This window comes from Myotis yumanensis, unplaced genomic scaffold (genome assembly GCF_028538775.1).
Source record: "Myotis yumanensis isolate MYYU_CA2020_CCGP unplaced genomic scaffold, mMyoYum1.0.hap1 SCAF_11, whole genome shotgun sequence".
Classification (NCBI taxonomy): domain Eukaryota; kingdom Metazoa; phylum Chordata; class Mammalia; order Chiroptera; family Vespertilionidae; genus Myotis; species Myotis yumanensis.
The window spans coordinates 54573253-54713672 of record NW_027223762.1 but is presented as its reverse complement, the minus strand read 5'-3'; the positions used below and the strand labels follow the sequence as shown (position 1 = coordinate 54713672).

Below are 140420 nucleotides of genomic sequence, written 5' to 3'. Positions count from 1 at the left end.
AAAAGAACCATCAGGCAGCTGGTTCCACAACCATCAAATCTCACAGAACTGGACAGTGCTATTCATCAGGCATGGTGTCAGATTCCTTGCATCACCTTTCAACATATAGTGGAGTAAATGCTAAGAAGAATCTTGCTGCAGTATTGAAGGCAAAAGGTGGCCCAACGAAGTGCTGATGGGGTGGTCATAATAATCTGGCCACTCACATTCAAATATAACCCACATTCAAAGGGTGTTAAATCACGTTGTTTACCGATATCTTCAGAAAAAAATCACTTTTACTGTCTTGGTAAACAACCTGCTTCCCTATTTATAATGGTGTGGCCCTCTAGCAACTTCAGCGTGAAATTAAAGCTAATTTGCCTACAAACGTCAAGTGGTCATAATAATCTGGGCACTCAGTGTGTGTGTGTGTGTGTGTGTGTGTGTGTGTGTACATATACATAAATATATATATATATTTCTTGGCATTGACTCCACGAGATGTTGAAAGGTGATGCAAGGAAAGAGAGAGAGAAACATCCACTTGTTGTTCCACTTATTTATGCATTTATTGGTTGATTCTTGCAAGTGCCCTGACCAGGGATCAAACTCACAACCTTGGTGTATCAGGATAACTCTAACCAACTGAGCTATCAGGCCAGGGCAGGAATTTTATGGCTTCTTGATGAACTGATCTATATTTTATAAAATGAAACTTTTTATTTCTGGGAATACTCCTCATAATGAAGTCTACTTTGTCCAAAATTAATGTAACCACACCAAGCTTTCTGAGGTTCACTGTTTAGATGGTATATTTTTTTTTCATCATTTTCATCCTGTCTGTCTTTTTATGTTTAAAGTGTATCTCTTCAAAACATATGGCTGGGTCTTCTTTTCTTAGCCATTTTGAAAAGCTCTGCCTTTTAATTGGCATGTTACTTACTTATAATTTTTCAATTTTCCTATTTGTTTTAAATGTCCTTTCTGTTTTGTTTTTTTCTTACTTTCCTGACCCTCTCCCAACCTCCCCCCCAGTAATTATTTTTATATCTCCTATTGGTCATTACTCTGAGCCTCACAACAATGTACTTCCTCTCCTGTGCTGTGTGCTTTTCTTATCATACTAGAGGCCCGATGCACGAAATTCGTGCAAGAGTAGAATTTGCATGAATTCTAGTAGTAGTAGTAGTAAAATAAAGACGATCATATTTCTGCTGACATTTCCTATCTCTTCACCCCATTATATTCATCTTTTGCTGTAGGTGCTTTAACATCCGGCATGTCCCTTATTGGGGATCAAACCCGCAACCCAGTACGTGCCCTTAACTGGAATCGAAACTGGAACCATTCAGTTCTGGATTTCTTAGGATATATTCCTTCTCCCGGCTGCCAGCACCGGCTTCCCTCTGGCACCTGGGACCCGGGCTTCCCTCACAGCCCAGCTTTGTCCGGAAGGTCATCCACAAGGATGTCTGGTCTAATGAGCATATTATGCTTTTATTATTATAGATACCTTCCTTATACATGTTATAACCCCCCAGTACATTATTGTTTTTTTACTTAAATTATCAGTTGATTTTTAAATCATTTAACACAAGAATGAAGACGGTCCTTTTTTAAAAAAATGATCTTTATTGTTAAAAGTTATACAGATGTACCCTTTTTTTTCCCATCGACCCCTTCTAGCCCGCCCCCTCCCTCTACCCCAGGCTTTCACCACACGATTGTCTTTGTCCATGGGTTATGCATATAAGTTCTTTGGTTAATTTCTTCCCACCCACCCACCCCTGCCTTCCCTCTGAGATTCGACAGTCTGTTCCATGTTTCTATGCCTCTGGATATATTTTGTTTATCAGTTTATTTTGTTCTTTAGATTTCACATATGAATGAGATCATATGACACTTGTCTTTCTCTGACTGGCTTATTTTGCTTGGCATAATACTCTCTAGATCCCTCCATGGTTTCTCAAAGGCTAAGAGGTTCTTCTTTTTTACTGCTGCATAGTATTCCATGTTGTATATGTACCACAGCTTTTTTATCCACTCATCTACTGATGGGCACTTGGGCTGTTTCCAGATCTTAGCTATTGTAAATAACACTGCTATGAACATAGGGGTGCATGCATTCTTTCTGATTGGTGCTCTGGATTTCTTAGGATATATTCCTAGAAGTAGGATCCCTGGGTCAAATGGGAGTTACATATTTAATTTTTTGAAGAAACTCCCTACGGTTGTCCACAGTGGCTGTACCACTCTGCATTCCCACCAGCAGTGCACTAGTGTTCCCTTTTCTTCATAACCTCGCCAGCACTTGTCATTTGTTGATTTGTCGATGGAAGCCATTCTGACAGGTGTGAGGTGATTTAAGACAGTCTTTTATACCAACCCTTATAGGTATTATTCCAGTTTTCTTTGCTCCTTTCTGTAGATTCTAATTTTTATCTTGTATCTTCCCTTCACCCCGAGACATTACTTCACTTTTCTTTTAGTTGGGTTTGCCGGTGGCAAAACTCAGGTTTTGTTTATTTGAAAATGTTCACATTTGGCTTTCCATTTAAAATACATTTAAAACTGGACAGAGAACCATAAATTGATAGCTTTTTTTTTCCTGTCAGCACTTTACGTAGATGTTGCATTGACCTCTGGCCTATGTTGTCTGCCATCATTCCTATCACTGGGTCCCTGTATGCAGTGCACATCTTCTCCTCTGTTTTCTTGTAAGAGTTTTCTCTTATCTCTGTTAAGTCAGGAACTGTGAAAGGACCTGAGATTTGAGTTTTCTCTGCTAGTAAGTCAGTGTGTTGGCATGTCACAGTTTTTAGTTACTGGCAGAAGATGAGGTAGTTTATGACTAACAGCAAAGCAGAGTAACCTGCACATAGGTTCCTGCCTCCAATCCCCACAGGGTAATATGACTGGGGCCAGATGTTACCTGCACAGGTAGTGAGCCATGTTACAACAGAGGAACCCCAATATTGGGAGGCCCTGATCTTACATAGGAAAACCTAAGAAACTCATCCATCTCCTGTCTGGCAGGAAAAGATTGAGGTATCTTTTCATTCCAGGGTAATAAAGACAAGGGTGGGGGTGGGGGAGGGGAGACAGGTGTGGGCTAGAAAGGGTCAATGGGGGAAAAGGGGGACATATGTAATACTTTCAACAATAAAGATTAAAAATATATTAAAAATGAGACAGATATTTGCCTCCCTGGAGCAAATTTATCTATATTCCCATTATTTGTTTATTTTAAAAATAATGGCAATCATATTTCTACTGACATGTCCTATCTCTTCACCCCATTATATTCATCTTTTGCTGTAGGTTTTTTAACATTCTTACACTTTTCATTTTTAACTCTTTATCCTCTGATTCCAACATCTTGTCTACAGGTGTGATATTGTGATATAAGAAATATATATTTGGTATTTGCCCCCGGTCCTGACACGGAAAGTTCCTTGTAAGTTCCTGAGTGATAGGGTGATAGGATCATCTTTGGTCATAATATTTGGTTTTGGCTGTACAGTGGACGTAGTGGATAAATACACTGTAGATGTGCTGGGTTCTGTTATTTTCCTCTGGGGTGTGTCCATGTGCTCCAGCAGGAAGTGAAATGACTGGGAGCCCGCCCTTGGCTTTGCAGAGGTATCGTTTTAGGTTTGGGATAGATTGGTTTTGGTTTTGTCCCTGAGTCTAGGGACAGCCCTTAATCCTGAGATGTAGTCTTTACTCTTTAAGTGTGACCATTCTGAAGTTTCAGCGGACAGCCCAGAGAGTTTATCAAGCTCCTCTAAAAGGGCAGGACTTGAACCCCAATCTCCCCAGCAGCAGGCAATTCACTGCTCAAATGCCTGCTCAGCTACTGCTTTCCTTTGGGTTGTTTAGACTCTCACCCCCTGTGTGTTCACTCAGGAGGGAGGTGAGGATCTGAGGTCAGTGTGGGTGCAGATGGAGGGCTTGCTCTGGGTGTGGCTCCCTCCTTCCCAGGGTTTTCCCTCAGGGAACCCCTACCCCCTTGGCATCCCACTGCTGCTCACCTCCCTGCCAGGATGCAATCTTTTGAAATATTTGACTCATCCTACCCCACAATGTCCTGTCAGTGCCTCACATGCATACAGTAGGTGCACAATCAATGCTGGTAGAGTGAACAAATGAATTACTAAGAATTAATAGGGTTTCTGACCCTGCACCAGGGCCCCATCTAACAAAGACAGAGCAGCACAGTGACAGAGCAAGGCCTCTGAGTACTGACTGTCCCACTGCGCGCTTTAGGGGCGCATGGCGGGGCGCGGGAGGTGTGGGGGAGCGCGCAGGGCGGGGGCAGGAGCCCGCCAGGACCGGCCCAGCCAAAGCCAGCCCCGCGCTGCTGCGGTCAGACCAGTCTGACGGCTACGCCCCTGGCTGCCCTCCCCGCCCCGCGCCCCGCCCTATCTCATGTCCTGCCTTCCCCTCCTTTCCCCTCCCCGCCCCCGGCCACCCCCGCCGCTGCGCCGGGGAACCTGTCCCTCCTTCGAGTGCACCCTTGGAGCTGGACCGCCCAGCCCACGAGGCCTCCGCCCCCAGCCCTAGCTGCCTCCGTACTTGGACACCTGGGCACCTGGGCACCTGGCCATGGGACGCCCAGGCCGGCAGGCGGGCGGAGCAGCAGCCCGGCGGGAGATGGGTAAGGGCCTTGGGGAGGCAGGCTGGGGGTCCCGCCGCCCCCGATGGGGACTGTGTGCGCTGCGCAGAGCGCCAGGCGGGAGCATCTGTTGGGCCAGGCAGGAGCTGAGGGAGGTCATGGGGCCGGAGCCTGGAAGAGCCGGAAGAGGCTGCAAGAGTGTGGAGAGCAACTGGGCACCTTCAGAATCTAACCTGGTCTGGTGGCCGAGGCAGGGACAGCAAGGGGACACGGCTGGGTGCCACTGGGAAAGCCTGTGGGTTGGGTGTGGCCACCGGCTCCTCCAGCTGGGCGGGGTGGGTCCGGCTGAGCTGCAGCCCCTGGGCTGCTGTTAGATAGAACTAGGAGACCCTGAGGGCTTTCCTCCATCTCCGTTGCCTCTATTGCCTCTATTCTGCTGTCCGGTGCCTCCGTGGCCCCTGGAGCCCATGACCAGGCCAGCCCTCCCTCTGAGGCCCCTGCCTGGTGGGGGCCTGTCCCTGCAGGCAGCCCCCAGGAGAGCGCTGGGTGGAGGATAAGCCAGCCCTCCCTTAGCGCTTCTGGGTGCATCTGCCAGAGACACTTGGAGAGATTCCTGGGAAGGTAAACAGTATCTGCTTTGCTGACAAACTCACATCCCCTCCAGGGTTCCTTCCTGGCCCTAGAGCTGAGTCTAGCTGTCCTTGTTTCTCCAGGTGCACGATGGATTTTGCTGCTCTAGTCAGTGAACTCACCCAGGCCCCTGTGCCAGGACCTGATGTTTATGTCAAGAGGCTAATGTCAGCTGCCCTTGAACCTCATTAGCCTGGCCCTTCCCCAGGCCCAGAGCTGACTGAATGTAATTAGCAACTAATTGGGTGTCTGTTAGCCCCTCTGCATAAGAAACACCAAGATCAAGTGTAGGCAGTGGATGTGTGGATTCATTCTTTTCTTCCAGACATGGCACTTCTTCTGTGTGGAGGGTATGAAGAAGAGCCATTCATTCGTTCAGTCAGTCAGTCAACAAATATTGACTGCAAAAATGCAGATGACCCATGATTTCAGAGTGATAAGTGCTGTAAAAACAAAACAGAGTGGTGGTGGGCAGAGAACTTGGCTCTCAGCTGGAAAAGGCAGCAGGCAGACCTGAGGGAGGAGGGAAGATGGCACCTTTTCAGGCCCAAAGCTCTGGGCACAGGGTGGGATGTCCTTGTTACTGTGAGCAGGACTTAGGGGCTTCGTAACGGATCAGTGAGCGGTGGAGGGCGGATGAGTGGTGAGCTGTCCCTCTCTGAGTCCTGAGAGTGCATTTCTTGCTGGGAGGCTTAGTCTGAGATCTAAGCTTCCCCAGAAGACATGCTCTTGTCTCCTCGTTCATTTGTTCATTCATTCATTCATCCATTCATTCATTCAACAAGTACTCCTGAAGGCCTGTATGTTCCAGGCACTGTTCCAGGTGCTAAGGATGCAGCAGTGAAGCGGACAGCACTTTCCCTCACAGAGCTTATTTTCTGGTGGGAAAAATGGCAACAAATAAGAACAGCAATTTTAATGTCAACTCAGATGAATCCTATGGAGCAAAGCAGAGCAGCGTAAAGGTGGCGGGGGCTGCTGTGTTTAGTAGAGACACCAGGACAGGCAGTACCAAGGGGATGAAATTTGAACGGAGACCTGAGTGTAGACAAGACACAGTCATGTGACTCTCTGGGGGAAGAACATTTCAGGCAGAACGGCACATGCTAAGGCCCTGAGGTGTGAAGGAGGTGTGAGCCTGCTGGCATGCTGGCCGTGCTGAGGAGCAGGACAGAGGCCAGCAGGCCTCTCAGAGCCTTTCCTTCAAGGTTGGGGTGCAGAGAGGTCAGCCTGATGACCAGAGGCACCCAAGAAAGCAGAGGTTGTTCTCAAACAAACCCAGGGTGAGGCTTGGGACAGGAGGTCACTGGAGATGGAGAATGTGTATCTGGGCAGGAGGCGGATCACTTGCTTTTCCCACCCCCAGCTTTCACCCAAACATCACGGGCCACACAGACAACTAAACTGGGGAGCAGACCAAGTTTTTCAAATCAGTAAGGACTCTGGAAACTGGAAATGGGGAGTAGGGTGGGGAACTGTTGCCTTCTAGGAAAATTCCAATAACCTTTCATTGTTGAACTAACTAGGTGATCTCATTAGTTGGCTTAAAAAGGCAAACAGGAGAGTATATAACAATGGACGTTTATTGAGCATGCACTGTGTGCCAGGCTCTCCTTCGAGCGCCTTGCGTGCAGACACGCATGCCCCTCACAGCGAGTCTGTGCAGGCTGTACTCCCACTGCCCCTGTTTCACAGATGGGAAAACTGAGGCCCAGAGAGTAAGACAGCTGGTGAGTGTGGAGGTCTGGGTTACCGTCAAGTGATGCAATTTTAGAGCCCTGTGCTTTGAGAGAGATGTTTGGCTGCCCAGATGCTTGTCATAGTGAAGATGCTTGTCTTACCAGCAGGGTGGTTAGAGCAAGCATGTCAAACTCGCGGCCTCAGGGCCGCATGTAGCCCACAACGAATATTTTTGTGGCCCAGCCAGGATAACGGTGTGAGTCGTTATTTACAATTATGAAAGGAAGTAAGTCTCCTGTCAGATCCAGAATTACTGACACTCACCTTGGGTCAGTTTTGAAAGTAATCACTGTGAACACGATTTCCCCTGAAATAGGAAAGATAGTAGCAGAGAAGAGATGCCAAGTGTCAGGAAGAAAACATTAATTTTATCATTGCTCTTGTTGTTGTTTTTTATACTATACTTTTCTAAATAAACCTACGTTTCTATGAAAATGGAAGCTTTTGGTTTTTTTTTTGTGGCCCACATAAACTTCAACCTTGTTTATTTGGGCCGTGTTAGCCTTTGAGTTTGACATGCTATGAGCCCACTCCACCTCTTTCCTTCTTTTTAAGGCAATGTTTGCATGGGTTAAATTTTTTTAAAAAATATTTTTAAAGGTAATACTTGCAGGTGTTGAAAATATTTTTCAACTGTCAATCCAAACAGCCCTTCAAGTAGCCGTGAAACACCTCCCCGCCTCTCCTGCCCTCTGATGCCAGTTCTCTTCAGTTTCTTGAGGATACATCTGGAGAGAGAGGTTCTGCTCATGAACAAGCATATGCAGTGTGTGTATACCTCCTCTTTCTCTTTTTTTTACCAAATTGTAATAATCTCAGGTCTGTACTTTTAAAAACTTTAATATACTTTCTGTTCTGCGTCACGACATACAAAGGTCCTCCATCCTGGTTGAATATCTCACAGAGGGGAGGTCCCACGTGTACCTAGTGGTCTTTTCTGGCTTTCTGGATTGTTTCACCTGGTTTTGTTTGTTAGTTTGCAGTGACAGACAGTCATGTATGAACATACTTGTGCCTACATATTTACTTACTTCTGTGTCTGTTTCAGTAGAAGAAATTCCTAAACGTGGACTCACTGGTTGAAAATCCCCATGTGTTTAGATTTCGGCCGATGCTGCCAGCCTGTGAGACTTAGCTCTGAGACTGTGTCTTCGCAGCTCCATCAGTCGGTGTGTTAGCAACTTTCTTTCTTGCTAATTTTACAGGAAAAAGAAGTGGCATCACGTTGTGGTTTAATAGGGGTTTCCTGGTGAGTTGTGTTGCGAGTCTCTCATATGGTTTAAGCTATTTGTCTTTCTCTTTCTGTGGACTGTTCATGTCCTGGCCTGTGGTCTAAATTGGATTGTTGTCTTGTTTTGGTTATTGAATTATAATCTCTCATCTCTAGTTCCACTGACTGCCCTCACCACCTTCCCCTACCGCCGAGAGCAGCTGCCACTGTGATGTATTTATGGTATGTTTATCCTTAGATCTGGGTGTATTTTAGAGAAAATATGATGTTGATTTGTATGTATGTGTATTTTAAACTACATATACTGCATTGTGCCACAAATCATGATCCTTTTCCTTCTTAAACCTGATACTGTGTTTTTAGGAAGATCTCTGACCACCATGTGAACTCGGTGGCTGCAGAGTTCCATGACTGGAATTATTGTGGAATCATCATAAGCGCTGGTTCTTCTTGGCTGTGTGTAGGAAGGTTGTTCGGAGAAATGGCATTTTTGGTGTGTGCCTTGGAGGATGAAGAGGAGTTGATAGATGAGCAGGAAGATGAGGAAGGGAACAGCACTGAGCAAGAGGCAGCATAGGACACACCGACATGTGAAAGTGCTGGGAACATTCAGGGAAGCCCCAAGGCTACTGGGGTGGAGTTCAGGGGGCGGGTGTGTAGTCCCAGGAGAGGCTGGGGGTTTCAAATGCCAGGGCTGGGCTTTCCCTGCAGGCCACAGGCTGAGGCAGTGGAGTGGGAGTCAGTTGGTAAGGTTTTCAAGAGCAGAAGTGATCTCTGGAACCGGAGTGGGCTGTGGACATCCACGTGAGAGGCAGGAGGCCCCTGCAGTGCTGCAGACAGGAGTGGACGGGCTCTGTGTGAGAGTGGAGCAGCTGCGGAAGGAGAAACAGAGGCCTGGGCACCAGAGGAGGCATGAGGGGCCTAGGCTGGTGTCCAGGCTGCTCACTTAGGAAACCAGGAGGATGTGGTGTCACAAGCAGGGCCCAGGAGGGGTAGGCTGGGCCCAGGGTTCACTCTTGGGCATATGGCTGTGCTGTCAGCCACGCTGTCAAATTTAAAGGCCAGCTCCTCCAAGCTGGGGAGGGGTTTGTGACAGCTCAGTGAGTGAGTAGGTGGGAGGTGAAGGTGTGGGAGTGGGTGAGGTCGCCAGGGAGAGTGAGGAAGGCAGGCGAGAGCCTGGGGCGGGCAGGCAGGCAGGCAGGCAGGGAGAAGTATGCAGGGAGAAGTGGACAGACAGGCCCAGCCAGCCGGGAGCTGGGTGCACTTTCGAACTCTGTCCTTTCCTGGCCAGACGAGCTTGGGAAGGCATCCTTTCAGGAGGGAGCGTGGGCAGGGGTTGGGGGTCGGGGACGGTCATAAACAAGGAGCCCAAGAAGGGGTCCCTGCTCTCCTGGCATCTCTCAGTGGGGCTTTGGAGGGTGCATAGGAGTGCGGAGGCAGACAGGAGGGACTGAGCCCCTGAAGCACAGGTAAGTGTAAGGGGCTTTCTTCCCCGGGAGCTGGGCCTCCCCACCCGTTCAGCCTGTGGGTGACTGTAGAGCAGGGGTCCTCAAACTTTTTAAACAGGGGGCCAGTTCACTGTCCCTCAGATGGTTGGAGGGCTGGACTATAGTTTAAAAAAAAACTATGAACAAATTCCTATGCACACTGCACATATCTTATTTTGAAGTAAAGAAACAAAACAGGAACAAATACAATATTTGTATTTGCATGCGGCCCGCGGGCCGTAGTTTGAGGACCCCTGCTGTAGAGTAGAGCTATGGATGGGCTCCTGTGGCACAGACAAGGCCCTGGGCCCAGGGCTTTGCTGCTACAGGCAGGGTGCGTGTGGGCACCCCCCAGGGGAATACGCAGCCTGTCAGGTGACCCAGGAAATGCCCTGCTCTGAGCCCGGTCTTCCTCCTTCGCTGTCGCTGTGTCGGCCAGCGTACCCGCTCTGTTCCCGTAGCACCCGAGCCTCCCTTGCCTGTGTAGTGGGAGCCTGACGCCCGCTCGGCAACTCCTGGCAGGTCTCAGCTCATGAGCATTGTTAGGAAGCGTTCATCCTCCAAAGGAACAAATGCTTGTCACTGTTTTTGACTACTTTTCCACCTGTACTACTTTATGTGTTTATTTTTAGAAAAGTAAGCAAGAATCTACTAGTATTGACCGCAGCAAAAATATACTTAGGAGAGTGAAACAAGGAAGGGCATAGAAGAAGCAGCAGAAGAGCCCAGGCTGGGCTGCCCGGGCTCACTGGGAAGTCAGAGAAAAGGGGGCCTGGGAGACAGGTTCAGGGGTGAGCCTGGGGTGAGCTGCCACTGCCCACTGCTCCCCCTGGCTGTAACTCTCCTGAGGTCCCTTAGAGGTTAGGGGACACATGCCAAGGAGTGGGAGCAGGGAATGGCACCGGTGTGCTCCCTGGAGGGTGAGCACCTATATTATTTTATTTAATATTTTTCCTTGAAAAAAACAAAGTAAAGCAGGTATTACCTACTTTAGCGTGATTCTAAGCAATAACATCTGTGAAATCATAGGTTTGCTGTATCAATTGTTTTTAATGCAATTCAGGTAAATGCTTAACTATTTAAAATGTTAATTCTGTGTCCGCTTATCCACTTAAGCAAACCTCGTCTTAGATCTGAGGAGGCGGGAGGAGATACTCGGTACTATGTAGGAGAGGGAAAATACTACCTCTGCCCTGTTTGATTCAGTGACGGGGCCTGACCAAGGACAGATGAACAGTAGAAAAGACTTACTGGCGTGCACACGGGGCCCATCAAAGCCACAGCTGGCTTGTCAAAGTTAAAGGCTTCTACAGTAAACCCTCATTTTGCAGACAATGATTTGATGGACTTCAGATTTAGCGGACAGAATTCCCAGTCCATGTATCATATGTGAAAATTAACACCCTGTTAATTTTAAAATGCCTTTAACCAAGATTTGCTTATAATCCAATTAACAAGTTGTTTTTGTTATTAATTCACTATTATTTTTAACAAATTTTACCGAATGGGCCATATGTTGGGAAAGACACTGCAGTAATTTCGCCGACATAAGTGATTATTACATATCCACAACTATATCTACATACTTAAATCCCAGAGTCACCGCCCGTAAAGAGCGTTTGGTGAATGATCAGCACATGATCCCACGGAGAGCGTGTGACCTGCTGCAGCGGTTTCAACTGCGCAGGAGGTTCCCACGTGCACCGAGCCACGCCCAGCGCTCCAGTCGCCTGCTGTTTATTCGGGTGACCGGTGAATGCACGCATTTACTAGGCCTGTTCAGTATACATTTAAAACGACAGTAATACATATAGGAAACTTCTCTGTGAAATTGAACTTTTCATACATCCTGAATTTTAACCACACAAACGTGTCTACATGAGTAAAACACAGGCAAACTAACTAATTCGATGACTTTTTAGCATATGCCTTTGGCAAACCTACTTCATTGGGCTTCCGGCTTTAAGGGACATCCGTAGGCTGAGTTGGCCCAGTAGAGCGAGGTTTTACTGTTTGCTTAGTGGGGGAAATGGAGGGGAGAGAAGGCTCCTATGGGAAGTCAAATAGGTTTCTGTAGGACACACAACTGGGTGTTAGGACAAATGAAAGGTGAGAAAGCCTGAGGTAAAGTTTGGGTTTAGGAGCTGAGTGGTCTGGCTGTCGTGGGGGCCGTAATCCCTCCCGGAGAAGGGTGGGTGGGTCTCACTGAGACCCACGGGAGCCGAGCTCCTGCAGGAGGAATTACGAAGCCGAAGCCGCTGTTTCCATCAGATAAGGGAAGCTCTGAGGAGGCTGCTTGCTGCATCTGTGAAATTTCAAATGTCTTTACCTTAAACAATAATCTTCATACCAACTGTGGAGGCCAGGCGGGTCCCACACCAGCAGGAAAGAGGCCCCATGGCAGCCACCTGAGAGGTGGTCACCCCGCCCCACGGAGCTCAGCCTTCACAGGCAAGGACAGAGGTCGGCAAAGAACCTCCCAGCCGTTAAAGTGAACAGAAATATTCGATCGTGATATCACTCAACAAATTTAATTTTCTAATACTTTTATTATTTCTGCTGATGATCAACAGGATCCATATTTATTTTTAAAAATTAGATACATACCAAAAAGCATAAAGAACTTAACCATGTGCACCATACCACACACGGACAGATAGCCACCATCGACCAATGTGTTGGCATTTTTTGTCTAAATACACAAACAAGTTTTTAAATATTGAGCTTATAGTGAGTATATAAACAGTTCTCTCACTTGATGATATACTGTGAACATCTTTCCACTTCATTAAATACTCTACAGAAACGAGATAGTCACAGGCTGCCGAGGTTCACCATCTGGCCCGATGGCTTTGCCACCATCTACTTATCCAGGCCCCGATTGGGGATGTTGACGGGGGAGCGTTCTTGCCGTATAAGTAACTGCATGCACATGTGCTTCAGCAGATGTTTTGCAAGTGTCTTCTGGGTGCCCAGGGGACTTGGGGACAGAGGTGAGTGACTGTGGAGTCCTAGTCACTGCTACTTGAGGACAGATCCATGACAAGTGGCCTGGGAGTGAGGCCGGGCCAGGGAGCCCTGGCCTGGGCATCTGTCCACGGCAGAGGAGGGATAGTCTTGGAAGGGTACTGTGCCTGCCAGGGATTGGGCAACCGGGTCCAAGAAATACCAGTGTGTCAGTCACTTCCGCAATCACTCTCTGCCTGCTCCAGGAAGCCCAGGCCACACCAGGGCTGGCGCCCTTGCCTGACACGACTCCCTCCCACTCTAAGACCGCAGGCATCAGGGGGCGCCTTTGACCCAGGCCATGGGCTCAGTCACTGACACCCTCACTTGGCCCTACCTCCCAGCTCTGCTGCATCCCCAGGGAGCCCACAGTCCATCTGGGCACGGGACGGTAACCTCTGACCTGGCAGAGGGATGTTGGGAGGCAGGTGTCTGCCTGTCTGTTCTCCCTGAGGCCAGAGAGCTGGAAGGGATGGGCTTTTTCTGGAGGCAGCAGCGTGTGTCTGCCCTATGCCAAGGCCTCCCACACATTCAGGGATACGGGGCGGGGGGCGGGGGGGCATCGAGGTGCTGCTGGCCTAGTTGTCACCCTGCCCGGGAGCTGGTGCCCTTGGAAGGATCGAAGTAAGCTCTTTCGGCTTCGAGGTTTTAAGCTGTGAGTTGGGAGAAGGGAGTTCAGGCCCCACTGTCAGCAGCGCTGTTGGCTTGGAAAGGCCTGCTCCTCACCTGTAGGCTGCAGAGAGGAACGTGTAGCAGAACATGTATTTGCCGGGTTCGGCAGCACTGGGTTCCCGTGCAGCCTGCGTAGCTGCTCTGACCTCATCCGTGTGTAGCATGGGGGTAATGACATCCACCCCGCCCGGACTCACAGGGTCAGAGATGCTGCTTGTAAAGGGCGTGGTGCGGGCCACTCAGCACCTAGGGGCCTCGGTCAAGGGCAGGTACCAGCCAGGTGCCCGTTCCCTTCCTTTGCTGCCCCTTGGAGGGCAGAGCTGGTGCTGAAGTCCCCAGAGCTGCTCTCCTGGGGTAGGCTCTGCTCGCTGTGCTCTCAGTTCCGAAGTGCCACCTCCCGACCTGTGCTGAGTGGCTTCCTCTGTGGGCAAACAGGAAGTTGCTTACCTCGAGGGAGGCAGGAAGGGCTGCCTGGCAGGGCTGCCTGCCCACAGCTGTGGTCATGTCCGGAGACTGGGTGTCCTCTGGGCCCTGGGGGATGATGGGGGATGGTGGCTGGGTAGGGAACCCAGGAGTGAGGGGGATTGCAGGGGACCAAACTCAATGTTGGCAGGGGCTCTGGGGCACATGCCAATTTCCCCTGCTGTGCCCTCACTGGGGCCACACGCCCTCCGTCCTTGCTGGCACCAGGGGTCCCCAGTCCGAGTTGCCCCTTGCAGTCTGGGGAAGGAGATGGAAGTCCTAGGACATGGAGCAGAGCAGGTGGCTACAGGAGTCTGGGAGTCTCTTGAAGTTTGCTGCTCGCAAGAGCACCCGGTAGCCATGCCCCAAGGCCCCACACACAGACACCCTCACATACAAGACAGGCAGCATGGAGGAGAGGGAAAGGCCATCTCCCCTCCCCTTGGATGGGGCTGGAGGTGGGCAGGGAGGAGGAGAGGAGAGTGGACTCACCGTGGGCTTGAGGCCCTGCACAACCGGGGTGAGCCAGGCAGCCCTGGCGCCTGGCTGTTCACAGTGAAGGGGAGGAGATGACCATTGGTCCCTTCTGCTCAGCCCCATTCCAGCTGCAGGGAGCTGAGGGCCACCGGGCAGGTGGAGAGGCTGCGGTAGGGGTGGGAGGCTGGCCCTGTCCTCCCCTCAGGGCCACCTGGCTCCTGTCCCATTGCCTATACCCTCCTTCCCCGCTGGTCGGTGCCCTCCCCATGGCCACATCCGGTGGTCACTTTACTGCATACACATCTCCCCCGCTTTTGCAGCGGCGTTCGATAGAGCCGACCACTTCCTTTCCTAAAGTCCTCTCCTCTCTCGTCCACTGTGACTGCATTGCTTATGCTTTCTCACCTCCTTAACAGTGTGGCCCTCCCCCGTGGGCCCCGGCCTCGCACGGACCCACGTCCTGCTGGTCACACACGCTGCTCTCTCCACTCCCGGTGTGTTTTTCTGTTGCCTGTTTGAGTAGCTCACAGATTCACAAGCCTAATATTTTAAAAAATCAACTCTTGGTTTTCTCCCCTCAGCCTCACCGCCCTGATTCTGTGCTTTGAGCAGACGCCATCACCACCCTTGGAGTCGCTCCCACCAGAAATCCAGGTTACCCTCCACTCCCCTGTCCTCTACGCTCTCATCTGCTTAAGAGGCAGGTCCTGCCAATCATCCAGGACATACCCCCAGGCCTCTGTGTCCCCTCCTCCACTACAGCCTTGCCTTCCAAGCCACGTCCCCACCTCCCCTGTGCGGCCACTGAGCCCCACTGGCCCCCTGGTTCTCACAGATCCTCCGACTGTCTTCTCCATTCAGCCGCTGCCGATCTTACCGCTGCACTGAAATGCTCCCTGCCCCGTCATTTCCCCGCTGACCGTGTGTCCTGCCTACCACTGGGGACCCTCAGGACCTGGCCCTGCCACTCCAGCCCACCATCCCCTCACCCCTGGCCAAACTGGCCTCTCTCTGGTCCCTTCGCTCAGGGAGGCCTATCTGGCTTCAGGTAAGGCAGTCGATGTGCAGTTCCCTCGGCCTAAAACTCCTGCCCCACGCCGGCTGCTCCCGGGGTTTCCTGTCTCCCACCCGGTGAGCCCACCGCTGCTCTCTCATTCCTCCCTGCTCCTTCCCTCCCCGGTGCTGGTGTTGCCTTATTCTTCCGCTGGTCTATTTTGTCTCTGGCCTGAGGGCAGGGACTGTGCTTGTTTCCTGGTGGCTCAGCAGCATCTCCTGGGTGAGCGTGTGGAGGAGGTGCTGGCTGAGCAGTAGCCATAGTGCAGAGGCCCTGGAGGCTGCGGGCCGAGGGGAGGGCCTGCGTTCGGCCTGGGCCACGAGGCTTCTGGCTTCCACGTGAGCAGTGTTGTAAGAGCACAGGTGCAGGAGGGGGAGCAGCTGGGGCGGGGCGGTCAGGAGCCAGAAGCTGTGCCACTGAAGTTGAGGTGCCCCTAACATTTCCTTCCCAGAAAGAACAATGGGGGCCCCATGGACACAGAGGATATACGTCTGGGTTATGACTGCAGCTGACAAACTGTCACCCAGTGCGTCCTGTTCTACTTCCCACCTTAACCAGGGGTTAGGTCCTCAGCCTCCTGGGAGGGTGGCCGCTGCCAGAGAGCCCCTCCCAGCCGTGAGCCCCCTTCCCTGACTTCCTTGCCCATGGGCCCAGATCCTGTCTGTCCTCCCCCCTCAGCCCTCAGGTGCAGGGCTGCGTGGAATAGTGAGGCTGTGCCCCACGGGAGGAAGAGGCCAGGCAGGCCTGAGAGGCGGAGAATCCAGGTTCCTGGGGCCTGGAGTGTGGAGAAGGTCTGGGGTGCTCTCCCTGGGGACCTCTCCGGGGGTGCAGAGGAGGAGGGCTGGAGCTGCTGCCCTGCCTCTGGCCCGTGGGCTGTGCGGCCTGGGCTGTGTGGCTGGCGGTCTGAGGCGATGCGAGTGGAGGAGTCTCCTGCGCAGTGAGAATTAGGAAGATGAGCTGTGGTGGCTCGGGTCTCAGGACCCTCCACTCACAAGTCGGTGGTGGTTGAGGCCGGAGAGGTAGGCTGTGCAGAGAGAGACAGGAGCCGTACAGCGGTGCCCTCCCCACCCCCACCTGGCTCACGCTCGGACACCTGCGGCCTGTGTTCCACAGAAGGACGTCGGGAGTCCCGTGTGGGAATGGACAAGAGTTGGTTCCTGTGGTCGGAGGCTGTGAGCTCCCCGCCCAGCTGTGTGGCTGCCCAGCGGTGAAGCCGGGGCCGAGGCCTCGCCTCGCTGAGCCTGCCTCCCCATCTGTATAATGGGTACAGTGAGCAGGTGAGAGGAGTGGCTGGGGCACGAATGGGGAACACTGACCACGAGACAATTGTTATCAGGTGACAAAAGTAGAAATGTCAATTGTTACGAGCAGAAAAGAACAGTTGCCCAGCCCGGGCCTCCTGTGTCCCCCCAGGTGCCCTGCAGGGCAGTGAGAGCTGGGCAAGATGAGAACCTGTGACAGAACCACAGGCAGGAAGGGGTGGGGCCTTGCACAGTCCAGGGCCTGCACCTTCCCCTTTCTCTGTCCCAGGCCCAGGGCGGGTGAAGGGCGTGATTCTCTCTGGGGGCGGGGGCACGTGGGTAAGGGGCCGTGAGGCGCTGGGCCTGTGAGTGAAGCCTCCTGCCTTGTGGGCAGGAAGTGAGAGGTGCAGAGCCGCTGGGGAGACTGGGGGGTGGGGGGGAGCCGGAGGGTGAGCGTGTCTGGGGGTGAGGGGAGCGGAAGTCGGAAGCTCCAGCCACCACATTCGCCACTCACAGGGCAGACACACGGCAGCGGGACCTGCTCCCTTGGAGGTGAGCGCGGTGGGCCTGCTTGGGGTGGGCCTGGGCCCCAGCGGGCCTTGTGTGCCCTGGGGCAGTGGCTGGGGCCGGTGGGCAGAAGGAGGGCGCTGTGGTCTCTACCGGGCACCTGCCGTGAGCCTGGCCCGGGCTGTACCCCGACCTTTCACTTCCTTCTCTCTGTCCCCTCCTCTCTCACCCTTCCCCGGCCCATCAGGCCCTTGCTCTGCTTCCTGCCCCAGCCCCGCCAGAGCCCTCTGGGGTCTGCAGCAGTGAATTGCCTGACGTGACTGCTGTGGCTGGGTGCCCAGTGGGTGCTCTTGGGGCCTGAGGCCTCAAGGAAGCCTGACCCTCAATCTTTGAGGGAGAGAGGCCGGATGGGCCTGGGGTAGTTTGGGGTGTGGCCACTGCAGGAGCTCAGACTCTGCTCTAAGGGGGCTCCTAGCCCCACCCGGAGGGGCTGGTTACAGGCAGGGCCCCGACTTGCCGGTTTGCCAGGTCACCTGACGGGCAGCAGAAGCCATGCCTCTCAGTGTCCCTGTGCGGGCACTCAGGCCTTCCAGGTGTGGCTGTGTCTTCACGGTGAAGCCAGCCACGGAGGGCCCGCCCCTCACAGGGCCTGGTTCTCGAGCCTGAGATGCTGAAAGCTGGGCAGGACCTCCTGCCCTGGGCCAGGATTAGTCCCCTCAGGGCCTTCACCAGGTTTGAAGGACAGGCCGCAAATGGGCCTGTCGCCCTAACCTCCTGGACATCTGCAAACAAGGAGCCGCCCAGCTCGGGGCTCAGAGCCTGCTGAGCTGTTTGTGGAGTGAGGTGGGCATCCCAGAGGGGTGAGGAGCCCAGCCTGGCCCAAGCCCTCCCCTTGCGCCTAGCCCTTCCCCAGGCCGCAGCTGCTCTGGGACCTGTTGGTGCTCTGCCCCATTCTCTGTCCTATCATCCCTCCTCTCTGCCTGAGTCCTGGCTGACCCTGACCCTGACCCTGACCCCACCACAGGGTCCTCAGGCCCCCAGAGCCTCCCCCCTCCCCCTCTCCCTCCCTGCGCATTTGCATGAGGGCTCCTGGTGTGGCAGGAAGTGGGGCCTGCCCTGAACTTGGCCTGCTGGGTCCCCAGGTTCAGGTAGGGGCGTCAGTCCTGCCGCTCCGGACAGAGGGCTCACCCTGGGCTCCTGCCCTGAGGGCCTACATTTCTGACCCGGGTCCTGCACAGGGACAGCACCCGGCACTTCCTCAATCCCTGCACAGGCGAGGAGCCTTTGCTTTTTCCATAGGAAGGAAACAACTTCCACAGTGAAAGGAAGGCATGTTTGCTGAGTGGAAGCTTAAAAGGAGAGACACAGAGTCCAGGAGGAGATGCGGGGCTGGCTGGCTCGGAGGCCGCTGAGAGCGAGGTGCCCACCAGGCCGCTGTGCTGGGAGGGAGGCCGTTGGTGTGTTTCGCTTCTCTGAGTGGACCCTCCACGCAGCAGCGTAAAGGGGCAGGCAGGGTCCGGCACTGGCGCTGACCCGCTCCTGTCCCGTAACAGGCCCATGGAGCAGCGTCCTCCCTCTCATTCCCATGTTCTGCAGACCAGGAAGCAGGTGGCGTTTCTGACCAGTCGGTGGCTGGTCAGCTGCCGTTAGGGTGTGAGTCCAGTCTGTGGGCCTCAGGTGTGGGCGTGCAGGACGCCCAGGCCGTCACCTGTCCCAGGGCAGGCTGTCCGCAGCCTCTTGCAGGCAGAGGGTAAGCCGTGTGCCCAGCCAGGGGGAGAACAGCAAGCGCAATCCTCAAAAGCACAGTTCAGCTCCCAGACTGGGTTCCCTCCTATCCCAGCGTCACAAAGGAGCTGCCTGGACCCAGGCAGGTGGAACCCAGGTGGAGTGGAACCGGCAGTGGGGGTCTGTGTCCTGGTCCCCAGCTCAGCCCATCAGCGGGCACAGTTCTCCTCCAGAGACCCCTCGAGATGGGACTTGCCTGACGTGAATTTAGCTGACGAAGCCGGGGCTGCAGTGGACTCGTGCCCTCCCGCCTCACTGTCTTCTGGGGCGTCAGCATTTTCCTGGATCCTTCTCCCAGAACTTATCCTCGAACTTCTGAGCCCTCACGGAGCTTAGAAAATGAGGGCCCACTGTATCTTAGGGGTGGCAAACCCCCCTTGTGAGACGTGTGGCAGACTTTCTCCCTCCTTTGTTCTGAGGATACCTGAGATGAGCTATTTCAAGAGATTTCACTAAACGCCAAGAGTGGAGAAAAAAGTAAACCAAGAAGATTCTAGATGCAGGAGACCAGGCCCGCCTCCGCCTGGGAGGTGCCATCCTGCCCCCAGAACAGGCTGGTCGCCCCCCTGACCCTGGATCCTTAGCCCTTGCTGGGTCGGGATGGGTGGGACTGCCTTGGTGGCCGTAAGTCACCTCTCTCCTCAGGTCCTGCCACCCCTCCATTCAGGGAGGAGAAATTGAAAAAAGAAAAAAAAGGTGGGGCAGGGAGGGAGATAGAGAGACTCAGACAGATAGAAAGATGATAGATAAGATGATAGATAGATAGATAGATAGATAGATGATAGATAATAGAGAGATAGATAGACTGGTAGTAATAGATAATAGGTAGATATTTATTAACCCTCAATTGCCTGAAGGGTCCCCCAGTCTCCTCTCTGTCCAGCTGCTCCTGGGAAAAAGGGACACACTTGAGCATGTTGGCTGCTGGCCCCACAGTGGCACCTAGGGACAGCTCTGCCGCCTGGGCTTCCTGGGAGGAAGGTGCAGTTGGCTCAAGGGCAGCCTGGCCCTCAGGTCGGAAGGTCACGTGATGCTGAATCTCCTCTCAGCCCAGGCTCCCAGGCCCCCAGTGAGTTTGTTGAGCATCTGTCATCCCTGCCTCCCCATTCTCACAAACACCTCCGAGCGACACCTCAGCCCACAGCCTTGCTCTGACAGTGGGAGCAGAGAGTGAGTGACTGCTCACAGGGCTTTGTGACTGCAGGGTTTTGAAGAGAGCGATGGCAAGAGAGAGTAGTCCCTTCCCCGCTGAGCTCTCTGCACGCTTTTGGAACTTGGCACTTTAGCGTCTCCATTAGTAGAAGGAGACAGATGTGGCCGCTGTCCGGTTCCTGTAGCTGCCGGAGCTCATGGTGAAGCAGGTGCGGTGGGTCATGTTGCGAGGTCCACACGTTCCTTGCACCCCCCGGGGGGGTGAGGGGGCAGGGTTGCCGGATGAAACCCAGGAAGCCCAGTTATGTTTGTGCTTCAGAGAAACAATGAATACTTTTTTGGTACAAGTATGTCCCAAATATTGGGAATGGGGGAATGGGTGTCCTATATATTTATTTGCTAAATGTGGCAGCCCTGCCACGCGCAGCTGTGGTCCCCAAGTGGAATTGCCGCTGGAGCCAAGACCCCTCCCACCAGGCTCTGTAACCCCAAGTCTCACAGGGGGTCCTGGACTTTGTAATCGACACTAAGGTTGTTTCTAACCTGGTTGACCTGAAGCACAACCACACCCCCACCCCGAACTTTACAGGTGGGAGAGAGCATAACATCAGCAATCACCGAAGTGATTCGATCTAAGCGTAGAATTAACGCTGACCTACGTGGCTGCTCTGTGTACATACACGTATTTATTTATAAGTACATGTTTGCAAAGATGGGTGTGGGACTCCTTCTTGTAAAAACTTGCAGGGCACCCTCTTCCCTCACCCTGCCAGCCATCTCCGTCCGCTGCTAGCATGTGAACTCTTCCCGTCAAGCGGGTTCTCCCGTGACAGCGGAGGTGTGACATCACTGGTGCCGCAGGAAGGCCCTGAGGCTGGTCATGTGCAGATGCAGGTGTGGGGTTTGGAGGGATGAGGACGCACCGGGAAGAGTCTGAGGCAAAGGAAAAAGAAGAGATGTGACGAGGCCAGGGGCGCATTTCATCCGGGAACTGGGTGTCATAGGGCCTGTGTTTAACCTCTCCCTTCCTGAGAGCCAGAACGAGGCGGAGACAGTTCAGCGACGAGTCTCACAAGCCAGGGCGTCACCTGGCCAAGCTGACGGCCGTAAACCAGCCCCCGCCGGCCAGTCTTGCAAAGGACGAGGTTCTAGAGACAGGAGCCTCCGGGAGTGGGAGGAAGGCTGTGGATTTCTTTCTCAGGTGCCTGCTTCTCCCGTGACAGATTCTGTTCCATTTTCCTCGACTCTGGTCTGTGTTTCTCTGGCTGCCACCTGCTTTGGCTCACGTGCTGCTTTTGGCTCGCCACTGATTTCATGCTGTTCTGAGGCACTTCCATCTCCCGCTGCTGGTCGTCTCTCCATTCTCCGGTCGAGATCCCTGAGAGGCGGATCTGATTCAGCCAGTCCATCTCTTTCAGCTAAGCCACTCGGGCCCCTTCAGCCCACAGATGGGTGTCTTTGGAGCAGGCGGCCGAGATGGTGGGGTCAGAGGGCTGTGGAAGGCAGTGTACCCCAGCCGGGGCCATGGACATGGCCAGGACCCCCAAGTACATCTGACACACTAGACAGGAGCTGGCAGCCCCTTGCTGACCTGCTGTGCTTTGGGTATTTCCAGGGCAGAGTGGATCTCCGTTGCCCCCCTGGCCAGCAGGCCCCCTAATCCACACAATGGGACTGTGACAGTGGACACTGCTGGGGACCCCCGCACACGTGCTCTCCGTGGATGATGGATGACAACACACTCTCTGAACACCCAGAACCTGTGGAATTTCTCAACGTCTGTTTGAGCGACAACCTGCAGCCCCACCCAGGAGTACAGCCCAGGGAAACGAGCGGCCCTCCTGACCCGCCCGGACCTTTGCAGGAACTGACCTGGGCGTCGAACCCTTCTGAGTCCACGGGGAGGCGAGATGCTCCTGCCGGGGGCTCTAAGGCCGAGCCCGAGGGCCTGGGGAGCGGGTCTTCCCAGGGGAGCCCACAGCAGAACCCCAGCTCGTCCACGCAGGTGGTGTTCTGGGCGGGCATCCTGCAGGCCCAGATGTGCGTCCTGGACCTGGAGGAGGAGCTGGAGAAAACTGAGGGGCTCCGGGCCGAGCTGAGGTCCTGCATCCCCACGGCCCCTGTGGACCTCCCCCCGTTCCCCTCCAGCCCGGCGGCCCCCCTGGACCCGGGCCCCCCCGCCAGCCCTCCCTCCGGGGAGGACAGCAGCAGGCCTGAGGGAGAGAGCCAGACCCAGGTGTTCCCTGGGGAGGGGACGCCAGACTCCTCCCCAGAGTGGGGTGCCGAGGAAGAGAGCCTGTTCTTTGACAACCCCCTCTTCCTGGAAAGCCCTTGCTCAGACACCAGCGCTCCCAGAGAGCGCTTCTCCTGGGGGCACCCCGACTCCTGTGCTGACAAGGACGACGATGGGAGGCCTGAGAGCCCGCAGAACCTGGAGCCTCCTCTCCTGCTGGGCAGGGTGCCGTGGGGGCTGGGCGATGAGCCAGACTCGGGGGACAGCGTGTCTGAGTCCAGCGGGCACACCACCCCTCCGTTCCCTGTGCCCACCTACAAACCACACTCCTTCTCCTGGGCCGAACCGGACAGCGCCCAACAGGCTCCCGCAGCACCTCCCGGGTGGGCGGGGAGCGAGGTAAGCCGGGCCTTGGGCACCCACCCAGAGCCGGGCCTGGGACACAGAAGGACAGGCCTTGCTCTGTGATCACCTGGCCCAGACACCCTTCACATGCCAGGGCCTTTGGGGACCCTGGAGAAAAACGACAGGAAGGCAGGACCAGCGAGGCCTTTAGCATTATGGGAAAGTGGACAGATACTGCCATGGCCACTGAATGTCCGCACCATTACATCCACGTCTCCATCTCGCCAGCTCAGGGGCGTGGCTGGGCACAGGGGGGTGGGTTCGGGTCGGGGGGACCGGCGGCCCCTCCAGGTGCAGCCTGTTCCTGCCCATCCTCAGATTGTACCCTCCCGCCTCCAACACACCCCAACCCCAGCCGTAGCTGCAGGGGTCAGCGGCAAGGCGCCCTCTGCCCCCAGGAGGTTTCTGTCCTAGCCTGTCCTCTCTCTGCTTAGAGGCTGCAGCATTTTGTTACTTTTAGCTCACCATCTCCCATTCCTCCTCCCGCCCAGTGTCAGCGGGTCAGGCCCACAGGACGGTGACAGCCGCGCTTGCTATCAGCTAGGACAGTTCTGGGGACAAGTGTGCGAGACAATAGGGGCACAGTTTTCCCAGGGCGTCCTCTGCTGAAGAGATAAGGCAGCTTCAGATGGTGGAGCAGGGCCTCGACTCTAATCTCAGAACCCAGAGAGCCAAGGAGGCCTGCTGCCCGGAGGGGATCCCCCACCCAGGCTGCCCCTCTCCCCCATGTGGGCTGGGCTGGCCTCCTGGCTCTGGGGCCCTGGGGGTCACCGAGGGGAACCTGGGGCCCTGTCCTCGTCCTTGAGCTTGCAGGGTGCTCCCACTGGGCATGGCAGACCCTGCCCGTGGCCGCCTGGTGGCTGTCGCCCTCCCTATCACACAGCCCCTCCTTGGGCTGGTGCTGCGGGAGGCAGGGCCCCCTGGGGGACTGTGGAGGGGAGAGGACTGGCCAAGAAAACGACAAGTCAGTGGACATGGCCTGGGGCTCGGAGGGTATGGGAAGCCCTGGGGATTGCTTCCCCGGGTCAAACCGCTCTCCTCTCGTTTCTCCCCTAAGACTTCTCTGGCAGGCGGCCTTGGCCCTGCAGCATCCTCTGTGGACAAGGCACTGACCTGGGACACAGGGCATGTCAGATCTGACCCCAGCCCTGCCACCCATCCTGTGCATCCTCCGGCAAGTACCTCCCCTCCCTGTGCCTCCCTCCCCCCTCTGCAAAGGGCTCTGCACCCGCACTCCTAGGGTCCTCCCTTCCAGGATCCCCGCTGGGTGGGCCAGCACAGCAGGGAGGGGCGTGTCACTGTTAGTCATTCTCTTCCCTCTCCCTCCCCTTCCATTCTCAGGGCCTCCAGGGCTCATGGATACCCTGTGCCTCTCAGCAGGCCCTGCCCCGTCCTGAGGGCTGGCAGACAGAGCAGTGTCCTTCCTGGCCCCAGGCGCCTCTTACCTCCCAGGACAGAGGTGAGCCCCAGTGGGGGGCCCGGGACTTGGGGCGGTGGGAGGCTTTGCCATCTGGAGTGGGACAAAGGTCATTCTTGGATCCGTGGGTGTTATGAGGGCCCCCTTGTACCCTGTTCGATAGACCTGTGACATCATCAGGACCCTGGGTTTACGTACTCCCCTCACTGAGGAAATGTACGGGAGACCCAGGCCTGGGTCCTAGCGGTTCACCTGTCCCGAGCCTGGCTGCCTTGGGGTGGGAGTCCTGGGAGCCCTGTGCCCCTGCACGTGGGAGGACACCGCCTGGAGGAGGGACTGGACGTGCTGCCCAGCGCCAGGGAGGAGCCCAGGGAGGGTGCCCTGGGAGGAGGCCGAGGGCTGTCTGCTCTGGCAGGCCCCCGGGCCCCCAGCCTGCTGCTCGCCCGCTATCAGCTCACTCCGCTCTCCCTCAGGTGACAGAGATACCGAGTGTCCCCAGGAGTCTGCTCCCTGCACCCCTGCCCCCCGCCCCTGGTGGGGCCCAGCCTCTTCGCCAGAGCCCAGCAGCCCTGAGTCTGAGAGCAGAGGCCTCGGGCCCAGGCCCAGCCCCGTGTCCTCATCCTCCTGGGAAGGCAGCCCGCAGCCCCAGGGCTGCCACCCCAGCAGTGCCTTCCCCACGTGGACACTAGACGCTTCCCGCCTGGCCCTCCTGGAGACGCAGGTGGCACAGCCACGGTCCTCAGAGACAGAGGAGGCCCCCGAGGCCCCGGACCCAGGGGAGGAGGTGAAGAGTGAGGGCCCTGCTGGCACTGCCCACGCCGGAGCTGTCCAGCCCGATGCTCACCTGGCTTCCACGGGAGGGTAAGTGAGGGCTAGCAGCGGCTCCTCCTCGGGTGCATCAGGGGGTCTTGGTCTGGGAGCGGGAGCAGTGCACGCAGGGATTTGGAGCTATTGTCAGTTAAGCCGGGATCGTGTGCCTGGCACCAGCAGGGCTCTGAGGAAGACAGGGCAGGTTTGGAAGCATAGGACACCAAAGAGCAAACAGTCATACACGTGGGGTGGGATCTGAGCCAGAGCCTGTCCAAGGCTGGACAGCAAGAGGGGCGAGTGTCCAGGAAACCTAGCCAGGCCCATGTGCCCAGAGAGATGGGAGCCATGCCAGGTAGGTGTGGGGCGTGGGAGGGCAGAGCACGTGACGTGGGGTGACACAGGCTTTGACTCTGAGGAGGCATCTGGGAGAAGCTCACATAGGGGCCTGGGCCCGGGTGCTGGCTCAGATCTCAGGGGAGCCGGAGCACCACGGCGGGCTTTCCTGGGATGAAGGGAAGTGGTCTGGGGGTCCACAGCAGCACGAGGAACCCAGACCTGAGGCCAGAGGTGGGAACAGGCAAGGTGGGAAGCCAGCCTCATTCTGCCTCTCCAGATCCTGGGTGAAAACACAGCCCCTGGTGTCCCACTGGGAAAGGGGGTTGTTCTCTGACTGGCGAAGGAGAGGTCAGGCTGGAGAGGCCAGGAGGAAGCAGTGGCGGTGCAGGTCCTGGACCTGAAGGTGCACTGCCTGCAGGGCCAACCCGACTCCCATCCCTGTGCCCATGCGTGGGGCTCAGAGCCCCTCCTATCACATCACAGAGTCCCTCCTATCAGATCACAGAGCCCATCCTATCACATCACAGAGCCCATCCTATCACATTACAGAGTTCAACCTATCAGGATCACGGATCCCATCGTATCAGGATCACAGAGCCCATCCTATCACATCACAGAGCCCATCATATCACATCAGAGAGCTCATGCTATCAGGATCACAGAGCCCCTCCTATGAGGTCACAGAGCCCAGCCTATCAGATCACAGAGCACATCCTATCACATCACAGAGCCATCCTATCACATCACAGGGCTCATTCTAACAGGATCACAGAGCCCATCCTATCAGATCACAGAGCCCATCCTATCATATCACAGAGCTCTACCTATCAGGATCACAGAGACCAACCTATCAGATCACAGAGACCATCCTATCATATCACAGAGCTCCACCTATCGGGATCACAGAGCCCATGGTATCAGCATCACAGAGCCCATCCTTTCACATAACAGAGCCCATCCTATCACAACACAGAGCCCCACCTATGAGATCACAGAGCCCATCCTATCACATCACAAAGCCCATCCTATCAAGATCACAGAGCCATCGTATCACATCACAGACCCCATCCTATAGGATCACAGAGCACATCCTATCATATCAAAAAGCTCAGCCTACAGGATCACAGAGCCCATTCTATCAGATCACAGAGCCCATCCTATCACATCACAGAGCTCAACCTATCACATCACAGAGCCCCACCTATGAGGTCACAGAGCCCAGCCTATCAGATCACAGAGCCCATTCTATCACATCACAGAGCCCATCATATCACATCACAGAGTCATCTATCGGATCACAGAGCCCATCCTATCAGGATCACACAAACCATCCTATCAGATCACAGAGCCCATCCTATTACAACACAGAGCCATCCTATCACATCACAGAGCCCATCCTACCAGATCACAGAGCCCATCCTATCACAACACAGAGCCAGCCTATCACATCACAGGGATCATATAACAGGATCACAGAGCCCATCCTATCAGATCACAGAGCCCATCCTATCACAACACAGAGCCAGCCTATCACATCACAGGGATCATATAACAGGATCACAGAGCCCATCCTATCAGATCACAGAGTACATCCTATCAGATCACAGAGCACATCCTATCAGATCACAGAGCCCATCCTATCAGGTCACAGAGCCCATCCTATCACATCACAGGGCTCATGCTAACAGGATCAGAGAGCCCATCCTATCAGATCAGAGAGCACATCCTATCACAACACAGAGCCCCACCTATGAGATCACAGAGCCCATCCCTTCAGGATCACAGAGCCCATCCTATCAGGATCACAGAGCCCTTCCTATCAGATCACAGAGCCCATCTTATCAGATCACAGCCACCATCCTATCAGATCACAGAGCCCATCCTATCACATCACAGAGCCATCCAATCACATCACAGATCTCATACTATTTGGTTCACAGAGCCCATCCTATCACATCACAGATCTCATACTATCTGGTTCACAGAGCTCATCCTATTGGATCATAGAGCCCATGGTATCAGATCACAGAGCCCATCCTTTGGGATGACAGAGCCCTTCCTATCAGATCACAGAGCCCTTCCTATCAGGTTACAGAGCCCCTCCTATCACATCACAGAGCTTATCCTATCAGGATCATAGCACCTATCATATCAGATCACAGAGCGCATCTTATCAGGATCATGGAGCCCATCCTATCAGATTAGAGAGCCCATCTTATGACACCACAGAGCTCATCCTATAGGATCACAGAGCCCTTCCTATCACATCACAGAGCCCATCCTATTGGATAACAGAGACCATCCTATGAGGTCAGAGAGCCCATCCTATCAGATCACAGAGCCCCTCCTATCATATCACAGAACCCCTCCTATCACATCACAGAGCCCATCCTATCACATCACAGAGCTCATCCTATCAGGATCATGGAGCCCATCCTATCAGATCACAGAGCACATCCTATTGGATCACAGATCCCTTCCTATCAGGTCACAGAGCCCCTCCTAACACATCACAGAGCCCATCCTATCAGGATGAAAGAGTCCATCCTATCACATCACAGAGCACATCCTTTCAGATCACAGAGCCCATCCTATCGGATCACAGAGCCCATCCTATTGGAACACAGAACCCATCCTATCAGATCACAGAGCCCATCCTATGGGATCACAGATCCCATCCTATCGGGTCACAGAGCCCATCCTATGAGGTCACAGAGCCCATCCTATGAGGTCACAGAGCCCTCCTCCTCAGGCACGTGGCCACTCCACTGGCCTCGGAGATGTAGAGGCTGGGCCATCACCGGGGCTCAAAATCTAGACAGAGAGAGACCCCCTCCCAAAACCAGTTACTTCAGCCCAACGTAAAACAAGGAGACCCATCTCAAATAAAAACCGTACTTCTGGAGTGTATAATGAAAGGGTTAATTGGGGTCTTTCTTGGTAAGCGATACTAAAGATTCCATAAATAAGCATATTGAGTCTTATATTTAACACAATATAAGAGGTTTAATTTTCCTGGCACAAGCTTGCTGGCCCAAAAGCTACCTTTCATTCACACTCGACTTTCACAGTGAGATCACAGAGGCTTATTTCATTTTAGTGACAGCTCAGTTAAGATACAAATCACTCGTGAACGTGTACAATCCGTGACAATTTATGTTTGCAGAGGGGTTTTTCCCTCCCAAGTGTCTCTCCGTCCAGATATCATCTTAGGAAGAGCACCCATTGGCAGGGTCATTTTGGCAAAGTATTTTAGGGCTTCGTCCGCCGATCATCCATGGAGTTTTAGTTGTCTGTAGATGGGACAAGTGTGTCTGTTTCACTTCCTGCTCTTCACTGTTCGCTGGACTAACTCTCCCGGCTTCTCGGTCAGTGGCTCTCCGGGTGGTTCCTGGCATCTTCCCGCATCACTTTCCCAGACTTCATCAAAGCCTGCGCGGTTTTGCCAGATTCGTAACTTTACTTTTCAGTTGGTTTGTATTCTGTTTGCCCTGCCCTGTTGGGTGTGTCTGAGCGTCAGGACCTTGTAAGAAGTTACCAGCCGACATGGAGCCCGTTCCTTGGAGAGAGGGCCCTTATCAGTGAGGTTCTCATGTTAGGATGAGTTCTGCTTCCGTGCACAATCCCTCCCTGTGGCAGCTGGGATAGCGAGCATTCAGATAATGATGATACCGGGGGGGGGGGGGGGGGGGGGGGGGGGGGTGCTGTTGCCAGGGAAACCGGAGCGTCGGGTAGAGGTGGGCTGCGTGTCAGACTGAGTCGGTGGGGTGGCCAGCTGGCTCTCACCCGTGCCAGGCCACCATCTTGTCCTGTCTCCACGGGGAGGCCTTCCACGGCACCAGGGAGACACAGCGCAGGCCGACGCCCCGCCTTCGCCACCCCGAAGCCAGTCTGGCTTCCTCTTCTTGCCTCATCCAAGCAGCTTCCTCGGTTGCAGGTCTAGCCCGGTCGCAGGTCTGGCCGTGGAAGCTGGAGCTGGAGGGTGTGGGAGGGGCAGGCGTTCTGAGGGCTCCTGCATGACCTGACCCAGAACCCATGTGTGCCCATCCACATGAGAGTGAGGACACGGATGGCCTTTTGCAGGCTTCCTGAGAGCCCCATGCCCCAAGGCAAGTCCCCAGAGGAGGGCCAGGGGCCGCAGGCTGCAGACAAGCTGGCCAACGGCGTCAGGACGGACAAGCAGGCCTGGGACCTGGCCTCCCGCCTCTATCGCCTGGAGGGTTTCCGGAAGTCTGAGGTGGCCGTGCACCTGCGGAAGAAGTAAGGGGCTCAGCCTGAGCGAGGGGCCCTTCCCTTGGGTGAGGCGGGCAGGCTTGCTCCACCGGTCACCCCTCCCCAACCCTTCAGCCCATTGCTGACCTCTCACCCCATCGTCCTGTCCTGGTTGTACCCCTCCCCTGTCCAAGTCTTCCTCTTCCTGTCACACTGGTGTCACCCCTTCACACACTTGACCCAGCTTAGAGCCACTGGATTGGCCACTTTGCCTCCCAGCCTTGATCACATGTGGCCCTGCCACCCAGCATGAGGTGAGGGCCGCTACAGATTAGACCCTTGCTGTCCCTTGCCCTCTCGGGTCCCAGGGTCCAGCTGGCTGGGCCTTTGCCTTGCTTGGGGTCCCCAGTCCCAATTCCCAGGCCCTGGGATGTGTGCAGACCTGGGGTTCCCCCTGCCCCTGTGCCTCCCGTCCCCTCCTCCACCCAGACATGATCCCCACTTCCCTCCACAGCAATGACTTCAGCAGGGCTGTGGCTCAGGAGTACCTGTCCTTCTTCCAGTTCGGTGGCCAGAGCCTGGACCGGGCCCTTCGGTAACGCCTGGGCCCTCCCTGGGGAGAAGGGGTGGCCGGGCAGACCCTGCCCAAACTCGGGGCCTGCTGTCCAGCCGGGGCCTGTCCTGATCCGGACCTCCTCCCAGGAGCTTCCTCCAGGCGCTGGTGCTCAGCGGGGAGACCCAGGAGCGGGAGCGAGTCCTGTTCCAGTTCTCCAGGCGCTTCCACCACTGCAACCCCGGGCTCTTCTCCTCAGTAGGTAGGAGGGCAGGGCTCCGGGTGCCGCGGGCGGAGGGAGCCTGCTTGGGAGTTCCCTGGTGGCAGCTGCTGGCTGTGCTTGGGGGCTGTGGAGAACCAGAAGCACTTGGGGCTGCCCTGCCCAGTGTGGGCAGAGGGAGAGCCGAGTCCGGTTCCAGCACTTTCTCTCCACTCACCTCCCTGGGACAGATTCTGTGCACACCTTGACGTGCGCCATCATGCTCCTGAACACGGACCTGCACGGCCAGGTGAGCAGGTGGGGAGAGCGTCTGTGGGACCCCAGGCCTAGGCGGGGCCAGGAAGGACCGTAGGGAACTGGAGAAGGTTCCAGGGCGGCTGGCCGGGCGCTTCCTCTTGGTGGGGGTGCCAGTTGTCCCGCTTCTGTCCGTGCTGCAGAACATTGGGAAGAGCATGAGCTGCCAGGAATTCATAAGCAACCTGAACGGCCTGCAGGACGGCGGGAACTTCCCCAAGGAGCTGCTGAAGGTGCGCTGCTGGGGCTGCCCACGGAAGGCGCCCTCCCGCCCAGGGCCTGAGCCGGGCTCCTGGTCCCCAGGGGATGCTGCGCTCGTGCCTGGCTTCACCCAAATATCCGGCAAGGATAGGACAGGGCCCCTTGACTGACTGCAGTGTCACCAGGGGATTTGTTAGCTCGTGAAAACGCCCAGCCCCGCCCCGGGCCTCCTGGACCAGACTTCTGGGGCTGGAGCCCCTGAAATGGTCACAAAGCTCAATTCTGAGGCCTGTGAAATCAGAGAAGCACTGGTTTTTTCTTCTCTAAGTGAAAAGAGGCAAAACTTCAAAAAGAGAAAGTCTAGAGCCAGTGGTCCGGCGTTTGAATTCTTGTCTTGGACAGTATACCCCGTGGCCAACTTGGGTTCCTCCTGGGGTCGAACCACTTAAGTGTTGTTTTCAGGACGACATCAAGTGAGTCAGGAGCTCACACAGTGCCTGGTACACAGTGTGCTCTTCGTTAGCAATCGCAGCATTTATTGAGCACTTCTTAGGTGCCAGGCACCTGCAGGTGTGCCCAGGACTACACAAAGCTGGCAGGATGCATCTATGTGAATAGTCTGTTACATCATGTGAAAGCTCGGCACCTCATTCGTTCATTCACTGTAGTCATTGGCCCCATCAGTGAGCCGGCCCTGCTCTGGCAGCCCCCTCCGTGCAGGATGGTATGCGGATGAGACCTTTCCCTTGGAGAGAAGTTCAGGCCTCGCTGAGCTCAGGCGGAGACTAGGACAGCACAATGTCCGGCACATGGCAAATGCTCCATGAACAGCGGCATGCGTGTGTGCGTGCGCAGATGAGCTCCTTCCCATTCGCGGAAGGGGGGCAGCTGTGTTGGGTGGAAGAGGCAGGCGGCAGCACCCCCACCCTACTTCTGCCAGACGGAGTTTGGGCCTCGCAGCCTGAGGCTCCCTGACCGTGTGCCTCTGTTCCAGGCCCTGTACTGGTCTATCCGGAGTGAGAAGCTGGAGTGGGCCGTGTAAGTGACCTTCCCTCCCCACACTCCTCCCTTCCCTCCCCCATCCTTCCCCTCCCCTGCCCACCTGAGGGCGGGTAACACCTGGAGGAGCCAGAGGAGGGGGGGGGGCGTGGGGAAGACGGGAACAGATGGGTTGGCTTTGAAAGATTTCTTCTGGGGTGTCCTGAGATGTGGCTCCCCATTGAGAGAGAAAGGGAGGGGGCCCTGTCAGCACCTCCGCCTGCTTCTCTCTGTTCAGGGACGAAGAAGACGCAGCCAAACCTGAGAAGGCCGGGTCCTCACCACTCGGCGGCAAGATGAGCAGCCCCTTCCTGCAGCCGGCCCTGGACCCCACGGGGCCCACCTACAAGCAGGGCATCCTGGCTCGGAAGATGCATCACGACGTGGACGGCAAGAAGAGTGGGTGTCGGCTGCCGTGCGGGGCCTCTGTCTGTGTGGGGGTGCGGGGGCTCTGCTCAGGGACACGTGCTGACGTGTGCAAAGGGTAACTGCTTTGACAGTGACTGTGTGAGGCACAGCCGGGAGGGTGGGGGTCAGACCCAGGAGGGACCCGCTATTCCTGCCCCTGAGCCCGTGCTGAGGCAGAAGCCAGACAAGCACGTCGGTATGTGACAGTGTAGGAAGGGCCAGATCAAGGAGGGGCTGTGGAGGGGGCGAGGCTTGGGGTTCTGTTTTGGAGTGGATGTGGGAGACAACGGGTTCAGGCTCCTGGGAAATGATGAATCTGCGCCGAACCTCGGAAGGTCTGGGTATCTAAAGTTGGTCAGAGGGTGTCCCCCATGAAGAAGGAGCAGACATAGTTTGTTCCAAACATGGGGCGTGTGAAAGGACGCTGGGAAACGCACTGGGGGCAGCATCGCCCGGGTCTGCAGCTGGGCCTCATGCCCAGATGGCTGGAGCTGTAGAGCAGGGCAACAGCATGACCAGGGCACCAACCAGGGCACCAGCATCCCACAGGCCCGTGCACGGCGGTGACCACAGGGAGCAGGCCCTCTCCTGCCCACGGGCTCCAGCCCCGTGCCTCTCGGGAAGGGCCCAGGAAGTCGAGGTCATCTGCAGGGCCCTGAAGGATGTCCGAGCTGGGGCTGTGCTCGCGGTGGGTGTGTCTGGAGAGGGGATGGCCTGTCGAATTTGTTGTGTCAATAGTTCTCATCTGTTTGGGTTTCCACGCGTGACTGCCTGTGTGTAGGGCGTGGCACATGCCTGTTTGTGACTGTGTTTTGTGCGTCTGAATGATTCTGTGCACCTGGGGGCTGGGGGTTGGAGCTGGTGTGAGGGGTGAAAGCGGGGGCCTGGGTGTGTCTGCGGGTATCTGGGTGGGGGACCCCCACTCACCTGTGCGTTCTGCTCCTGGGCAGCGCCATGGGGCAAGCGTGGCTGGAAGATGCTCCACACCTTGCTCCGAGGGATGGTCCTCTACTTCCTGAAGGTAGGCAGGGTGTCCACAACCGGATGCGGGGGGCGGGGGGGGGGGGGGGAGGAAAAGAAACAGGGGAAGGCCCAGAACGGTGGGGGGCCACTACTGAAAACCTCTTTTCTGAGCCGCTGTGCCCTGTGGCAGGGAGAGGACCACAGCCCCGAGGGGGAGAGTTTGGTGGGGCAGATGGTGGACGAGCCCGTGGGGGTGCACCACTCGCTGGCCACGCCGGCCACCCATTACACCAAGAAGCCATACGTCTTCCAGCTGCGGACTGCCGACTGGCGCCTCTACCTCTTCCAGGCACCGTGAGTCTGGGTGGGAGACAAGCAGAAGGGCCCTCTTCTTGTTCCCTGAGCCCTGCTCCTCTGGGGGCTGCGCCCCGCCCTGATGGAGCTGCCACCTGGACAGCAGACCTCAGGGGCCCTGCTGAGGGGCTCTGACTGCACACCAAGGCGGCTCCCACTTGGCCAGGGAGGGGCTCTGCCCTCCCAGTTTTGAACAGAGGACTCAAGGGTAACGATGACATCACCATTTTTTGGGCATTTGATGTAAAATCTGTTGCCGTCCGGATTTTCCTCTTTGGTGAAGGGAAAATGCACCGGCGGAGGTCCGACACTCTGCTAGCCACAGGGCCTCTGGCTTCTTGGGGCTCCAGTCCTGAGATGCTGGACTGCCCTGCCGGGAGAATACCGGAGCTGGGGGCGGGGGTAAGGACAGGACAGACTCGGAGGCCCTGGGGACCCCTGGGGACCCGCCGCCTCTCTGCCCTCAGCACTGCCAAGGAGATGAGTTCCTGGATCGCGCGCATCAACCTGGCCGCCGCCACGCACTCAGCGCCGCCCTTCCCGGCCGCGGTGGGTTCCCAGCGGAGATTCGTGCGGCCCATCCTGCCCGTGGGCCCTGCCCAGAGCTCCCTGGTACGGCCTCGGGGAGAGGCGGGTGCGGCAGGGGGTTGGGGGTGGTGCGCGCACTGGAAGACTAGAGCGGAGATGGGGGCGCGGGGCTGCGCACCTGGACCCGGAAGGAGGAGGGCTGCTGCTGAAGCTGCACACCTGGCTCTGGGAACTGAGGGGTGGGGGGCGGGCTGCGTACCTGGCCCCGGAAGGAGGAGGGGGAGATCGGGATTGCTTCTCCCACTGCCTCCCGCAACTAGGAGGAGCAGCATCGGTCCCACGAGAACTGCCTGGACGCTGCCTCCGACGACCTGCTGGATCTGCAGAGGAACTTACCCGAGCGGCGGGGCCGCAGCCGGGAGCTGGAGGAATACCGCCTGCGGAAGGAGTACCTGGAGCACGAGGTGAGCCGCCGGCCCCCGTCCGCCCCCTGGTGGCCGCGTCCGGCCATGCAGCCTTCGCTCCTCTGTGGCTCAGGGCAGGCGAGGTGATGTCTGCACTCGCTTTGCAGGGCGTGTCCTGTTCTGGGATCACGGACCAGCCGCTTATCTGAAACGCTATTAAGGGACATTATTTTTATAACTGTTTTCTCCTGAGAGTATATTTGGCAGGAAAAAGTATTTTATATTATTTCCCCTAATTCCTACCTAATAATAATAGGCTGTATTTGTGGCGCTTGTATTACTTGCTCGGATTATCTTGTTAAATTATCTAACAACTCTGGGGTAGGGACTATGACCCTCCTTTTACAGATGAGGAAACTGAGGCATCGAGAGAGCAAATAAGTCACCCAAACCTGATCAGTGTAGATGCTACTCCAGTCTTAACGAAGGAATGACCTTTATTAGCTCTACGATCTACCCGAAATGTCTCAACCCCCAACCCCTCACCCCAAACTCTGCTCTGGCCTGCCGTTGGTGCACATGCTAGAACCTACGCAGCCAGTGCAGGTGAGGGGCAGTGTGACAACAGAGGGGCCAGAGGTGATCCAAAGGCAGAGACCAGAGACGCAATGGTCAGCGTCACCGGCTGGCTGTCCCACCCTCACCTCCTGGTCGTGCCCTCTGGCTTTTTGTTGCACTCGTGGCAGTGAGCGCCCCATTTCCCCAGAGGCCCCGGGTGTGGGCCACAGGTCCCAGGTCTGCCTGCAGAGCTCCAGCCCCTCCCACCACAGACCAGAGGGGTCTTTAGCAGCCGCCAGCCCTCTGGAGCCCTCCTGTCCTCCTTCACGAGCAGGGTCGTGATGGTGCCCCACCCAACCTCCCAGGCTGGGACAAGGAAACGACCTCATGGGGTGCCTGCTCCCCCGCCCCCAGGGCTGGGGTGACGGCTTGGCTTCATGGGATGGAGGGTGGGAAAGCACCGACCAAGCTGGAAACCGGATCTGGAGGTGCTGGCTACAGAGTCCTTAGGAGTGTGAGCAGACGAGGGCTGTTAGCATCATGCTCTCCAGATGCCAGTTAACACGCCACTCAGACTCAGCCAGGTCTCAGCGCAGGCGTGAGCCGTCGTGTGCAGCGCTGCACGGGTCTCAGGCCTGCTGGGTCCTGGCCTTTCGGTGTCTGGTAGATGTTGGTTACAGCGCACATTGTTGGCCGTTAGAACAGGGCTGGCTGATCCCTGTTACTGTAAGGCTGTCCAGATAGTGGCAGGGCTCTAACACGCTACTGCTGTGTTCTGCAAAGCCTGGTTACAGGTACAACACAGGTGCTAGCTGTCGGTCCAGCCCTCTCTCTGCAACAGTTTTTATTGCCACAGCTTCATACACATGTTATCTGCCCATCCCCCGCGATTCCAGCCTCCTCCCCACCTGGAGCCAGGCGGTGCTTAAGGTGGGGGTGCCTGTGTGTTGCAGAAAACCCGCTATGAGATGTACGTGCAGCTGCTGATGACCCGTCTGCACTGCCCCTCGGATGACCTGGACCTGTGGGAGGAGCAGCTGGGGAGGGAAGCCGCAGGCCCCCAGGAGCCCAAGCCCAGCCTGAAGAAGTCCCACTCCAGCCCCTCCCTGCACCAGGACGAGGCCCCCACCACCGCCAAGGTGAAGCGCAACATCTCAGAGCGCAGAACCTACCGGAAGATTATCCCCAAGCGGAACCGCCATCAGCTGTGAAGCGTCACTCACAGACCTTGGCCCCTGCTCTGGGGCGGACCTGGGATGAAACCCTGTGGGATGGAGGGGAGGCCCCTGCTCTGTTGAGTGACAGCCCTCTCTGAGCTTGCCGGAGTACTGCTCTGCCCTGCCCTGCCCCCGTGGCAAGTCCTCAGCCGCCTGGTCCCTGGCCATTCCCGAGGGAGGAGAGAGACCAAAGATTTGGCTCCACTCCCAGAGTTTGTCCCATGTCACTCTTCACTCCTCCAAAATCCAGAACGGCCCCTTTTCCTGGGCCTGGGGCAGCTCAGCGCTTGTTGGGGAAGCAGAGCAGATGGTCCCTGAGCTTCCAGGAGAGAGCCTGGGGCAGCCGAGGCCTCTGGGCAGTCAGGCCCCGGGGATGGTCTTGCTCTGGGAATCAGGTGACCTGCTAGGAGAGGCCTGGGAAGATACCCCCAGCAAACTTCCTGTAGCCCAGGCCCTGCTCAGGGTGGGGCCGCTGTCAGGGGCAGGGCCTCACAGGCAGGCAGGCAGGCGGCAGGGCTCCCGGAGGCTGGCTCTGGGGACTGCACCTTTGTCTCCTCATCCCTACAGTCAGCCAATGAGAGCGCCCCACCTTCATGCCCAATTGCTAATGAACAGAGCAGAGCCAATGGCCCCAAAGCGGTGGGGGCTCCAGGGCTCTGGGGAGCCCTGAACAAGGGGCCTTTGTGTCCCCAGCGCCAGGAAAGAGGCTCAGGTCCCTGGGGAGGCTGAGAAAGAGGTGGTGACACAGCCCCTGGGGCTCTCCTGGCAGGAGCTGCCGCTGTGGAAGGGTTGAGAGTCATGGTGGAGGCCTGGACCCCCTCCCCACACCCCAGCCCTTAAAGCTCCATGGGGCACCAGGCCCCTCTGGGCCCCTGCCTTCCCTGTATGTCCCCTGAAGCTGCCTTCTGGCTACTTTCAGCTGGGCCTGTTCTCAGGGTGGGGCAGGGGGTGGGGAGGGCTCTGGACACCCACAAATCTGAGGCTGTGCCAATGGGAAGGAGGCTGGGCTGGGGGAGCAGCCACCATTGTCTCTGTTCAGCCAAGTGTGTCCACAGGCTGCCCGCCAAGAGGGGCCTCTGCTGCCTGCCTGCCGCCTGCCGGCTGACGCACGGCCTCTCCACCTTCCTGCTGGGCCTCCCCCTCCCGTCCATGCTTGTAACCAGCCCTGTGGCCTGGAACTCCCCCAAGCTGGGCTGGCCCTGGGGGGCCATGAGAGGTTTCTGACCAGGGCCAGGGGCTGAGCCATGCACCCAATGGGTGTGCAATAAATAGAAGCCAATGAAGAAAGGTGTGCACGAGTGTGTGTGTGGGGGGGAGGGTGGGCAGCTGGGCCACCTGTTCTTTGTCAGGCTGTATCCCCTCTGCCCTGTGGGCATATGCACGTCTATGAGTATGTATGTGTGTCTGCATGTGTATCTGTGTTTATGCGTGTCTGTGCATGTGTGTCTGCATGTCTATGCCTGTCTGCAGGTATGTTTGTGTGTCTGTGTGGATGCATGTCAGTGCATGTGTGTGTGTCTGTTCATGTGTGTAGAGCATTGTGTGTTTGTGTGCAGGAGTCACACATTTACTATCAAACTGGAGGGGACCTCAGAATCTTTTATTCACCCACCCATTCATTTATTCACTTCACAAATAATATCGACCACTTTTCATGGGTCAGTGCTAAGGAGCTAAAAATGAATGGACCATGTCCCTGACCTCCCGGAGGGGACGGTGCTGCTCTGGTTCCCAGCGGTCGGCATGGAGACGCTCATCTCTCTGTGCGGTGAGCTGAAGACACCGTCCCACCCGCCCCCAGGGTTTTGGGTCCGGTAGGGTTGGTTCCAGGATGTGGAACTAGCCACCCCTAGGCCCTGGGTCGCTCTGACGTACGACACAGGTAACAGCACGCAGAGTCCGGTCGTCCCAGGTTATGGAGGTGGAAGCCTGGTTTCAGGTGGGCATGACTCGGCCCAGAACTGGCACTGAGCCCCATGGCCTTGGATGAGGTATTTGACCTGACTGGACGCGGATCCTTATTCTAAATCAAGAATGAAAGGCAGAGGGTGTCTGCCTGTGCGCGTGTGTAGAACAGTCGATGCTTCTTTGCTCATGAAGAACTGGCACCTCCTTTCACTTGGGCACGTGAGGCCTGTGGAGCCAGCGGCTGGTGCCCAGGTCCTGGCCAGTGTTGCCAGGCTACTCATGCCAGAGGCCTGGCGGGTGGAGACTGGGCTGTTGGGCTGCAGTTATGGTGGGTGGCCACTGGGGGGCGGGCTTGCATCTTCCTGGCTTCTGAGTCCAGGTGCTGGCTGCAGCACTGGGCTCAAGGGATGGCAGGAAGCCAGCCTGTCCTGCCATCTACAGAACCAGGAGTGGCTCGGGCCAGGCCTCCCACATCCAAACACGTCTCCACCACACAAAGGGTAGGGACTTTGACATCGTCCTGCAGATGAGAGGAACATTTTTTCTGGACCCTTATGGGGACAGCCTAGAGCAGCAGTCGCCAACCGGTGGTCCGTGGTCCGTGAGGTCTGAAAGGCTGGCGGCCGCTGGCCTAGAGCCCCCCACAGAATTGTCCCAGGTGACCTAGGAAAGTGAAAACAAGCCCAGACCCGGTGTGGGGCAGGTCAGACCCTCCAGCCTACATTTGACCTTCTCGCCACCCCACCTGTCCTCCCCCTGAGACGAGCTGGGTGCTGCAAGCTGGCAGAGTGGGTTTGAGTCCTCCTTCCCATCCAGGGGAGCTCAGGCTCCAGGGCCCTGAGCTGTCCTGACCCGGGTGGGACTAGACTCTTCCTGTCTCAGCATCGGCGAGGTCTGGCTTTCTGCTGATGACATCCTCCATCTGTGGTTTGCCAGGCACCGCGGAAGAATAAAAGGTTTTGGCCTGGGGTTTTCCTCCGGGGGCTCAGAGTCAGAAGGAGATAAGTGAGGTGCTTCGGGGTTGGAAAGAGCTGGGCTGGAGGGTGAGGGAGGCACGTTGAGGAAAGCACAATGTAAGAGGGGCCCGAGGCCAGATCCCCAAGGACCTCACCGGAAGCCCAGGAGTGTGGCTTTCCAGCGGAAGAGGGACGTGCAGGGCTTGGAAACAGCCTAGGAGCCTTGCTTTCGGAGGACAAAACGACTCGAGTAAGGCCAACTGGAAGGGTCCGAACGTGGCCTGGAGATGCTCTTGCTATTAGTGCAGCTCTGCTGTAAGCCAAAATAAATTTTAAAAATGAGGTGGGGGGGGGGGGGGGGGGTGGGGGATACAGCAGCCTGGAACCTGGGACAAGGTGGCGATCCCACACCTGGCCCTCCTCCTCCCTTATTCTCCCCGCCCCCAGGTGCTCCCAGGGACTTACAGGTGTCCAGACTGCCTGCTCTCTCATGGCTCCTCCCACCTGTGCCTCCAGCTCTTCTGGATACTGCATCCCTCACCAAAGGCTCGCACTGCACCTTTACCTGTCCCTCACACCTTCACCTGTCCCTCACACCTTCACCTGTCCCTCACACCTTCACCTGTCCCTCATACCTTCACCTGTCCCTCACACCTTTACCTGTCCCTTCCTCCTCCGTCTCAGTAGTGAGAAGTGCTCTCTGTCTTCCTGAGCTGATCCCTCCCCTGAGCCCACACACAGCCCACCGGCTCCTCCATCACCATGATCTGTCTCCCTTGGGGGTCCTGGCTGCTCCTTGGGCCTAATCTCCACCCCCTTCACCATCTGGCCTTGCAAACACCTTCAAGTCTCCCCTTCACGAAGAAAAAGATGGTCTTTCTAGCCGTTTCCCTCCCTCACCTGGCTCCTGGCTCCCTCCCAGCCACAACTCGCTGAGAGGCTTCCACCTGCCCCTCCCTAAACTCCACCACCCAAGAGAGCACCCGGAGGACCCTCAATTGTCAAGGCCACGGCCTCCTCAACCTTCCTCCTCCTTCCCTCTCAGTGACCTTTGGCCCCGTCGGCCATATGACGGGCAACCTGGGCAAGGCCATCGTTGGGGCCTTGGCAGCAGGCCCTGGAGCTGACTGCCCGGGAGCGAGTGCTAGCTGTCCCTGTGCCTGACCGGGGCCCAGTTACTTAGCTCCTGCGCTCCATCTGCTTCCCTATAAAACGGGCTAATAACACTGCTTACCTCACGGGGTCCTGGAGGATTCGGTGAGGTGATGCACGTCGGCATCTGAGAACAATGCCTGGCACAGGAGGACGTGGGGCAGGTTGGCATTAGTGCCCAGCCTCGCTGCCTCACCCACGCACCTGCCCCTCCTCTGGGCTCAGGCTCAGGCTCTGCCCTCAGACGTGTGAGTCCTCCTCGAGGCTAGGCCTTTGCACACGGCTCCTCCTGCCTGGATGCTGCAAATCGCACATCTCAACTCAGACGCACTTTAGCGGGAAAGGGCATCGACTGGCTTCAATAACTAGATGACCTGTGCTCAGGGCAGGTGAGGCGGCTCCATCTCCCTGGCTCCATCTCCCAGGCGGAGGAGGCAGGGGTAGCCTCCTGGAGCCAAAATGGCTCAGCGGCTTCCCTCTCCTGTGCAGATCTAGCACAGACAATAGCTGCTCCTTGGAGCGTTCCTCTGAGCAGCCTACGCTGGGCCATGGCCCATCTCTGAGCCCATCACTAGGGTCAGGAGCTTCGGGTCATCAGAAGCCATCTTCTGAGATGGGAGTGGGGCAGGGTGGAGGCAAACTCCCCAAAGGATGGGCCTGGGCCGGCTGTGGAGAAACTGTAAGTTCATGAGGAGTGGGAAGAGGAGAAGCCACTGTCGCCAGCGCCACCTCCCGCAGACAGCCTGCTTGAGCCCTGCTCCCAGCTGCTCTCTGTCATACCGCGTCTACAGCCCTCTTCCCCGCTCTGCTCCCAGGAGAGTGGAGCTCCCGAGGAGGGCACAGGCAGCCTGGCATCCCCTGGGCCCCATTGGGGGTGGAAAATGTGAGCCTCAAGTTTGTCCTCCCTCAGGCGTGGCACCCCGGTGCTCCGGGTTCTACCTGCCTGTTTGTCTTCTGTCTCTCCTCCTCCTGGTCCTCCCACCCCTGAACTCAGCCCTTCCACAAGTCTGGCTGCCTGCAGGCCCTTGGGGAACTTCTGGGACTCTCCTCATCTCAGCCTTCGCCCCCTCTTTTCTCTGAAGGTCCGAGCTGGAGTTCTAATGCCTGCGGGATGTGGCCCCTCAACAAATCCTCCCGGAAATGGTCCGTTTCTGTACAGACGTTACTTCTCAGATCTCAGTCTGACCTTGACATTGTCTGCTCCTGACCCCTGTGCGTATGAATGGTTCTGCGGTGGTTTGCTCGCTGCTTTGAAAGATGGTACACCAGGATGGCGAGGAGCTGGGGCCAGACCAGCCTCTCCTCGCCGTGGTGTCAGCACAAGGTGGTCTCTGGTCTCTCTGTCCCTATCTGGGGTGACGGGACAGGGTGGGGAGGGACAGGCACAGAGAAGCAATGACTCCCGTGTCCAGCAGATGAACTGGGTAAGTGCCCGGCAGCCCCCTCACCCGGCCACCGAGAGGCTGGAGGCCCAGGTCCAGCTCCCCCGGGCCGCCCGCCCGCCTCCTGACCACTCCCCCCACGTTTCCTGAGGTCCCCACACTGTGCTTCTTCGTACCTGACTCATGGGGTGCATTTCCTGTGGGCTGTCTCACCCTCTGGGACAAGGTGGGGAATACATTAATATTTAAAATAAGACAAACAAAATGTCAGTGTGTGTGTGTCTTAGGCTGGAAATTCCTTAAGGGCAAGGACCATGTCTGTTTATATAGCACCTGGCACAGTGTCAAATTGGGGCTTAACAAATGAATTCTGATGAAGATGAGAAAGGAGCTGCCTGCATGAAGATGCAGAGGCCTAGGCACCCCCGTCCAGCTAAGCCTCATCCACCCCCTTGGCCAGGGGCACCCTTTCTCCTGCCACCCCAAACCCTCACCCTGTTCCGGACCCTCTAGGCCTCTCTCCATCCTCTCTGCCCTGTCCACCCTGCCCACAACCAACCCTGTCCCCACCCACACTCTGCTCTCTCAGAGACGTGCCCCTCCCTCACAAACACGCTCACTGGGGGTCCACCCAGCCCACCTCCCACCCGCTGCCCAGCCCTGCACACAGTCTCCTACACAGTGGGTGGCTTGTCCGGGGCCTGGCAGCGTGTCCTGGAAGCAGGAGATGCCAGCAGCCGAGCGGTTGGAGGTGCTGTCCCCAAGCGTGCCTTGGCCCCGTGGGGGCCTCCAGCCAGGCGGGGACCTGGCAGAGGGAGGGAGAGGATAAGCCGCTTCAAAACTCCAGATGCAGCAGTTAAAAAGAGGACAGAGGCAATGATCCTTCAAATTGCCACATCTGTATAATCTGCCTTTTATTTTCTGCTTCATGAAGTTTTATTTCCTATTATTTATTCACCTCCCCGCCCTCCCCTCCCCCAGCTCAGCTCCTCCTTAGCGGGCGACATGCTCAGATAGGCCCTGAGCCTTAGCTGGGATCTGGCCCACCCCCAGCTCCCACCCTGGGCCGGCTGCCGGGGAGGCACCTGCTCCCCTCCGTGTTGCAGCCCCAGGCCTCCCTCCATCCTCCACGTAGAGCTGGAGGAAATGGAGATGGAGGAAGGGATCTGGGAGGTGAGGCCTGTCCCCAAGGCCTGCATCCTGTCCCCACCCTGAGCCGCAGCTTATGGGGAGGAGGAGGCAAGACCTAAAGCTCACAGCCAGGGGGGCCTCAGCCTCCATGTAGGTCTCCCCTCCTGGCCTCTCCCCTTTGTCCACCCAGGACCCTCCTCCTCCTCTCTTCCCTCCAGCTCCTTGGGTCTGAGGTCAAATGGCTGGGCAGGTAGGAGAAGGGGGACCAGCCATGATCACATAGGGAAGGGCAGCTGCTGGTCTGTATCAGGCCCCAGACACCACCCCTCCTCCCCGCTGGCCGTGGAGCAGGCAAGCTCTGAGCAAAGCCCAGGCCTTCAGTGCAGGCTCCGGTCAGAGTGCCCGGCCGGGCTCGGCCTCCACGGGAGCAGTGGGTGACAGGGTGCTGGGTCCAGCCGCCCTCCCTGCGACACAGAAACACAGGGACAGAAGCCTTCTCCAGGGAGAGGGCCTGACTGAGGCTCAGGGGTAGGGTCTGCGTTGGTTCCTGGTGGCTGCTGTTTGGAGGGGACAGGAGGGGCAGAGAAAGGCCCGGGACAAAGGGGCTTTGGGAGAATCACCTGACCCCAGCAGCACTTTATGTTGCTCCTCTTATGCCTGTCACTGCCTCCCCACCTTGCTCTCTAGGTGACGTTCAGGAAGGTCTCCTGTCTGAGCTCCGAGGGGTTTCGTGTTGTTTCGGGTTGTTGTTTGTGGGAGCTGTGATTCAATCGGACTCATCTTGTTTCCTCCCGAGCACCCATCATAGGGCCTGGCACGCAGTGGGCGGCTTACAAACTTCCAAGTTGTGAAGGGGACTTCTGGTGCCAGCCCGCATGGCTGTGGCCCGTGAGCCGGGTGTCGGCCCCAGCCTGGGGTGGCTCAGCCGGCTGAGGTGGGACCCTAGGCCCTCCCCCCACCCCAGAGACCGGATTCCAAATGTGGGAATGCGGTTCTCACCTCCCGTTTAGCGGAAAGTTACCTGGGGAATTTGGGAGAAAGAGGGCTTCGTGCCTGAACCAGTCAGATGAGGCTGCGCTGCCTCTCGCTGACCCAGGCGACATCCTGGCCTGAGCCTGGCATTTCACAGCTGAGGAATCACACACACACCCCCCCCCCCCCGGGGCATTAGCGGGGAGGGTGACAGGTCCAGGCCCTGGCCCTTTAACAGGGGGACCCGGAACAAAGTGATGACATGTGGCCGGGGCTCGTTATGATGACAGTAACGAGCAGCCCCAATGATCCCCCACAGCCCAGCCACTGGATTGGCAGGAGGCCTGCTTCCTTCTTCCCCTTCCCTCACCTTGGGTGGGGGGTCGAGTTCCCATGCAGACCGAATTCACCCTCCTGGACACTGTCTGCTCTGCACAGGGAGGCCCCTGGGATCGGTGGGTAGGTTGGGCCTCTCACCTCTCCAGGGGTACGTGTGGGGGAACCAATGTGGCCCACAGCTGGGCCTCGCCTCTGGCGCCCGGGAAGCAGGGCCAGGGTGTGTGGAAAGGCAGCCGGAGGGTGGAGGGAAGATGAGTTGGCCTGAAGGTGAGCTCCTAGTTCAGGCTCTAGCAAGGCCTCTGCTGTCAGTTAAGCTTGCTACCAATGAGTCCCCCCACCCCACCCCCCAAAAAGCAAACCAACATGAAACAAACAAACATTTATTTGTAAGTGCACAGGTCTGGCTCCTGGATTTCAGGGCTTGTGTCTGACTATGATGCGTGGCCAGCTCTCCGACCCGGGAGGTGCTTGGCTGGGGAGGAGGGGGGGCAGTGGGGGTCTTGGGCACCGTGGCAGGCCGGGGGGGGGGGGGGGGGGGAGTTGGCTCCATGCTGGTGCTGCTTTGATTTATCCCTAATGAGTTCTCAGCACATGGCTGCTCCCAGTGCACCCCAGGGGCCAGCGCGGCTTCCCGCGGCCCAGCCCGCAGACTCCGCCACAGCCGCTCGCTCAGAAAAGAGCCAATTTCCACACTGCACAGTCCGCTTCACTTGGGGAAATCACATTTCCCTGGGAGAGCCGCAGGCGGCACCTCCCTGCCCGGCCTGGCCGGCTGCCACCGGCACAGATGGAGGCGCCCCCCCCCACACCCCAGCCCCCTATTCCCACTCCCAGGAGACCCAAGCCGGGCCCCAAATCTCCAGGAGGCCTCTCCTCAGCTGGGGCCTGGCGTTGCTGCCCAGCAAGAGGAGGAGAAAGGGTGCTGTCCACGGATCATGCTGGCCCGAGGGACCAGCCTCCAGGGAGGGGCACCGGCTCTGTCCCAGGGGCTTGGAGAAGGAGGGGTGAGTGGTAGTGTGGGCCTGTCCCGAGGAGGGGGGAGCGGGGAGGAGGGGAGAGGTCTCTGCCACCAGGAGGAAACAGCCCTGTGGGGCGTCCCAGTCCCCAGGAGCCAGAGGAAGGGAAGAAGGCCAGGAGGAGCATAAGAGGTCAGAGAGACGGGGCAGGGGCTTTTCTGACCAGGCTCGGCCTCTGAGCCCTTCCCACACCCGAGGTGCAAAGGTCTCTCAACCGGCTGCAAAAGGAGTCATTGCTGGGACCCGGCAGAAGAAGGACTGGAGTAGGAAACTGAGGGGAAAGGAAAAAGAAGGGGAGAGGGAGGAGGTCAGTCGCCTCTGTGGGACGGGGCCCCTTGCTTTCACCAGCACCACAGCCGCGGCTGGCTCAGCTGGTCATGCCTGTCGGAGGTGACACGGGAGCTGGGGCCCAGGAGCATAGCATGTTGTCTTTCAGATGGTGGTGCACGTGGCCCTGAAGGCTGGGGAGGGGAGGGAGGCCAAGGATGCAAGGGAAATGGATCCACCTGGCACTTCTCGGAAGGCCTGAAGGCTGACCGCTGGGAGCCAGCAACTCTGTCCCTTCCCACACAGCCAAGTGCCGGAGGCAAAGTTCATACATCGGATGCCTCTGAGGAGGGTGCAGATTCAACTGTGGTCCCAGCTTCTCTAAACGGCCTTGAAAAGGTCATCTCTTGCTGTCAGTTTCCCCAAGTGCAAAATGGGGCCGAAGTTCCGAATCAGAGAGAAATGGATGCGGACAAGTTTTACAAACAGACAGACACCACGGCTACGTGAAGGGTTGTCATAACCTCTGAGGGTGAGGGAGGGCGGGGTGAGGGGGCAGCGCAGTGGTGGGTGAAGGAGGGCCAGAAGGGAGCCCCCAAGCCACTGGGGGTCAGCCCCCTCCCCCTCCTCCTACTCCAGGACAGAGACACCAGGAATCGCCTCAGAAAGACGGGTAGGTATGGGGGAAAGGTGCATGGCGGGGGGGAGGGGGGGAAACTGGAGGGGGGAGCAGGAGGAGAGGGAGCCCTCGGCGGGCCCATCTGGGCTGCAGCACCAACTCCCCTGCCTGAGGTTGTCTGAGGGTTGAGTGTGGCCCTGGGAAGGTGGGGCAGGGAATTTGTGTTCTTTAGTAACAACATTCAGCAGGAATGTTGGAGAAGTGAGGATTGGACCCGGCCCAGAGCCTGGCCACGGAGGCAGGACTCCCAGCTGGCTGTCCCCAGCCTGCAGGACAGAGGGTCTCAGCAGCTCCAGCCACTGTGGGAAGATGGGCTCTGCCACTCCTTGTGGGCCAGGGGGGCTTCGAGCTGCTCTGTCTCCCACCCAGCAGGGGTTGCCTTCCCCACCGAGGCCTCTGTGGGCTGCAGGCCAGCCTGGCCCAGCTGGTGCAGGGAGGATGGGGCCCTGAGGAGGGAATGGGGAGCATGAGGGACCAGGGCGAGTGGCCTCGAAGCAGAGGGGCCTTTCCACAGCCGAGAGGGGCTGCTCCCGTCTGCAGGGGCAGGCGAGGTGGGCCCTCCCTGCCGAGGGGATGCCTCGGGCCCATGCTGTTCCCCCAATTCTCCTGCCAACACCCTGCTCAGACAGGGCCCCGGCCGGTGCCACACAGTCAGCCAGCCCCTCCCATGGACGACTGTGATGCGTCCTGCCCTCCACACACAGGCCCGATCAGGTGACTTCCAGCTCCGCCCTGCGCCCCCCTGCCCTTCTCACCTTCTCCTCGCACCCTCACGTTCCAGCTTCTCCCAGCAGCACCTCAAGTCGTCTTTCTCCCCCAGGACATCGCTGGCTGCACAGTTTGACCATGGAGGGAATATCTGGCCTGCACACCTGGCCCAGCCACACTCACCGGCACCTCAGAGCAGTGTCCTGGACGCCCAGGGGGCCTCAGAAAGAGGAAGGGTGGCTCAGTCACCATGGCACAAGTACAGCCAAGCCCCTTTGCCACTCGGGGTGGGAGAGAGCCGGCCAGGGCACTGGTGTTTGGATCGCTCTGCAGGCTCCCTGGGTGCCATGCACCCCACAGTGATTCCTGGATGGGGGTTCACTGTGGCCCCAGAACCAGGTGGGACCTGCCTTAGGGCCTCAGGAGCCCAACGTTTCAGGATCAGGAGGAGTCTCAGGGATACAGGGCTCGGTCCCCCCACCAGGCTCATGGCCAGAGGGAAGCCGTTATTGAGGACAAGCCTCATCTCAATCCTCTGGGAAGAGACAGGGACCAGCTGTCCCCATGGGAACGTCCCCTGGCCCTTGGCTTCCTGATGTCCTCGTCCTTGGTGAGCATCTTGGCCTCTCCTGTCCCCCAGCCCTTGCCCTCCCAGGCTGGAGTCCCTGGATGCTGAGGGTGTGTGCAGGGGGCGGGGGGCGGGGGTGGGGGGAGAAGGGGGGTTGGAATCCTCTTCCATCTGACTCAGCCTCAGGTGCTGTCCGCGCAGCCCTCGAGTTCACCACAGCCCTGCCTCTTGTTCCAGGGTCAATCGGAGAGGGTCCCTGTGGACAGCAGACAGCCCCTGGGGGACCAAGCACCCTGCTGGGGACAGAGCCCCTGCAGCCACCATGGTATGTGCCCCCTTGTTCTCTAACGTATCTTAGAAAGAGGTTGTCCCTGCGGGCTCCCTCCCTACTTGTTGGCACTGCCACCCCGTGCCTCTCCATGGCGCCCTGCATCCAGGTCCCTCCAGCACCAGGCAGGGCTCTATGGTGTTGGGTGAAAGTGCTGGACTTACGGTAAGAGAACCTGACTGAGCCCACTGCCTCCATGCTTGGATTTCATTCTTCCTGAGCCTCAGTTTGCCCACAGGTACAATGGGGCTAACACCACCTTCTCTGATGTGAGGTCTCCCCGCTGTGCCTGGCACAACAGAGCCCAGTAGATGTCTGCTCCCTCCTTTCTCCCCCGCCCCACCTCATACCACAGGGTCACAGGCTGCTTCCGTGCACAGCCATTCCAGGGTCAGTCACCAGCTTGCTGGCACACACTGGCTCTGTTAACAACAGCAACCACTTGTAGGGCGTCTACCACTGGCCCGGGCCGGGCCGTGTGCTTATTTTATTCTCACAGGTACTCGGAGCTGAAGACGTTAAAGTGTGGGATGGGTGGTGTGCCTGGCCTGAAACATGTTAGGGCAGAGGGACAACCTAAGTCAGGCCTCCTGGGCACTCCAGACCCCAAAGTGAGTGTCCGCTGGGCCTGAGGTTCTCTGGACAAAGCCCCCCCCCCCCCCCCCCCCCGCCCCCCATGCCTCCCAGTCAGCCCCGAAGCCTGGAACGGAGTAATGGTTTATTGAGTCAAGTGGCAATAGTGGCGTCTTTAAAAAAGAAAGAAGCATCGGGGAGAGAAGCCCAACATGGCAGGGAGACACTTCACTGAGAGGCCACAGTCTGGGTGAACAGAGGGAGCGGCGCCCATCAGAGCTGCATGTACAGTATTTACAGTCAGGCCTTGTGCGGGAGCGGCAGGTGCAGAGGGAGCCTGCGTGGCTGGCTGGGGTGGCAGCAGGCCTCCTCGGCTGTGGGGTGTGGGGGGCTTGGGCCGAGGCAGGACTGATGGGAGGGACACGGGTCCCCAGCAGCTCTGCCTGCCCTGCGCTGGGCCCTTTGGAAAGTCTGTGTCCAGCTGTCAGAGGCTGGTCTCGGGGACGAGCTGCAGGAGGAGAAGCTGGGGCGCTGGTGCATCACAGAGCAGGCAGAGGAGGGCCCCTGGACCGCCAGTAGAGCTTTTGGTTGACTGGGCCCGGCTCTCAGGCTCTCAGCCTGTGGCCCAGGGGGAGGTGCAGGCGGAGCCAAGCAGGCTGGGTCGGGGAGGTGGACAGCAGGAGCCTCAACTCTGGGGCAGCTCAGTGAGTGACCCTCAGGGTGGCTGTGGGGACAGCCTTCCCACGGCTGCGACTTTTGGGCCTGACAGAACTGCTAGCAGCCCAGGAGCGACCACTAGCGCATGTTGATGGCGCAGCCTCAGAGGCGCCTGGGCCCCTCAGCTCCCTGTGGGCCGCCTGTCATCCCCTCAAGCTCATCGCTCCTCTGCTCCCCGCATTCCTCCAGTTTTGCGTGTTTCGGGGTGCGATGTCCCTCCCTGGGACTCCGCCTCACGGAGGAATCCCGGAGGACAGTCTGGCCTTCTGCAAAGTCATCCTGTCTTTCACGGTTCATTTGGTCAACCACACAGGAGTGCGACCTGCGCGCGGACTTGTGATTGTTTTCGTGTAATAAATAAAGATTCCTTTCTGTGACTCTCTGCGGGCGTCCCCGACCCGGTCCTCTTGCTGCTCCTTCGCTCCCACTGTCCCCATGGCGACTACAGGTGGTCAAAGGCCGTGGCGGTGGTGGGCGGCGCGCTCGGCCTCGATGTGGAACTGTAATAATATGGGGAACCTGGACACGTCAGAAAAATAACAACACGGCTGGTCAGAGGGGGAAATTGCACCGCAGCCGCCCTGGCATCTGCTAACCTTTAAGACAGCGCAGGTTAATCATTTACCCCCGGGCCTATCTGATCATCAAAGATTAACTCCTCTCCGCCTGTTTCCTCCTTCTCTGACCTCACCTTTGAGTTTCTGGCCAGAAGGAGAAGGTGGTTCCTTGTCCCTCCCCCCCATGATCACTGTGACCTTCAACGCCCTTGTTTCAGGGAGAGAGAGCAACAGAGAGCAGGTACGCACACCGGGGGATCATCAGGGTCTCCCCAGCTTTGCCCAAACTGTGCGAGGCCATAGAATCTTCCTCTTCCAAATCGGAGGGATTAAACATTTTGACTGGTTGTCCTGGCCAATGTTTCCCAGTGGTTAGAGCGTCAATCCAAGCACCAACGGGCCATGGGTTCACTTCCTGGGCAAGGGCACGTGCCTGGGTTGCAGGTTCGATTCCCTGCCCCAGTCAAGGAGTATGTGGGAGGCAACCAACCATTGTCTCTCTCACATCAAAATCAATGGGGAGAAGGTCCTCGGGTGAGGATTAACAACAACAAAACTTCTGACAGGTCAATGGGGGCTGTGCGTTTTGGGGGACCTCCACGGGGAGGCTCTGTGGGAAGGTGACTGGCCCTTAGCCCCTCTGGCTAAACTGAGCAGAGTTGAATCATCTGATACCCACCCACCCCCACCCCGCCCCCCACCAGTCCCTTCTGGAAAGCCAGGAGGTAACGGGAGGAGAGGGGGGTCTCGAGAACGGTCGCCCTGCCAGGCCTGCGATGACGCTCGTGGGGTCAGCCACGCTCGCACCACTGCCCCTCTCTGGCCCAGGTTGGTCCGAGGTCATCACTCAGGGAGACTGAGTGAGTTTCCTCAAGTTCCCCTCTTATGGGGCGTGTTTCCTGAAAAGCTTCTCCACGCAGCACAGGCCCGAGGGCGAGAGGGGAGGGGAACAGCCCGCAGGTCACTCTCTGGACCTGGATTCTAAGGCTTCACATCTCCAGCCAACTTCCGGGACTGGGTGGAACAGAGGACTTCTGTGCAGGGCCTGCTGAGCACTGTGAGTCACCTCCATGCCTAATGTGGGCAACAGGGCAGCGCTCGGTGCCATCGGCATGTTCCCAGGCAGGGGCAGCAGGCGCTTTGCGGCCAGCCCAGCAGTGTTAGTGCTGCTGGACTGTGAGCCCCCGAAGGCGGGGCATCCACTCTGCAGCTCCTTAATCTGCCCCGGCCCTCCCTGAGCCCTGGATCCTCCTCAAAAGAAAGATCTCAGAGACATGGCCTTGAGCAGCAGGAGAGAGATGGGCAGGGAAGTCTCCCTCCCCCAACCCCCGCCCCGCCTTCTTGCCCCAAAGACCTGGCCACAGCCGGGCACACTGCCTTCCCGCTGGAGTTATGAGTAACACCTGTCTCCCCAGGCCCTGGTCTAACCTGGGCCTCCCAGGTTTGAGACGACTTTGGTGCAGCCTTGTACCCCACCTGCCCTGCACACAGAGGGCCTGGGCGGCCCCGGGGACTTACTCAGCAAGCTGGAGTTGGGGAAGCGCCAGGCCTCACTGTAGGAGGAGTAGGGGGTGTGGCCGTAGGCATTGCCAGAGTATTCACTTCCTGTTGGAGACACACAGTGAGAGGTGGGGTGCAGCACCCACATGGGACTGGGGTCGGGGAGAAGGGTGTGCAGGGCTGGCACTGGGCGAGCCCTGGGAGGTGGAACCAGGGCAGGACAGGGGCAGCTCAGAAGGCCCCTCCCTTGGGGGCCCTCAGTCGGTGTCATTTGGAGCAGTGTCCTTTCCCTGGACACTGGGGCCCCACCCTGACAAGCTGTCCCTCAAGGAACTGCATAGGCCAGTGATGGCGAACCTATGACACGCGTGTCAGAGGTGACACTCGAACTCATTTTTTTGGTTGATTTTTCTTTGTTAAATGGCATTTAAATATATAAAATAAATATCAAAAATATAAGTCTTTGTTTTACTATGGTTGCAAATATCAAAAAATTTCTATATGTGACACGGCACCAGAGTTAAGTTAGGGTTTTTCAAAATGCTGACACGCCGAGCTCAAAAGGTTCGCCATCACTGGCACAGGCGGTTGTTCCCATTATGCCCATTTTCCAGGTGAAGAACCAAGGCCTAGGGATTTGCATATGCTCACACAGCCAGAGGTTTTGGGAGCTGTGACTCCTTGGCCCAGCTTCCAACCACTTCTACTACTGCCCAGACCTGTGAGGGGCTTCTCCAGGCAGGTCAATGGGGAGAGGGAGGGAGGGAGAGAGGGAGGGAGGGAGGGAGGGAGGGGAAAAAGCAAAGGAAAAAAAAAGAAAGCTAAGAAAGTATCTAATCCAACCATCATTTCCCAAATGAAAAAACTACTACGCAGAGAGAGAAAGACATTAGCCCTCAGCCACATGTGCAATGAAGGCCTGCACCAGAACCAGCCCCAGCATCTACTCCAGCTCTTTCTTGCACCCCACAATGTGAACTGCTCTGTTTACTGCTGCTGTAGCCAGGACACCCTGGATTCACTGCACCCAGCGAGGAAGCCGATTCAACCCTGGCGACAGAGCAAGGGCCCCGTGCCTCTACCCCACCCCACCCAGTGCCGACACTGCTGGCGCTAAGGGACAAGGAAGAGAAGTGGAAAATGCAGTGTGCTTGCCTTCTGTCTTGTCACTTACTCGTGCATTCGCTCACTCACACACGTATGCACTCACTGAACTCATATCTGCCGAGCACCCATCTGCTTCAGTTCCTGCTGCAGTGGGGACGGGCCTTGGAAGGTGGTGCAGCGTCCTCCCTCTACCAGATCTGTCCATGCCCCTGCACCCATCCTCTTTGCTCTGCATCCCACCCCACTCATCATGGCAAGGACTTGATTCCTACAATGGATCCCTTCTCCTTTCTGCTTCATCGGTTCTCCCTTTCTAATTCATCACCCCCTTCAGCCAGCAAACATGCTCTGTTTTCTTTTCTTTAAAAATCCTCTTCCTACTCCGCATCCCTCTCCAGCTCCCAGCCCCTCTCCTGCTCCCTGGTCTTTGCCTTCACCGCTGCATTCCCCTCCAATCAGACTGACCCCTCCTATCCTCACTGCCTCTACCCAATCATCCTAGTGGTCACTTCTGTCTACCACTCCTTAACTCTCAGCCGCCTTGGACTCATCCACCAACCCCTCTCTCGGGGGAGGGGGTGGGGTGGGGTCTGTCCTGACCCACTGGCCTCTCCACCACAGTCTCCTTCTGGTTCCTTCTCTGTGAGAACTCCAAATGTTGAAGAGCCCCAGGGCAGGATGTGTGAACCTTCTGTGAATTTCCATCCACCTTCTCTTTCCCGTGATCTTGTCTAATCCTTGGCATTAAATTACAGCTCTGAGCAATGGCTGAAATGCATGCCCTCGTCAGGATGGTTTGCTGACTTCAGACATTTATTGCACCTACTGACTTACTCAACTGGTGCCGAGGAGGTGTCTCAGTCATAATCTGGCGCCACAGGACTCTTGATTTCCACCTGCCACATGCTCTACCTCTTCCTCTCCTAGTCTTCCCCATGCGTACTTGCCACCACCATCCAGGAAGTTTTCCAAGCCCCAAGCCTAGGGGCGTTTGAACCCCTACAACCACTTCACCAGAAAGTGTTGCTGGCTCTATATGTCTTGAGTATCTCTCTTCTCCTCCTTCACTGCTGCCTCCCCAACCCAAGGCCACTGCTTGAACCACAATTGCCCCTGGTCTCTGCTGCCTCTTTTGAATGCCCACAACCAGTTCCCCAGCAGCCTGAGTACTCTTAAAATTTGACCCAAGCCACTGCCAACATCTCACGGTGGAGTCCTTTCCCGCTCACTCGCACGCTCTATCTGTGTGGGACCACAGTCCCTGCCCTGGGGCCTTTGCACTTTGAACACCTCAGAGAGGCTTTCCTGCTCTCCCCATCTAAAGTAGTATATCCTTTCCCTGTGGCTTTGTATCACATCATCCCATTTTGCTCTCTTTACAGTACTTGCTGTCTATTCATTTGTTGGCTTGTTTTCTGTACTTTTTTCTTCACTATTAGGTTGTAAACTCCATAAATAGAGAGACTGGTCTTATTCATTGCTATATCCTCAGCATCTTATGCCACAGATCCTCAACCAGTATTTGTTCAGTGAAAAAGTAGTGGATGGATGTATGGTTGAAAGGGTGGATGATGGAAGAATAATAGATAATGGAAAGATGGATAGATGAAAGGATGGATGTATGGAAGAATGAATGGAAGAATGGAAGGATGAAGGGATGAAAGCATGGATGAATGGATGGATGGCTGGATGGCTGGCTGGCTGGATGGATAGATGGATAAATAAATAGCTGGAAAGATGAAAGGGTAGATTGATAGAAAGAATAGATGGATGGATGGAAGGAAGAATATATAGGAAGATAGAAGAATGAATGAGAAGATACGTGTATGTATGGGAAAATGTGTGTAAAGGTGAATGGAAGGAAAGATGGATGGATGGATGGATGGATGGATGGATGGATCAAACTATCTCTGGAGCTGTTGGTTCAGCTCCAGAACTGGTGTGAGCATCATTAAACATGTTAATGGGGCAGGATCAACAACAACAATTAGGAGGCAAAATAAGAGAAGTCTGAGTCCTGTCCTGTTCCTATGTTGTTCTCTGACATGGTGTCCTGATTTCTGGGATGGTGGGAGGCAGTGTGGTGTGGTTGACAGAGCCCTAAATTTGAAATCAAAATACCTGTTTTGGAACTACTCAGCCACTTAGTATAGCTATAACCCTGAGCACACCACTTTGCTTTTCTAAGCGTGTTTCCTTATCTTTATAAAGCTAGGATAATACCAGCTTCCAAGGCTCATGGTAAGGATAAATGAGAAATAAAGCTATGTCTAAGAATGGCCAGGCACACAGAAGTACAGAATAAGTGATCTCTTCCTTTCTTCCACAACTGATTGAAGACTGTCATTAACATGCCTTGCTTGAAGCACTTATTGTTTACATAGCACATAGTAGGTGCTTAATGAAGGTTTATTGATTTTAATGGAAGGAATCTCATTGTCCTTGGGAGATTGTGGACACTGGTAAGAGATGAACAAGTAATTTTCCTACCAAAAAATTCACCACGGAGTTCCTAGGAACCAGGTGAAACAATGAAATAGCACTGCACTTTCTGAAGATCAGATTTGCATGTAACTTATTGGGAGCCAACCCACCATCCACTGAACAAAGTCAGGCCCCTCCCTTCCAGTGCACTTGCAGTGGATGCTGTGGTTGTGCTATTTTTTTGTCCACAACACCCACGCGGGATGAGGTCTTTCTGGAAACAACCTGGGGCCTTTGATGAGAGGCCCAAGCTTTCCAGCTACCTCCAGGTCAGACTCTGGGCCCCAGGAGCCCCTTGCCCTGGGCATGCCCCCGGGATGATTCATAATTAAGAGAAAAGCCTGGGCTTTATGTTTCCTCCTCTAAGCAGGAGGCCGGAGAAGGTGGAGAGGTTGGATGGGGGTTGGGGGAGCCGACTGGAGCCTGGGATTTTGATTGAGAGGCCCCATTATCCACACTCTTAAAAAAATAACCGAATCTTTTCCTTTTTTATCTTGACCAATCTCATTTCACGCTCCAGAAGAGGAAGGGAGGGAGGGAGGGAGTCCGGGGCCAGGAGGGAGAGAGGAGTGAGTATTCTGTATTTTCAACGCTGCATTAAGCACATCGCCACGGTAACCAGTCAGCAACAAGTGCCAGCTCAGCAGGTTCCCAGGGAGCATAGAGCCTGCTTCCCTCCCTCACTTCTCCCTCCCTTCCTTCTGCCCAGGAGAGCCCAGCCCCCTGCCTCACACAGGGCGCCAGGGTGGGTGACTGGCAAAGACAACCCTGCCAGGGGGCAGGAAAGCAGGCCTGGTGAAGGCACTGTCTCTGGGGTCAGGCCAGGGCATCTGGCCCAGGGGTGGCAAGGGGATCGCAGAGGGCCTGATTCAACCCCTTCCAGAAGCTCCAGGTCCTCAGGCCTCTGGGCAGTGAAAATGTTCTATCCTATCTTTCCCATCCTTCCTTTACGGTCTCTGAGAGACGCCTGCCAAAAGAGACTCTCCTGGTCGTCCTCACGTGTCCAGGCCTTGACACCCTGGGTCACTGTTGGGTGATGACCTCACTGGTAGACAAAGAAACCTAATGACTGGCAGGCGGGATTCCAGGGCAGCTCAAATGACAATGGAGAAATGCTCCCAGCTATCTCACACTCTACAGTGCCTTCCGAATATCTAGAACTCGGGTCCCGCCCATACAGGGTTGAGTGGGTGTGGTGTATGAAGATGGCTATACTTCAACCATCATCATCATCATCATCATCGTCATCCCTACACCACTCATATTCAGATATTACAGAATGGTAAACTGAGATTCACCCATTAAATAACTGGGAGACCAGGAGTTATTGGAAGGCTAGGCTTATGTTTAGCTGCCAATGTTTTGCAGCCCCACCTGGGCTCCCTGAATGGAAGGACCAAGTGGTAGAGCACCGATTAGAACATCAGTCTGCCTCAGCCCCTCCCTTTTCATCACCATGGGTGATGTAGGAGGACCTGAGAAGGAGGAGGCAGAGTTGGGGAGCAGTAAGAAGCCAGGACTGCACTGAAGTCTCTCCTTCAGACTTTCAAGAGATGCACCCTTCGGTCCCTCCCCCAGTGCCCTTCGAGGAGTCTATGCATGGGACACACCCTTCCTCTTGCTCCTCCTTTGGCCAACACTTCCTCTTGGCAATGCTCCCCCTCCTGTGCGGCGTCCCCTTACCTGCCACCATGCCTGCGATGGCAGAGGAGGCATAGCTGCCCTGTCCACTGGTGGGGATGTGGGGTGGGTATCCGGGCAGCGTGGGCCCCACCATCTCTCGCCCTGGAAAAACACAGGAAGGAGTCCTCAGTTGGGCCACAGGAGGCCGCTGTACTTACCATCTTGCTTCCTGGAGGATCAGTGAGGCTTCCCTCCTGCCACGCCCACTTGCTCTCAGGCCATTCTCCAATCCACTTCCTCCCTCCTCTCTCCTCTGCAGCCCCCAGGCTCCACCATGAAGGGTGCACTGCTGTGGCTGTCCTGCATCATTCCCTGCTCTCCAGGGATTTTGTTTCTGTGAATCTCATTCATCACTAACTGTCATGTATTGGAGGGAGGCTGGGGCTGTGTCTTCTGGGCCCTGGTTTCTCCTACTGCATCCAGGACAGTTGGCCTAAATGAATGTGATAGAGATCACTGGACTCAGAGCTCACACCCTTTCAGCCCCAGCTCTGAGTACAACCAAGAACAAGGCCCTACCTAGGGTGGCATAGGTATGGCTTGCTGGCCCATTACTATCCTTTTTTGAACCCATGCAGACATTACTAATCAATCACTGCAATCTTTTTCCACTGAGCCAGAGGGAGGTCCTCCTCTTCCTACCTGACAGATGGACACAGCCTATCAGAGTTATAAGGGACAAGAAACCTACTGGCTATCCCAACCACAAAGGGGATGTGGACTGAGATGTATCAAACATTTACACATGACCACCAACCCCACATCTGTCAAACCCATTCCTGAAAAAACATTTTCAGCAAAACAGACACTCTTCTCTTTGTTAGTCTATATTTGTGGGTAGTTCCACTGCCCTGGTGACACCGAGACAGCTCAGCCCTGATTTCCCTGGCTCCCCTGTCCTGTACATCAGGAAGTCGAACCTTCCCTTTCGGTCTCCATCTGACCTCTGAGTTTCTTTCCATCTGCATCTGTGCCCACAGATGCACGCCCTTCCACCCATCACCCCTTTTTATGACCTGCAGGCCCAGATCAGACCCCTTCAGGGATTCCTGGCAAGGTGACGACACATGCTGGCTGGCCCAGTTAGGACCACTGTCCCCGCATACTTATTAGTAATGCCCATCTCACTTTCAAAATGCCGAGCTTGAAGGATGAATTGCTTGGTCATCAGGGCTCTTGCCGATGGTTCAGAGTTCTTCAACCTCAGCACTGCTGACATTTAGGATTAGTTAATCTTTGTTTGGGGCCGTCCTCTGCCTTATAGGATATTCAGGACCATCCCAGGCCTTTACCCACTGGATGCCAGTAGCAGCTCCCTCCCAGTGTGACAACCAGAAATGTCTCCAAATATTGCCATATAGCCCCTGGTTGCAAAATTGCCTCTGGCCAAGGGACACTGTGTTAGACTGGGACCATTTTACCCAATGCCTCTGCCTCTTCACACGGAGGCTGATTTTTCTCCTAGGACTTACATGGCCCCTGTGAGGGGCCCCTGTGAGGTTGGCCCCTGTCAACCAACTTACTAAGTCCATCCCTTCCCGACACTGCCCGTCCAACTTCCCTCCCGTCGGTCCCCGTAGGACCTTCATACCTCAGCCCTTCAGGGGGTGCCTGGTAGTGATGGAAGGAAGGTACATCCACAGAACTCTATAAATTGTCAAAACCACAGTGACCAACTTCTCCTCACCTCTCTTTCTGGAGAGTCCCTGAAGGCAAGTTTTTCATTCAACAAATACTTATGAATGAATCTGATGGACTAGGCAACTTTCTGACTACTCAGGGACACAGCAGAAAACAAGAATGCTCAATTAGCAAGGCCAAGATGGGGTACAGACTAGGCTGGGCATGGGGAGCCATGCCTAAGGGGTCAACAAACAGTACCAAGCCTACTGGATGTCAGGAATCCGAGGACCTCGCTTCTTATCCTGCTTCAGTGGCTCCTATTCCAAGTACCCTTAGACCAGCCGCCCATGTGCCCCAAGCCTCAGTTCCTTCACATGCAAAATGGGAGGAAGAGAAGAGAAGCTCTATGCACCTCATCACTATCACTATCTTATCATTGTTGCTATGATGTCATCCGTGTCATCCAGAGCCAGGGTCTCGTGCAACAGCCAAACACTGGTTAGTGCAATGAACACATTCTACAAGTTGTTATATGTCAAAGGAACCCGAATAGAATAAATCCCATTTGAAATGAGTTATCGGTGAGACTGTGAATGTGTTGATAAAAATAAACACCGTCCCTAATTTGTTTGACCTTCAGTACAATGTCCGGCTGTGAGTGGTGCTGGGATTCCACAGATGGGTCCAGTGCGCTTGACTCAGGGTCTGAACAAGTGAGGCGTTGGAAATGTTGGTGAGGAAAAAAGAATGTTAGCATATTTACAGGTAGCGGGAGGAGGATGCAGAAGCTATATGGAGGTACGGTCTTATCTTTCTTCCAAGACTGCAATATGGTCAGACTCAGCCCTCAGCCCTTGGACCAAGCACCTGGACAGGAACCCAGGAGAGAGAAGGAGAGATGTGCCGTCTGTAAGGGCAGGAGGAGTACAGAGGGTGGGCAGGTGGCCTAAGTAAGAGAGTGATGGGAGAGAGGTGGCTGGTTCAGACCTGATGCCTTCTCTCTTCCTATTTCCCTTACTTCCTCCTGTCAAGCGGGGAGAGAACGGGGTCTAGGTCTAGGTCAGGTTGTGGCCGAGGAGCACGTCACTGAATTTCTCTGAACTGCATCTTCCCGTCTGTCTCATGAGGAGCTGGGTTGGATGAGAGATGGTGAAGTGGATTCGCCTCACTTCTTCACTGCCTGCCTGGGGCTTCCTGGTGCACTGTGTTGAGGACTCTGAGGATTCTCAGTCTTGGCTCTCAGGCCACCTATTTGCAGGGCTGGCCTAGGCACTCTCCAGGGATGCTCCTTCCCCCTGCCCTTGTCCTGTCCTTTCTATCTCCCGACCCTGCTGCTTCTTGGGCAGTTCGGTGAGCAGAGCACCAGGGCACATACTCCTCTCAAGCCACAACTTAATTCAGTCATAATTGCTCCCTGCATCCCATCCCATGAGAACTAGCCCCCAAATTGCTCTTGGAAACTGAATTCATAAGTTGCGAGATTTTAATCTTTGTTTCTCCTTAGTTGCCTAATTTCCTCCCAGCGGGGCAGAGATTTCTGAACCGAATGCTAGAGCAGACCCCGATGGCCTCCTCCCAGGACCTTGGCCTCTTGGACAGACCAGTAAGACTCTCTTCAGTGCAGTCCTCTCCCAGACTATTGTTCCATAAACTTTTCCAGCAGCCCCACAAAACTCTGCCTTAAATCCTTAAACTCATTGTTTCCTCCTCCAAAGCCAAGAACCTCACAACCTTCTTAGAGATGAAACCGGGGAAGCCATGAGGTGAGGCCCTCCATCACAACCTCACCATGCCCTTCTTTTCATCCACTATTTACTTTTAAGGCTCTTCACCATAAGTTTATCTTTACTTTGTAATTTTATCTCCTCTGCACTCACACATCCTTCCAATGTGGTCTTATTTTTAAGAAGTTGGCGTAGGCACGGGCCCACAATGACTTGCTGTGAAGTGGGGTTCTATAAGAAAACGCCAGCACCCCGGATATATTGGTGAATCTTGTAAATATGGGTAGGATCAGGATGAGAACCATGGTGTGGAGGAATTCAGAAGGCAGAGGTGCTTTCAGACAATTTTATTTGCCCCTTTGATGTCTGCCCTGTAGGTGACCCTTTTAGTTCCTTATCTTGTTCTGATAGCAAGGAGAATTTATGGCGATCCAGAAATCTCTCTGGCAGGACTAAATATAATTTTGTACAAAAGGATGGAGGCAGGTAATGGACTCTTTGATGATAAAACCAAACTCAGAGCCTTCTGACCAGCGGAGCTGTAGTGAGTCCTGGAGCAGCCAGGACCAGGCGCCTCCACATTGGTCCTGGTGAGAGTGCCGGGACCCGAGCTGGGGCACCTGAGGGCACTGGGGGAGTAAGGGGCAATCCTACGTCCCCCGAGCCCTGGTGCTGCTTTGTCTTTGTCCTTGGCTGGTTTAGGGAGAAGCTGAGAGCCAGAAGGACAGCAAGAGCCTCTGGGCTGGGTAGGGAGGAACCTGGGGAGACTGTGAAGCAGGCAAAGGCTGCAGGAGGCAGCAGGGGTCCTCGGGAGCCTCAGAGGGGGAGGGCCCATGTAGGTGGGGCTGAGCCTCCCTCCTGGCCCCTCGGTCCTGCCTCCTTTCCTTCCTTTCAAATTCACCTCTTCTTCCCTTGAATAGGTTTCTAGTCTCCCACCCTCAAGATCCTTCTGCTGACCTCCCACCCTTCCTCTCTCTGCATGGCCTCCTGGTCTGTTCACCATGGTTCAGCCACATGGCAGATGTTTAGATCTGATCTGGACCAGGGGCCACATGTGGACATTCTCTCAGGAGCTCCAACACCCGGGGTCCGGCGTGGACACCAGCCATCAAAGGCCTTGTGCCCAGGTCACAGGCCTGGCCCAACTCTGTAAGCTTCCCACTCTTGACAGCCTGCCTGGACCCAGTCCTTTGAGCTCGGGCACCTCCTGCTCTTCTCCAAACTCCCGGATGGGTGGGCTGGGCCCTTCAGTCAGCCATCAGCCTTCCCGGGGATCACTCCCTGCACCCCAGCACCACCTGGCCCTGGCCCGGGGCCACCAGCCTGAAGGACACATCAAAGATGTGCATGGGCTGCCTGAATGGACCCAGGTCACTGCCATCAGCTGCTCCACCCCAGGGTGCATGTCCCACAGCTGGTCTGGGAGCACTAAACTGAGAGCTGAAAGGAGTTGGAAGGTCTCTGATCTGATTGTGTGTTGACAGGGGTGCTTAAAGCCCCAACAGGGTGACAGGGAGAGGAGAAAGTGTGGGGCTTTGGGGCAAGGAGTTTCCCTGGGCTGACCAGCTCCACTCTGCACCGACACCCGCTGTGCTCTGAGACATCTGTCCTTCCCTCGCTTGCGGGCCCTGCTCCCCCTCCTCATGGCCTCGTCCACACCCTCATCCCTCACCTGCCTCACTGTTCACATGAGAGGGGCAGGCTGGGAAGGCAGAATCATCTCCTCCCCCTCTCTCCTCCCTCCCACCCCATTTTCTCCGGCTGACATCATCCTACCCAGCTCACGATTTCTCTCCTTTCATCACTTTGGTCAAAACAAATGATCCATCTCCTCTGACTTCACCCTCTTTTGAAATTCTGAAGTCTGAGTCAACATTTTCTCCCTTGCTTCCCACACACTGGCTTCCTTTATTAACCCTTCACCTCTGTGCCCACCTCCTCTGAGATGACCTCCCTCCTCAGAGGTGCTGGGGAAACTCCCTGTTCCCCACGCAGAGGGGAGAGTCCTTAGAAGGGAGGGTGGAGACCACGGCTCCCTCGGAGGCGAAGGCCCGCTCTTCTCTTCGCTAGCAGTGGTTCCCAAGTCCAAGGGCGCTCGGGCAGAGCCGGGCTGCAAGCAGGGCCACTCCGCAGTGGTCTGGCTGGGACCTGACTTCCAAAGAAGCTTTCATTTCCAGAGTTGCGAGGCCCCGGCATGTTTGGAAACCACTGGTCAGAGGGGCTGCCCCCGTCTGCTCCCCCATGCGCTCTGGTTCAGTGCCTGGGCCACACCTAGAACAGCCCTTGGCTGCGGCCGCCCTTCGGTGCCTGAGTGCTGTTACGGGACCTGCCATCTTCACTCCACCTCAGGCCTCCTCTGCCCAAGCCCACTACCTCGCTCTCCCAGTGCCCCTCAGGCCCTGGCCGGCCGCCCATGGCCTTCAGCCAGGGAGACCCTGCCCTGCGGGGGTCTGAGCAGGGGCACAGGGGTGAGCCCTCACCTGCCAGCACCACGATCCTATCCAGGGCCCCCACCGGCCCTGCTCTGGGCCTGCCTCCCTCAGTGTCAGGACTGCTCCATCTGCCCGGCCCGGTGCTCTGGCTTTGAGGAGAGGAGACTGGGGTGTGAGTCCTCCGAGGGTGACACCGTGAGGCACGCACTACCGGAGCTCCACTGTGGAGACCCGACTGTGGCTGGTCCTTTGTCTTTAGAAATTTGATCTGGAAATTGGCTCCAAAATCCAATGACTTCTTTCCTTCAGAGCTTTATCTATGTTTCCCTTCTTTTTTATTTTTTTTCCCCCAGACCAAGTGTTCAGCAGAGCACCTGGTTCCTGGCCTAGAGTCCCTGCTCTTCCACGGGGCCTCGGGGCTAGGTTCTGGAAAGCTGCCAAGCACCCCATTCCAGACACCCCCCAGAGTGCCCACCCCCCCGTGGCCTGACTTTGCTGGGTGGGGACCCACTTACTGGTACCTCCAACAGTTGGCGGAGGGATTCGGAAAGAGGTTGATGGTGGACAGGACTGAGGACCAGAGAGGAGACTGGACCCCTTGGAACCAGGGGACTGGCCCTGGGCCCCTCCCACCCCCACGAAGGCTGCAGGCCCGGCCCTCCCTTCATACCTGAGAGGAGGGCCTGGCCCGCGAGCTGCCCGTACACTGAGGCAGCGTGGGGAAAGGCATTGAAGGGTGGGACCGAGGCTCCCGCGGGGACCCCAGAGCCGACTTGCTGCAGGTCCAAAAAGGCGGAGCTAGATAAAGAGGAAGGGGTGGAGCTAGAACTGGACACCTCGGGGCTTTCCTGCTTTATGGCGAAGGGTGAGTGAGGATCTGCCGGGGAGGGAGACAAGGAGAGAGGGTGAGATGATGGTGGGAGCATGCACAACAAGCCATGAGATGGGGGTGCAGGCCCGGGGTGGCTGGGCTGGTGCTCCTGGAGCTGAGAGGCGGGAGCAGCTCTGCTCTGCTGTGCCCCCACCAGTGTGCAGAGGGCTGGAGTGCCCGCCTCTCCACAGTGCGCAGCAGGCAGAGGAGGGGCTGAGCAGAGAGGGTAGGACCCTCCTGACCCACCAGGAGGCCCAGCCAGCAGAGCCCTCTCCTCTCCACGTCTAGGGCCCTAACACCTTCCTCCTCATGCTAGCTTTGCCCTGCTTTCGCCTGCCCTCCAGCCCAACCTGGCAGCCAGGGCCACATGGCTCAGGAGATTCTGGGCATCCTACCTGTCACCACGGGGTAGGTCTGGTGAGTCGAGAGGTTGCGCCCCAAGGGTGTGTTGGAAGGGGTCAGGGTGGCCTTCCCGTCGTCCATGGCGCTGTTGAGCAGGGGCAGCGGGTAGAGGCCCTGGGGAACAAAGAAGAGTCGGCACAGAGGCCCCTGGGGCAAGCCTTACCTGCAGCTGTCTCTGCTCCTCGACTCCACTTAGCGTGTTTAATGGCTTCTCATTCCTGACCTGACGCACAGCCCTGCTGTTCTCTTACCCAGGCTCCCGGCTCCCCCTCTGCCATGGCTCTTGGCCTGTGAGCAGGCACAGGATGGAGCGTCTCCTTCCCAGGACCTCCCCGAGGCAGGCGGGTCCCTTCCCTCGCCTGCTCACAGGATGTGGTGAACCCACCAAGGACAAGATGCGGGTGGAGCTTCAGCCCACAGGACCGTGTGGGACCATTTTTTCCTCCCAGAGAGGAAATTCGAGAGCGAAAGGTCAGGGAGCCTGTCACTCTCGCACACGGGGCGGAGCCAGGATTAAACCCAAGGGGCCTGGCTGCAGTGCCATGCCGCCAGCCGCTGCCCTGGATTGGTTAACAGCATCGCCACATCTCACATCTGCCAAGAGCTTTGCCGCTGTTATCCGGGTCCACGCCCCTGGCAGCCCTGTGAAGTGGGCCCCAGACAACACTGTGCCTGCTTTCTGTGTGGAGAGCCTGAAGCTCGGAGGCCCTTACGAAACAGGGACCACACTGGGGACACCGGCCCTGACCGGGTGCCCTCTCCTGCGGCCACTGGGCAGCCATGGTCCCCACCAGATCAGGTGGATCTCCTTTCTCCTCTCCACATCCAAGCAAATAGAAATGTTCAGGTCCAGCCTGAAGGTGACACTTGGGTTAATTCTGTCTCTTTAGCAGTACCTGGGATTTTTTTTTTACTAAGAGCTCAGGTCAGACTCCCTCCCCAGACTCCACCTACACAAGCAGGGCCATCTCCTAAGGCACTCCCTCCAGAAAGAGGTTGTTCAATTCAAGGCTGCACACACTGCCCCCACTGGGACCCCTCCCACCAGAGGACGAGGCAGCACACACAGTGCACTCTGTTCCCCACACAGGTCACTAACACGCTATGCAAAACTGAGCTCAAGCTCTGGCTGGTGTGGCTGTTGGTTGGGTGTTGCCCCATGCACCAAAGGGTTGCTGGTTCGATTCCAGGTCTGGGCACACGCCCAGGTTGCAGGCTTGACCCCTAATAGGGAGCGTGTGGGAGGCAGCTGATCCATGTTCTGCTCTCACATCCATGTTTCTCTCTCTTACCCTCTCTTTTCCTCTCTCTCTCCCTTCCTCTCTCTGTTAAAAAAAACCCATTTAAAAATCTTTATTAAAAAAAAGATAACCTTAAAAAAACTGAACTCAAGAATCACTTCCTGGTTACATAACAGTCCACTAAGGCAATCACTTCCGGTGACTTCCATGGAGCTGGCGCTAAGGAGCCGCAGCACCTTCCAGGTGCGTGCTGGGCCCTTCTGGAGGCCACGAGGGCTCCATTACCCTCAGAGCAATTACTGACTCAGTGGTGCTCTGGTCCCCTGCCTCCAAGGGCCCATGCCTCTGAGGGTGGAGATGCTTACGGCACAGCTTAGCAAAACTGAACAAAATACCTAATTTCTAGAGACAGTGAGGCAAGTTTAAAACGCCTTTGAATGCCCCTAACCAGTTTGGCTCAGTGGATAGAGCGTCGGCCTGCAGACTCAAGGGTCCCAGGTTTGATTCCAGTCAAGGGCATGTACCTTGGTTGCGGGCACATCCCCAGTGGGGAGTGTGCAGGAGGCAGCTGATCGATGTTTCTCTCTCATCGATGTTTCTAACTCTCTATCCCTCTCCTTTCCTCTCTGTAAAAAAATCAATAAAATATATTTTTTTAAAAATGCCTTTGAATGTGTTGGTTCCATACCAAAATACCTATTGAAATCTATAGCTGCTCTAAAATCCAGGAAATTTAGTGGAAAAAAACCCAAACTAAAAAACAAAAAAACAAAATCCCAAACCTATCTAGCCAGCTACTTTGGTGCTGTCGCACAGGATGGCTTACATATCCCAGAGATGACTGGTTTCTCACAGGGCCTGATCTTGAACGGGAGTGCGGAGCGGTAAGATGCTTTAGAACAGTGGTTCTCAACCTTCCTAATGCTGCGACCCTTTAATACAGTTCCTCATGTTGTGGTGACCCCCAACCATAAAATTATTTTCGTTGCTACTTCATAACTGTAATTTTGCTCCTGCTATGAATCGTCATGTAAATATCTGATATGCAGGATGTATTTTCATTGTTACAAATTGAACATAATTAAAGCATAGTGATTAATCACAAAAACAATATGTAATTATATATGTGTTTTCCGATGGTCTTAGGCGACCCCTGTGAAAGGGTCGTTCAACCCCCAAAGGGGTCGCGACCCACAGGTTGAGAACCGCTGCTTTAGACCGTGGCGAGCCCTGCTTCCGCACCGCCAGCCAGGCAGCTGCTGGGTCCTGGCCTTTGGAGCCTTGGTTTGTGTCACCTGTGCGGCAGGGGCAGCAGGCTCTGAGGCTGAGGTCAGGATCGAGGTGTTACATACACCGATGGAGCACTCAGCGAAAGTGTCTGGGGACAGCGCGTGCTCTGTACAGACTTACCACAGGCAGTGTTATTCCCGATATCTGAGAGTAGGAGCTGCCGAGTTCTCGGTCCCTGTCACCCTACCATTATTCCCTCCTGTTGATCGGTTTTCCGTGCACTTGATACGGAGGAACAAGGGCCGCAGAGACTCCTAACTACGCCTGGCACTGAAACACGCTTCTGCCCAACACTCTCCCCCGTGTTGCTTTTCCAGAAAAGACAGCGTGTTTGCCCCACCCTCAGGCCAGGTGTGAGGACCTGGCTTCTATCGGCTGCCGGGACCGTGCCAGGTGAGAGAGCACGGCTGCTTCTCTGGCAGCACCGGCAGCCACCAAGGGCGGGAAAGGCCCCCTCACCAGGCTGGGTTCTCGGGGGGCTCAGGAATGGGGGGGGGTTCTGCACCCCAGTGGGTGCCCAGGGCCTCAGCGACAGGGCCCTTTCCCTCTTCCGGGGTGGCTGGTGCTTGCACGCTGGGCTGTCCAGGCTCCTGTGAACAGGGAAAGCTCCCACTGCTGCACCCCACCCCACTCCCTCCAGAGCCATGTGCTGGCTCGATGAGCACCCAGCCCTGTCCCCAGGTCTGCTGACAGCCAGCTTTCTCTGCACCCCTCGTGTCAACCATGGCCCAGGCTGATAAAATCGCTGACGCAGATTGCCTGCCCAGCTGCAGGTGCTGGCACAGGCCCAGCTGCCCAGACGGCCACTGGCAAGGGTTCAGCTGATTGGTGGCATCCTCACCGTTGTCCTGCTCAGATCTTAAAGGTATCGCGTTTGCTTCACTCCTAGACCCTGATAGTGTGAGCAAAGACGGGGGGCAGACACCACCCTGAAACCCCTCAGCTGGCTAACTGCCTGGGTCGGGGGGAGACGTGGGCTGTTGACAGACAGAAGCAGTCAGAGGCAGCGCCTGGCAGCTGTGTCAGAGTGTGGCACGTTGCTGGCCCCGGGAGACTGGGCTGTGGCGGCCACCCTCACAGAAGCCAGCCCACTCACTATAAACTCTCCTTCCTGAGCGCTTGCAGCCAGTCGCCTGCATTTCTCAACTCCCTCACCCAACCCGCCTTTACTGAGCATCTATTGTAACGGCACGCGCTCGGGGGTGGAGACTTTCTAAGGTGCTCGAAGAGGCTGCCCATTGTGTCCTTACACCTCTGCCCACTGGACAGCTGTGACGCCGCGGGAGAAGTGACGAGGAGTGGCAGGTGAGGTGCAGAAGCCCAGGAGGGAGAGAGGACACACACCTGGGGGAGGGGAGGACTCATGGGCAAAGTGATGCTTGAGCTGAGTCCTAATGGCCGGCGGTATTTTTCCAGGCAGAGGCGTGGGAGGAAAGGCATTCGCAGGGAGGCACAGGGTGTGCCAGAGCAGAGAGGTGTGAACGAGAGTGCACGCTCGGGGGCGTGAGTAATACAGGGTCATGGGGTGTGCAGGCGTGAGTGGCCGGAGTGGGACTGGAAGTGCTGGTTGAGGTCACAGTGGGAAGGCTTCGGGTTGTAGCTCTAGAGCTGTGGGACCCGACCTTGTGGTCTGGGGGGCACTGCGGGCAGGGGGGGTGGCACGGCCTGGCTGTGGCTCCTTGGGAGAGGGCTGAGCTCAGTGTGGATGAGGGAAGCAGGCCAGAGGGCTGGGAGGAGGAGGAGGAAGTGCCAGCATTGGTGAAACAGCAGGTGTTTTGGGCTTGGAGCTGCATGAAGCTCCTGCCCCGAGCGATCAAAACAACTTCTGGCTGCTCTGGTGGCAGGACTGCAGGCAGATCACGGGTCTGCAGAGACGCACCCTGCTGGGCCCCAGCCCACCCAGTCCCCTCCACTCCCCATCTCACCTGCTCGCCTTTGGTGTGGCCAGGGGAGGCGTAGGCCTCGGGGTAGTGCTGCCGCTCGAAGGGGCACTCAAGGGGCTCGAGGTGGTGCTGGCTGAAGGCGTCCGTGCGGAGGTGCTTGCGGGGCCCGCTGTTGCTGCTCTGGGAGTCGATGCTCAGCCGGCAGCTGTCCTGGTCACCTGGGGTCCCCGGACAGGAAGAAAGCTCTCAGGGGACCCATCCACCCATCCCCAGGCCAGAGTGGAGGAGCAGACTGAGCTGCAGAGGAGGGAAGGACCCAGGTCCCAGGCCTCCGGGCCTCAGGGCTGTGGCCGCTCAGAGACAGGCCATATGTTACAGGCCCATAGTTGCCAAAACAACACATTCCTGGGCCCAAGGGGGCTCTGGCCCATCGGAGCCTGAGCAAACTGCCCTCCTGCACCCAACCTGCCCTCCGTTACCCCCGCACTCACTGTCATCCATCTTCCTCTTGCTGTCGCTGCCGGGCTGGGCGATCCCCAGAAGCCCATTGATGGAGTAGGTGGAGCCCAGAGAGTCGGACTGGGGTGACTCCGGGGGCGTCACAGCCGAGCTGGGGACTACAGCACGAGAGGGACAGGGTCAGGATGGGGGAGGGACACCCCTGAGCGCCCCTGCCCCACCACGGAGTCAGGCCTCATGCTGTGCTTCCTAAATAGCTCCTGGCTGGTTCCCGGGAGCCCACCAGGCTTTGTCCCCTGGAAGGGCCGAGTCCACACGGGGGGTGTGAGCCGTGTGTATGCAGATGGGCACCTGTGTGCAGGGGAGTGTGCCTGCGGCCCCTCCACACTCACTCAGCGTGTGTCCTGGGCTCAGGGACTTGGTGGCCACGCAGCTGTCCATGGGGAGATTGAATGGTTGCTGCACTTTGGTCCGGATGATTCTGTAAGGAAGGGAAGCAAGAAGGGTAGAGAGAAGAGGAGGAAACATGACCGGCGGCTGCCCCAGGTCCAGTTGCCTTTCTGAAATCCCACTTGGTGACTTAAAAGCACCTCACACACAACCTGTCCACATCGAACCCACGACCGTACTCCTCACACTTGGTCCTTCCCAGTGTTCCCTGGCCACCCATCTGCTCTTGACCTTTCTAGTCTCTCCTCCCTATTGCAGGCAGGCCAGACTTTCTGAAATGCAAGTCCACCTGTTGCTTAAAACTGCCAAGGGCTCCTCATTGCTCAAGGGTCAGAGGCAAGAACACGTAGCCTGGCCCCTACCCTCTCAAGGGTACCCTTTGCTGACAGCTCCTCCTCAGCCTGCTTCCTGTTCCCCTCCTATCTACTGGCTTTCTTCCAGCTTCTTGTATAAGATCCTGCTAGCCACAGGGCCTTTGCATGTGCTGTCTCAGAGCTCTTCTCACTCCATTTCTAAGCTAGTTAACTCTGTTCATTGCTTCTTACTCAGAGGCATCTCATAACCTTCCTAAACCAAGTCACCCCCGCGATAGCTCACATACCCCCTTTAGAGCTGCACTTTTACAATTGTTCCTGTGGGTGCTTGAATAGTGTGTCTTCCCACTAGACTATAAGCCCTACCAGGACAAGGACTTTGTGCTCCCAGGGCCTAGCACATAACAATGAATTATGTGTGTATGAATGAATCAATGAGTGAGTGAGCCAATGATTGATTAAGGTAGTGAGTGAATAACTAACTGAATGGCTAAACAAATGAGTGATTATCTGAATGAGGGCCAAGTTAGGGTTCTTGTGGCTTAAGAAAGGATCAATTCAAGAAGGAGATTGTCTTATTCAATGAAAAATGATGGTGTGTAAGGAAGGACAGCCAGGAAGGACAGCCAGGAAGGGAGTGGGGATGCCTGTGGCCGAGGAGGTGAGGAGGTGAGATGCCAGCCCTGTGCCTGGGGCTTCCTGCCTGACTCCAGGCCCTTCCCAGCTCTGCTCCGTGAGCCAGGGCCTTCCTCAGGTCTCTCCCATGACCCCCGAGACCCTTGGCTGCTGCCGGCCGCTCACCTGTTGATGGAGCTGACACTGGGCACAGTGTCGTTGTCACAGACGCCCTCAGCCAGGAGCCGATCTCGGATCTCCCAGGCAAACATGGTGGGGTTCTGTCGCTTGTAGTCCCCGATCTTCTCCACCACCTTGGGGGTAGCCACCTTGGGCTTGGAGCCACCTATCACCCCAGGCCGGATGCTGCCAGTCTCGTAGTACCTACTCCAATAGACAACCCAAAGATTACCCCGTCGGCAGGTGAGTCTCTGGGCGTGGACTTAACCAGAGACCCTTGTCCCCCTGAGGCTTCTGGGAAGGGGCCCAGCGTCGCATGTGCCCCCAAGGCTGGCCTCAAATGCTGGGCCCTCCAGTGGTTTCCCCGCATGGGCAGGTTTGTGCTGCCGCCTGGCCACTCTGCTGAGGACCTCACCCCCGGACCCCTAGACCCCTGGCTCGTCTCTTGCCTTTCCCTCTGGCTGGTATGAGTACCTGCCGGGCCACTCTGGGGGCCTACAGATTCCTTTCTAAGAACAGGAATGTGGGCTCCAGTAGGTTCCCTGTGAGTCACAGCTCACAGTGATGCGTCCTTGTCCGGTTCTGTTGGCTGCAGCATGACTCACTCTTCTCCCTGGCGACCCTGGTTTCACCCTCCCCAGGAGGCCAGCTGGGTCACTGAGCCCTCTGCCCCATCCGCTGGTTCACCTTTGCTCCCCATCCCCCCCACCCCCACCCTCCTTTGGGAACTGTTTTCTACCAGGTTTCAGGGTTCAGGTAGAAGCCCCTCCTCACCATCTCTAGAATCCCAGCCTTGCCTGGGTGTCTGGCCATGTCCCCTCTTTACACTGAGCCTGCGCCCCTCTCGTCCTCTCCCTTCACCCTCAACCAGCTGCATTCGCAGGTCAATGACCTACATCAGGATACCACCTCCTCCTTGTTCTGGAAATTCTCTGGTCTCTTCTGCCATGAAATGACATCTGCCCTTTAAACTCTGTCTGTTGCCACCATCCAGGGACCACCTCCTCTCCGGGGTGCTTGGCCCATCCTGGGGTCCCCTCTCCTGACCCTGAAGGGGCCACACTCTCCCCTGACGACGTCAGCCGGGAGGCCAGAGCTTCCCACCGTTTGATGACGGGTCCTTTGCCTCTAAACAAGAGCTTCCCCTTGAGTCCACTTGTGGGTCAGGAAGGGAGACAACTCCCCGCTGATGGGAAGCTCCCCACCCTCTGCCTCTGCACTTGGAGAGGAGTGGCCCTCCAGGCAGTCAGCCTGGATGCACAGCTTTGCTGTTCTGGCTTCTCCTGAACCCCTGGGCAGTGATTTCAAGTCTGGCTTTAGAATCATGCGAGGGCCCGGAATAATGCCAAACCTGGGCCCTGCCCCTAACATTCTGCCTTAATGGGTTGCGGGAAACGAGTTAAGTCGGCTCGCGTGAATTGCGCGTACTCGGCGGGAGCCGTCTTAACTCGGTTCATATAGATTTGCGGTGGAGTGCGGGAAACGTGTAAATTCGGGCCGATTGTAACTGCGTATTACCAAATATTTGTTTCAAAGATACCTACCTGCGTATGCGAACCGTTTCATACCCATTTCAATCGAACCCATACTTCAAAAGATATAGGCATTTTAAACTAACTCTGATTTTGCGCGGGAAACCTAAATAATTGCCCGCGCCAGCTTATATTTTGGCGGGAAATTCACCCGACACCAGAGTGTGTGGGCTGGGCCTAGAACTTGACTATTTTTTAAATTAAAGTTCCCCAGGCAGGTCACCTGGTCATCACATAAAGCTCACAGTATCCAGGCCTGGCTGCCTGAGAGGGTGAGGCCCAGGGGTTTGACCTTGGAAGCCACATCTGAGGGTGTGCCCCTTCCCTAGCGGCTCCATCTCCCTGGGTCTCAGCGGGCAAGGCCCTTTGGGGAAGAGTCTCCTGCTGTAGGAGTGAGAAGCCTTTGGGAAATGAGACACACCAAGGAGAAATGGAGGAGGCAGACACCAAAGACGGGAGAAACGGATAAAGAAGGAAGGACAGAAGGGCGGGAGCAGCCGCTGGGGAGCGGGGAGCCCTGGTCCCTGGGAGGGAGGGGCTGTGAGCCTGGCGGGTGCAGAGGCCGCCCTGCCGGAGGGTGGTGGGTGGTGAATTTCGTGCTTACCTGCCAAGAATCTTGCTGACACAACCATGGCTGACGCGAAGCTGGCGGGAGATGTCACAGGGCCTCACGCCCTGGTGGGCCAGGTCCACGATGCGCTGACGCACCACTTCGGGCAGGGGTCTGCCGTTCACGAAGGCCCCGCCCAGCTGGTTCAGGCCTCCGTGGCCTGGGAAGACAAGAAATAGTCCCAACACAGTGGTCAGGGCTGGGCGGCAGCCGGTTCACTCAGAGCCTCCCCACCGGTTCAAACACACATGGACTGCGTGCCCACTACGTGGCGGGCACTGTACCAGGCCCTGGGGATGCCAGGGGGGAATGAGGCAGATGTGGCCTCTGCTCTTGCCTCGCCAGGTTTATTAAAGTGCGGCCAAGACTGCCCACAGCCCGTCAACATTCCTCACGACCACTGCTGGGGCCAGGGACATGCAGGAGGTATGGACCCTGGAGGGGACCAACCTCAGGCTCAGGGCACCGAGAAGGGCTCCTGGAGAAGATAAGCTGTGAGTGGAGATGCAAAGAGAGGAAGGAGAAAGCCATTCTGGGTGGTGGAATGCCAGGCAAAGCTGATAGGTGCGAAGGGACTTGTCCTTCCAGTGGTTCTCAACCTTCTGGCCCTTTAAATACAGTTCCTCATGTTGTGACCCAACCATAAAATTACTTTCGTTGCTACTTCATCACTGTAATGTTGCTACTGTTATGAATCGTAATATAAATATCTGATATGCAGGATGGTCTTAGGCGACCTCTGTGAAAGGGTCGTTCGACCACCAAAGGGGTCACGACCCACAGTTGAGAACCACTGCCTTAGACTGATCAGCTGCCTAGAGCTGGTCGGGCTAATTTCAGGGCCGAGAGCTCCCTTCTTCTGATGAGGACACTGGGGCTTGGGGAGTGCTAGTGGCTTGACTCACAGGACTCATGTGACTCAGCCTCTAGGAGAGGGAGTCAAGACACGACCCAGGGTAAGGTTCCGTGCTGCGTCCTGCGTGGGCCCTGCTTCGTTCCACGGCCCAGAACCAACCCCAAAAGCTGGGCATTGGCCCTGAGTCTGGTGCTGTGGGGCCACGGCCTGGGTGTGAGGCATCTTTTCTCATGGGGCGGGGTGTGCTGACCAGCTGTAATGGTGGAGCCGGGCGGGTGGGGTGGGGGTGGGGGGGGGGTTGTTGGGGGACCAGGCAGGCAGAGCCAGGCTTCTGCATGAGCCCATTAAGGACTATTTATGGCCGAGGTGGGAAGTGCCTCTGCCGGGCACATCGTGCCCGTTACTGCCCACTGACTTAGCACATTCAGAACTGCTGTGTCTCCTTGGGGCCCAAGCTGTCTTCAGCACGACCGTCAATTTCTCTTTTAAAAAGAACAAGAAGAAGATGACCAAAAGCCTCAGGCCAGGGCACTAAGTCAGGAGGAAAAGCCCGCTGGCCAAATGCCCGCCGGAGGGACACAGTGACCCATCTTCCTGGTGAGCTTGGGCACAACTTCCCACCTTCCGGTTCTCGGCAGCCTGTCCCTCAAGTGCTTTCCACCAGGGCTGGGAAGAAGCCGGCAGGGCATCAGGGCCACCAGAAGGCGGGGGGGGGGTGGCCTGTGCCCACTCCTGGGCCCATTCCATTGGCTCCTCATGGGCCACAGCCCTTCCCAGCAGAATGGCTGCAGCCATTTGACCCTCATTCCCTCCTGGCTGCCTTTCGGCTCTTTGAGGTCCAGACACTGAACACCAGGGGGCGCCAGACAGCCACTCAAACCCAGGCAAGCCCTTGGGGGTCCAGCTGTGTCCCCATTTTCCAGAACTTGGGCTCCAGGTCACCCCCCCCAGGCTTAGACGTTGGCACCACGACCTCTGTATCTGGCAGCGAGGCTTCCTGTGGGTGAGGTTGTTCGTCCCTGGGCAGGCAGATTTAAAACACCAAACGCCATTTTGGGGTGGCACGAATTGGGAACTTGGACTGAAAAAAAAAATCTACCCTGTTTTCCCACCGAAGCTGTGTGGGTGATTGTCCTCAGTCGTCCTGAAGGGCTGACCTTGGAGGCCCGAGGGCCCCAGGACCCTCCTGAAGGTTCGACACTAGATCAGCCAGTATGGCTGCGAAGGGGAACATGAGTTCAGCCTCCGAATTCTGAATTCCCTGGGGCTTTATTTTATTGTACTGGCTTCTGAGTGGCTGTGTGTTGCTACGCGGAGCGTTGGGTCAGGTTCCTGCACTGACTTTGCCTGCTTTAATTCTATCATTTGAGAAAGTTGGGTTTTGTTCCAACCTTAGTGTTTTCATCCATCGAACGGAGCTAAAAAGCACCTCTTACTGCGTCCACTGCTGACCTGTAACAGCTACTGTAAGAAGATGGGGGCGGGGGGAGCGAGAGTAGAGGAGTGTTTGGCTAGTTGAAAATCTTGATTTTAAGTGTCAAGTTTTTCTGATTTTTAATATGTACATGTTCTGGCCCAAGTGTGGCCCTAAGACTGGGGCAGTGATCCTCAAACTTGAGGTGCATCAGAATCACTTTGGGGGTTTGTTAAAACACAGGCTCCTAAAAAATGAAAAGAAAAAGAGAGAGAGAGAGAGAGAGAGAAAACAAAAACAAAAAACAAAAACACACAAAAAAACACACATGCTTCTGAGCTCAGGGCCCCGAATTTCTGCATCAGCAGGTCAGGGACGGAACCAAAAACCTGAGTTTCAACAAGTTCCCAGGAGCGGTGTGCTTGCTGGCCTGGGCCCACGTGTTGAGAGCCACTGGGCAATGGCTGGTAAAGACAATATAAGAGAATAACTAACTACTTGTGTACCTCCTACCCCACCCCACCCCACCTTATTCTAGGATCATATTTCCTATTGTTTGTCTATTACAGTTTTCATTTATTTTTTTCTGAACACATATATGCCGAGTGCCCACCATGAGTCAGGTACAAAGCCCTGGGGGTACCACCTTGAGCAAGATGAGAAACCAGACCGTTGAAGACCTCAAACCTTTGAGGGGGGGAGGGGATGCAGTTGTTCAGGAAGAAGTGTTTTGAGAGAGGCAAGTCCAGATGCTAGGGGGCCCATAAGTGGTGGGAAGGGAGCTGTAAGGGGGGATAACCAGGAGGTCACCAGGTGAAGAGGTTTCCATGGGAAAAAAGTCCACGCACAAGGTCTTGGGGCTCTCAAGACATGAAAGGCTTGTGGCAACTGTGGGACGGGAGGAAGGAGGGCCTGGAGATGGCCCCTCTGGTTTGAGGTTTGGAGCTGAGTCCCTGTAATGGAAGGACTTTTGTCCTTCCTGTGTCCGGTGTGGGGGAGTGAGTCACAGCAAATGCCCAGAGGTGGGTGCAGCCTTCCTGCACGGAGGGCCGGACACTCACTGCGGTGACCACCTTTCCAAGTGGCTGTGGACAGGAGGACTTTGAGGCTGGAAGCCAGAAACGAGTGGGAGCCCCTGATTGGACCCGGAGGAAGGAAGGTGTGGACCAGGGAGAGGCCTAGAGCTTCCTAAACAAAGGCCCTTTGCATGGTCCGGAGGGTCGTGGGTGCAGAATGGCGGGTGTGGAGGAGGAAGACGAGATGCCTGGCCGGACACAGCAGGTTCTGGGTGCTAACTTTCCGGGGCCAGAGAGGGTTTATTTTACAAGCGAGAGCATTTGCAAGTCTGCAAAGCCCTGGGGGAAGCTTGCTGCTCAGAAATGTAAACTTTGGAAAAGTGACCATCTGGGCGGGTCTTAGGACTTTGTTCTTTTTCTATTTTTCTTTCTTTTTTCATCTTTATTGTTGAAAGTATTACAGATGTCCCCCTTTTCCCCGTTGACCCCTTTTAGTCTCCCCTACCCCCCTAGTCCTTCACCCCACTATTGTCTGTGTCTATGGGTTACGCATATAATCATGCAAGTTCTTTGGTTAATCTCTTCCCACCCACCCACCCACCTACTCACCCCTGCCTTCCCTCTGAGATTCGACAGCCTGTTCCATCATTTTATCTTTTTAAAAAAATTTTCAATGACCATTTACATTCAACATTATTCTGCATTAGTTTCAGGTGTACAGCATAGTACCCTACACAGTGGCCCCCGATATTTTAAGTACCCACTTGGCCCCATGCATAGTTATTACAATATTACTGACTATATTCTTTATGCTGTAGTTCACATCTCTTCTGTAACCACCAATTTGGAGATTAAGGAGTACGCCTTGGGACTTTCTTTGATAATTTCCTCACCCCTTACAGGCTCTGAGGACTAGGGATGGTAGAAGGACCAGAGAGGCTCATTGCCCCAAATTCACATACAGTCACCAACACCCAAGCTCTGAGGATGTGGGGATGGTTTCCGGGACCCCACAGTTCTTCGCACATGTCCCTGTCACGGCAATGACTGCACCGTGCCTGTGGCATTGCTTTATGTGCCTCCTCTTACATACCTAGCACCTCTCACAAAAGTTCAACGAATACTCCAGTAAAATACATGTGATAGGCAAATGCTTCGCAGGTGTGAGGGGTGCTGGGATGGTTGTTGAGTCGATTCTCCACCCTGGGCCCCTGAGTTCCAGACTCAGTTACTTTCCTCTTGTACCTGCTGGTTTCTCTCACCTCTGCCTAGTCCTGCAATGACAATGGTGCAATATCTTGTTCTGTGGCAATTTCCGTTTAACTGCCTTGGGGTTTTTGCTTTGGCCCCCAAAGAGCTTTCTGGTGAGAGTTTGAGGCTTGACAGGGCTATAATGGGAGGTGTGATGTTCTTTATTTCTTATTATTTTTTAAAAATATGTTTTTCTTTATTTTAGACAGAGAGGAAGGGAGAGGGAGAGAGATAGAAATATCAATGATGAGAGAGAAACATCGATCGGCTGCCTCCTGCACACCGCCCACTGGGGATCGAGCCCACAACCGGGGCATGGGCCCTGACTAAGGAACGAACCGGCAACCTCTTGGCACATGGGTTGATGCTCAACCACCGAGCCACACCGGCCGGGCGGGGGTGTTCTTTAAACCATGCTGGGCCCACACCCTTCCACAAGGGCGTGGTTGTGTCAATCTGACCGGGCTCTGGAGTCTTAGCCTGGTGGTGGTGGTGGTCTCTCCAGCACACTCACTTGCAGGCTGCACTCTCCCACTGTGGCCTGCCAGCTGCTCCCCTTGGCATGGTGCCTTTCTGGAACACACCCAGTGTTCCAACCTCTTGTTCCACCTTCCGTCCCGAGTCCGCACCCTGGGTCACTCCCGTATCTGCGAGGTGTTGGGCTACCAGGGCACACAGGCCCAGGATGGACCAGGACACAGGGGCTGGGATGCTGGGAGCAGCATCTGCATCCGGCTTCACCCCCCGCTGGCCATGTGGTCCTCGGTGTCCCTGTGCTTGTCCTTCTCCGAAGTGGACTGAGAGGAGACAGCAGCCACTTCCCGCTGAGGCTTCTGAACAGAGATGTTCTCAGCATGCCCACTGCCTTTCTTGAGTGGCATCATTCGCATTCTAACTTTATGTGTATTTGCATGATCACAGTATGAGTACCTCTTCTCCCACCACACTGAAAGCTCCATGAGGGCAGGACCACGTCTGCTTTGTTCATCATTAAATGATGTTAGGTGTTCAGTAAGTATCTGCCACATGAATTCACTGCCTCTAGCCTCCGTCCTCCCCATGCGGAGTACTCACCAAACCATGGCACTTTCACGTCCCAGTTACCTAACCGGTGCTGTCCAGCCGTGCCCAGCAGCACGCGTTTGCTTATCCACTAGACACATGTTAACTGCACATCTACCACGTGCCACGCTCTTTACTAGAACCGAGGACATGGAGCTGATCCTGCCTCCGGAAGCTTCTAGGGTAGGAATCGTGAAACACACAAGTAAATGTACAACTATTGCCTGGAGAGGGGCTAAGAAGGACACGGCAGAGTGCAGTGTGAAAGGATGATGGGGGAGGGCAAGGCATGGGGTATGTTCCAGGTGACCAAAGAAATCGAAGTGATGTGGGACAAAGGTGAGTAGGGTTACGCAGCCACCTGGACTCACTGGTCTCTGCGCCCAGCCTTGCACATGCGACCCTTAGCTGGGGAGCGGGAATCTAAAACCCAGGCCTGACCATGTCACTCCCACGTTTAAGAAAACTTGTGGGGCACGGCTCCATCACCTGCATGGTGAAGTCTAGGCTATGAATCTGGAGGACTGTGTCCAAGGAGGGACCCTGGCTTACCTCGTTTCCTACCTGTCTGGGACTTGAATCTGATGCCCTAGCCAGAGCTGACTCGCTGCTCTTCTTCCATGGCATCGGAAGCCTCCCGTTCCTTGTCTATGCTGTCCTCTGCCGGAGTGTCCCGTCCTTACCTCCTGCTGATTGATTCACACTCAGACCTGAAGCAGTTCAGGAAGCTACCACCTACAGGTAACTACGTCTGCTTTTTGATCTGGTCCTTTCTTTTATTCTTTTTAACTAGAAGCCTGGTGCATGAAAATTTATGCACTTGGGGCGGCAGGGGTTCCCTCAGCCTGGCCTGCACCCTCTCGCAGTCCAGGAGCCCTCAGGGGATGTCCAACTGACAGCTCCAGGGATCGGGCCTAAGCTGCAGTCTGGCCTCCCTCTGTGGGAGGAGACTGGAAGACCAGCTCTGGCTCACACCCACCCACACTCTGCAGTCCTGGCCTATTGGAGGTTCCCCCACCCCCCTGGCCCTGGGAACAATAGGATAAGAAGTCAGGCTCCTTGGCTGCTCTTCCTTAGATCCACCCAGAGGGTGGGAGGTTAGCACTGTCCTTCCCCAGCAGGAGAGAGAGCTGGTGGGGGGCAGAGGCAGGCAGACACAGGTGCACAGAGACGCTCCCTGGATTAGCCTCTAGCTGGGAAATAACCAAACTCTGCTGGCCTTTTACCAGCCTTGGACTTAAAAGAAGAGGAAAGAGGGAAAGGAGGAAGGAGTGAGGCGATTGTCAGTATTCAGCCCCCTTCCCCATGAGTCAGTGCTTAGCGGTAACACCTGTAGCCAGGTGGCGGGAGGAGCGGACTCTGGAGCCCGGTGAGCACAATAAACGCATCTTTCCCTCTACTTCGCACAACAGCCCTTCAAGAGGCAGCACATTATTCCACTTTGCGGATGAGGAGATGAGAAGCAGAGATGGTCCATAACCCACCGAAGGCTGCTTCACGACAAAGGGGCAGAGCAGACGGTGGCTGAGGCCAGGCTGCCCCCACAGGGTCCCGGGGCTCTGGCTAGTCCAGGACAGCCGGCCCCTCTAGAGCACATGTGGCTTCCTGTCACCACCAAGCGCAGTGCTTTCCAAAACCCACCGCAAAATCCCCGCCATGTTTTCATTTTGTGGGGCCTAATTTTCCCTTTTTACGATTTTCTTTAGTCAGAGAACAGACCTGGTTCTGTTCTATTTCTCCCCCTATTCCATGTCTGTATATGTCCCTCCACTCTTTATGTCCCTCCACGGCCCCCAGCCCCCACACACAGCTTATGCTCTGGGTTTTATTCCTCTGCCCTCAGTCTTCTCCAGTTGCTTTGCTTTTATTTCCACCCCTGCTGACCCCGCTCCTCCCCCTCCTCATCCCCTCCCAGCCCCTTCCCTGCCCCAGTCCTATCTGGTCAAACAGGGCACCCCACCACCATGTCTCCCACCCTCTCACTCCGAGATTTCCCTCCTCTCTGCCAGGGCTCCTTTGGCCTGTCCCCCTCCCTGCATCGTCTTCATTGCCTGCATGACTGCCCAGGTTCCTTATCCCATCTTCCCCTCAAAGGCATTTGCAGCTCGCTGTTATTCTTGTATTAGCATCGAACCCATTAAAGCTAATTTGTTTGCCCTAATCTCCATTTATTTTTCCCTAGTTGATATTAGATTTCCCTTTCTATTGCTCCAGCATGATTTTCTCTTTGTCTTCCTAATGGTCTACCCCCCTCTCTCTTCCTCTATTAATCTGGTTGGCTTCACTACATGGTTTCAAGGCCTTTCCTGCCTCCTTCAGCCCTTAGATTAACCCTGTCACCTCCCTCTCAGGATGCCCCATGCCAAGTAGATTTCTGGGGATGGAGCTGCTGCAAATGGCAATAGACCCGTAAGCTCCCTAGAATAAAGTGACTGGGGGAGAGGCCCTGCTTGTGCGATGCCTGGTGAACCCAGGGCTGGGCAGCTCGAGGCCCATGGGATACACATGGGCCGCTCTGAGCCCTGAGGTCACCGAGGTCAAGGGTCCCTGGAGTAGGTCCCCACTGGACGCTATCCCAAAGGCTCCCGGAGGCCCGGCCAGCTTGTTCAGGTCCTGGGCATTGTGTCAGTAGGCCCAGCGGAGATGGGCACTGCCCCCCTCTGACTAAGATTAGACACCATTTCTCCTGTTTCCCAAACGGAAGACACACTCCCTCCCCTTCCTGAAGAGGGCAGGTGTCCCCTCTGGATGTGGCTTTGGGGGGCTACTCTGCACCCTGCACCCTGGCCTGCATGTTCCCAGCACAGAAGCCGGGGCTCTGCATTCGTGAGAGCGGAGATGTGCGCGAGGCAGGTGGGCCAGCCCCGCTGCAAATGCACTGGGGGCCAGGAGCCTGCAAACCCCCTGCCTCTGGGGTCAGGGGCCTGTAGATAGTAACACTGTTTCCTAAAAAAACATTAAAACAATTTTCAGTTCATTAGATTTCAATTCAGTGAGCACACACTCTGTGTCTACTAATATTCCAGGCTGTACGGGGTGGGGGCCGGTGGCTCTGAGCAGAAGACACAGTCCTTGAGAAACATACTTGTTAATAAACCTGATGTGTTGTAGAACCTGAGTGTCTGATCCACTCACACGCCCTCTCCTGCAGTGTTTCCACAACCTGGGGTAACTGCAATGTGCATGAGTGTGTGACTTTCTGTCTGTGCCTGTGTGCACATGTCTGTGAGTGTGTGTCTCTATGTCTCTATGTGTCTCTGTGTGTGTGTGTGTGTCTGTGAGTATGTGTGTCTGTTTATCTACCAGTGTGTGCCTGTGTGTGTCTATGAGTGTGTGTATATCTACCTGTGCGTGTCTGAGTATTTCTGTGTGTCTGTGAGTTCGGTGTGTGTCTGTGAGTGCATGTGTCTGGGTATCTGTGTGTATCTGTGCGTGTCTGTGTGTGTCTGAGTATGTGTCTGTGCATGTGAATGTCTGTGTGTGTATGTGTATGTCTGTGTGTGTATGTGTCTGTGTATATCTATTTTCATGTGTATCTATGAGTTTGTGTATCTATCTCTGTGTTTGTGTGTATCTGTGTGTGAGTGTGCCTATCTGTGTGCGTGTGAATGTCTGTGAGTGTGTGTGTCCATGTGGGGTGCAGAGCCCTAGGACAGGGGTGGGGCGGGCTGTCCTAGGAGTGGAACCACAAGGGACAAATGAAGAAGAACCGCTGTTTCAAGCCTGACATACTGAGCAAAATCTGTGACAAAACTGCATATCTGTGCTTTCCACACCTGTCGACGGAATGCCAGAGCCGCAGCAAAGTGGATTATGCTCTCTACGGCCACTCGCCACGCCTGAGGAAACCGGAGGGGCAGGGGAACAGACAGCCTCGGCTTGTGGTCCCAGGAGAGGAAACTGGGGTTGAGAACGAGGAGGCAGGGTCTGCCCACACTGACTACCCCTGTCTGTGCATCAGTTTCCACATTTGGCTTACAGGGGCACATGACCGTGACTGTCCTCCCGTCCTAACATCTGCAGCACCAGGATGGCCTTCAGGCTGGCACAGAGCGGGTGCAGAGAGCTCTGATGGGGGGATCTCGGGCAATTTCTCCACAGACACTGACAGGAGTGGCCGTAGGAGACGAGGGAGAGCAGCACACAGTGGGCCCGTGGGCGGCGTGTGAGCCACTCTGGTTAGCACGATTCGGAGGCAGACACACATCAGCGGGGTGGGCACATTTGGGGGCGTCCAAGCCAGGGAGGCAGACGGCCCTTCTAATGTCACAGGTCACATCATGGCAGAGCCAGGGCAGCACTCACGCTCTCTGACCTAAGTCCCTGTTCATGCCACATCCCGGGCGCCCTTTGGGTCCCTGGTGCCCTCTCCACGGGGCACCTGGGCAGAGAGTGAAGGAAGAATGTGGGGGGGAGGGGGGAGGCAGGATGGGTTCGAGACCGCAGCATGCCCTGAGTTTTCTGGCCCACATATCAACTTGTTTGCTTGCCATTTTTATGTCTTCGGTGGTAAACCCAGACATGAGGCTCCCCTCTATGCATCCTGGGTTCCTCTGTGGGAGCCCTGGGGTGGGCGCAGCAGGAAAGGCTCCAGAGAACGGGTGTCCGCTTCTCCTCTCTCTGTCAGTTCCAAACCGGGGCTTCTGTAGCTGGTGTCACTCAGACCCAACCCCGCCCTCTGAGTCTGGCGCAGGGCTGGGTGGTGGGCGGAGCCAGACCAAGAACATGCAACGCTCTGACTTCTGTAGGTCGAACTGTGTCCCCCAAATCTCCTGTGTTGAAATCCTAGCCCCCAGGACATCAGAACAGGACCTCGTTTGAAAATAGGGTCCTTGCAGATGATCAGGTTAAGTTGAGGTTATTGGGGTGGGCCCTAATCCAGTGATGGCAAACCTATGACACGCGTGTCAGAGGTGACACTCGAACTCATTTTTTTGGTTGATTTTTCTTTGTTAAATGGCATTTAAATATATAAAATAAATATCAAAAATATAAGTCTTTGTTTTACTATGGTTGCAAATATCAAAAAATTTCTATATGTGACACGGCACCAGAGTTAAGTTAGGGTTTTTCAAAATGCTGACATGCCGAGCTCAAAAGGTTCGCCATCACTGCCCTAATTCCATGTGACTGTGGCCTTATGAAAAGGTGACATTTGGATGAAAGAGAGAGAGAGAGAGAGAGAGAGGATGTAAAGTGAGGGTTGGCATTATGCCACCACGTGTCAAGGGTCACCAGCGATGCCAGCAAACCACCTGATGCTACGGGTGAGGGTGAGAGGTTCTTCCTCTCGGCCCAGAAGGAACCAGCCCTGCCTCACCTCCGTCTCAGACTTCCAGCCTCCAGAACCCTGAGATAATACATTTCTGGTGTTTACACCCTCAATGTGTGGTATTTGTATGGCAGCCCTAGGACAGATAAGCAGATAACCAGGGTCTAACTCTGACCTGGGCACAGCAGGCGCAGGGAGCCCTGGGGCCCCCTCCTGGGGTGTCTGGCTGCCCCTCCGAGTGACTTCTCAGCATAAGGCAGCTCAAGCAGTCAGGCGGTGCCCAAATGCTTTCTAACCTATGACCCTCCGCTCGGGGCCCCTCCATCCCTTGCAGGTACAAGAGCATCAACCTCTCAGCACAGCACAGCCTTCCACCCGCCCGGCTCCCCGGCCACCGGGCTTCGACTCCCTCCAGGAAGATTTTAGAAGCCCAGTCTAGAGCTGGTCCTGAACTCCCCTGATATCTGCAGGACCCTGTCAAAGTGCTGCCAGCTAAGCGATTCCTAGATTTAACTCAATTCAACAAACGTCAACTGGGCCTTGGCTTTCACACTGTGTATGACGTGGGCTGGCGCTTGAAGCCCCATTTCATACGAGAAGATGGCAATTTGACGGCTAAATTGCCAGTTTGGAGCAGACCTGAGGCTGGGTCTGCATCTGACCCACTCGTGGAAATCCCCGAGAGGCGGGCGCCCTGCAGGGAGAAGGCTCTCTCCCCGGCGGGTGGCCTGAGAGCGCCACACAGGAAACATCTCTGCTCAGCCTGGGGGGGCCGACTTAGGTCTGCGGGTCTCCAATGCTGGTCCTCAGCAGACTCGCCGGGAGCTTGTGCCACTGCTGATCCCAGGCCCCCCATTTGCTAACAGAGCCCCAGGAGAGTCTGAGGCTGGTCTAGAGACCACCCTGAGAACCCAGGCTGTACAAATATGTAATGAGCACCTGCTGTCTGTCTACTCTGTGCTGGATATTATTTGGGAAGTTTTATCCCCAACCTGCTGGTCCTCACAGATGCTCTGCCCTCAATCTGACTGGCCACCCTGTCAAGCCGACGCCCAATGTCCCCCAGAAAGGTCTCATGTGGGGTCAGACCTGCCCAGGCCTGCCAATGTTTCCTACATTCAGAGGTCACTGCTGCCCGGCCTCAACCCCCTGCATCTGAGCCCAGCCAGCACGATGACCAGCCCCAGGACCAGGAGGGGGTCCAGGGGGCAGCTTGGACCTCGATGGTGGCAGCAAGTTCCCCTAAAAAGGAACTTTGCTTCTTAAGTCCTATAGTAGCCACTTTAGGAAGAAGCAGAAGAGTAATTAAAGCAACATTGTGTCAAAGAACCAGTGTGTCTCATGTTGGGAAAATTTCATGAGCAAAACTTGAACGTACAAGGTAGGGCAACTGGTGAAACAATCAAACATGTCACTGTAGAATTGTGTGAAAACTCCCAGTGCAGACATCTGGGGAGCCCTCACGGCATTTAGGACCTGTGTAAAGTGCTGGGGACAGAGTGAGACCCACCGTTCCTATTCGCCTGCCTCCGAGGTGGGCTCCGTGTGAGAAGGTAAGCCAGCCACGCTGGTGGGTCCCTAGACCCGAGTGCCCAGTCAGGGGCAGAGAAGGTGCAGAGGGACATCGGATGACAGCCACGCAGGCAAGGGTACCAGAGAGGGCTCTGGTGAAGGAGGTGGTACTTGGCCGAGCACTGCCAGGGTGGGAGTGAGGATGGTATTCCGGGCGGCTGCCACTGGATGGGCAAAGGGCAGAGGTGGGAGCGTACACAGTGTGTTTAGGAAACAAAGACTAGTTGGCTGGACCAGGAGTTTGCATGCAGATAGAGTGGGAAATAGAGTCAGAAAGTAGGAAGGGATCTTCTCGGATTATACACCAGGGTTTGGCCCGCAAGTGCCAGTTAATGATTGGATTGGCAGGAAGTGCAAGCAGGACTCCAAGATAGTTTTGGAAAGTCACCAGGGTGAGTCTCTGGAATGGGGCTGGAAAAGGTAAAAAGCAAGAACATGTTTGCAATGCAAACCCTCCAGCTCCCGCAGACTGTTCCCTGCTGGCCCACTTAATACCGAGGCCGGGACCCACGGACAGAGGAGATTGGTGTGTGGCTCTGGGACCAGAGCTGAAAGGGGCATGGGAATTGACGCCTCGCGTGTGCAGTAGCCCAGGTGAGGACGGCAGTTCAGGCACCCCGTGCACACGACCCAGGCTTCTCCATGGCAGCTCAGAATTAACACCCGCACCCACTCTCATCAAAGCCCATGGTTTGTCTGAGCCACACCTGTCTTTCCACTGCTGTCCCCTGCACCGGAGCTGACTCAGGTCCCTGAACTGCATACTCTCTCGGGTCTCCACATCCCTGCTCCTGCTGGTCCCTCCTCAGGTCACCTGGTGGAGATCTGCCCCTGACTCAGGAGGCTCCCTCTCCGACCCCAGCCCAGCGCCCGCCCTCTCCCGCTCACTCAGCACCCATGTCCGTCTGCACCGGAGCCTCCCCTCTCTCTAGAATGTCAGCCCGAAGGCCAAGGCACACCTAACTCCACGCCTGCCATTCCCAAGGACTTGGTAGATATTTACATACTGAATTAAATATTACTGTAATAACGCCCTCTGAAGTGATTTGGAGATAGAACCCAAGGTCTGTGTGGCCAGGGGTGCCTGGCTGGGTGAGAACGTGTCCTGAGAACTGGGCGGCTGAGAGCTGGTGCCGTGAGCGATGGCATAGAGCCCTGGGGCAGTGCAGGTGTGCTGGGACTCAGAGGCAGAGGCGGGGACACCAGGTGCCTCTTTAGGAGCTGCAGTGAAGCCCGAGGTGGTCCAGGCATAGGTGCACACTGAGCACACCTCAGGGAGAAACAGGCAGAAGGAGAGGAGAGTGGGTTGCCATGCAACATAGAGGGCTGGGAATACAAGTGTCTCTGGATAGTGGGCCAAGAAGAATAAAAATAAATCATTATTTCTATGGGTGTTGCTATGGACTGAATGTGCGTATCGCCCCCACCCCCACCCCCAGATTCACATGTTAAAGCCCTTAACCTCCAACATAATGGTGTTTGAAGGTGGAACCTTTGGGAGGTAATTAGAGTTAGGTGGGGTCATGAGGGTTAGAAGCGGTCAAGAGGGTGGGGCCCTGTGATGGGATTAGTGCCCTTATAAGAGAAGGAAGAGACAGCAGTGCTTGCTCTCTCTCTCTCTGGGCACACACACTGAGGAAAGACCCAGTGAGGACACAATGAGGAAGTGACTGTCTTCGAATCAGAGATCCTGACCACACTGGTACCCTGATCTTGGACTTCCAGCTTCCAGAACTGTGAGAAGCGAATGTCTGTTGAGTAAGCCACCCAGTATGTGGTGTTCTGTAGTGACATACCGAGCTGACTAAGATAGGTGGCTGGAAAGGGGACTTCAGGGTGACAGGATCCCCGAAGGAAATCTTGAAGAGAGGTGTCATGCTCCAAGTTTGTACCAGGAAAGCTGAAACTGGGACAGAGGAGCGACGCACATGAGGTGTGATGGGCGAGGGACACTGTATAACAGGAGACCTGGATCCAGCAACCCACCCTTCCTGTGTGTCCTTACAAAACCACAAAGCCACTGGGTTCCCTAAGGGACCAACACACGTGCTATGTACCTGAAAAGGAGGGTTTTTCGGTAAAAGGACAGGTGAGAGGAGGGGCCCAGGGACAGGACTCCTCCTTGGATGGAGGCGTGTCAATTCTCCATGATGGAAATGCTCAGTTGCCCCATCATTTCACAGCGCTGGGCACTGTGGCCACCACGTGGACATCAGCAATGCCAGCCTCACTGCAGCACCGGCTGCCTGGCCCTGGGCAGGAGCCAGGCACCTGGCAGGTGACGCTCAGTGCTGCAAAGAGCACCCAGAACAGCAGCTCACCACGCGGGCACTACCATGTGCTGCTCCTTCAGATCTGAGGCCCTAAGGAATATACGAGGCTGTGGCCATTGGTGATACAGAATTATACTTGAGCTCAAAAGTGTTTTATCCACAAATGTTCTTTTTCCTGCCCCCATTGTTCAGCTTCCTTAATTCGGCGAGCACCTGTGCCCACTCTGCGGGAAGCGCTATTTGATAGTCACTGACTAACGCACAACGTATGCAAACTCTTGTTGATCAAGAGTTCGAAGCATCATGACAACACCATGGTGTGTAATAATCCGATCATTTTGGTGCTGCAACCGCCCATGTGTCCCTGAGACAGGCTCACACTCGCCCTTCCGGAGGGATTTAGGGACAGAGCGCACTCACAGGGTGCCAGCAGGTCTGGGGCTCAGAGCAGAGCTCGGGGAACCCCGTGCAGGCAGCATCCTGGGGAAACATTCTCAGGGTCTGAGCAGAGGAGCTGGCCAGTGACAGCCCCCGCAACCTGCCCTCAGTGTTGCTGTTCTTAGAGGAACAGGAGGCCGGACTCTAGAACAGGCAAGTCCTGCTACTGCCCCAATCTGGGCAGAGCCACCATAAACCCCTGAGACCAGCACTGCCAGCTGACTGGACACTGGCCAGATGAGTGACCTGTGCAAATGACTGTCCCAGGGTCTCACCTGTGGCCACAGGACCACCCATGTCCTGAAAGTCAAGTGAGAGGTGGGGGGCAGGGGTGGGGAGGTGTGGCTGCCAGCCAAAGTGCCTCTGCTCAGGCTTCAAACCCAAGGTCGAGAGAATGGGGAGGTCACAGGTCAGTGACCTCATGCCTAAACTGACCAGAGTTGGTCCACTGACCAGAGCTGATTCCCTGATGTCTTGGACCCCACTTTCCCTACCATGTCCGCTGTGGGAGCCTTCTCAGCAGCACGGACTCAACCTGGACTCATCGACTGCTCTGTGACTTCACGGCCTCGCCTCTCAGGGTCCCTGCGAGCAGGGGCTTGTCTGGCCTTCATTTTCTTCACCAACAGACCTAGGACAGCATTCCGCACATTCCTATTTTTGTAAAAGCTTCTTCGTCGTGTGTTCCTGGATGAGGGGTGAGTATTGCGTGTGTATGAGTGTGAGTATGTCACACCCAGGGTACAAAATGTAAGGAGGCCTCGCTCTCAGGCCAGCCCTGCCCTTGCGTGAGCTGGTGAGTGAGAGCCTCCTGCATTTTGCAGCCTCGGTTCCTTCGTGCCTCACTCTAGACCCAGCCTTGGCTGTGTGTGTGTGTGTGTGTGTGTGTGTGTGTGTACAGTTGTGTGTATGAGAATGTGTTGTGTCTATGTGTGCATGCATGAGTGTGTGTCTTTGTGTGTTTTGTGTGCATGTTATGCATACGTGTGTGTGTGTGTGTGTGTGTGTGTACAGCTCACCAGTCCACATCATCAGAGGCCCCTTTGCATTCCCTTGGGTGGGGGCCCACTAGGAACAGGTTGCCCTCAGTGCTCAGGCTGGGGTCAGCCCTACTGTGCCCTGTGCACGCTCTGAAAGGCAGCGCCGCTCAGGAGAAGCCCCGGCTGTCAGTGTGGAGGCTCTGCTCTGCCTTGAAAGTCGTGGGGTCTGGGCAAGGCACGCCTCTCTGGGTCTGTTTCCTTGTCTTGGATCCCCTTCTGGCTTGGGCCAACTGTGGGTCTGAGTGGACCCTGGGGGTAACAAGAGTCCATGAAACTCCTGGGAGGTGTGAGGTACATCCTCCCAGGCACTCAGGTAGCTCAAGTGCACAAGGTGAGAGCCACAGAGGTAAACATCGCTACACCAGCAGAGGGCAAAACGGGCCATAACAATGGAGTGCTGGGGCCTTGGGGCGTGGGAGGAGGAAAGGGCTTGCAGAGGCCTCAGCTCTGAGGATGTGGGGAGCCTGTGACTCAGCATTTTATAAACATGAGCTATTAGTCCTTGGCAGTCAGAGGCCGGAGCCACGAGTCTCCTTTCCTGGGGAGGTCACGCAGGTGTCCGTGGTGGAAGGGAAAGCAAAACCAGATGTGTCCAACTCCCCAACTCCGAAGGCCCAGCCAACAAGGGGGACAGATAGGCTCCCTCCCCTCAAGACAAGCACCATTGACGTGGGGACATGGTGGACACGCACACACAATAGGAGGCTGCACACAACTGTATCTACACTGAGGTACAGACAGTGACTTCCAGGCAGGTGGGGACGGACAGCAGCGTGGGCAGGGGCACGATGTGCTCCTGGCCTCAGGTCTCTCAGCGAGATGGACACCTTCCAGCCAACAGGCCCTGAGGACAGCAAACGAGTTGCTGTCAGCAGGACTCCTGAGAGCAGTCCCACTGCTAAAGGGTGCGCCTGAGGCCCAGTTAGGGACACCTGACCAGATACCTCCATGGCAGCAGGGGGTGGAGGGGCATGGGATCCTCCTGGTATATATTATTACATATGAGGTATATTCTGGATTATTATTACACAGTGTCATGTCATCACAGAAGATGAGGACTGGAAGGGCCCAGGCCTTGTCACACCGTCAAGGAGACGGGAGGCCCAAGGGGCGTCCTACAATCTGCAAATCTCTGAAGGCACCGGGGTTAGTGTCCAGCAAGCGTTTGATTTGGCAGAAGTGGGCCTGTCTCCACGGCAAGAGCCGGGGAGACCGTGGCGGAGCCTGCTGATCCTACCACTTGCGCCTGCCTTCCTGCCACAGTGAGCACCAGGACCCAGCAGGTTCAAGGCAGGACGAGGTTTACCTGGTGCTGGCAATGCTGTGGTCGACCTGGCTGATCATTCGGACAAATGGCTTTGGTGTGCCCACCAACCAGGATCTTAGTTTCCAGCCCTTGTTCCCCTGCTGACTTGTTTGGTCTGATTCCTCCCTTCCTGCTGGTGGTCTGTCCACGTGAGGGAATCACAAGACTCCAGCTTCCTGCCTGACAGCTGCTCCCCCTCCTGGGCACCTGCACACAGCGTGCAGGCTGTTACATGAGTTGAGCCCCTGGCCCTCAGATTGCAGGCGCTCCCAGCTTGAGTCTGTACCTTTCTGCTTCTGCTCAGACACTCTCCCTCGCAGCCTCCTTCCTGCTCCTGGTTCCCGCCTCAAATCCACAGCCGGACACCTAGGACCCGTCTGGCGGTCACCCCATTCCTGCCGCCTCCATTTTGACAGCAACCTCGGTGCTGGAGAGCAACATGGAGCTGGGGCCAGTGACCTGGTGCTCAGCTAGTCACAGCTTTGAAAAGTCACCCAGGGTTTGCTGTCGTGCCAAAGCTGGGCTATTATTACACAAAGTAGAGAAATATTAGACAGGGCAGGGGAGGGGGAAGGGAGAGAAGACAGAAGTTAGTAAATGCTCATTTAAAAAGAAACGTATGGCTCTGTGTCAGTGAAGAGCCAGTCTTCCTGTGGTCCTGTCTTAGCTGCACAGGGAGCTGCACACCACCCTCAGCTCAACCTTCCTCCAAGACCAATGCTACTAAAGCCCTAGAATATTCTGGATTCCAATGTAAAGTCCATGGACAGCTCGTTCTATCACCAGCCCGGAGCTTCCCCTACAACTGTGTCTTCTGCTAAAATGAAACAAGGAGCGCTTGTCTAGACCAGGCTGTACAGCCGCTGATCACGGCCACAGCTCCAAACCAGCCCTTCCCACATAGCCTTTCATTCAGCCCCAAACCCCTGGGCAGGCAGCCTTTCATTTTGTCTACGTGCAGTGTGAGAAGGTCTGTCCTAAAATTGAACTGCAACCAGGTGTCGACACTGGGTTTCAAGTTATTCATGGAGTTTCACAGAAAATATTCAGAAAGGTAGGGTTTGGGCCTCTGCCCTGGAGGGCTGTTGGAGGCCCCTCCCTGGTGACCGCTGTATAGAGGAGGGAACATGTATGAGTAGCTGCTATGCTCCAGGTGAAGATCTGGTCTACCTTTCACTACTTCCTGGAAGCCCGAACCATCCTCCTAATTTATACAGATGAGGAAGTTCAAGGCCAGAGAGAGAGTTGACTTGCCTCAGGTCACACAGGGAGAAAGCAGCAAGGTCAGGTCAAGGTCAAAGCCTCCCAGGCCAGCCCCTGCAGAGATGGGGAGGCTGCCACAGGGCCTGCTCCACAGTGACTTCAGAAGTCCCCTCTTGACACCTCACACCCCGCATTTACCCTGGAATAATGGTTCTGCTGTCCTCCCAGAGAAGCCGAAAATCAAAACACCCAGAAGGCCCTGGGTTTGTGCAAATGCACAGTTCCCGTGATGACAGCAGATGAAGCTGTTTCTCTCTGGGACCTGTCACCCAGCCAGCTCCCTGACCTCTCTGCTGTGCTGGTCTGACAGTGACAATATGTCCCAGGGGACTAATCAGCACTAAGCACTCAGGTCGCTCCAAGGCCATACAGGAGAACAGGGCGGAGGACAAAGACGAGGGCCTGTAGCTGAAGATGGGAGAAAAAACAGAGTGAAGAGAAGGGAGGAAAGACACTGTCTGAACTACAGAAGGGTTTTCATCTGAGAAATGCCCCCGGCCCACTCCACACAGACAAAACTGAACATTAAAATGAAACCTCTTTCCTGTCAGTGTTCCACGGGGCTCCCCAGGAGCTCAGGCCTGGGTTTTGGACCCACATGGAGGGACCCTGAGGAAGCAGCAGAGGGCTGAGCCTGAACTTGGAGAACTGGGATCCAGCACCTCGAGTGCCACCACTCGCTGCCTGGGGGCCTGGCGGTGAGCGGGGACTTCACGGATGGGTCTCCCAGTAACTCTGAAGCTGATTTTATCACACCTACTGGACCATTAATTTGTGAAATGGACCCAAAAGGCAGCCTAAGTGTGGCTTGAAGACACCTGGGAGTATGGCCTGTGATTTATTAAGGTGCTTCAGGTAGCTGCTTCTTTTTTTTTTTTTTAGGTGGGAACATAGCACCCTGGGAGGATGTATTCAAAGAAAGCCCCTCTCACCCTTGTCAGTTTGGCTCAGCGGATAGAGCATCGACCTATGGACTGAAGGGTCCTGGGTTTGATTCTGGTCAAGGGTTGTGGGCTTGATCCTCAGTTAGGGGCGTGCAGGAGGCAGCCAACCAATGATTCTCATCATTGATGTTTCCCTCTCTCTTTCCCTCTCCCTTTCTCTCTAAAATCAATAAAAATATATTTTAAAAGAAAGAAAGAAGCCGCTCTCTCTGCCTTTCCTGCTGGTTGATCCTCTCCTTCCTCCTCATAGGGACCTCCAGGAGTGCTGCCCAAACAGGGATCACTTCTCCCATTTTGCAGATAGGAAGACTGAGAACCACACTGAAAGGGGGGCTATTTTAGTTGAGCTGGAGAGTTGGGGACATGGATGAGGAAAAACAAGCTGAGAGACCAAAGGCCCTGCCTGTCACCATTGCGGTCATATAGGCCCTTGTGCCATCTCACCAAGGGCTGTGTGTGGCCAGAGTTCCCAGTGGAGTTGCAGGTGCAAACCATCTGGTACCACAGGGGGTTGTGACAAGCTGGGCTTTGGGGGGGGGGGGGGGGCGGTGGACACGACAATAAGCAGAAACTGCCTTCTCTTCTGTATAAGTGACAGTGACACCTCCTGCCTGGGAGAGTCCTGAGAATGAGGAGCCCTGGGCACGCCTCTCCAGCGGAATCCCATACCCACTTCCATTTGCGGAGGGCTCCCCGGCGCCGGGCACACTCAGCTCTTCCTCTAGGTATACAAGTGGTGCCGGCAGAGCTGGAGCGGTGGGGGCTGGCTGTGCTGAGCCCTCGCCATTCCTGGCCTCCTATGTGGGGTTCGTGGCAATGGGAGGATGCTCAGGAATCAGCACAGACACAGGACCCAGATATGCCCGGGGGACCGCCTCAGGAAGGAGATGCTTGGAGAGGGGCCCGCGGTCACTGTAAAGCCAGACTCAGCGAGGCGAGTTGTGCATGTAAAATAGAAACTTCTCCAGGAAGGTTGCTCTGGTGCGTGGCCCGTGTAAGAGACAGTTGCTCATCATGTCCCCACCTGGCTGGGGAAGGAGCTTTCAGAAATCCAAACAGGCTTGCGGGTCCCCAGTCTGGCCGTGAGGAAATAGTTACAACCCTCAACGATCCACTTAAAAGCGCTGTGGCCGCAGACACATAGGAAGGGTGCTGCCTCTGCCCAACCCTGACCCAGGGTCACCGAGCACAGGCTGGATGAGAGGGACTGGCCTGGGAGAGTGTTCAGGAATGGACTGCGGTTCTCTGTACCCCTTCCCGCAAAGAGAACCCCAGCCCCTCTGCTGGAAGAGTCACTGCACATCCCCAGGCAGAACTGTCCTCAGCTCCCTGTCCTGTGAACCTGGGCTGAGTTGGGTGCATTCTCCTCTCCTTAGAGGGTGTTTTGCACCTCAAGTTCTATCTCTGAAGGGAGTGGAGGCTGGGCGACTCAGCCTTTCCCCAAGTCTCAACAAAAGCAGAGTGCGGTCTTGAATGGGGGCGCGTTCTCCCCTGCCCCCTCCTTTTTCAATCACCTTTTTCTTCGAAAACGAAATTGTTTCTTTTATCCTGTGGCTCCTTGTGTACTCAGAAGCACGGAGCTCAAAGCTTCCTCTGCGCTTCTGGGAGCTCGCTACCTCTTGGACTGATAAATACAGCAGCTTTAAATGCTTTAGAACGGAAGACAGACCAACTGTGGCCAGAGAGGAAACACATCCCTGCACAGTCAAGCCCAGGAAGCTCCTCCTGAGATTACAAATGGCAGCTGCTGCCTGAGCTGGGAGGAGGCTGGGGGTAGGGGGTGTGCACGGCCAAGGAGCAGCCCTCTGCCTCAGGTAGGTGTGCCCCAGAGCAGGTAAGCCACCTAGGACAAGTCTGGATGTCTCTAAGCAAGTAGACTCTACCAGTATGTCCCCCACTGGTACCACCTGGAAATGTCCCAAGATAAGAGGGTGGCTTTATTCTGCTCCCCTCAAGGGGGCTCCTCTCCTTACCCCTACATTCCTCGTGTGCAGGTGAAAGTCACCAGTGAGAGAACTGGGACATTTTGCAAAATACAATGTGATCACTACATAATTTGATATGAATATTTGAAAAACTTTTCCTATGAAAAATGGATACTTTAAACACACCTGCAACCACACACACACATACATTGTTTTTATGAGAACCAATTAATAAATGCTAATTCATTCAGGCATATCTACACTGAATTACTGTTTCATTTAATTGCAGGGGAATTTTCCATTACTAAACTCTCCCTTGCTGATTTTTTTGGCATTATTTACATATTTTTCAGTTTCACTAATAGTGAGGTTGGTATGTGATATTATCTGCTGTTTGTATGTCTTAAAGTTCTTTTTCATCTAAAATGTTTCCTCATTCTTGTAGCTCCACGTAATCCAGGAGAAACGCCATTAAATGCAGACAAGACTTTACGCATAAATGATTGAGAAAGGCACGGACTGCAATTAGCCTGCCGGGAGGGCACCTTGTCTGATTATACCGCTCTCCGTCCAGGCGTGCGCTCTGGGCTAATGTGGAAATACCCTCCTATGTCAGCGAGTCACAAGTCTACCCATGAAAAGATTGTGGGTACACAACTAGGAAAGAGCACTGCAGGGGCTCTAATAATAAAATAAACACGAAAATCTGTTTATCAGCCCCCCTCCCCCAGCTCGCGGCGCACAGCTCGGGCTCCCTTTTCAGGGACACAAATCAGGATTCTGACATCTAGACACCAGAGATCCAGACCAGCTGGCTCCCAAAGACCCTGCCTCTTTTTATGCCCAGAAGGTGGGGGGGTTCTGGTGGTGGTTGGGGGTTACTTAGGGGCGGCAGTAGGAATCCTATTCAGAAGGATGTCCTCTGAGGTAGCATTTCGATTTTCTTATATAGGAATGGCCAAGGTTCTGCGCACCTGGCTACCTTCGCTTCTCAAATAAGTTCTTTCATTTTTATTATCTAGCCACCTTCTCCCGAGCCCCCTCCCCCTGCCTCCTTTCCGTGTCTTTCTTTCTTTTTCCAATTCTTCCCCTTTCACAGTAACATGTTCTGGAGGAGGATGTGAATGATTAAGCTGTTTGCTCTGAGGTTTGGATATGAAAAGGCATGTCACACCGTAAGTAAAGTTTCACCTTTATACTCAACTCTATCAATAATTACAGAACAAGGAGGACTATTCGTAATATTTTTTTTTACAATTAGCTCTTACAAAAATAATGCCATTTATTCAAGGCATCCTGAGTTCTGTTCATTTTACTCTTTATAAAAATTAGTTACAAAACAGAGTAACTGCCACCATGAAGTCAGCATATAAAGGGATTGTGAGCACCGCATAACCACGGGAAACATAACCCAGTAAACATGCACCCATTAAAACTGGCGATCGGAGACCCTAAATACAAAGTTCTGACACACTATTATTTTAGTTAATGCTCTCCTTTGAACAGAAACATCTCTTCATAATTAAAATTCCGTGAGATTGATTTTTGCACTGTGTTCCTTTACTTCCTTTGTCCTCTTCAGCAACATCGGGCAGAGTCCTTTTGGGTATAGACTGATAAAATTAATTAACTTTCCTTCCACTCCAACAAAAAAGTCCCAAATAAATGCTTCCAATAGACATCAAAAAGTGTCAATTAGAAATAATTACTTCTTATCCATCAGTGGGGCAATTAAAGTGACAAAGCTTGAAAAGATACTTATCTTGAAACTAATTCACAAGGTCGCTAAATTATCTCCTAATTAACTTGCATTGAGAAGGGTGGGAGCATGGACCATCTTGAAACAAAGATGAATTGGGGAACCCCAATACCTCTTTATGCTCTTCCCAGACAGTGTCCATGCCGGGAAGACCTTATTTTCATCCCAGGCTAGAAGCCTGGGAAGAAACCAGATCCTCCCCAAATGCATTTGGCCCCTCTCCTCCTTTCTACAACCCCAGTTTCCCATCTCAGATCTGGGGTTTAGAGGCATGCTCCTCCACCATCTGAAGTCTCATTTTATCGCGTGAATATCCCATTTTCAGGAGCCGGGGCCACAAGGTTGGAGGAGTCGTTCCACATAACTTTTAATGACTGCCTGCTTGCTAACCTCTCTTCTTCAAAGTCACAGTATTGTTTACCTTTTGATATTTATGTGGCATTTATCGTTTCCCATGCGTCTTGAATATTTAAAAAAATATTTTTGCTTGAGAGGTTCTTTGGTTCCCCGATGCTACAAAATCCCCACCGGGTTTTAGGGAAGGTTCAGCCCATTGCTAACCAGTGCGCACCAGGATAATTCGCTATCGCTCTCCACATGCCTTCAGAATAAAGCTGTAGAAAACATGTACATATATATATTAAGACAAGGTAAGATCAGCCCAGAGGAAGCCCAGGGTGGGCTGGTGGCCCAGCGCAGAGGCGCGCAGGACACTGGGGAACCAGCGCGCGCGCCCAGGGTCGCTGGAAAGGTGAGCCCGCCTGGCTCCTGGATCCTGGCTCGGCTCCCGGCTCCGGGCTCCCGGCTCCCGGGCGGCCTGGCGGCCTGAGCTCCCTCTTCCCGAGGAGACTTAGCTGGGAGTCTCCAGGTGAAGCCCCTAAGAAACGGAAGTGCAGGGAGAAAGAAGCCGCTAGCACGGAAGCGAGAAATGGGCTTACAAAACCAGGAAGGTCAGAGTATGAACTGAGCTCCACAGACGGGGCAACAGCGTGGAGTAAACTGATCGGAAAGACGGGATCCTCGACGCTAAACCGACTGAGGATTTAGAAGAGAAGCAGGGGTAGCCCAGACCCTCGGAGCCGCATTTCAGGCAGTTCTCTTCTGTTGTGTTACCATTGCATGAAACTAACGGGAAAGTCTCTTTCTCCCTTCCGCTCAGCTTTATTTCTTTGTTTTTGGTGTGTGTGTGGGGGCGGGGGAGAAGCCCCTCTCGCCCCCACTAGACGGAAACGCCTGACCCTCCCCCGCCGGTGCTCCGCTCCCTCCCCAGACCAAGGGCGAGTTGCTTCTAAGCTCTCGGGAATCCGCGCAGCATCTGGGCTCCTTGATGATTTACAATGAAAACAAATTGTGTCTTTTTTCTTTCTTTTACTCCCATTTACTCTAATGAGTGCTTCTAGAATGGAAATAAGTAGCGAAAACAAACTCAAGCCAGCCCGGGGAATTGCGACGTTGTCTTATTTCCCAAAGGGTCTGGTCCGGCGCAGTACATTCGGGGTCCGAGAGCACCGAGTCCTCCCGCCGCCAGAAAGGTCGGGACAGAGTGGGGTGGGTTGGGCGCGGTTGAAGCCCGACCCGGAGCGGAGCGGAAGCGGCCGGACCTGCCTGGCGCAAGAACCCGCACCCTGCGCGCTGGGCCTGGGAGACGGTCCTGCTCCCGCGGGGCGACGCCCCGTATTGTACCCGGTTTGGCTAAAGACTAAGGGGCCAAACATCTCCCTGGCCTCCGAAAGTGGTCCAGGAGCGCGCGTGGCGCCCGGGCGCCCCCGGGCAAGAGGTGCTGGGTAGACCCACTCGCACCCGGGCTCCCGGAAGGGTCGCGAGGTTTCGGACCTGCGCCCCAGGACTGACGGCAGTGTGGGGGGTGGGGTACTGCTGACTCGGTCTCGCCAGGCAGCCAACCAGAATAAGAAACCGTCCGCCCCCACCCCCGGGTCTCCCCGCGCCGCACACCGCGAAGCCTGGGCCCGAGAATCCGAGGCTGCGCGCGGAGCTGGACCGCCGCGCTCTGGCTAAATAGAGATCTCAGCCGCGCGCCGCGCCGATCCGACCTCCTTATTATAACAAATGTCCCGTTTGCCGAGCGGACTTCATATTCGCCGAGAATTCATCTGAAATATTGATTTCCTCTCACTTCGCCGGCCCAAATCGATAGCGCTGCGCCCTGGCCCCATAAATCGCCTTCCCGGGGGGCCAACCCGGCTCCATCCATCACCGCGGCCGGACCAGGCCGCTGCCCACACTTGCTGCGCGCCCGGCGGCCGTGCCCAGCGCTCCCACCAGCCCGATTGTAGGGCACCTTCCCAACAGAGACGCTCACCCGCCACTCCGCCCCGGCCTCGCTGGGCCCAGGAGAAGGGGAGAGCAGGTGCTGCGGCTAAGGGACCCCGAGCGCTTTTGAAGGCCCTAGGCCCGGCGCTGGTGGGGAAGAGGTTCCGCACCGGCACCGCGGGAGCTCAGTCCTAGAAGCCCAGACGCTCCATGCGCCGGCTGCTCCCCGCCTGCCCCGTGCTCGGCCAGGAGGAGCCCGAACCCCGAGCTCACTCAGGGCTCCCAGGCCCCGAAACACGGGCTCCTGGAGAGGTGCGCGGGCTCACAGTAGCGCCTGGGGATCCCGGAGAGCTGCGCGCATCCGGACAAGCGCTTGGTGGCCGGGACAAGGGAACTGCAAGTCCAGCAGCGCGCGGCCCACCCTCACCCGCCATGCCAGCCGCGGTGGGTGCGAGGGACACCTCTCTGGCCCCGCGGAGAGATCTTACCCCTCCGTGTGGTCCGCAGAAGCCAAGGCCTGCGTTGGCAGCCCCGCTGGGCGAGGGTACCTCAGAGCCCTAGAGAGCGGCGAGGCGGCCGCAGCGGAGCGCCAGGCCCCAAGGCACCCCTGCCGCGTCCTCGCGAAGCGGGGTCCCGCGACCCCGGCGCGCACGCCCCCCAACCCCGCTGCCCCGAGCGCACGCAGGGACTCACGGCGACCCGGGCTGGGGTCCGGCCACGCGCGTCCTTACCGGATCTGATGGAGTTGTGAGGCATCCTGAGGATCACTCGTGGCCCGCGCGAGGCTCAGGGAGTCCTCACGCAGGTCCCTGCCGCATCCGCCGCGCCGCTGCCCTGCAGGCCCAGGGGAAAGGGCATGAGAGCGTGTCTGCTGCCTTAGCCCTGCGCCCAGGCCCTGTCCCCCTGGCTTTCGCTTCGTGGCAGGAGTCGGAGGGGTCTAGGCGAAGTGTGGCCAACCTCAGCCTGGCCTACCAAGCACGTGTGGGTCGGGAAGTCGGGGATTGGGGGTCTGCCAACTAAGTCCCAACTCCAGCCCGGGTGCCCTCTCCTCTGCCGCCCCAACCTCATCCAGTTTAACCTGGGAGGAAAAAGGCTTTTGGGGACCGGCTCCCTTCTTCAATCATCCCTCTCCCCCAGGAAGCTTTCGGCCGGGCTGTGCAGCTTACCTGGCCTGCGGCCTCCGGCCCTCAGTGCCCGGGTCCGCTGCGAGGGTGCCCTGGGCCCGCGTCTCTCCTTGGTCCCAAGTTTGTTCCCATCCACCAGGCATCGCTACCGGTTTTATCCCGCCAGGGCCCTGACACAAGGGTCTGGGGAGGCTCGCAGCCCGCGGATTGGCTGGCTGGGTGCAGGGGGGTGCGGGAAGGGGAGGATTTTGCAAGGGGGACATGGCTGAGTGGACTCAGGACTTAGAAACATTCTCTGGAGCTTCTGTTTCCAGCGGCGAGGAGAGGGAGGCAGCTGAGCCCTAACTCAGCAGGCCTGGGAACATCCAAGGAGTGGGATGGAGACCTCAGGCCTGGGGATGAGGGTCTCTGGGTCCTCCCAGGTCACTGGCCACCAGAAGTGAGAGTCACAGCTGCTGGTCAGTGCCTTCTCGCTCCTGGTCTGCTCGTGGGCAAGCAGCCTTTCCTCTGCAGGAGGAACTGTTGTTTTTATGCTGGCTTCTTTAGGTAGAAGCTGCGCACCTTCTCACCGCTGGTGCGGCCTCTTTGAGGACAGAACCCTGAATAGCCCCTGAGCCCACTCCCTCCTCGCCACCAGACAGGGTCCACACTACTAGGTTAATGACAATGGTCACAAAACCCATTTCACAGGCCCCCCTCCACCAAACCACACACACACACACACACACACACACACACACACACACACACACAGTGCCAGCCCTCTTTCTTGCTCCTGGAGGCTTCTGAACTTGGGAGAAGAGTCCACAGGCCTGCTGGTGAGAGCCTAGATCTCACCTCACCGTGGGAGGGTGTTAGAAAGGGACAGGACAGAGGTCAGCAGCCTTGGGGAGTGAGGGCCTGGGTGTAGATAAGATCCCGTGTGGGACTGAGGAGCCTTAGTGTGGCAAAAGTGGGGTACAGGCAACACTGTGAGGGTGGGGCAAGGCCTGGATGCCCCTTCAATCTCAGGCCAGGCTCTGGGGCTCAGGGTTACAGCCCAGAGGGCAGCATGCCCCCTCATCCCCAGGGGCTGTGCTGCCTGGGGAGGCGCTGGAACAGAGGGTGGAGCTGCTGGGTGAGCAAGAAGCAAGGGGCAGAGGAGACAGCGTATTCAGGGGTGTATGTGTGTGAGGGAGAGAGAGAATTCACAATATTTTTCTTAATTAAAAATAAAGTTCTGTCTTTCAGGCTAACCCACTTCCTCCTCCCTTCTCGGTTCTCAATTTATCAAAAATTAATCATTTTGTGAAAGGAAAAAGACTGTGTAGGACCCCAAACGGAGCCTCCGCATTTCTTAACGTCTCTCAACAAAAGCAGTAGGTGCTTTATTGTTTCAAAAGTTCCTCTAACATTGTCCTTTACAGTTGCTCTGTGGTTTCCAGATGTCTGGACGCTCCACTTCTCTGCTCAGAGCCCGGAGAGATGGAGAGACGCTGGAAGGGTGTTGAGATGGCAGTGGCCCTCAGCATAGGTCCCACCACCACTGGCAACTGCCCCCCACCCCAGCTTCTAGGGGAGCCTGAAAGCCACCAAGAGGCTCCCCTCGCACCCCTGAGGTTGTGCTCCAGGGCGAGCCTGACAAGCCCTCATCCCAACAGCTGTGCAGGCCTCAGAGGGGCCACCCAACTGCAGGGTTGAGAAGTGCAAGCGACCATGGAACCCAGCGACCATGGAACCCAAGCACCCGCCTATGCTGTCCTCTGGCTCAACAAAACAAGCCCCACCCCACACCCGCCATTTCTGACAAAAGTTATCAAAGGACGAAAACCACTGGTAAGTCATCAAAACATCCCTGTCTCACTTGTGAGCTCATCTTCTAAAAGTATTTTTATTATGAAGACTTAATGTGCAAAACCTACCTCCATACACCTTGAGAGCACCCTGCCCCAGATGGCAGGGGACAGGAGGCCACTCTGCAGAGAAGCTCTGAGCACTGAGCCCACAGCCTGCTCTGGCCCTGCTTTCTGGTACCCGTGGGAAGCAGGCCGGGGTCCTTGCCATGTCCTGCTTCTCTTCAGCCAAGGCCAAGGAAATGGTGTAATAGCATCCCGACCCCTTGGGGCTCTTTCTCTGCAAAATGAAGAGGTTGAAATACATAGATGTTTTTTAAATGCCTTTTGTCACAGTTTTTTCTCAGACTTTTAAAAATCCACGATTCTCTTAGTTAAGAATGAAAATCCCAAACTTTCCTTCGATGTTACTTCAGATTTCTAACTAAATTTAGCATCATGACTGACAGACTCTCAGATCAATGGGAAATTGAGAAAAATGCTTTTCAGAACCAACACCTTCTTCTCCAGCGCTTCTTCTCAGAGTCGATGCCCGCGGCAACCTGTGGTTTAAGCCTCCTTACAATTTTTTTTTAACCCAGTGTTTTTCCCAAATAAGTTGATTTAGTTGCCAATACAAAGATAAATAGAGGAGAGAAAGCAACTCTGGCTTGTCTTTACCGTTTTGACACATCTGGCCACAGATCTGAGTGTTTCATTGTAGAAATGAAAATTCTTAAAGAGTTTACTACCCACCCCAGGCAGCGGCCTGTGTCCAGTGAGTATTCTGTGCTTTTTAAAGTTTAGGTTGATCTGCTGAGCCTTCCAAAAATGGTCTCTTTTCCGCGGGACCCAGCTGAAACTCACTGAGCCAGTGGCAGGGCTTGGCAGGGCTCTGGATGTGGGATGTGGGTGCTAAACCCACTGTCCCAGGCAAACCAGGATGAGGTGGCCATCTAGCTGATGGAGCCGGGAAGCAGGTGGTTTGGGGGCCGGTTAATTGTGCAGCAGGAATCCTACCTCCTGGCTCAGGCTGCGTGGCCCTGGAACTCCCTAGGTCCATGGGCCTCTCCCTCTGCCCCAGGTACCCTGGGAGAGGTCAGCCTTGGGGGAAAGTTTTTGCCCCCAAGAACCCTCTTTGGTAACCTGCCCTCCCCTATGTGATAAACGCCTGCTGGGACTAATGTACACCTTTTGGGAAGGAAACAGCCGCTCCTGTTTGGAGTTAGGAGGTGAGCGGCTCTGCCCTGGCTCCCTGGGATGGGCTCTTTCCTTTCTCTGAGCCTGGGTTTCCTCTTCTTTGGGGTGTGGGTGCAGGTGGGGAGTGGGGCGGGAGGACCTGTCCTGGCTTTGTTGTGAGGTGAATAGAGTTATGGATGTGAACGCCCTTTGAAAGCCGCAGCTCTGCACAGAGTTAATTATTATTAGACAACAAAGGCAGGGCAGCACTTCCAGAGGGCAGAGGGAAAAGTGCTCTCAGATTTTGCTGTAGAAGTCGGTTCCTTTAATCCTTTCCCCAAAGCACTGTGAGTTACAAACAGCCACCTGAGCCCCGAGGTGATGGACAGGTGATTTCCTGTTGGCAGGAAAGGGCCAGGGAGTGCGCTGTGGGTGGAGGGTGGCTATGGGCTGCATGGGGGCTGGGGTGTCCCTCAGGGGACCCTGAAAGCGGAAGCACAGCCGAAGGCAGAGGGGGCCCCCGGGGGGTAGTGCTCAGGGTCCCTTCTCCCCTCAGACTTGCCCAGGGGTGCCACAGCCACACAGCATGGCTCCCCTGTCCCCACACCTCGGGAAATGGCCAGGGCAGGCCCTGAGGCCTCCCGGTGGTTGTGCCAGACAATCAATCATTAATTGTCTTGTGCTCCTCCCCTCTTCCCCTCAGGCTTTCAAAACCCAGAAATAGAAATACAGGTCCTGGCAGGAGAAAGGAAAGGGCCACCGGTTGTGGAAAGCACTTTGGAAAAAGCCACTGGTGGCAGAGGTCCAGTCGCTTCAGCTGGGAAAGGTGCTCTGGGCACATCTCTCCGGGGCCCCTTGCCCACGGCCGCCCCTGGGTGGCTGCCACCTGGGCTGCTGGGGCAGAGTGCTGTCTCCAGGCTTGTGTAGGAGCCTCCCTGGGGCCCAGAGAGGAAGGGGCCAATGTAGAGAGGGGATAACACGGGTCAGTTTTTTCTAGTAATAATAGTTTTTTTAAAAAGTTAAAAATACCCAGTCTGGTGTCATAGTTGGTTGGAGCGTTGTTCCATACACCAACATGGTTACAGGTTCAGTTTCTGGTCAGGGCACAAAACTACGTTGTGGGTTCGATCCCCAGTCCTGGTATGCAGAGGAGGCAATCTACTTTATGTTTCTCTCTCTCTCTTCCTCTCTCTCCCTAAAAATCAATAAACGTATCCTTAGGTGAGGATCTTTAAACATTATAAACAATGAGCGAGGCCCTTTTGCGACCTATTTTGCAGATGAGAAGACAGAGCCACAGGAAAGTAAGCACCACGTCCCAGGTTCTTAGCCGGTGGGTGGATGACGCAAGGTCCAGGCCGCACTGGTGGCCCAGGCCTTCCCTTAAGTGTTGGGAATTCTGCTCTCCCAGCCTAATCCACCCGCCCCCTTCCAGCACCCACACTCCTCCCTTCAGGAGGAAGGTTCTGGAACCCAGGGAGTGGCCGGGGTGAGGTGAGGTCTGACCCGGTGGCTAGAAAACTTTCCTGTGCCAGGAGAGGGTGCAGCTCACGCTGCAGGAATGCCCTCCCCTCAGCCAGGCCCCTGCCTCCCGCCAGAGCAGCCCGAGTCAGGCCACAGGAATCCTCCCAGGCCAACGCTGGGCACCTGAGTGGGGGCCTTCCTGGCACTGTTGGTGGGGAGGTGCCATGGAAAAAACCCAGGCGCGGGCCTTCATCAGACTCATGGCTGGCTTTGTTCTCCGTGGCCTTGGAATGCCAGAGGCTCCTGCTCTTGGCACAAACCACAGAATAGAGCCTGTCCTCCCCTGGCCCTCGGCAGTGCCCAGGGGCCTGAGGAAAGGACCAGGCCTGGGAGGTGGGGCGGGCTCCTGCTTGGAAGGAAGGAAGGAAGGAAAGAAGGAAGGAAAGAAGGAAGGAAGGATTGAAGGAAGGAAGGAAGGAAGGGAGAAGGCACACATGGGAGCACAGCGGTCGATGGACACACCCTCACCTTGAAGGAACTCAGGGCATGGTGCTGGCTTCCTTCTGTAAGAGCAGCCACCTCTACTGCTATTTACTGGTATCGCTAAATGCCAGTACGATGGCATGCCTTAGGTACAACCCACTTATTCCCCAGACACCCAGTGAAGCTGAGTTTGGAGACAACAGAGGTAGAGGTTGCTCTGGGTCATTCCAGTGCCACAGAGCCAGGATTTGAACTCAGGCTCATCTGAACCCTGAGCCAGCACTCTCTCTCCCACCCAGGCTCCAGGGCACAGATGCAATAAATGCTCCAAGAAAGCCATTGAAACAAACTGGAAAGCAAACTAGAAAGTCTTCTCTGTTAGTTTCAGGGGTCGCCTTGGCCTGTTGGAGGAAGCTTGATGCTTGGTGAGGAGACTTAGGTGTTCCGGGCCCTCAGAGAGGACAGATGGATGGAAGGACGGGAGAAAATTGAGGCCACTTACCCCAACTGAATTTCTACGCACTCGGCAAAGCTTAGACACTGGGCACCCTGGTGGCAAGAATGAGTGAATCATACACCTGTACATTTCCTTTTTCCTCCTCCTCCTCCTCCTCTTCCTCCTTGTCCTCTTCCTCCTCCTCCTTCTTGCTTCCCAGCTTGATTGAGGTAAAATTGTAGGATATTTAAAGTGTACAATATGGTGACTTGAGATGTGTACATTGTGGAAGGGTTCCCCCCTAGTTCATCCACACATCTGTCACCTCATTTTTTATCATTTTTAATGGTGAAAACATTTAAGTTTTAATTTCCAAGAAAATTCCAATGATATAAAACAGTGTTATCAACGGTGGGCACCATACTTTATATTAGCTCCTCAGACCTTAAACCAGGAGTGGGGCCCGCGAAATCATTCTGTCTGGCCCTGCCAAAGCATGAGGGGTGAGTTAATCGAATGTTTGACCAAATAGAGCAGGCCACTTTTTAAGTTGATAATTTTGTATGGCCCGCAAATGATGTTATAAATATCCAAATGGCCCTTGGCAGAAATAAGGTTCCCCATCCCTGCCTATACATTTTTCTAAACTTTGTTTTGGAACTCTTCATTTGTAGGCAAATGGTCTCTGCAGGAGAATTTCCTTTTTTATTTTATTTTATTTTATTTTATTTTATTTTATCCTAAACTCACCTTCCTAAGCCTCTTGGGTGTGCTGTGCCCTGATGGCTTCTGTTGCTTCATCCATGTTCCCAGTCACTTGGTGGACTTTGATCCCATGGGCTCCGTGACTTCTGTTTCCATGCAGAGTCACTTCCCTTGAGCTCACTCCTGTGGAGGGTGGAGGGGCCCAGAGTCCGGGAGAGGGGTCTTTCCCACCAGAGTGCTGGCACATCTGTCCTTCCCTAATGCAGAGACAACGCAGGAGTCACAACTGATAACAATTGACAGGGGCTGGGCATCTGGCACCAAAGCTGGAATCCGGGCACAGCCTTCCCTGCTGTGTGACCTTGTGCAATCACCTGCCTTGTCTGAAACTGAGCAGGGAGACTAACAGGGATGATTATTCAGACAAAATGCTCGGAGCACATGGGTGCTCAGTAAATGTTAGTGACTGACGTCAAACTGACCCCGATCAAGAGGAAGGAGTGTTGCTCATAGACCTAAGGTGGTGCCACTGTCACCATACTCAGGACACTAGGAAACAGGGACAGAGAAGGAGAACTGGACTCGCATGTTGCTCCAAAAGCAGAGCACAGGGTCCAGGACTGGGAGCTGCATCCTCACTCCACCCTCAGCTCTGGGTGTGCACTCCCCTGGCCCAGCTCTGGGTGTGCACTCCCCTGGCCCCAGCTCTGGGTGTGCACTCCCCTGGCCCAGCTCTGGGTGTGCACTCCCCTGGCCCAGCTCTGGGTGTGCACTCCCCTGTCCCCAGCTCTGGGTGTGCACTCCCCTGTCCCCAGCTCTGGGTGTGCACTCCCCTGTCCCCAGCTCTGGGTGTGCACTCCCCTGTCCCCAGCTCTGGGTGTGCCCTCCCCTGTCCCCAGCTCTGGGTGTGCACTCCCTTGTCCCCAGCTCTGGGTGTGCACTCCCCTGACCCCAGCTCTGGGTGTGCACTCCCCTGGCCCAGCTCTGGGTGTGCACTCCCCTGACCCCAGCTCTGGGTGTGCACTCCCCTGGCCCAGCTCTGGGTGTGCACTCCCCTGGCCCAACTCTAGGTGTGCACTCCCCTGGCCCAGCTCAGTGTGCACTCCCCTGGCCCAGCTCAGTGTGCACTTCCCTGGCCCAGCTCTGGGTGTGCACTGCCCTGTCCCCAGCTCTGGGTGTGCACTCCCCTGGCCCAGCTCTGGGTGTGCACTGCCCTGGCCCAGCTCTGGGTGTGCACTGCCCTGTCCCCAGCTCTGGGTGTGCACTCCCCTGGCCCAGCTCTGGGTGTGCACTGCCCTGGCCCAGCTCTGGGTGTGCACTGCCCTGGCCCAGCTCTGGGTGTGCACTGCCCTGTCCCCAGCTCTGGGTGTGCACTCCCCTGGCCCAGCTCTGGGTGTGCACTCCCCTGGCCCCAGCTCTGGGTGTGCACTGCCCTGGCCCAGCTCTGGGTGTGCACTGCCCTGGTCCAGCTCTGGGTGTGCACTCCCCTGGCCCAGCTCTGGGTGCGCACTCCCCTGGCCCAGCTCTGGGTGTGCACTGCCCTGGCCCAGCTCTGGGTGTGCACTGCCCTGTCCCCAGCTCTGGGTGTGCACTCCCCTGGCCCAGCTCTGGGTGTGCACTGCCCTGGCCCAGCTCTGGGTGTGCACTGCCCTGGCCCAGCTCTGGGTGTGCACTGCCCTGTCCCCAGCTCTGGGTGTGCACTCCCCTGGCCCAGCTCTGGGTGTGCACTCCCCTGGCCCCAGCTCTGGGTGTGCACTGCCCTGGCCCAGCTCTGGGTGTGCACTGCCCTGGCCCAGCTCTGGGTGTGCACTCCCCTGGCCCAGCTCTGGGTGCGCACTCCCCTGGCCCAGCTCTGGGTGCGCACTCCCCTGGCCCAGCTCTGGGTGCGCACTCCCCTGGCCCAGCTCTGGGTGTGCACTCCCCTGGCCCAGCTCTGGATGCGCACTCCCCTGGCCCAGCTCTGGGTGCGCACTCCCCTGGCCCAGCTCTAGGTGTGCACTCACCCAGTGGTCCTCAATATGCCCAAGACTACACTGTGGAGCAGAACCTTCTCTCTGCTCAGAGGGACCACCCAGTTCTTCAGCCTCAGCTCTCTCCTCCTGGACAGTGTTCCTGTGGCTCCAGAGGTGGGGTGAGAATGTGACATCCTCCTGGGAGGCCAGGGGTGGGTCGGCTCCTGGTGGCAGATGTCTGACCTTACTGCCACCTTCTGATTCATTGAGAGGACAGTCTTCTCCAGTTTTCTTTCTGTTTTCATTTCTTTATTGTTAGCGTATACACAGAATATATCATAAATAATTCACACTGTGGTGATAAATGTCTCCCTTCCTCAGCCCTTAGCCTGAGGTAGCCCTGTTATTATTTGTATTTGTCCTTGCAGACCTTTCCCGTTCATATCTGATGTCTATGCCCCTGGAAATGAGGACTTTGTTTTCGGGGTGTGCGTTTCGCATGCACAGTAGCAAACTGCATGGAAGTCTGGCTCTGCTGGTTGCTTTTTCTCCCTTAGCCAATGTCCTGAGCATCTTTCCACATCACGACATTTAGCTATCTTTGTCCCAACTTCTCCACCAGAAAACAAAACATGGATGTAATGTGTTCTAATTAACTGCCCCCTTCCCATGGGTATTTCTCTCATCTTTTTCTTAAAAAATATTTTGCAATGAACTCTTTGTGCACACGCGTGGGTATTTTCCTGGAGAAGTTGGAAATGGGATGGTGGGAGCACAGCGTGGACGCCTTTAAAATAGAATGAAGCCTAGTCTGCCTTCCCTTTCCGTTGCTCCGGAATATACCTTTGAAGATTGAAGGTGAGCAGGCTGGGCTGGTAAGAAGTGGGAGCTGGGGAGGTTCCCTAATCCTCCAGGCAGTGAGCATGGTGTGCACCCCTCAGGGCAGGTGACCTGGCAGGGGAATGCCCTTCCCCCCAGATCAGCCTTGACTGCCCTGAGCTAGCCAGGGAATGAGGGGTGACCTCAGGCTCCGGGATCCCAAAACAAAGCCACCTCCACAGGTCAGTTTGGGTGACTGAGTTCAGCATTATACTCTCTCCATGCTTGGGGCTCAGTCTCTCTATTCCAGAACCTGAGAGGCCATGAACTCGAAGTCAGAGAGGCCAGGTTGTGGCACAGCCCTGCCCTGCCCCACGTCGTGGGCCCTTGGGAAAGTCACTCACCCGCTCTGATTCTCGGGTTTCTCAGTTTTTTAAAAAAGGGCATATATTATTCACACCCTATCAGCAGGGTGTGTGAATATAATTTGTGAACTGGTAAGAAATGTGAGGGATGATGAATTTGGAGCCATTATGACTGTGAATATAATGCCAGAGGAGTCCTTTCTCTTTCCTCTCTCCTTCCTCCTCACTCCCTCTCTCCTTCCCTCCCTCCTTTTCCATGGATGTCATTGTACAAATATTTATTGAACATTTACTAAGTGCTGGGCCCTCTGTTAAGACCTGGGAACACGGTGACCAAAACAAGAGTCATGTGGTCATGGAACAAACAGACAAGTACTTGAAGAAGGTGTGCGACATGCGGTGATGGGTGGGAGTGGACAGCGAGAGTGTCCCCCACCTCACAGGGCAGGCAGCTCACACGGGGCTGTTCAGATAGAATCTCAAAGCAGAGACCAGAAGGGAGAGGTGGAACCAACCGGGCAAGTAGAGGATGGGAGGAAGTGAAGCTAGAACATTGTGGTATGGAAAGAAAACAAAGAGCACGCGTGAGGGTCCAGTGGCCAGGGGCATCAGGCACATTTAGGGAACTGAATTCACTGTAGTGCAGTTACGGGGGTGGGGGGGGGGGGGGTGTGAGTGTGTCTGTGCGTGGCGGGTATATTATCTATATATATAAAAGCCTAAGCGACTATTACGACTGGTTGACTGAATGACCAGTCGACTGGTCTCTATGACGCACACTGACCACCAGGGGGGCAGACGCTCAATGCAGGAGCTGCCGCCTGGTGATCAGTGTGCTCCCACAGCCCATCTCCCACGGCCAGCCAACCTCCCTCGGTCCCTCCCTCCCGGACTGGGTGAGACGGCCCCAATAGGCCCTATCACCGGCCAGGCTGAAGTGATATGTTCCATATAATAAGGTATGGTGGGATTGGAGAGGTAGACCGGGTTGCTGTGCAGGGTTAGATCCTGAGTCCTTGTAGGCGAGTTAAGGAATGTGGACTTTACCCTGAAAAGCAAAGGGGAGTGCGTTAAAGGTTTTTATCAGAGGGAAAGGAAGGGGCAGCCTTATGTTTCAGACACTTTTCCTGGCTGCAGTGCTGAGAATGGGTTGCAGCTGGGAGGCCATGTTCCCACAATCCCCTGAGGGCCGATGGGAGCGTTGGGGTGAGAGAGCGATGGTGGCGATGGGGTGGTGGAAATGTTGTCAAGAGTCAACAATGGCCTTCACTGTCCCTGTGGGTCTGGTGCTGAAGGATACAGCGCTGTGAAGACCAGGCTCAGTGTAAGCGCTGGCCCTGCCTGGCTTCCTGTCCTCTGGAGACAGAGCTCGGTCCCCCAAAGTGGTGGCCACTGCGGGCGGGCAGGCGGGCAATCTGGCTCTCCCCCCAGTGGCCAGGAAGCTTCTGTTTGACTGCGGTCAGATCTGGTGAAAGAGGAGGCAGGTGCTGGCCCAGGACTGAGTGCACAGGTGGGCTGACAGGATGGGGAGGAGGTTGGGCCTAACCTTGCCCTAGGTTTGGATTTCAAACCCCACCCCATCTAAACACTGACAGAGCAAGGCTGGCAGGAGGAGGGGGGGGGCAAGACACATGGACATGTCTGCCTCTGGGTCTATACAGGGCCCTTACAGAGTCTTGGCTGGGAGTCAGGAGGTTGGGGTCGAGGTGCAGGGCCCTGAGGAGGTCACTCACCTGCCTGGGTGTCTGGTCTCTATGAGGACGAGTGTGTGGGAGGTGGTCCGTGTCCTGGCTCTCAGGTCACAGTGCAGAGGGGCAGTTCCCAGAGCTGTGCCCTGAGCAAAACCCAAGCTCTCCACACCGTGTTTTCTCATTTTCCATACAAAGCACTAAGGACAGCTTCCTCCTCATCCCCTGGGGCAGGCTCTCATGAACTCCTGTGCGAGGAAGCACTTGGAAAGCCCATAGGTTGTCCTGATGCTGCCACCCATACGGCCCACTCTTCCCAGTGAATAAATGCCATCAAATCCATTATCTCATGAATGCACTTGCCAGTGCTTGTGTGTATTCCTACATATTGCTATTGTGTCTTCTATATAATAGTGTGTGATACTGTATGGAAGACATTACCCTATATATTAGAGCAGGCCTGACATTCTAATATACTCTATTATCTTCCAGGGCCCATCCGGGCTTCCCGTCACTCACACAGCATAACAAGTTCTTGCACTGCCTTCCAAGTCCTGCTCCACCGCACACCCAGCTCACTGCCCTCTTGGTCTCCTCCCCTCTCCCCTCTTATTCTGCTCCAGCCATGCTGGCCTCTGCTGTCTCCACATCCACCAGGCTGGCTCCCACTCCGGACCTTTATGCTGCAGCTGCCTCCCTGTTAGCTTGGCGCTTGCCCCTCACCTCCAAGTGTTGCTCACCTCACCTTTTCAGTGACCCTCCAGGCCCATAGTTGCAACCCTCTCCCTACCTATTTCTCCCGACCGTCTGACATATCATACATGTCACTTCCTATGTATCCCTGTCTCCCCCAGGCAGGTAAGGGAGTGCTCACTATGTCCTCTGTGCCTAGAGCAGTGCCTGGCACACAGGAGGTGCTCCGTAAACCTTTGTGCTGGCCTGATTGATGTCTCATGGAAGGAATGTGAGCGGCAGGGACAACTCAATGACCTCACTGTGGCAGCACGCACCCAGGTGCCAGGCACACAGCAGTTCACAAGACAAACACTGGGCCAAAGTCTCAGCCAGGCATGCCCGCATTGGTTTTGGGCAGCTGGTGGTTGAAGCAGAAACTCGGTAGCCTTAACATTTACCCGAGGACGGTGTCTGCCTGTCACTTCTTCGCTCTGGGCAGCTGACGGTCCCCTGAGTAGACTGTGGGTGGGAGGAGGGCTCAGACCCTGACGAGGGCCAGGAAGAGGCTCAGAGGGAGGGGCTCCCCAGATCCTGGGCAGTGGGAACAGCCAGACCACCCTCCTCCTCGCTGGCACTCAGTCCTGCACCGAAGGCTCCAGAACTCTGGGCAAAGGTCACAGCACCTGCTGCCAGGGGAGCATGTGACCCTCTGAGCACTGCTGAGTTGGAACAAGCCACACAATCAGGTCATTGTGCTAAACATGCAGGTCCCCTTGCCAAGCCACACCCCATTCCATCACTGCCAGACCTTTCTGGAACCCTGATTTACAGGGGCCCCAAACTGGGGAGGGTGTTGTCGCAGTGGCCCTGGGGGAGGGGCCTGCCCTGAGGCCCCAGGAGAAGCAGATGGGAGCAGGAGGCCAGAGCCTGCATGGCTCCAGGCCCATGAAGAGTAGCAGACGCTGATGAGACCACCATGTCTGACTCTGGTGGCACATGGACACTAAGCACTGAACGTGCCTTGGGCGGTGAAGACGGTGGGTCACTGAATTTTTGGAAATCCAAAGGTTTTCCTCCTTCACGACCAGGTCCAGGAATTCACACTCAGTCCACTCTGGGAGGGAGATCTTCCCCTACAGCACGGAGCCTCCACCGCCACTGGGCAAAGATGTGGCCGCTGGACTCCCGGTCACCCTTCCCATCTCAGACAGCGCGGAAACGGGGGTGGGGGTCAGGCTGAGCGCCCAGGGAGAGGGCCCTGCTTTTTCACCTTATCTCCCTGCGCCTGTGTGTCTGCAGCTATAAAATGGGGCTGACGATGTGTGTCACACCTGATGGCAGATGATGGCACATGAAATAGGGTCCTGTATGGCATGAGTCACCCACGGCTTTGCACCCTCAGGCAAAGCTCCCCGGGGGTTTCACTCCACAGGCCACCCGCTGAGACCACCCTGCTTGGGTGGCTTAGTTTTGTTATCACAGGTGACTCTAATGGAGATGGCACCATGAGGTGGCACTCCGCTCGCTGAACACAGCAGTCTTGGCCTCAACAGGCAGGTGAGGAAGGACTGGTCCTTTGCCAGGTACGCTGCAAGGTTCTAGAGTGCCTGGTGTGTGGTGAATGCAAAAAAGAGGAGCACCTGAATCACGGAGCTTGAGGCCAAGCAGGACCCCCAGGCCCTGGGGACGCGTGAGGACTCAGCACTCACCCTTCTCACCTCGCCTGCAGGAAGGAAGTTGGACCAGAAGCCAGGACCAGACACCAGCATGTTCTTGCCTGTGAGCCTGGCCCTTGGGGCCCAACAGCTGATTTCTGTGCCCCATGTGTTATCTTTCCAGAGATATCCCCCAGGAGGACCCCCTACCACCACCCTGTGAAGGGAAGTATGGGAGAGAGGGGGGCATTACAGTTATTGAGCACCAGTAACACGTGCTGTCCAAGGGCCGTGTGTATGCCATTTCCACCACGCACCTCCCCAGGTGCCCTGATCCCTGAGGAAAAGGCCCCGCCAGAGACCTTGACCTTTGGAGTTGGATGGTCGTGGAGGCTCTGCTCTGCCCTTCCTGTGGGTCCTAGACAAGGACTGAGCCTGGGAGGCTCAGTTGCCTCACCTGTGGGATGGGGATAATTTCGTGGGCTGCACGAGGATGAAATGAGATGAGATAATTAAATCAAAGGGCACAGGGCTTGTTATGGGCTCTGCAAATTTTAGGGATGATGATAAGATGAAGCGGCTTGGGCTCTAAAGCCTCTCTCGATGTTACGCTGGGCCTCACTGCTGCTTGGGACTCAGGTGGCTTCTGACCAACTTCCTCCCTGCAGGTGAAGTGGAGAAAGGCGAGCCTGACTCTATTTCTCACTTGTCTCGTCACTTTGGGGTCCCATCGCTTCCACCAGACAATTTCAATTCTGGGGTCTGAGAATTGGGTCCCTGGGCGCTGGGCCACGTCTGCCACGTCAGAGCTATTCCAAAACACAGAGGGTCCTGCCTTTTCCTGGCGCCATCTTCACCCCCAACGCAGTGGGTGGGCCACCCCCTCCTCTGCGTGGGCTGGAGGGGTGGTGTCCAAGCAGGGCCCTGAGGAAAGGGGGAACCCTGTGGCTCAGCAGCTTCCCCTCCATCCCACCCCACAAGGCAGTGCGGTGTGACCTGCTCCAGTCCTGGCCCCTCCCTTTAATTAGAAGCATCTAGCCTTCGTTTGTAGGTGCCTTTTTCTTTATGCAGCCTCAGTTTTCGAGCTTCCACCCTGCCTCTAGCACCAGCCCTGAGGTGTCATTCTTGGCATTTCAGATGAGACCGAGATCCATTCTCAGAGGGGATCCTCCCAGCAGCTGGTCTGGGGACAACAGGGATGTCCCCCCGAGTCCAGTCGATGCTTCCTTCTGCTGTGGCTGACATTCTGGCTGAGACGAGGGTCACCCTGGGGGAGAGGCCACAGGGCCTTTCTGGAGACAAGCCAGGCAGAATGGCGGTGCTGGTGCAGCCGCTGAGGTTGGTGAGACTCACCTTTCAAAGTCAAAGGAAAAGACAGTCCCTGCATTTCATACCTGTGTGTGCAGGGGGTGGTCCTTCCATTCAATCTTCAAAGAAGTGGAGACCAGAATTAGCGCTGGTCAAGTTTCACAGGCTTTGCTTGATACTTCTTCCCTAGTTCCTATACTTTTTACAGGAAAGGGAGCTGGGGGTGGAGTGGGAGGGAGAGGGAAACAAACCTCCCAAATCCCTAAGGACTCAGTCAAATAAAAATAACAAGTCCTGAGAAGCTGGTCTGGGCCTGTGAAGGAGGTGTGGGACCCCAGGCAGTGTCCCTGGTTTCTTTGTATTGGCTGGACTCTGCCTGTAGTTCAGGTAGGTGCCACCAGGGGGAGACATGTCCGCCTTGCACTTATGCTGATTTCCATGGGTGTGGGTAACTGAGATGGTAGGATTTCACCCTCAGGTTTACACTGTTTCTAAGCCCCCACCCCCCTCTCTCTCCACAAAATACTAATTACTGAGAAAGGACTCCTCCACTAACCAGTTGTAAATTTATGAAAGTTGCTCATCCCTAATTCCTCAGCTGGCCTCTGTTGCCTCATCTTTATAGTGAAGGGGTGGAGACAGGGACTTCCAGGATCCAGCTCTGAAGTGATTGGGTTAAAGGCCCATCCTAATGACTGCATCCTTACTATAACCTCTGTAAATGCCCTATTTCCAAACAAGGTCACATTCACGCGTAGCAGGGATTAGGACTTGAACTTGTCTTTTGGGGGGATATAATTCAGCCCATACCGCCACCTAAATGTTCTTACCGCCAACTCATTCCTCGGCTTCTTGTCATCTGGTCTCTTTCCACCCCGCACTGCTCACACGGTTCCCTGAAGGTCACCAATGCCACATTCAGTGGCTTTTCTCAGTCCCCGTCCTTGTGACTGACCTGCAGGATTTGTCCTGGTCACCTCTTCCCTCCTTCTAGCCCTCTGCCAGCCCAACATCCAGTCACACCTGCGGCTGATCCAGGTGTGCCTTCTTCTCTGACCTTCCTTCCCTCCCCATCGCCAATTTCAGGTGCGTTAGAATCCTGGGGACTTGCTCATGTTCTCCTCTTTCAACACCCTCTCCTCTGGCCAGCTCCCAACCTCCATGCTTCAGCGCCCTCTCGGAGAAGATAACAAATATCTCTTTCTGGCCTGACTCTCCCGAGCTCAAAGCTGGAAATCACTGAAGAGCCTCGAAGGTAACACATCCCAAGCGTGACATATCCTCTTCACACACACACACACACACACACACGCACACGCCCTGATCAAAGAAACAACTCGCGTCTCCCCCTGGCTCCCCTGTTATCAGCACAAACACCGCCATCTCCCTTTCTGTATTTTTCAGGCATTTCTGTAAGTCTTTGTGACATTGTCCTGAGACGCCCAGAAATACGGTGGCACTTTGAACGTGGACAGGCACCCACACAAGTGGGTGGAGCCAATCCATGAGATGTGCCTTACAACATTATTGTGACCCCACCCTTAGTCACAGGCTGCGGGGCCAGGGAAGTCGGGGCTCCTCCTGCCTCTGTGGCTGAGACTCAAAGCAACAACACAAAGGCACAGGCAGCAGGCCACTTAGTTTCAGACCCAGTGAGGCCCAGGGCTCCTCTCTCACATGCCGTTTGGTTTGCAATATAAGATTTCCACTGTAATTCTGCATTTCTTCCGGAGCCTCTGGTTGTGTGCTCGCACAGAGCTGGCTGCCTGCAAATGTGGGGTCTGATGCAGTTTGCCTGGGCGCTTATCTCAGCCATAAAGCCCAGCACACTTGCGCTCAGGGATCTGTAAATAAGCAGAGATTTCGCTGCTCTGCACTTCACTCCCAGAGCCTCAGCCCTGCACAGCCAGAGACACAACCATGGCGATGCTTACGACGCAGGCCGGAGTGGACGTAGATGACCCGCTTCCGCCTTCATTTCATCAACCAGAAGGCAGCCATTGAGACACCAGGAGACTTCCCCAGGGCCCCCTGTGTGTCCCCTTACATGCCATCGGCCTTTACTTACCTTCTCTGTAGAAAGGATGGCCTTGGCTCAGGTGGCCATTCCTGGGACGGCAGAGGGGGCCTCTAGGAGCTCACAGCCTGCAGCAAGTCGGGGTGCAGTCCCGTCGCACATTTCATCCTGCGACATCCACATCCCTGACATCCTCCCACATCTCCGACATCCACCCACAGCCCCGACATCCACCCACAGCCCCGACCTCCACCCACAGCCCCGACATCCACCCACAGCCCAACCTCCACCCACAGCCCCAACCTCCACCCACAGCCCCAACACCCACCCACAGCCCCAACCTCCACCCACAGCCCCGACACCCACCCACAGCCCCAACATCCACCCACAGCCCCGATGTCCACCCACAGCCCAACATCCATCCACAGCCCCAACACCCACCCACAGCCCCGACCTCCACCCACAGCCCCGACACCCACCCACAGCCCCGACATGCACCCACAGCCCCAACATTCACCGACAGCCCCAACATCCACCCACAGCCCCGACACCCACCCACAGCCCCGACCTCCACCCACAGCCCCGACATGCACCCACAGCCCCAACATCCACCCACAGCCCCAACACCCACCCACAGCCCCAACCTTCACCCACAGCCCCAACACCCACCCACAGCCCCGACGTCCACTCACAGCCCAACATCCACCCACAGCCCAACATCCATCCACAGCCCCGACATCCACCCACAGCCCCGACCTCCACCCACAGCCCCGACCTCCATCCACAGCCCCGACATGCACCCACAGCCCCGACATGCACCCACAGCCCCGACACCCACCCACAGCCCCGACACCCACCCACAGCCCCGACATCCACCCACAGCCCCAACATCCATCCACAGCCCGGACACCCACCCAGAGCCCCGATGTCCACCCACATCCCTGACACCCACTCAGAGCCCTGTGGAAATGCTGCCCGGCAGCAAGCATCTTGGGGAACCTCTAGGGATATTGTCCTGGGTGGATCCCTGGGTCTGCAGGGCTCAGCAATGGGAGGAGGGAAGACCAGGAGCGTTTAGGGTTGCCACGTATATGTTTTGTTCTTAAGGACTCTGCTGGGATCTTGTGGCCTCTTTCAATGAAGGAAGCCATGTTGGGCAGAAAATCAGTGTCAATCACATACAGGGGTGGGCAAAAGTAGGTTTACAGTTGTAATATACAAATACATAATGCAATAATTAATAAATGATAATACAAAAATAAACTCACATGCTCACAACTATAAACCCACTTTTGCCCACCCTTGTATTTATGCAACTCTTTATTGGGGCCTGTACTCTGCCTTGTCTTGATGTAGCAGTTTCTAGGCAGTAAGCCAGACCAGGATCACAGGTTTTATTTTATCTTACATTTAATTTAATTTATTTTATTCCTCTGTGTGTGAGTGTGTGTGTGTGTGTGTGTGTGTGTGTGTGAGTGATGGGTGCCCTGGGGACCCAAGGTCCAGGCACAGGGACGTGACGGCTTTCAGAGATGCCACATGGTCAACACACGCCTTTGGAATCTGTGCTGTTTGCTCAGGGAGCCCACAAGCAGGGGTCCAGGCAGCAGGTGAGGTCAGAGCAAGTGAGAGGCAGGTGGCAGGCATCACAAAGGGACGGGGTCCCCATCTCCCCAACGTCCAGGCTCCCCTGTTACATGACATGTGGGGGGCCCAGTGCCCTTGTTCTCTGACACTGGATACTCAGTGCATCTGGTCTCATTGGGCCATTGTCACCCAGGCTCTGGCATCAGAAGGACATACGTGTACAATAGGAGGAAACAGAGGTTTGGCAAGAGGGACTCGTGGGAAGTCCTACTGGGGCCTGGAACACTTACTGGGCTGAGCCCTGTCCCCATGGCCCTGACCCATGGGCACAGCACCCTGTGACTTCGGTGCCCCTGGGCCAGGCTGAAGGGATGGAGCACCCGTCCCTGCTCACAGCGCAGCAGGGTGCACGCCAGGCTCCCCATGTCCACGTCCGCCTGTGGCCACCTTGGCATTGCCCGTTGCCCGCTCCCCATCTTGTTCCTGTCAAGGCTGCAGGGCCCAGCTCTGGAGACGAAGGCAGCCGGGTAGCGTTGGTGTGCGCGCCTCTTAGGAGCAGGCATTTGCAGGAATTCCTGTGGTCCCCTCAGCAGCCTCAGGAGTCAGGCAGTGATTTCTTAGTGTGCAGTTCAGGAATTTTCACTCGGAGAGTTACAAAGTGCCCCTGAGTCACCCCGACCCTCGCTGCACTGCTGGGGAAACCGAGACTCAGACTCTCACCCCCCTCTCCCACCCCCGGGGCCTCCTCAGCAGCCCCTCCACCCAGCGCCTACCTGCCAGGACAGGAGACTGCGGCTGGAGAGTGAGGCGTGCAGAGCCTCGCCGCCTGCCTGACAGGCAGAAGATAAACAGCTTCCCGTTAAATCTCGCTTAATGCTGATATTTATAAATTTATTCAGCTGTGTTTACTGAGTCGCGAGAATGCCTAATAGCATAGCGTGCTTCGTCTCACATGCTCCTACTAATGAGAATGCAAGTGTTGCTTAATTTTTTTTAACATTTCATTTGCTTTCCTCTCCCTTCCACTTCTCTCGTTGTTGTTGGCTTGGACTTTAATCTGTTACCAAATTCTGAAAACTTTGGCCTTTTGAGGCATTAGTAAAGAGGCCTGGAGCACTCACTGGACTGAGCCCCGTCCCCACAAAGCACTTCACCCTGTGACTCTGGTACCCATGGGGTCAGGGTGCTGAACAGAGCACGCTGTTGGAGAACAAAGGCCTCTTCTATTTTCTGCTGCAGTTTTCAGAAGCTGCATGGTTTGGGTCAGAATTGTAGTATTTTGGGGTTTTAGGAACAGGGGATCTAGGGCAAAGGGCAGGGAGCTGGTAGCCTTGGCTTTGGAGAGACAAGGAGGATGGTGTGTGTGTGTGTGTGTGTGTGTGTGTGTGTGTGTGAATGTATTTGTCTGTGATAGAGATAGAGATAGGGATAGGGATAGGGATAGAGATAGGGATAGGGATAGGGATAGAGATAGAGATAGAGATAGAGATAGAGATAGAGATAGAGATAGAGAAACAGGAGAGAGGTAGTGAGAGTGAGAGGGCAGACTCCACTTTTACCTTAGTTTGATCTGCTTTGCTATGAGTTTGTTAAGATAAAGGTCTTGCAGGGAACAGACTGACATATGTTAGGGGGAAGGGAGGTGGAGGGAGTGGGACGAGGTTAACCAAAGGACATATATGCATACATGCATAGCCCATGGACACAGACAACAGTGTTATGAAGGCCTGGGGTGGGGTGCAGGTTGGGTGGAGAGGAGCAAAGGGGGCGGGGGATGAGGGACATCTGTAGTACTGTCAACAATTAAAAAGAAGAAACAGTTTTTACAAAAAGGTCTTTCCCTGGATATTTATCCCACTAAGGTCAACTGTGCTGATGGCTAACGCACAGGCAGCCTTCAGCTGGCCCGGAGGAGCCCAGGACCAGGCAGGGAGAGATGGCAAAGAGATCAGCAGAGCTCAGGAGGTGACTAGGAAGGCATTGAAGGGTGAGGGTGGGGAGGGTTGGGGTGGTCTGTGCTGGGCTTCCGTGGGTGGGGTGGGCGGGAGCTGGTGGCAAGCTGCCAGGCCACAGGAGCACACCAGGCATAAGTCTGGAATGAGGAGCTGGGGAGGAGGAGGGTTAGAGAGACATGTCCGGTGGGCAGGCCCAGGAGGGGCTGTGGTGGGGCACACAGTCGGGAGACCTAGGGGAGGGGAACAGGATCTGGAATGAGGACCCGCAGGGAAAGGAGATGAGATGGTGCAGGCCTTCTTGGCCCTTCCTCCCCACCCCAAAGGGTTGCTCTCTGCTCTCCTCCAGCTCCTGTGGAATCCTCACACTTCGGTGTTTTCTATTCCTTCTCTCCTCCAGGCAACATGTCATGGAACTGAAGCTTCTTTGTAAATTTTAAAAGACGTATAACCTTAAATGTAAGAGTTGAGTGGAATAATTTATACTTCCCTGTCAAACCCCCCACGTATGCAAACTTATAGAGAGCTGTAAGCATTTTCTTATCACTCTGTGGTTGCCCTGCCCGTCCCTGTGTTGGCCAGAGGAGAGGCCTTGATAGGAGACCAGCGTCTGGCCCTGACCCCTCTGACCTTGGATGAGCCACGGCCTCTTTGGGTCTCATGACCCAGAGTTCTCCACCTTCCGGTTCTGCTCTTCGTGTAAGTTCTGGTCCGGATATCTTTTGCTAGCTGGCAGAGCTGGAGGCCAGCCTGGCCAGGTGGTGGCTGCCCTGAGAACAGCACCCTGTTTTTCCCTCCTTTGAGAGGCAGGACAAGGCCCTCTCCCTGGTCTGGCATCTCACGGGGCCATGTCTTTTGGCATTATCCAGGAAGCCGGGACCCCTTGGGGGACCCTGGAGACTGGGGAAGCCTGGGCAAAGGTGGAGACTCGGCTGAATGTCAGAGGCCCAGTGTCTGCTCAGGGCAGGGAGTGGACAACCAGCAGGTCCCAGGTCTGCCCAACACTGGACTGTGCCCTGTGCACACACCTCTCCCTGTCTGGGCACCAGTGTCCCTGCCCAATTAAAGGCAGGTTGCCATTAGATGACCAATGAAACTTCCCCAGCCCTGGCTACGGCCTGGGCAGCCCTAGGCCATGGTGTCCTCGCCTGTACCGCCCAGACCTGTGGTTACCTGGGCAGCCCGGGGAGGGGGCGGCCTTCCCCACCAGGGTCAGCACATCCTGAGGGACAGGGGACAGGCAGGTGGCATAGATACCAGGGGTCTTGGGTAGCAAGATGCCTATTTGAGGAATTTGAGGAGTGAACAGAGAAGCCTCAGGCCCAGCCTGTGCCACCTCCTCCTGCTTTTGCCCCGAAACTCAGTCCTCTCCACATGCAGCCCGGGTCCTGTCGACGTGCACACCTGAGTCCGTCGGAAGGTCAGCCACCCCTGCGCCTCCTTGTTCTGCAGCAGCAGCAGGAACTTCCTCCTGACACCCCCTCTGGGCCCAGCTCTGTTTGGGGTTCCCCCGGGAGGAGGGGAGGAGCACAGGGGCTCATCCCTCTCCTTTGTGCTGCCTCTCCCTCCCACTTCCGCTGCCTGCACGGCTCCGGGTGACCTTTCACCCCTCCCTTGGATGTCCTTCAAAGGCAGTTCCTGGGGTTAATAACTTTGGCTGGCAGCCCCACACAAAGCCAGGCCCGGAAACTATTGTCCGGAGGACAATGGCTGCGCAGCCCAATAATGAGGCCTCCGCAGTGTTGTCTGACGTCCTAGGTTGCCCTGGCGAAGGAGGAGGGGCGAAGGGCTGCCCTGCCCTGGCCTCCTGGAGATGAATTATTCCCCGGGGCCCACGGTGGATCCTCCTGACGAGGCACCAGGCTCCCGCGCCCTCCAATCAGCACATTTTCATGCAGGTGGATGTCACCTGGGCCGAGGCGGGGCGGGGAGGAGGGCAGGGGGAGGGGACACTGCTGTGCACACACCTCTCTCCAGCTCATTGTTCGGCTCCCCTGTTCTGGGTGGAGCACCTCACAGTTTAGCACCTGGTTGGTGCTGGAAAATCAACAAGGTTGGGGAGACCTCAGCCTGCCACCTGATGCCAAGCATGTTGCACTTTCTGGAGCCCGGCCTCCCTCCTCCCCTCCTCGCTGTGTGAACCAGGGGAGCTGGGTAACCTCTCTGAGTCTCTGCTTACGCAGGCGCGGGTGGGAACAAAAAGGCGGCTCTCCTCTGGCCACTCTGTGGGGGACGCGGAGTCCTCTGGCTGTGGGGGTAGCCCGTCCTCAATTATAATTCAATTTCTTTTTATGCAAGCCCCTGCCTTGTGTCCAAAGTCTGTCTGGGAGTTACTCAGGACATACTGTGCCACATGCTGTTCCTCCCCTCTGCCCTCTTCCCTCTGCACGTGCTGGGCACCAGGATCCTGACGAAGCCATGGGAAGTGGTTGCTGAGGCGCCCGAGTGTCCTCAGCGCTGCTGTCTGCTGGAGAGGCTGAAAAATCCCAGAAACGGTGACCTAATCGGTATGGACTGTGGCGCTGGGCCTGTGTGGGAGACGGGACTATTGGAACATGCAGGGAAAGAAGCCCTGATTGGCACCCAGAGACCACATGCCACCTCTCATTTATGCCTGAGCACAGCCCTCCTCTGGGGGCAGCACCAGACTAGGCAGTAAGACACTCGTGGTGCCCTTGAACAGTGTTCTTCCTCCCTACAGCTTTACCCTAAGGAATGGTTTAGGGTGGGGCCATTTTCGTTTTAAATCAACTTTATTGAGATATAATATAAACATACTATAATGCATGGGTTTTGACAGCTCTCTCCATCCCTATAACTACTGTCCCAACCGAGGGACAGACTCAGCCGTCACCCCAGAAAGGCCCTGTGAACATAAGGGTTCCAGGCCTCCAGGGTTGGTGACTGCCTGGCTCATTCTCAGAGCTGGTCACAGGCAGGCCGTCCAGCACGAGCCCCTCACTCTTCTGCATGCGCAGCGCCACCTGGGGACCTGCTGAAAGCTGGTTCAGCCCAGGGACCTGGGGCTCTGCATTCCCAAGCAGCTTGGCCACGCTTTCAGGCTCCTAGTCTCTCAGGTGCAGATGAGGGAACTGGGGCTCCGAGCTTGGATGTGCGCAGCTTGCAAACGCTGGTCCTGCGCGCCTGGCCAAACGCCCATTGTGCCCCACTACCCTCCAGTCCTTCTCTTTTGGATCTCTGCCCGAATCCCACATCCCACAAGAGGTAGGAATGTGAACCTTTCGCCTCTCTCCCTCTGAGTGTTGTCTGTCCCCTCCTGCCCACTCCACCTGCCCTGCACCCCGTGAGCCACTCTCCTGGAAAGCACCCCTTCCTCTACCTGCTTCTGAATGAGCTGCCCGTTCCCATCAGCACGAAATTTGTGGTCCACCTGGTCCACATTCTGCGCCCATTCGACCGATGGCGACGTGCTTATGAACAAGTGCTTGGTGGGGTCTGTCTCATCATCCAGGAGGAAGGTCAAGGAACAGCTATGATGAAGTTAATCAGATGCAATTACACACTAGGCTATGCGGGCCGGGGCTGCCCAGTTCATTCCCCTTGATTTACAGACAGTGTTGAGGATCAGCCTCCACCCTCACCACCCCAGTTCCCCCAGTTCCAGCCAGGAGCAGACAGAGCAGACCTGGAGGAAGAGCAGGGGTTAAGAAAGGCTCAGAGAAAACTATAGGACAGGCAGAAGAGAGCAGGCGGATGGGCGAAGGCGAAGAGAAGACACTGCCAGTGGAAACTGAGTCCTTTTCATAGAAGAATTGGGGAGGAGGTCCTGGAGACATGACTGGCACAACCGCACTGCCGGGGCACCCTCATTGCCGGGACACCCTCACTACAGGCACAACCTCACTGCCGGGACGCCCTAACTGCTGGGACACCCTCTCTGCCCGGACAACCTCACTGCCTGAACACCTTCACTGCCGGGACACCCTCACTGCTGGGACACCCTCACTTCCAGGCCACGGGGATACCACAGGGTGGTTCTGCTCTATCTGGGTCTCTCTGAGCACAGTGCATGGGGTTCCACCTCAGGGAGTCCCAGAGTGTGTCTGAGGATCAGGGTGCACGAGTCCTGGGCCCTGGAGGCTGGACTAGGGAAGAGAAGGTGTTTGTTCTGGGGGTCCGGGGCCATGTTCAGAGTCGGTTAGTTCTATGGCATTTAAGGAGAAGCAGGCTTTACTTCACCCGTGGCAAGAACTGGGATCTAACACCCCTCCTGCGACTGAGCCACCTGAGGAGGCAGGGTTTTCAGTCCCTGGATGTGGTCAGCGAGACCAGGTGAGGACAAAGTTGTCAGATGTCCAAGCCTCCTGCCCACTCCCCGAGAGTCCTCCAGCTGCTTTGCCCGAGAGTCCTCCTTTACAAAGCAGCTTCCCCTGTGGCTACGTGACTGGGCCGGGCCATAGACCCTCACCAGGAACCTCATGGCCAGAGGTAGGAACAAGGTGACAGTGTAGGGCTAGGAATGAAGACGGCAACGGGTCCACAGGCTGCATCTGAAATCTTTACGCATCTGAAAAAATGGGCCTGGACTTTTTAAATAAGAGGCTGGTGCTAGTGATACAGAAATGAGAGTTAAAATAGTGAGCGAGGCCTGTCTATAGTAAGAAGGTCATGAGACTCCAGATTGCTGTGGGCTGAATGTCTTGTAGGGTTAAGGGGAGGATCAGATGTGAGTGGAGTTTGGCCATGACCAGCCCTGGGAGTCGGCTCAGCCCTGCCCCGGCCAGCTGTGTGTCCTTGGGTATAGCAAGGCTATTTCCTCTTTCCCAAATTGGTGAGATTATCCTCAAGATATTTAAGTTCCTTCCAGCGTAGATACGCTAGAATTGAGTGGTGTTAGGGACTCCATCCAAATTTCTGTCCAGCAGTAGGCTCAGCTGAGCTGGACCACTCTGCGGCGGTGGGATCAGTGTCCAGCCGGCCGGCATGGCTCTCCGGCAGAGGCCCTGAGCACACAGGAGAGGTGGGCGATAAGGATGATCTTGACGGGGGCGGGGGGAGGGGGGGGCGCGGAGACATTGGATTGTCCTCAGTTCCTTCAGTCAAGCATTGAGGAAGCTTTGCCTGCCTGCCAGCCACCTGCCACTCAGACCAGGAATGTCCCCACGGGACCTTGCAGGGCTTGCCTGGCCCGTGTTCCACGGAGCAGGAACAACGGCTGGGCCACGGTGCAGACGTGAGGTGAGGCACACAGCTGTCTTTGGAGCAAACTCATAAGGAGTCGCATGTCTGCAATCTGCTCCCGGCCAAGTGAGGGGACGGGTTTCACGTCTCAGCGGAATGGCCCACAGGCCCCTCCATCACACACGCGCCTGGCCTGCTCTCCAGGGGCCGAGGGGTGGGGGAGCTTCTCCCTGGGCTGGCTCTGTGGATAGGGGAAGCCGAGGCTCACAGTCTGGCTCCAGGAATTCGGTTCGTTGCTCTAGCTGTGTGGCTCATCTCTGCAGCTCAGATCCTCGCCCTGGAAGAGCCGGGACCTCCGCAGGAGGACCTTCTAAGGGGATGCAGGACCCCCGACCAGGAGAGCTGACCTATGCTGGCTGCATGCAGCCTTCAAGATGGAAAAGGCAACATGTCACAAACCCTCTACCCCGGATCCCCAAGCACTCTTTCCACTGGTTCCCAGTGCCCCCAGAATACGTCTGAACCAGCACCCCAGTCAGTGGAGTCCCCACATTCGCCGAGCCCTTGGCCGTCTCTGCACTAGAGGGTTAGTCCCAACACTAGCACATGACTGTGGGTTTACTTGTGGGATGTGCTTCCTCTGGCAGCTGCCAGAATTACTTGTAAATATCATCTCTCTGGTGGACAGGACAGGACCAGTGTACAGTGGGGCCTTGACTTACGAGTGTCCCGACTAACGAGTTTTTTGAGATACCAGCTGTCTCTCGGCCGATATTTTGCATTGAGTTGACAGAGTAATTTGAGTTAACGAGCTCCTTAACGAGCTCCTTAACGAGCTCAGTCTCGGAACGAATTAAATCGCCTAAGTCAAGGCCCCACTGTACATAATACAAAATATCTGGTGGTAGCCATTGTCACAACACCCACACCCACACCAACACCCACACCAAACGAAATGCACAAATGGTTTCTTAGAAAATGACTAAAAAAAGTTACCCATGATCTCCTTTCTACCTAATTCCCTAACAGGGCAATACGAAACACCTGGGGAGTCATACAATTTTGGCTGACAGTCAAGAAGATTGCACGTAGCAAGTAGTTGTCAAGTGCTTTTGAGTGAATGAAGGCATGAATGAATGAACAGTGAATGAAATTAAAGCTCTTCCGGGGTTTCTCAACATCACAGACACTCTGCAATTCTTCCTGAACCCACAGCATCGCTTTGAAAACCTTTGTCAAGTGACATGTGGCAACATGCTGTCGGTGAGGTTTTACCATGGAAACATTTCCATCCCTGCACACCAAGCCACCCGCCCTCTCTCTGGGGAGCGCGTCTCTCAGAATGGGCTTTGCAAGAAAGGTGCACCAAACTCCCAGGAGGTGGGAGCCATAGCTGTTCCAGTAGTGGAGAGACACGGTGGGGCGGGGGAGGGGGGGTGGTAGGGAGGGGTGGTGGTCGGGGGGGAGGGGTGGTGTCGAGGTGGGCGGGCCTGCCGAGGGCAGAGCATGTTGGTCAGTAACTTTGTAAACTGACTTTCTGAACCACTGTGTAGCCTTGGCGTGCATTCACTTGACTCTTTTCCGGTACTTTCTCTTTCCTAATTATGTCAGCTTTGACTTACTGTAGTATCAGGGTGCAACTCCTGAGATGCTCTGTAAGGTGAAACAGGAGCTTGTTGTGAGGCTCGATATAAATGAAGCCCCGGCCAGCACAGCAGCCACCTGCATGGGGCACATGCAGGCCCGCCTGGTAAAGGTTGGACATTCACGTGAGAGCCACCTGCGTTGGCTTGTTGCTGCCCATGGGCTCCAGGATCTCTGGATGACAGTCTTCTCCCTCTTTCCTGCTATCCCTGCCCCTGACACGGGCAGCAAGGACATCCTGCCCCCTAGTTGAGGGTGGAAGCCCAGGCTGGAGGCATGAAGGGTGGGGTGGAGGAGGAAGAACTCCTTCCTCAGGAGGCCCTGGGTGTCATAGAATTCCACATGCCTGAGGTGGAAGGGGGACTAAGGAGCATCGAGTCCAGAGGTGGGCAACCCCTGGCACGCGTGCCAAACATGGCATGCGTGCCAAACATGGCACGCCAGTAACTTTTGCTGGCACGTGAAACCTTCTCTTATAATCTTCCATTTACAATTTTTTTCTTAATATCAACTTTTTTATTTTTCAGATAAATTCAGTGTAGGTGCATCTTAGATAAATAAATAATTTTACATAACAAGTTATCTTAAAAGACCATAGACATGGATTGACCAGAGAGGGGAAGAGCAATTTCTATGCCTCTGCCTTAACTCTCCCTGCCTTCCTAGATCCGACCAGTGTTTTGGTTTCATCCACATACGCTTGTGAATCTGTTCTCAGTGATGAATTTTGCTAAGTCTCGTAATAAGAGTAGCCTGACAGATGAAAGTAGTAGCTCCTGCATATCTCTAAAGGTCACGAAATATAAACCTGATGTAAAATCTCTGTCATCAGTGATGCAGCAGCAAAAGTCCCACTGATGATATCAAACGGAGTCATAAAGTTTTCTGTCGGACTATCAGTGTACATGTATACATTAAAAAATAAATGTATTTTTCATCATCATATACTGTGTTTTTGTTGCTCGAATGAATTTTATTATTTCTTCAGGGTTCTTCACATACGTACACCTTAAGAGATATAAAGTAGACGTAACATGTTCTCAAAAAATTGGGGTTGGCACGCAGAAGAATTTTGAGTCAGAGATTTTGCTGGTTTTGGCACGCACTCACAAAAAGGTTGCCCACCCCTGATCTAGTCCAATGTCCTTATTTCAGTAAAGAGCAAACCAGCCCCAAAGAGGGGAGGAGCCACGTGATGTTACGGGAGCTCATATTATAGAAACCCAGGACTGCAACCCAGGCCCCCTCACCCGATCCCTGCTCGTCCCCGAGTCCCACGCTGATCCAGGATGGACAGTGGGCACTAGTTTGAGGTTTCCCTGGGAACATCAACAGTCTCTTATGAAACCCTGGGCCCTCAAGGTCACCCATGCAAACTGCAAAGCTGATGGAATTGGCCTTGGGTTTGGGGGTAAACACCCTTTTATTGTCACCTTTTCTAATCTCTGTATTCCTATTGAACTGGAACATTTTGTACATTTCAAAATAGTTTTAAAATATTTATCATGTCATTTATCCTTAAAACAACTTGGGGGCAGAGCTATTATTTCCACTTCATAGATGGGAAAACCAAAGCCAAGCCATACACATAGGAAGTGGCTGGGCGGCACCCGCGTGTCCTTGCGCTCCCCCTCAGGCGGCCAGCAGTCCTCCTCACCCTTCTTGTGTGAGACCTCCCATACAGATGGCCAGGAGCATCTCAAAGGGGACGGGAATAAGGGTCAAAATCTATTGTAAACCTCGAGACCCGCCCTCATTGGGCCATCCATGGCCCGAGGTACACATCTGCTTCCTTCAGGGGGTTTTAGAGTCCAGAGCTGATGGGGGTGGGAGGTGAGAGTTCATGCCGGGCACTGAAAACAAGTAACAGTCTATAACCACAGTAACTTGGGTTTGAGGCCAGCCTTGTCGCTTCAAAGCTGTGTGATCTGGGGAAAGACACTTAACCTCCCTGAGCCTCTGTGTTCTCATACAAAGATTAGCATGTGGGAGGTGTACATGCGGTGAAGTGTGGGACAGTGTCTGGGGTCAGCACCTGTGGAGGGAGGAAAGAAAGCGGGTTGGGCAGAGGGAGAAGCAGAACCCGTTGGATGTGGGTCTTGACTTTAGTGAGCTGGCTCCCTCCAGGGAAGTCTGAGACCTGGGAGTCGAATCCTCCAGTCTGTAAGGGGACGGGGTGACGAGGACAGTGTCCAGCGCAGCGCTCTGCAGGGCTGTTCTGGGACTAAATGAAGCGGTCGGAGTGCATGCACCGCACAGGGACCAGGACACAGAAGGTCCCAGTCCACATCAGGTCCTTCCTCCTCCCACCTCTCGTTCCTGGTTAGGAAGCCTCTGCCTGACTTTCAGGGGAGCCTACAGTGAGCAGAATCCCCAGACCTCACCGAGACCTCAGGGGACCAGGGGGTAGGAATTCACTGGACACCTGGCCTGACCAAGTTGCTGTGAAACATGGAGGGTGTGAGGGTGTGTGTGCTGTATGTGGTGTGTGTGTGCATGTGTGTGTGCTGTATGTGGCGTGTGTGTGTGTGTGGGGGGGGTGTAGTGTGTGTGTATGTTTGGTGTGTATGTGCATGTGGGGTATGTGATGTATGTGGTATGTGAGTGGTGTGTGTGCTATATGTGGTGTGTGTGTGTGCGTGCGTGTGTGTTTGGTGTGTATGTGTATATGATATGCGTGTGTGATGTATGTGTGTATGTGGTGTGTGTGGTGTGTGAGGTGTGTGTGTGTGTGGTGTGTGTGTGTGTGGTGTATGTGTGGTGTGTAGTGTGTATTTGTGTGTATGTATGCTCTCTGACAAATCACACGTAAGCTCCCCAGGACAGGAGCCATGTCTGCTCTTTCATTCTCTTTTTCCAAATAGATCCTTTGCTTCGTGTTTTGGGTCACAATGGAGCTTTGTTAACAAGATTTAAATCTATTTGCTTCAATCCTGCTATACAGAATGCACATTTAAGATAAGGAGATTAAAAATGGCACCATGGGGATTATAATAACCAACCACACAGGTATTCTAAGACCTCAATGCGACCACATGCATGTAACGCCAGGCAAACAGGGCAGCTGAGTGAAGTCCCACGAGGGGCCCCTGACAGTCCTCACACAGTCGTTAAATACAAACCACATGGATGATGTTATCGTAGTGTGTGGAGGGCGAGGAAGCTGATGCCCCGGTAGTCACAGCTGCCTCATGCCAGGTACGATGTGCAGGATGTCCCCTAACCCTGAGAACCCTACGTGGTGGGCACTGTTCCTACCCACCTTGGCAGACCGGGAACCCGCAGCACAGAGCGGTCCAGCCACAGGATCCAGCTGGCCCAGCTCATCGGTGGCAGAACTGGTCCCCCGCCTGGCGTCTATCTTGGGCATCAGAGTGCTCCAGTGCCTCTCTCTTTTGCCAGAGATGCCCTCTTTTCAGGGAAAAAAAAAGGTGAATCTGGGCCTCCTGTGGCAAAAGAGAGAGCAGGATTGTGAAAACGTAAAATGGCTTGCCAGCCCACACCATGACCATTCATGGTGACCCCCTCCTAAAGTGGGGGTGGGGGAGTGGGGGCAGAGGAGAAGTCTCAGACTGAAGGAAGTTTAGGAGCTGGAATGAGATTGAGAAGGAGGCTGTGGCTCCTCTTGTCCAGAGACCACTACAAACAGGCCACAGCCGCCGTCAGTGGCAGTCATCGGGGGTTCGCTGTGCCTCGGAGCCCAGGGTGGTGGGTACGCACCGCGGGGTCAGCCCCACCGCCCCACTGCGCCAGGCAGGCCTGCTCTGCCAACGCCAGCCTGCAGCCCAGGGGGCGGGCTGATGGTTGTTTACCGCCTTAAACTCCTTTATGCCTCTCACGTAACAGCTCACAGCCACCTCTTATTTATAAGCCTTTTTAAGGTATAATTTACACACATCATTATATTAGTTTCAGGTGTACGACGTAATGATTTGATATTTGTATATATTGCAAAATGATCACCATAATATATCTAGTTAACATCTGGTCCCACACGTAGTTATAAAAATGTTTTCCTGGGGATGAGAAATGTTATGATCTACTCCCTTAACAATACGGTGTTATTAACTAGAGTCACCGTGACTTATTATTTTTTAACTGGAAGTTTGTACCTTTTCACCTCCTTTACCCATTGCATCCTCCCCTATCCCCCACTCCCACCCCTGCCTCTGCAAGCACCATTCTCTCCTCTGTTTCTATGAGCTCATATTTCCCCCTGCAATTCCACAGATAGGTGAGACCGTACAGTGCTTGCCTTTCTCTGCCTGACTTATTTCACTTAGTGTAATACCCTAAGGTCCATCCAAGTTGCTGTGTACGGCAGGACTTCTTTTTCATGGCTGAGTAATATTCCATTGTGTACATGTACACATCTCCTTTATCCATCACTTTATAACATCTCAGAGCGCCCCCTCCCCCCAAAGGCTCTGTGCCTGCACACCGTCCAGCAGGGGCTGCCTCCCTTGGTGTCCCAGGTGCCTGGAATCTGGTGCTCTGCCCCAGTACCATCCTACTCCCCAGATGCCTGGTTTTTACTGCTCACCTTTTGCTGACTTCTGGCTCCAGATCTGTAACTCTGCTCCCCACTGTAGCCTGTCACCTGTCCAACTGGCTCTTGATGGTCTTGCTCTAGGGCTCACCTTGGGTTCCCTCTATATGTGAGCCATACTCACCGTTTAGGCTCTGTCTACTCTAAGGGTACTTCTTGTAGAGGAGCCCAGACATGTACATGATGTTCATGTGAGCCCCCAAGACTGGGAGGGACAGAAGGTGCAGGGTCTCAGAAGGAAGAAGGTTGCTAGCAACACCCATTTCTCAGCTGCCCTGCCCAGCCTCTGTCACCTATTGAATCTACTCATCTGTAAAGTGGGACGCTCATGTCTGCCTTCTGAGTTGTTGGGCAGTGTTTGCAAAGGGCGTGGCACTGTAATTGTTATGAGACAAGACTGTAGGCTTCCTTGAGGGCTGGATGGTCAGGAGAGATGGTGAGAGAGGGGAAGCCAGTTCTACAAGAAAGACAGGCACACAGAGGACTGAGGTCCAGGGGACACCCTCAGGGCAAGGAGACAGTGCTGGGAAGTATCACTGCTGCCAGGCTGGCATGAACCTCATATGTCACGGACCCAGGGCCTGCACTGCTGGGAGCTCACTCCAGGCCTAGTTTTGGGATCTCAGTGTGGATCCCAGAACCAGACTTGGCATCACCAGTACTCTTCAAAATACTGGGTGATCTTACCTCCAACAGATCTTCTCCATGATTACCAGATTGCTTCCAGCTTCTCAGAAGGAAGGGTGAACGTCACAGAGAAGCTCAGGAGTCTGGGCCTTGGGCATAGAAACACTGTTATAAATCCTTAGACTTCCCACATCAGCCACAGAGTGCAGCTGAGATCCCGCACCCAGACAATGAAATGAGCCCTGTATTCCGTTGCCGCTGTGTTCGTAATTATACAACGCATTTCAACGTGGAATGGACTGTTTGCATTTGCTAAGAAAGCTGACCTCTTGAAGGAAAGGATTCACCTGGTGGAAGTATATGGTAGACTTTTGTGGGGACCCTGATGCTCAAGGATGTCATGACATCTACTCCCACTCTCCTCTCGGGATTCAGATGGATCCTCTGAGCATTGCTCTTGCATTTATCCGTCATGATTAAGATTAACTGTTGGCTCACAAATAAGACGACTAAGGGAGAAGAGGGTAAGGGAGGGGGAGATGATGAAGGAAAAGGAAGCATGCAGATGTCTTTAAAGACACCAAACAATAGCTGACTCAATAAACAACAAGGCTTAGGTTTAGGTCTTCTGCACTAGACCCTGAAGGAGAGGGGCAAAGAACAGAGGAGGACATGACACTCAGGAACAGACAGGGAGCAGAGGAGAAAGTGGGAGGTGGATCGTGAGGTGCTGTCCCCTCAGGACACTGTGGGGAGGGTCAGTGGTGGGCTGTGGGCAGCTGGCAGAAGCAATGCAGTGTTGTACAGTCAGGTGTTTGTAATTTGAGATTATATGAAGCTTAGGGTCATATGTTGGGGGAGAGTATAGCAGTGGTGGGAGTTGGCTTTCAACCATTATTATTATTATTATTATTATTATTATCATATTAAGTAAATGTCACCCATTTTATGTCAATTGATTGATTAATTTTATTTCTTCACCCAGCACATATAAATTGAGCTCCCACTAGTTCTTGAGTTACAGCGATGAATATAGACAATCTCTCTGTGAAGAAGTTTGTAGTCCAAGGGAGGAGATAATCACAAGTTACACACACACACACACACACACACACATAAACCTGCATCGGAGACAGATGCAGTGAAGTGTGGGGGTTCGGCCCGGTGGGTTCTGTAGCAAACCTTTTCTGAGGAAAGAGGCTTAAACTGAGATCTGAATTTCAGGAGCCCAGGGGTCTGGGAGTTGAGGGGAAGCGAGTGGGCAGGTGGGCAGCAGGTGCAGAGGTTTCGTGGTGGGAGGGGGCCTGGTGGGAATGGGGCTCCCAGGAGGTCAGAGCTACTGGAAGGAGATAGGAGAGAAGCCTGAGGAAGGGAGGCTCAGGAGGGTGGCCCATGCGAGAGGTACAGATGGGGACATGAGGCTTAGAGAGGTAAGAAGTTTGAACAATATCAGACAACTCAAGAGAACAAGCCTGGCAGGCAGGCCTCGTTGCTGGAAAAGTCTTGCTCCCTGTCGGTGCTTTCTGTCTGTTAGGGGCTTTGTTCAATGTGAGTGCATGGTGAAGACCATTTATTATAGTTCATTAACAGGAACAATATTTGCCGGGAGCCAGTCCATCCTTGCTGCTTGACACAGTCACTGCAGGAAAGAAACATCTGCACAGCATATGTTTCAAGGGACCTGGCATATATAGCATATTGTTCTTAATATGTTTGCTCTCTTTAGCGCCATGTGTTTTAACCAAGGTCACCTCTCCGAGAAAGGTTGTTTCCCCAGGTGGGGATCTTTCCCTGAGGTTAGGGAGGGGATACAACCCCTTAATTAAGTGCCAGGCGGGTAGTTAAGCTACATAATCTTTACTCCCTGGAATGGAGATAAGAAACGCCCTAACCTTTGTAATAGAAATTGACAGGATTAAAATCGGCTGGTATAAATATGGATGTAACAAGACAATAAACATCAGAACCTCATCAGTTCCTAACCAGAGCTCCGACCAGAACTTTGGCTGGAGATCCTGGCTAGAGGTCCTGACTAGGCTGCTGATCAACTGAAGGCTGTCTTCGTGTCATTCCTTCTTCGCCGACTCCGTCCACACCTTTGGGGACCCCTGGACCCGCTGGGATTGGACCCCAGCAAATATTATGTATTGCTAGTGAAGCATTTAGAAGACTTACATAACACCATGATTTGTCTTATACTATCCTATATAATAAAAGGCTAATATGCAAATCAACCGAATGGCAGAACGACTGGTCACAATGATGCACACTGACCACTAAGGGGCAGACGCCCAATGCAGGAGCTGCCCCCTGGTGGTCAGTGCACTCCCACAGGGAGAGCACCGCTTAGCCAGAAGCCAGGCTCACAGCTGGCAAGCCCAACAACAGTGGCAGGAGACTCTCCCCCCTCTGCAGCAGCGCTAAGGATGTCTGACTGCTGGCTTAGGCCCACTCCCTGTGCGAATTTCATGCACCAGGCCTCTAGTTAGTACATAATGTATACTAATGTACAGAATAACATGTACTAGCTATTATATGATTAATTAACATGTACATAATAACTAGCCACTCCTTGTTTAACAACCAAGCATATGTTTCTGGAATCTCTCTGGTTAGTGACACCACACTATCAAGAATGACTTGTGCTCTGTGAAGTCGAAAGGCACACCCCCATAGTGTGGGCAGGTTGTCACGGCCCAGTGGTCTGCAATCCTGGGCAGGGCAGCATTCTTGCAGGCATCATCTCTGCACAACAGACATGTTCTATGAACCCTTCTCTAAATTAAAGGTGGACGATCCAAACAATCACAGGAAGAATCTTCCAGAACCAAGTTTGATGCAGTCACACATTTGTTTAACAAGTTTTCTTAAAGCAGGGCCTACCTGTTATATGTCACAAGTCATTTATGAAGGTAACTTTTGAGGACGAACAACACTTTTGCTGTCTTCAGATGAGAAGATGGCAGAAGTGGGCCTACAGGTGCCCACTTCTTTTTTTAAACCTGATAGTTACTATATGTGTTCTCTATCTGATGTTACACATAAACAGACTGGCTGGTTCTCTGTACCAGACTGGAAGGCTTCTTGGCAGAGCTGACACAGGATGATGGCAGCTGGATGGCTGACCATCAAGACCTCCTGTCCAGCCTCGTGCAGCATCCGCAATGAACTGCCCTCTCCCTGGCAGATGTGCCTTATGCTAAAGCCGCCTCGCACGCAGGCTGCAGTGTCCCGCACTGGTTTCCTGAGGTGCCTGCTCTCCCTGCACTGCCCTGGAGTCTTACCTCACGACCTCCAAACTCCTCGTCTGTGTCCTCGTGGTTTGGCTTGCTGCTCAAACACATCTCATAGCTCTCAACCTCCACTTTCTTCTTGTCAACATTTTGCCTCTCCCCTCAGCCAAGGGGGCGTCCTTAGTAATTTGCACTGTAACTATCTCATTCTTTCTTAAAGGGGAAGTCAGGGGATCCCTGGCCAGATTGCTCAGTGGGGTGGAGGTCTAGATGGAGAAAGAGTTTTGGAAGCAAGCAGACCTAGGCTTGAATCCTTGCTTCTCCAATTGGTGAAGTTATATTTAACTTGGCAAGTTATTTCAACTCTCTGAGCCTCAGTTTCCTTAACTATAAAATGGTGAGGAAAATCCCAATCTCATAGGGCTGTAGTGAGGATTTAGTGAAAGAAAGTATGCAAATCACCTGGCACGTATACAGGTAGTAGCACTGATAACGCTCATTTGATTATGAAAGGTGTGGCCTACAACAAGGAAGCTTGAGGGTACACCTGTCTTACAGGGGTGGGGAACGTCCAGCCTGTGGGCCATAGAAGGCCTGAGAAGTCATTTAGTCTGACCCTGCCACAGCATTGGGGGTGAGTTAATTAAATGTTTGATCAAATTTAGCTGACTAATTTTTAAGTTGATAATTTTGTGTGGCCTGTGAATGATGTTATAAATATCCAAATGGTCCTTGACAGAAAAAAAGTTCCCAAGAGATTGGCAGAATTCTGTCAAGTTCAAGGAGTAAGTGTAGTGTCAGGAATGAGAGATGGTCCCCCACTGTAAGGAGTGGGCAGACACTGAACAGGGTCAGCCACCTGAGGAAGGGTGGGAGACAGCTGTCAGAGGAGGCTGGGGGTGGACCCAGACCCCATTCACTGACACAGGCTGCCTGGCCCCACAGTGCTGGCCGGGAGAGGGGGGACAGGAACATGCGTCTCTGTTGAGTCAGCCCTCCAAGTCCTCCTCTGGTACCAATCCGCACCCCAGAAAGCCCCTCCTCCAATCTCCCAACCCAAGACCGTTTCATATGTCACTCAGCTTCTCCGTTAGTTGCTCTTATTTCAGCCAAAACAAGTCTGAGTCTATGTCACTGGAACTGACACGACTCGGGAGGTGAACTTAGCTTTTTGGTTCTAAGGCTGAACTTCCACGTGGCTCATCAATAGTGTTGGTCTCAGCAGGTTCCAAGTTTCATGCTATAAAACTGCGATGGTTTTATTGACCAATTATCATAGGTTAATGATGATTATTTTTATGAAAGTTGGTGGGTCACCCACTGGACAGCGGGTTGAGCAATGTCATCTCAGTGTTAATCACAGAGCATAAAATGTTAGAGCTGGAAGGGCCTCAGAAGTCATGTAGTCCAGCCCTCTCGTTTAACAGAGGAAGGAACTGAGGCCAACGAGGCCTGCGGCCCATGAGCCTCGAGTTCGACATGCTTGGCCGGGAGAGATTGAACTCTGGGTTAGAAATGCCGGTGGAATAGAGAGACGGGGAAGCCCCCAGAGGGCAGGCCTCCCTCCTAGGCAATTCTGTGAAGAGTCCGATCTCTTTCTCATAAATAAGGGGCCATCGGCCTTCCGAAGGCCAGGTACAAAGATGATGCCGTTATCTGGTTTGCAATGCCAGTATATGAGGAAGTGGCTACTTTCAAGGCCAGAAAGCTCTAAGGTTTTGATCAACTCTGACACTCTAGGGCAGTGTTTTATAGGGAATGCATGATACTGTACACATGATAATTTACTTATTTGCTTACATTCTTTCTCCTGTAAAGCGGTGCCTTGAAGACAGGGCTGTGCTCCTCATTTTTGTTTCTCCTGCAGCCTTGCTTGTTGTCTGTGCTCAATAAAAGAGCTGCTGGATAAACGGATGCGTGAGGGTGAATTGAAAGTGTATGACAGTGTGACGAGGAGGAGCCGGGTTCTCTACACAGAGGGCAGAGCTTGAGAGCAGAGCAGACTCTCCTTTGGTTGACGTGAGAGAAGACTAGTTCGTGGGGTGGGAGAAGAATTGGCTTAGAATTGAAATACTGAGAGCTGTAGTCTAAAGCTTTTCTGTAAAAAGAAAAAAAAATTCTTGCAAATGCATTGCAGCTTCTTGGCTCAAGAAGAGAGTCTGTAAGGACTGAAGATGGGACCCAGGGGCACCTTGACTAAAACATGTTGAGAGATGAGAACAAGGTTGAGCCAACAAATTCTCCAAGGCCCTGCTGCCAGCTCCCAGCAGCCCTGGCAGCGGAACCCTGCGCCCGGCCCTCCTCTGTGTCTGTGGCAGATTCCCGCTCCGCTAGGGAGAAACAAGCATGGGAATCTGAGGTCCCTGCATCTCAGAAAAAGGAAGAAAAATGTGGGACGACATTTCCATTTGGTTCATACCTCAGTGGACTCTTTCTCCACTGTCTCCTGCGCGAGGCTCACAGCCAGCCCTCCCGCCATCCCCAGGGCCCACCACCCCCGGTGCCCACCACCTGGAGAGGATGTCCTCACCTGGACACCACGGTGGCTGCCGGCACTCCCCTCTGCGCGGCAGCCTCCTGCTCCTAAAGGGAGCGGCGCTGCTGATGGGTTTCTTATCTTTCTGGATCCTGCTCAAGGTTGTTGATCGGAGCAATCTCAATCATCCACATGAGTTTGCAGCCGCTACTTCTCATCAGAAACACACATTCAGTGGTATCGATAGTGCCGGTTTCCACACAGGGGCTGGAGACAGGGGCTCTGTCCCCCGGGTGACAACAGACAATTAAATCTGCTCTTGGGCCAGGGGAGGAGACACCTATAGGAGGGGCCTCTGCATTGTTCCCAGTGTTTCCACCCGAGAGCAGGAGAGCGGAGCGCTTCGGAAATCCTCCTTCCCTTCACCCCTCCCTCGGTCCTCCCTTCCTTCCCTCCATCCCTTCCATCTCTCGTCCTCCCTCTCTCCCTTCTCTCTTCTTTCTTCTCTTCCCTCTCCTCCTTCCTTCTTTCTTTAACACTCATTCATTGAGCACCTACTAAGTAGGAGGTGTTGAGTCAGGGCCTGGGTGGAGGGAGGGGAACTGAGGGTGCCTCGGGGGCTTAGAATGCAACCAGACAGAGATGTGCACTTCTGCTCTCAGGAAACATAGACGAGATATGATGGATTTTAAAACAGACTTTAAGATAGTAGCCATTCTCTATCAGCAAATAGAAATCCAGTGTAAAGAAGGCGGTAAAAATACCTCGCACAGTTTCCAGAGAGGAACACTGCCATCTGGGAGCACTGGGAAGTAGCCAGTCAGTGGGTCTAGGAGGGTGATGTGGAGGAATGCAGGCCTCAGGGACTGAGGAGCCAACGTGGGCTGGGGCGGCGAGCGGGCACCCTGAGCTCACCACACCCGAGCTTCTGGAGGGGAGAGCCGTGCGGCAGAGGCTCTGAGTCCCCACAGCAGTGTGAGCCCGGCACATGCGTGAATGAGCCATGGTTGAGTGTGGGAGAGTGGATGGCTGGACCAGACAGTAGAGGAGGCTGAGGTGAGGGTGACTGAAGGGGCTGAGAAGGTGGGCTGAGGTGGAGCAGGGCCTGTGGGCACCTCCCGGGAGATGCTGAGGTGGAAAACGCTGTCCTAGGGGAAGCCAGGCCCAGTGAGACCCATCAGGGCTGTGGGTGGGGATGGTCCAAAGGATGGCCCAGGAACAGGAGTCTAGAAATGGCTCTGGTAGCACCCTGTGACCTTGAGCAGGTCACCTCACCTGCCCACCTTGCTCACCATCCTGGTGTCTGGTGCCCTGGAAACCCAAGGTCATGAGGCCCGAGCGGAGTGGGATGGGGGGTGGGAGGCTGGGTGGGTAGGTCAAGGTTGTGAACTAGGCATGATCACAGGGGCAACTGAAAGACACGAGAAGCTGCAAAGTTTGGCAACCGATTCATTGTTTGGGAGTCAAGACGAAAATAAGGGGAACTGATAGTAGGCATTGTTGGGAGCTTGATACGTGCCTACTGCTGCATGCACGTTATCTACCTCATCAGATGGGCACTATTATTGCTGTTATCCTACTTTATAGATGGGGAAGCGGAGGCTTGAAGAGGTACATGACTGTTCCAGGCTAACACTTTAGAAGTGATAGAGCTGGGATTTGAAAACTTGATCATTTTACTCTCATCAGAGCTCTCAGCCCCGCTGCACGCTGCTCCCTCACACGAATCACTCCAGAGCCTCACCTGGGCCCTCAGCGGTGTGCGGGCTGTCCACCAGGAGCCACTGGGAGCCTGCTGTCCCCTGGGTCAGGCCCGGGATAGTGACCACATGCATGGTGGGCTAGAGACCCAGGCTGGAGGACAGGGGCTGGGAATCGGCCGCCAGAACCAAGTGGAGAACAAGAGGCCTCTCATTTGTGAACTGCTTTCCAGCTTTTGCCTTAACTGACTCACATGACAAGCCTGGGAATGAGGCTCGGAATTTTTAATCCCCATTTTCAGTTGAGGAACCTGAGGCCTGGAGAGGGGCAAATGTTGCCCAAGGTCCCCCAGCTGGTAAATGGCAGGAGACCGGAACCTGGTTCTCTTTCCCTCGGCTCTGCTGCTTGTCTGGGTTGGACATGGAGGTTCTCAGAGGATGCCCACCTTCTGGGGGGTCAGAGGGCAGGAGAGCAGAGCCGGTGAGGCCGGGTCCCGGGAGCTGAGCAGAGAGAGGCATGAGGCCTCTTCTGCCAAGACCCTAGACACTGAGGGTCTGCCTGAGTGGCATAGCCTGAAGCCAGAGCTAGTGGACAATGCCAGTGACACAGAGCCTCTCAAGTGGGGTGCCCTATGGGGTCCCCTCTCTAGAACCCAGAGGGTGAGCAGAAGGTCGGGCAGGTACTGCAGGTCTGCCTTCTGCCCCATCCCAGCCTCAGGCATCGGGAGGCCCCGGGTCAGTGGGCTGTTAGAGTCACGCTGACAGAGGGCCCGGCCCTGGGCTGCAGTGCAGGGGAACAGGTGCTTCGGAGACAGAGTGCTCTGGGTTCAAACCCCAGCTTTGCCACTTCCTGGTTTGGTGATTCTGTGTCTTGCTTGCCCTGTCTGTAAAATGGATCAACAGTGTCCTTACCATTATAAAGTGAATGGATGAGTACATATCTGTGATACTCATAGATTCCACCCATTTCATGAGCCTCTGTGGGCCAGCGCTGTGCTGGGGGCCAGGATAGCTCTGTGGCCCACGCAGATGAGACTCAGCCTTCAGGACCCAGGCACACAGCCACCACTGCCCTGTAGGGCACCTGGATCTGCCCCTGAGGGTGGGCTTTGTCCCAGCACCCAGGGAGGAAGGGGTGGGAGGAGAAGCAGAAACGCAGCCTTGCTCTGAGCCCCCAGTTCCTGAGCCAGCGGGAGCCAGAGGTCGAGGCGGAGCTGGGGTGGGGAGAAGTGGAGGGTGGGCACCTCCGGCGTCCCCCTATCGGGCTGCCTTCACTTCAGAGGCCCAGAGAGCTTGGCTCGGATGATGTCACCGCTGTTCAAAGCTTCCCCAGGAGACCGAAGGGAGAGCTGAGAGCACTGGAGTGTGCTCCGCTGACAGCTCAGGATCAGAGCCTGGCCGGGGATCACAGGCTGCGGGGGTGGCGGGCAGTGCACAGACTCAAGGCCCTGCCCTGGGCCCCCAGGTTCACTGACCACAGCATGCAGGGAGGCTCCCCCCTAATCAGCAGCCTGCACTGCGTGCCCGACGCTTTTCCTCGCGGGTTACCTTGGCCCGTCCTCCCAGACCTGGAAGCAAAGGTCGTTCCGGTTTTCTAGATTAGGTAACTGAGGCACAGAGGGGTAAAGTGGCTTGCTCAAGGCCGCACAGATCATCATCACCATTGAGATGTGGTTACCCCTCTGTGTCTGTTACACACGCATACACACACACACACACACACACACGCACACACACACACGCACACATGAGTGAGTGGAGCCTTTCTCTCTAGCCAGGCTCCCTATGGACTAGGACGATCCCACTGGACCTCCGTCCTGTCTCTGTGCCCTGGAGTAGGCAGCAGGGACCGGTGGGAGGAGGACCGGAGTCCCACCACAGCCCCCTGCAGCTCAGGGCACAGAGGAGGCGGAGGATGCTCACCAGTGTTTACCTGGTCTGGTTCTTCACAGATGTCTCTCCCCTGCTTTCTACCAACACCCTGGCATCTATTCCTCCTCATCTTCCTCCGTCTCTCCTGCCTCTGGGCTCACCCTGCTGTCTTTCAGTGTTTTCTTTCCCTCCTTTCACTTGGCCCCTCTCCCTTCTCCTCGCTCCCACTCCCCAGTCCCCCCCCCCCCCCCGCTCTCTCTGGACTTCTTTACTCCTCCCTTTCTTGCCCACTCTCCTCTTCTTCTCTTTGTCTCTTTCATCTCCTTCCCTCCTTTTCTGTTTGTTTTTCTCCCCTGGTGCCCCTCGCCCACCCCTCCCTGATGGGCTCCTCCATCTGCACCCCCAGCCTCCCCTCTCCGGCTCCCCCTCCTCTCCGCTCTTGCTCTT

General features: G+C 55.3%; 2 protein-coding genes and 1 long non-coding RNA gene across 9 annotated transcripts; 2 read left to right on the top strand and 1 right to left on the bottom strand.

Moving 5' to 3' along the window:
* Positions 1-4563: 4563 nt before the first annotated feature.
* Positions 4564-37468, top strand: PSD4 (pleckstrin and Sec7 domain containing 4). 2 transcript variants are annotated; one of them, XM_070429671.1, is made up of 17 exons: positions 4564-4642; positions 21660-22676; positions 23740-23856; positions 24024-24141; positions 24573-24960; positions 29329-29505; positions 29972-30052; positions 30160-30272; positions 30461-30519; positions 30668-30757; positions 31720-31763; positions 32002-32162; positions 33122-33192; positions 33325-33488; positions 33956-34100; positions 34337-34480; positions 35932-37468. In XM_070429671.1, the coding sequence occupies exons 2-17, from the start codon at positions 21768-21770 to the stop codon at positions 36187-36189; spliced, it is 3039 nt and encodes a 1012-aa protein (XP_070285772.1). In that variant the 5' UTR covers positions 4564-4642; positions 21660-21767; the 3' UTR covers positions 36190-37468. The 2 variants fall into 2 exon arrangements, with proteins under 2 accessions (XP_070285772.1, XP_070285771.1); XM_070429670.1 differs by lacking the exon at positions 4564-4642 and adding an exon at positions 17081-17152.
* Positions 37469-48305: 10837 nt separating this feature from the next.
* On the bottom strand, positions 48306-98768 carry PAX8 (paired box 8). 6 transcript variants are annotated; one of them, XM_070429663.1, is made up of 12 exons: positions 98677-98768; positions 98242-98344; positions 71843-72008; positions 69713-69913; positions 68540-68628; positions 68180-68305; positions 67731-67906; positions 63268-63388; positions 62672-62878; positions 56223-56324; positions 50967-51053; positions 48306-49410 (listed from the first exon to the last, which is right to left on the bottom strand). In XM_070429663.1, exons 2-12 carry the CDS (start codon positions 98264-98266, stop codon positions 49334-49336), a joined length of 1377 nt encoding a protein of 458 aa, XP_070285764.1. In that variant the 5' UTR covers positions 98267-98344; positions 98677-98768; the 3' UTR covers positions 48306-49333. The 6 variants fall into 6 exon arrangements, with proteins under 6 accessions (XP_070285764.1, XP_070285765.1, XP_070285768.1 ...); XM_070429664.1 differs by having other exon boundaries at positions 69713-69910; XM_070429665.1 differs by having other exon boundaries at positions 49321-49410; positions 62672-62799.
* LOC139020082 (uncharacterized) lies at positions 66736-80518 on the top strand. The gene is made up of 3 exons (XR_011473188.1): positions 66736-67110; positions 78081-78188; positions 78860-80518. It is a non-coding gene; the product is annotated as an uncharacterized lncRNA (long non-coding RNA).
* Positions 98769-140420: the final 41652 nt, after the last annotated feature.

Bases quoted from the DNA above. Each gene is read 5' to 3' on its own strand.
- PSD4 (XM_070429671.1), top strand. From the start codon at position 21,768: ATGATGGATGACAACACACTCTCTGAACACCCAGAACCTGTGGAATTT. The intron at 22,677-23,739 runs GTAAGCCGGGCC...TTCTCCCCTAAG, and splicing joins CCGGGTGGGCGGGGAGCGAG to ACTTCTCTGGCAGGCGGCCT. The intron at 32,163-33,121 runs GTGGGTGTCGGC...GCTCCTGGGCAG, and splicing joins CGACGTGGACGGCAAGAAGA to CGCCATGGGGCAAGCGTGGC.
- PAX8 (XM_070429663.1), bottom strand. From the start codon at position 98,266: ATGCCTCACAACTCCATCAGATCCG. The intron at 68,306-68,539 runs GTGAGTGTGGAG...CTCGTGCTGTAG, and splicing joins GAGCCCAGGACACACGCTGA to TCCCCAGCTCGGCTGTGACG. The intron at 51,054-56,222 runs GTAAGGGGACGC...TGTCTCCAACAG, and splicing joins CATCGCAGGCATGGTGGCAG to GAAGTGAATACTCTGGCAAT.